This window comes from Argentina silus (assembly GCF_951799395.1).
Source record: "Argentina silus genome assembly, chromosome: 20".
Classification (NCBI taxonomy): Eukaryota; Metazoa; Chordata; class Actinopteri; order Argentiniformes; family Argentinidae; genus Argentina; species Argentina silus.
The window spans coordinates 3,826,302-3,953,599 of record NC_139674.1 but is presented as its reverse complement, the minus strand read 5'-3'; the positions used below and the strand labels follow the sequence as shown (position 1 = coordinate 3,953,599).

At 44.1% G+C, this 127,298-nt stretch overlaps 10 protein-coding genes across 12 annotated transcripts; 6 read left to right on the top strand and 4 right to left on the bottom strand.

Moving 5' to 3' along the window:
• Positions 1-32,778: 32,778 nt before the first annotated feature.
• On the bottom strand, positions 32,779-45,270 carry etnk1 (ethanolamine kinase 1). The gene is made up of 8 exons (XM_083692237.1): positions 45,032-45,270; positions 42,938-43,197; positions 42,455-42,595; positions 40,907-41,049; positions 37,817-37,900; positions 37,465-37,625; positions 35,582-35,655; positions 32,779-35,322 (listed from the first exon to the last, which is right to left on the bottom strand). The coding sequence occupies exons 1-8, from the start codon at positions 45,176-45,178 to the stop codon at positions 35,250-35,252; spliced, it is 1,083 nt and encodes a 360-aa protein (XP_083548363.1). The 5' UTR covers positions 45,179-45,270; the 3' UTR covers positions 32,779-35,249.
• A 413-nt stretch (positions 45,271-45,683) lies between these two features.
• On the top strand, positions 45,684-49,758 carry strap (serine/threonine kinase receptor associated protein). The gene is made up of 9 exons (XM_083691944.1): positions 45,684-46,261; positions 46,528-46,663; positions 47,107-47,188; positions 47,309-47,381; positions 47,492-47,591; positions 48,007-48,144; positions 48,335-48,471; positions 48,573-48,722; positions 49,031-49,758. Exons 1-9 carry the CDS (start codon positions 46,150-46,152, stop codon positions 49,090-49,092), a joined length of 990 nt encoding a protein of 329 aa, XP_083548070.1. The 5' UTR covers positions 45,684-46,149; the 3' UTR covers positions 49,093-49,758.
• Positions 49,759-50,065: 307 nt separating this feature from the next.
• On the top strand, positions 50,066-64,151 carry tmpoa (thymopoietin a). The gene is made up of 6 exons (XM_083692512.1): positions 50,066-50,630; positions 54,375-54,492; positions 54,956-55,105; positions 56,570-56,712; positions 61,847-61,941; positions 62,228-64,151. Exons 1-6 carry the CDS (start codon positions 50,400-50,402, stop codon positions 62,601-62,603), a joined length of 1,113 nt encoding a protein of 370 aa, XP_083548638.1. The 5' UTR covers positions 50,066-50,399; the 3' UTR covers positions 62,604-64,151.
• Positions 64,152-64,815: 664 nt separating this feature from the next.
• slc25a3a (solute carrier family 25 member 3a) lies at positions 64,816-72,265 on the top strand. Of its 2 annotated transcripts, none has more exons than XM_083691698.1 (8): positions 64,816-64,949; positions 65,487-65,648; positions 67,598-67,722; positions 68,101-68,280; positions 68,612-68,793; positions 69,909-70,081; positions 70,857-70,967; positions 71,784-72,265. In XM_083691698.1, the coding sequence occupies exons 2-8, from the start codon at positions 65,507-65,509 to the stop codon at positions 71,942-71,944; spliced, it is 1,074 nt and encodes a 357-aa protein (XP_083547824.1). In that variant the 5' UTR covers positions 64,816-64,949; positions 65,487-65,506; the 3' UTR covers positions 71,945-72,265. The 2 variants fall into 2 exon arrangements, with proteins under 2 accessions (XP_083547824.1, XP_083547823.1); XM_083691697.1 differs by lacking the exon at positions 67,598-67,722 and adding an exon at positions 66,646-66,773.
• A 7,878-nt stretch (positions 72,266-80,143) lies between these two features.
• On the top strand, positions 80,144-87,470 carry ldhba (lactate dehydrogenase Ba). Its single transcript, XM_083692341.1, has 8 exons — positions 80,144-80,304; positions 83,357-83,490; positions 83,899-84,016; positions 84,569-84,742; positions 84,998-85,171; positions 85,844-85,961; positions 86,107-86,230; positions 86,699-87,470. The coding sequence occupies exons 2-8, from the start codon at positions 83,365-83,367 to the stop codon at positions 86,864-86,866; spliced, it is 1,002 nt and encodes a 333-aa protein (XP_083548467.1). The 5' UTR covers positions 80,144-80,304; positions 83,357-83,364; the 3' UTR covers positions 86,867-87,470.
• A 2,441-nt stretch (positions 87,471-89,911) lies between these two features.
• Positions 89,912-100,776, top strand: gys2 (glycogen synthase 2; the record flags this gene model as incomplete). Its single annotated transcript, XM_083691755.1, has 16 exons — positions 89,912-90,032; positions 91,263-91,444; positions 92,176-92,367; positions 92,767-92,952; positions 93,786-93,930; positions 94,144-94,261; positions 94,461-94,581; positions 95,213-95,319; positions 96,044-96,103; positions 96,816-96,894; positions 98,238-98,351; positions 98,551-98,677; positions 98,886-98,981; positions 99,672-99,835; positions 100,170-100,250; positions 100,594-100,776. The coding sequence occupies 16 exons, from the start codon at positions 89,912-89,914 to the stop codon at positions 100,774-100,776; spliced, it is 2,076 nt and encodes a 691-aa protein (XP_083547881.1).
• Positions 100,777-101,486: 710 nt separating this feature from the next.
• spx (spexin hormone) lies at positions 101,487-103,297 on the bottom strand (the record flags this gene model as incomplete). Its single annotated transcript, XM_083691841.1, is given in 7 exon segments — positions 101,487-101,501; positions 101,505-101,551; positions 102,173-102,259; positions 102,419-102,481; positions 102,703-102,760; positions 102,866-102,946; positions 103,292-103,297. Coding segments are annotated over 7 exon segments (357 nt in total).
• A 732-nt stretch (positions 103,298-104,029) lies between these two features.
• golt1ba (golgi transport 1Ba) lies at positions 104,030-107,264 on the bottom strand. Its single transcript, XM_083692019.1, has 5 exons — positions 107,124-107,264; positions 106,600-106,691; positions 106,287-106,465; positions 105,997-106,078; positions 104,030-104,874 (listed from the first exon to the last, which is right to left on the bottom strand). The coding sequence occupies exons 1-5, from the start codon at positions 107,146-107,148 to the stop codon at positions 104,836-104,838; spliced, it is 417 nt and encodes a 138-aa protein (XP_083548145.1). The 5' UTR covers positions 107,149-107,264; the 3' UTR covers positions 104,030-104,835.
• A 296-nt stretch (positions 107,265-107,560) lies between these two features.
• Positions 107,561-117,805, top strand: recql (RecQ helicase-like). Of its 2 annotated transcripts, XM_083692056.1 has the most exons (16): positions 107,561-107,637; positions 107,922-107,999; positions 108,637-108,864; positions 109,035-109,214; positions 109,490-109,596; positions 109,732-109,930; positions 111,260-111,426; positions 111,729-111,810; positions 111,957-112,105; positions 113,531-113,648; positions 113,821-113,959; positions 114,079-114,170; positions 114,378-114,594; positions 114,867-114,996; positions 116,010-116,127; positions 116,767-116,907. In XM_083692056.1, exons 2-15 carry the CDS (start codon positions 107,978-107,980, stop codon positions 116,100-116,102), a joined length of 1,923 nt encoding a protein of 640 aa, XP_083548182.1. In that variant the 5' UTR covers positions 107,561-107,637; positions 107,922-107,977; the 3' UTR covers positions 116,103-116,127; positions 116,767-116,907. The 2 variants fall into 2 exon arrangements, with proteins under 2 accessions (XP_083548182.1, XP_083548183.1); XM_083692057.1 differs by lacking the exon at positions 116,010-116,127 and having other exon boundaries at positions 107,568-107,637; positions 116,767-117,805.
• Positions 117,806-117,913: 108 nt separating this feature from the next.
• Positions 117,914-124,214, bottom strand: pyroxd1 (pyridine nucleotide-disulphide oxidoreductase domain 1). The gene is made up of 11 exons (XM_083692058.1): positions 123,969-124,214; positions 123,715-123,795; positions 123,220-123,339; positions 122,677-122,805; positions 122,461-122,534; positions 122,109-122,305; positions 121,627-121,824; positions 121,361-121,473; positions 119,291-119,413; positions 118,663-118,800; positions 117,914-118,351 (listed from the first exon to the last, which is right to left on the bottom strand). The coding sequence occupies exons 1-11, from the start codon at positions 124,044-124,046 to the stop codon at positions 118,103-118,105; spliced, it is 1,500 nt and encodes a 499-aa protein (XP_083548184.1). The 5' UTR covers positions 124,047-124,214; the 3' UTR covers positions 117,914-118,102.
• Positions 124,215-127,298: the final 3,084 nt, after the last annotated feature.

The following is a 127,298-nucleotide window of genomic DNA, read 5'->3' as shown; positions in this document are numbered from 1 at the left end:
TAGACCCATACGATGACAATGATGATGATGATGATGATAATAATTAAGACAATCAAAGTCATGAGTGGAGCTTAAAACAAAGTAAGAGTTATAAAAAATTAAAAAAATATCTTACCATCTCAACTTGAAAAATCGAGAAAGATAATTATGTAAATATAACATAGAGTTATAGATTTATATTTTGTTCATAACACAGTGTAATATAAGTTGTATATTTCATTTTTTTTTCTCTTTTATTGATGTTATCCATGCCACAATAAAAGCAGGAGTTGATGTACTCTTACAAAAAAAAATAAAGAAAAACGACAAACAAATAAACCAACAAAAAAAACAAGCCGTGGGCTACCACCATCTGTTGAGTTCACTTTTTTCAGTATTATTGCCATTCAAGGCTCTAATAAAGACAGCAATGTGTTCTGTAAGGTTCTGCTGGTCCGTGTGAGTTCTTGTCTTCTGCACTGCTACACTGCTATATGCTAAATATTGCTGCACATTAAAAGTTGCCATTATTGCATCTGTGCAACACGGAGAAATGCACCAAAATATGAGAGACAACGTGATAAGCCCTCATCAATGAACTTTACACATGATGCACTCAATAGAATGATTTACATATAACATGGTGAAATGCTTTGAATTGGAAAGTTGTCCACTAATTGTAATTTAATAGCTAGGACAGTCCCTTTTCATATTGACCTGCACTGTGTTTGAAATGAAACTTCCCCATATAGGTCCATTCAGCTCCCTGGAACACTGTTGTCCAATCATTGACCTGATAGGAACCATTGCCATGGAACCCCTGTGTCACCGAGCGATTCAATCAGCTCTGTAATGACATGTTAATTATGCACAGTCCACCTTATTTCCCCACCTATCAGAGAGCCAGCTGTGAGGTGTGGAATCTAATTACCATGAGTTAAGCACCTGATAACCTAATTATCCACAACAAGGGACACAGGAGGCTGTTGACAGGCGAGAGAGAGTCACAGAAAGCTAGAACAAAGAGGTAAGACATTTCTGCCCTCTCGTTCTAGTGGAAGTTGATTTTGTCGTTCGTTAAAATCTTTTATTGATGTCGTTAAGATGGGTTGGGGGGCGAGGAGCTTCCACGGTCAAGGGTTAAACAAGGAATCTCACTCACCGTGCACATTTAAAAGCTGTTCCCATCTGCCTCCATGGCTATACAATCAATCATGCTTTATCAAACAAAAACAGTTAAATGCACTCTACAGAGAGAGTTTATGTGGTTTGCTAATTACCATAGCTGTACAAAAAGCCTTTTAATGCAATAAAAAGCTGCAATGGGCAAATTCAGATTCAAGAGTGTACTGGTTGTTCTTTAGGCAATGTAAATTTTTCATTTGTTGCCTGGAGGAAAAGCCTGTGAAAAGGTTTATGTGTGAATAGTTTAGGAGCAGAGAGGGGATTTAGATGTGTTCCTTCATTGTCAGCACACAAGCACACCTTCAGCTGTTCTGTAGGAGGTAGTTGACTTTTGAATGCACAGATTTTCTTTCCCACTGGCGATTTTCACATGAATTGTCTAGACAAAAGGATAAAAAGTCGTACATGGGGCACATTTTTCCATTAAAATTGTATGAACATCACGTAGTCTCTAATATAATATAACAGATTATTTCTGATTTCAGAGCTTTCACCGTTAGTAATACTGTTCTATGACTGCAAAAAATGTAACAATTCAGATTTCAATGGAAAGAGGAAAGTGAGTGGCTGTGTGTGTTGTCATGCATTCGTGTGTGTGTGTGTGTGTGTGTGTGTGTGTGTGTGCGTGGTTGTGTGTATATGTTTGTGTTTGTACGTGTGTGTGCGTGCGCATGTGAGTGTGTGTGCGTGTGTCTGTGTGGTGTGTGCGTGCGCGTGTGTGTAGGTGTGTGTGTATGTTTGTGTTTGTACGTGTGTGTGTGTGTGTGTGTGTGTGCGTGTGCGTGTGTGCTGTAGGCCCACTCCGTGCGAGGACAGAGCGTGTGAGTTTTGAGAGGGGTTGCTGCGACAGCTCAGTGAAATGTGCAGATTTGAACCGTGGGTGTTTGGAAATTGAGTGAAAACGATGTCACATTAATGATTTAAAGTAGGTAATAGGATGTGATGTGCTGCTGAGCCGCCAGCTAAGCTGAGTTTAAGATGCAACGTTAATGTATTCATGAGGAGGAGGGATTAGAGAGGAGCGCTGAGTGCAACAGAGCAGCCCAGGCCAAACAGGCCCTAAGACAGACACAACTAGCTAACGCTGATGAGAGAGAGACACAGCGAGAGTATACACACGTCTAATTGAACAAGCGTCTCGCTGCTGCAAACAGGACTGCTCCCTCGTACTCTGAGCTCGCGCAAGTCTCGAACCTGCGTCCTCTGTCTTGCCAACACACGTGACCATCACCAAAATGAACCCGGTGTTAACCAGCTATGCCACCGAAAAGCTAGCAGTTTGCGGGGGCGCTTAGCGGCGCAAACCGCATAATGGTTCCTGGTTCGATTCCGACCCTCGACACGTCTTGCATGTCATCCCTCCTCTCTCTCCCATCCTTCCTGTCAATCTCTACTGTCTCTATCCCAGTAAAGCAGAAATGCTCTAAAAACATATTAGCAATAACATTTTAACGAGCATATTAGTAGCAGTTTGTGGCGTGGGTGGGGGGTATTTGAACTAGAGGAGCGAGTTTACAATTTCAACTTGGTTACTGTCACCCCCTCTCCTCTCAACGTCACAGCGACCCCCGCCATTGAGCTGAGGACAACTGCGGATCTAGGTGTAACAGGCGTCACGCTGCTGAGAGAGAGAGAGAGAGAGAGAGAGAGAGAGAGAGAGAGAGAGAGAGAGAAAAAATACACACACATCTAACACAGAGATAAACTCAACCGACACCCACAGCAGCTGACAGCATTTACAGACCAGGTTACACAGAGATGCTACAGCAGAGCAGACCAGGCCAAACAGGCCCAGAGACGGAGACAACTAGCCAACACTGAGTAGAGAGAGACACATCTAACCCAGAGATACACTGAACACACACCCAGAGACAACTCACACAAACATATGGGCCCTGGGACACAGTTATACACAACCAACATACTGTACATGTAGAGACTAATACAGCAGACAAAGCCAAAGAGAGACACAGATACAGAGAGAGAGAGAGAGAGCTAGTGTATACACATCTAACACGGAGATAAACTCAACCAACACCCACAGCAGAGAGATACACACCCAGAGATACAGCTACAACCAGCTAAAATACTATAGCAACCGTCAGTGTAGCCCTAGTTAGAGACAGGACCTAATATGCTTAAGTCAGGCTGTCAGTCGATTAAAAAAATGAGTTGATTCATTTGTTCCTATTAGTTGATTAATCTACTGTTTAATCTAATGTGGAAATGTGATATTGTTCGCCCTCATTTTTCACTTTGCAATTTAGGTAGTCAGAGATTTTCTGAACAAACTCAGAAGTGGCGGTTTAACAATGAGTGGAAGAATAATTGCGTTCTTTTCAAGTTAACAATGAAATGATGGCCTCCAAATCAATGATGCGAATTGCCATTCCAATTCCCATAGATGAATACAAATGGGTGCTAATTGCTTGAACCGAGATCCCTTCCAAAAATCTTGTTTACTTGGCTACATGTTATTTATTTGTATTGTGCTTGGGTCTGATATAATGTAGAGAACAGATTCAATGTAGGTCAAGGACTGAGTGTAGATTTGAAGGCAATATGACTGGAAGCGTTTTGCAATATACAGGAAAGAAGGTTTGTGGCTTTGCCTGTTGAGCTAAACAGACAGAGGAGGATAGGTGGAGGATACTACACTCTTAGGGTTCTAAAAGGGTTCCTCGGCTGTCCCCTGTGGAACAACACTTTGAATAAACCCTTCCATGTTCCATGTAGAACCCCTTTGGGTGGTTCCATTTAGAATCTTCTGTGGAAAGGGTTCTACATGGAACCCGAAAGGGTTCTTCAAAGGGTTCTCCTACAAGAGACAGCCAAACAACCCTGATTCTATGGTTCTAGGTAGCGTCTTTTTTTTTTTTTCTAAGTGTGTACAGGATGGGTTGTGAAATGTAGCCTGTCGGAGGAGAAACATTCTGTCGGCTCTTGGCAAATGTTGATTCTGCCTTGTGTGAATCATTGACGCAGCACAACGTAATGAACAGATGACAAAGCCCAGTCACCAGACAAGGGGCCATTTGAGGCCCCACTAATGTGACAGGTCTGAGTTCAGTTGTCTGTGAAAGACAGGCGTGGCATCCAGAGGAACAGCAAGGGCCCCGGGCTGATCCCCAATCAGTGCTGCTGACACGACTTTCCTCTTAACCCACCACACGTTCACTCACATTAAACATGCAGTGACTTCATCAACAGCTGGCCTACTTTCCATCCCTCTCTCACTCACTCCTCCCGTTCATTCATACGGAATCCCCCTCTTTCTCTCTCTCTCTCTCTCTCTCTCTCTCTCTCTCTCTCTCTCTCTCTGTTGTCTCCTGCCTCTCTCCCCGTGTGTCTCCTGTCTCCTTCGTTTCCTGTCTTGTTATGTCCGGCAATAAATAAATAACGGTTTAACAGTAATGTCCGGAAATAGTATTTGCTTAATTAGTGATTGACAGGCGCACAATTTTGTCGTTGAAAGTGCATCTGAAGCTTGTGTCTCTTATCAAGCTCTACTATCGGTATGCTAATATCATTATTGTGTTAATTATGCATTAACAAGTGGCCAGTAATGAATTTATACATACAGTACCGAGACCCATCTAAGCTAAACTAGGAGCTTGTGGTTGGTATGGAGAGAACAGGTTTTAAGTAGGCTACCAATTCAGGATCAGATTTAAAGCACAATAAATAAATAAATAGATAAATTATATCTGTAGGCGATTACAGTTGTAAAAAAAAAAAAAAAAAAAAAAAAAATTTCAACACCAGAATGCACACATGCTAATATTATGCTAATGGTATGTTAATTGGGAGAGTAGCTGCTAAGCAGCCCTGCTGTTAAGATGAATTGTGAGAAAATAGGTGGGGTCAGTCACAAGCTGTAAAACCAACTCAAAACACAAATAAACAAACCCCTTGGAGAGTACAGAATCAGTACATCGCCAGTACAAAGGGAGGGAAGAGACAGGTTGAAGTGGTCAGATCAACGTAGGACCAGAGAGAAGGTTCTAGACCAGAGAGAAGGTTCTAGGGGGTTAACAGAGATCTTAACGGTCCTTTGCTGCAGTGTTCTGGTCTACACTCTGCACTACCTCCTGTGAAAATAGTTCTACAGTGTTCTACAGTGAACCCAAAAGGGTTATTCAAAGGGACAGCCGAAAACCCTTTTGGGTTCTAGGTAGAACCTTTTTTTCTAAGAGTGTATACTCCCATGGGTGTGTGGCTGTAGTTCTAACCCAACACTTCCACAACTGATTCAAATAATCAATGAATCATCTGATATAGTGAATAGTTGAACCAGGTGGGTTAGTACTGGGTTGGTCCTAAAGCCTGCAGAGTATAAACTCATATGTTATGTTTGTAATTAGGACTAGGTCAGATATCACTGAAGTCTATAGTCTATGAATATCTCTGTAAGTCAAAAAGGACATGTTTAGTAACTGACTAGCTCAAGGAAGAGTCATGTGGCCTAAATCCATCCATCACATGCAATTACCAGCTGTAATTCAATAGGGTCTATGGTACATAGTGAAACTGGCAGGGTTTGAACCAGAGTCTTCTTGCAGGGATGACACAGACGTAAACCATTAGAGCAACAGGAAATCCTCATAGTATGAGGCCCACATTATACATCTGCTCCTAGGGTTTAGGGTTAGGGTTAGGGTTAGGGTTATGTTGCTGGCAGGGCTACGTCATCACCAGAGTGTGATTCCAAACCACCTCCACTACACATACTGTGTTTAGACACATAAACGTACAGTAGGAGAGCGTCCTGAGTGGGTCTGTCTCTCCCCCTCTCTGTGCAGAGCTGTGTGTGAGAAGCCTAGCAGGTCTGGCGGAGCTGAGTGTGTTTGGAGCCTCTCTGTATCATCTCCATGCCAGACAGCCACGGGATGCCCCGCAAAAACATCCCCTCTGGAGCCGAAATGACTGCCAGTTGCTCTAACAGCCCACCGCTGACCCCTTCAGGCCAGGAAACTGCCGCCCCTGCCAGGGAGCCGCAGTGGCTTCTTCCCCCCCCCAGATTGTAAGATGGCTCCAGAGAGTGCTCCTCCTCCTCCGGTGTGCATCTTTAATTTGCCCCGGTCACCCCCTCATTTCCATCCAAGACTGCAACCCCTCTTTTTCTGAGCTCGTTTGTGTGTGGGTTTTTTTTTCGCCACGACATGTAGGATGGATAGAAGACGATGCAGATGACGCTAGCAGGGTGACCATCGGCCATTCATCCGGTTGACTTTGAATTAGGGTTGAGATTAACTTGATTTCGCCTGTCCTTGTGAAGCTGTGTCGTGTTTTAAAAGGGCTCAGAGGTTAGGGTTAGGGTTAGCTACTGTCAGCTGCTCTCAGCTGCTGTCAGATAGTCACCCTCGCTTTTTGTGTCCTTTCCCACACAAAAAAAGAGTGAATACATTTCAAACAATAACTAAATTTATGCAATGTTACACTCTTACAGAATATCTCATATATATATATATATATATATCCTCCTGTGTTGGTCCCACCCATCCATGGGGGAGTGATGTGAGTTGTCTTTATACATAAACAAGAAAAACAAGAACACCGTGGTTTCACTCCAGCCTTTGTTGGTATATATATATCCTCCTTCATATCAAAATTCCTGCTATTTCTAAATGTTACAGATATTTTTTTCCAACATTCAACGCACTGTAACCTCTTGCCTATAGTGCTTTAAAATCTGGTCAGCCAGGGGATTGATGCTTTCAAACATAGAAATTGTTTTTTTCCATGGATTCAAACTTGTGTAACTTTACAGCTGACAGCTGGACAGAGGTTAGAGATTAGCATATTTCTTGGATGTTGAGAGAGAGAAAGAGAGGAAGAGAGAGAGAGAGAGAGAGAGAGAGAGAGAAAGAAAGTGCAACGCTAGGTGTGTTAATGGCTGGGTTAATCTTTATAGTAGTTTTCATAGAAGTCCCATTAGTCCTCTCTTCCATGAGTCTGTGGGATGAGAGGGTCACTCAGTCCATTATGGGAGCCGATCTGTGGATATGGCAGGATTTCCGCAGATGTACCCTGGATTACCGTACTAAGAGATTACCGTACTCTGTGTCTCTGATGTGATGGGGGGGGATTAAGACCCCCTAACTCCTGAAGATAAGGGGTTTGGGATGGGATATTGTGTAATTGTTTAAAGAGCATGTGTTCTCCATCAACAGCGGGAAACTGGGAGCTTCTGTTACACAGATGTTTGGGTAGACTTGTGGTTTGACAGCAGTGCGGCCCAGAAATCCTGTGGTTAGGTTTCTTTACAAGGGCAGGGAGAGGCTGGAGAGAGCAGACTGACCACAAAGCACAGGCCTATTAAAGGATGTTATAGAGTTCCTCTCTACTGGGGATGGTGAAATGAGGTTAACTGGAGACTATATGTATTGTATGTATTATCCCGCCCTATAACATGTATTACAAGCCAAACTTTACAAGTAAACAGTTATTGTTTGGCATAGAAATTGCAGAATTGTATTCCCAAGAAAAGCTTTGACATCAGTGATCGCTCCAGGCCTGGTTCATCCACATTTGTTTTACAATGTGATGATTTTATGGTTCCTAGAACGGATGCGCACCTGCGTGTGTGCAGGAAACAAAGGCTGGACTGAAACCACGGTGTTCTTGTTTTTCTTGTTTATGTATAAACACAACTCACATCACTCCCCCATGGGTGGGTGGGACCAACACAGTAAAGAATGGAATCTGACCAGTAGGTTTACTGGACAACTGAGCAGAGTGGACACAGCACAGCCCTGCTAATATGCACTCTCCTAGGAATGTGTACTGGGATCATGCACTGAGAAAAACCGCGTTTATGTCAATCTGTAATTGGTCCATCCATTTTTGTACATTTAAATTAATAATATACAGCCGTTGATTCTTGGAGAATATGACTTGTTTATGCCACATGAGCTCAGTTCATTCATCTTGCATCAATTGAGAGTGGTTACGTTTCTCTAGCCCCGTCCCTCAGCTGTTTACCGAAAAAGTGGCGGGGAGCCTGCTTTGTTGTTGTTTGAATGAAAGATTGCACCTGTGAGCTTTCCTCTCCGTGTGATTGGAGATATTGCATCATCTGCATCATGCAAAGTTGTCATTGTAAGACCAGACATATGTTCGAATGAAGAGGTTCCCAAAAGTGTGTGTGGTGTGTGTGTGTGTGTGTGTGTGTGTGTGTGTGTGTGTGTGTGTGTGTGTGTGTGTGTGTGTGTGTGTGTGTGTGTGTGTGTGTGTGTGTGTGTGCCACCAGAGCTCTAGCACTCACAGTGACAGTATTATGTGTGCCCGGGGTATTGCGAGCACACACTGCCATCTCTGCTTGTTACTCAGATTATGGATTATGTTCTGTTTTTAATGACATCTCTTCTGCTCTCAGAACAACTTTAAAGCCCCTTTTTATCATGCAACATATTTCATCCGAATTTGTTTTCTGCAAATAAATGCGATCACAATGAACACGCTCTGAGCGCATGTCAGACTTGAGTTGTACCATGTACCACTGAAGAAGGAGGTCATCTCCTTGCCCATTGGCTGGAGGTCAGAGGTTAACCAGGCTCCTCAGGAGATGAGGAAGAAGAGACTCCTCCTGCACATTTAGTTTTTGCACATTTTGTTTTTGCTTTTTTACTGTGTACAAACAGTAAATAGTTGGTTAAGAAAAATGTGAGGAACTGGCCATGTTAAGTCTGTCAAAAAATATTCAGTAGGACTATTATAAGCTCTGTTTGTTATGGGTTTGATTTCGGGTCCGACAAAATTGTCGAAATGTATTCCTTTTGTATACGTCCATGTCTCTCCTGTCTGTCTGTGTTCCTCACTTCCTCTGTGTCTGCTCTGACAGAAATTTATCAAAACGATCCTGACAAGTATAATTGGTGTGTTTAGACTATTGCAAATAACAGTAATTATGAAAAATGACTTACATGGAAACAGTCAACATGTCATTTTGTGTCTGATTGCGGAGGTCAGAAGTCAGTGCAACTTTGGATGACAGCACTCCGCCACTCATTTTTCACACATTAGAGCTCATTGTTTGGAGTTTTCAGTGTTTTTGCGTTTTGAACTCTTAACATCGTGATGCATAATGCACTTGTGAACATTATTTTAGTGCGTCAAGCTGGCAGAGAGAGGGTCAGTGGCCCTTTGTTAATGATAATGCATAATACACGCATAAACACACACACACACACACACACACACACACATACACACATGCACGCGGCAAACACACATGTACACACGCAAACACACACATACACACATGCACGCACACGCACGCATGTACACGCACACACATACACACGTACACAAACACACACACACACACAAACACACTCATCGTTTTTGTGTTTGCCCTTTGAAGTCCTCCAATACCAGGAAGCATTTACAATCTAATTACAGTGTGTGCCCGTCTCCTCTCCTCTCCTCTCTCCTCTATCGCTCCCAGCTGTGGTTCTGCCGTGGAGGAGGGAAAAAACACACCAGGAGAAAAAGGGGAGAGCGGAAGAGGAGAGAAATAAACAGGGAAGATGCAGAGGAGAAACAAATGTGTGTTGACAGTCGGAATGTCTGCAGCTCTGCGGGGTCACTGAGAGACGCTCCCCGGACACCGATCCAGAGGCTGCTGGGGGTTTTGACGACGGTCCAAGAGACGTCACACAACCTGTCTAGCCGAGGCTCACAGGGGCGAGGGGGTGAGGGGGGGTAACGACAACGTTGTTTTAGTGTTGTATCCACGTTGGCAAGTAAAAATGGAGTGTAAGAAGGAGAGCTGGTTTGTGGGCGGGGGGGGGTTGTGTAGAGGTTCAGCTCAGGGCTTCAAGACCACTTTGTCCTTTACGTCTCCTCCTGTGACACTGTCCCCTTCCATCCAGAGCTAACAAGAAAAGAGAGAGCAAGGACAGACTCTCATTTAGAGCAACACGAATGAACAGAAGGAGTCTGGGGGAACCAACTGTCAGTGTTATTTGGTGTGTCGTGAGTCTGTTGTTGCTCATATGAGTTTGTGACACAAGAATGTGTCAGAGAGAGAGGAGATCATGGTCTAAAATAGGAAGGTGTGTGTGAGTGTGTGTGTGTGTGTGTGTGTGTGTGTGTGTGTGTGTGTGTGTGTGTGGTGGTTATTGAGACATTAAATCCATACATGAAGAGAAGAGTAATGAGTGCGTCTGTGAGGGTGTTTCTATGTGGGTGAGTGGTTTTGCGTGTGTGTGTATGCGTGCATTTGTGTGTGTGTGTGTGTGTTTGCACGCGTATATTTGTGTGTGTGTGTGTGTGTGTGAGGCGAGAAGGGGGAAGACTATTTCATTGGATGTGTATCCCTGCTTTGTGCCCTTCCTCCCCATCTCCACCCTCTCCACAAATCTCCGCGGTGACATTTGGGAGCAATTTGAAGTGCGTCGCAAAAGGTTGTCAAAGGATTAATCTCATATCACGCTGTGGTGCCGAAAAAAACGTCTTCTTCCAAGAATTAAACACAATTTACCCATCAAGCCGACTCTTTCAGGGCGGGAGACAAGCATAAATAATATCTCTGCGGTCCAGATTCGCTAATTTACGGGCTTAACATCTCTAAATGTTATTAGTGTTGCTGACGAGGTTAACAGAGCTGCTGCAGGGAGTGATTTGTTATCCTGGCGAACAGCGAGTGTTGGAGGGTTTGAGAGACGTACCTGACACCCACTCTCCCACCCTGCCTCCCCTACACAGGGACTGCACTCACCCGAGGGTGGTAAATACTGCACTTGGCACCTCTCTAGTCTCCCTGTTACACTCCTTTCTCTCTCTCTCTTTCTCTCTCCATCTCTCTCTGTATCTCTCTCTCTCTCCCCCTCTCTCTCCCCCTCTCTCTCCCTCTCTCTCTCTCTCCCTCTCTCTCTGATATGTAGCCCACTCTCACTCGCAAGATCAAATAGAGTGCAGATTTCAGCTGCCATTGTCGTTTTGGCAACAGTTTACTTCTTTTACGCCAAGGAGGAAAGTTTGGTGTTGTCGCATGTCTGTCTGTCAGACTAGGTGGTTGCGGACGTAGTAAACATGACAGAATGTTTGGTTGCCATAACGACAAGGTTTTGTTGTTTTTGTAACAGTTTTACTTGGTTATGCTTTCGTTTAGGCTATTCCTTTCCACCGACGGGGAGGAGCACTCTCTATCTGACTTTGTAGTGTGAGGTAGATGTGTGTGTGTGACAGTGTGGTGCTGTGTTTTGATCTCTGCTGGTTGTTTATCTTTCTGGAACAGGAGTCCCCTGTCTGTCACTCCAGCACATTCTTATCCACACAGATGAGTTTAGCCCCAGCACACTGTCTGTGGTAGCAGAGAGAGAGAGAGAGAGAGAGAGAGAGACAGACAGAGAGACAGACAGAGAGAGAGACAGACAGAGAGAGAAAGAAAGAGAGAGAGAGAAAGAAAGACAGAGAGAAAGTGCTTAGCCTCACCTGCCAGGCTGAGTTAGTGGAGATGTGGCATAGTTCCTCTGCTTCTGCAGGCTTAGTGTCAGGGACAGGGGGGCCGGGGGGGCCAAGGGTGTGTGTGTGTGTGTGTGTGTGTGTGTGTGTGTGTGTGTGTGTGTGTGTGTGTGTGTGTGTGTCTGCATGAGTGTATGTACGTGTGTGTGTGTGTGTGTGTATGTACGTGTGTGTGTGTGTGTGTGTGTATGCGTGTGCACGTGTGTGCGTGTACGTGTGTGTGTGTGTGTGTGTGTGTGTGTGCGTGGCCCAGATGGGGTTCCCCCAAGCCCTCCCCCTCCTCTCCTCACCTCCCCTCTCCTACATCGGCAGGAGGTGGGGCAGGGTTGACAGGCACTTTGTCAGACGCCTTAAGGGAGCACCCCATACCAGCCAGAGCAGAGACGGAGAGGCGAGAATCAGGACTGATGGTGTACCTTGACAGTCTGACATTGTGCATCACACGCAGCCACCATTTTCTATCACAGAGCCTCTGATTACGGAGGCTTTGAGCGTGAGCAAATGTAGAGGAAAAGGAGTGGGAGAGTCATTCAAACATTCCATCAGCATCTTTCACAGATGCCTGCCTCTGGGAGCAAACCAATGAGCATGGACTTCACCAGCACCATATATGGTCAATTTCTGTAGGCCCTGTCTTATTCAGGGAACAGGCAGGAAGTTCTGTAGCCTTGAATGGAGATCACTTGGTCATTCTGTGAAGGGAATGACGTGAGTGAATTACAACGGTGAAGCACAGTTCTTAGCCCAGTTTAACAGTCTTTGTTGTTCGTAGGCAGTTACCTGATTAAACATGGCGATCAGCCATCAGCCAGAAACATGGCTAATGTGAGATCTAGGTGGGATTCAAACCCTGGTCTCCCACATGGCAGACTCAAATATCTACCATTAGGCCAAGAGGACATCCTCGAGGTCCAGAGGTAGTTTTTAGGTCTCAGGCAGGGCTACTTCCTCACAATGGCGTGATTCCGAATCACCTCCGCTACACTAATGGTCCATGATCGGCTTTCAACCGATAACTGAGATGACACGATGGGCAAGGGCAACTTATTTAGTATGTTTATCTGTATAATTTCATGTAATATCAATATTATTGAGTGAAAACTGAGTGTTACCGATGCAAAGTTTTATGACTAATCTGACAGGGTCCGTTTTCATGTAGTAGACTGGTATTTGGTTTGCATACAAAATAATATGTTCATGTTTCACCCTGTGGAAGATGTCACCAATGTAAATGATAACTGTGTGTGTAATCACACCACATGTAATCACACCACACCAAATGGAATAAAATGTAATATTTGTGAATAAGTGTGACAATATTTTCAACAGCTTAGACTGAATTAACAGGTAGCAGGTGAAGGTGAGGGTACCCCCCCCCACCACCACCACCACCACAACCCCTCCCCCCCTCCCCTTCTGTCTAGCTTGTCTGCCAACCATCCTCCCCCCTCGAGGTTGTTACCTCTCCCCCCTCTTAACCTCACTCCTCTACCTCTCTACCACCACCTCCTCCCCCCCCCCCCCAGATCCTACTCATCTCCTGTCTCCCTGCCCCCCCACCCTCCTCATCCCTCCTGGTTCATACCTCTCTCTCCTGTCTCCCCCTTGTCTCCCCTCCTCCTAATCCCTCCTGGTTCATACCTCTCTCTCCTGTCTCCCCCCTGTCTCCCTTCCTCCTCATCCCTCCTGGTTCATACCTCTCTCTCCTGTCTCACCCCCACCCCCATTCCTCCTCATCCCTCCTGGTTCATACCTCTCTCTCCTGTCTCCCCCCTAGCTCCCCCCCCCCTCTCCTGTCTCCCCCCCACCCCCATTCCTCCTCATCCCTCCTGGTTCACACCTCTCTCTCCTGTCTCCCCCCTGTCTCCCCTCCTCCTCATCCCTCCTGGTTCATACCTCTCTCTCCTGTCTCCCCCCTAGCTCCCCCCCCCCCCCCCCCCCTCTCCTGTCTCCCGCCCACGCGGGCCTCGCACGCTTCCCTCGCCAAGTCTCAGGGTGCCCATAGGTGCCCGAGGCTCCGAGCGTCTCTATCTCTCACACACACGCCGACGCCTCGCCTCGCTCACGCACTCACACACCCAGGCCGCCATCTAACACTCCTGTCACCTCCACAGCACTGTGCCATCTGTAGAGGCTCCACACACACACACACACACACACACACGGGCACGCAGCCCAGCCACGGTGACAGCCTTGTCCCCCACTACACAACCGTACAGCACCAAGCTAGTGACCCCACTTCACACACACACACACACACACACAACCATGCAACCTACTACACACCTGACTACACACACCGGCACACAGCGCAGCCACAGTGACTACTGTACCTTGCCCCCCGTTACACATCCGTACAGCACAAACCCATCATCCCACTAAACACACACACACACTAAACACACACACACTAAACACACACACTAAACACACACACACACAGCTAACACCCAACATCCAACCAACCAATCAACCAACCAACCAACCAACCAACCATACAGTTATGTTACACAACCATACAAACACCACTATCAAACCAATTACAGAAACAACCTGATCATAACCATACTCTTTCAATGAGAGATGCCTCTACTGTAAATTGAAAGACAGGCAGGGGCATGGGACGGCAAAGCTGTGTGTGTGCATGTGCGTATGCGTGTGCGTGTGCGTATACGTGTGTGTGTGTGTGTGTGTGCATGTGCGTATGCGTATATGTGTGTGTGTGTGCGCACATGTGTGTGTCTGTTTGTGTGTGCGTGTGCGTATACGTGCATATGTGTGTGTGTGCATATGTGTGTGTGCGCGCGTGTGTGTGTGTGCAGGTATGTTGTCCTTGCTGTAACACTGGAAACAGCTGAGGCTGAGACTCTGAATGTGTCTATTGACCATGTAATTGGGAGCATGACCAACAATGCAGCCATGCGGTAGTCGTGTGAGACTCCATCACTCCTCACAATAGAGCTGCCCGTAGATGATTCACTGGATAGAGTGGAGAGGCCTTAAATGCAGTTTAGTATTGGTCGAGCTAGGTGTTTGGTTTTTTCCAGGGACAATTAATCTGTCCAGGAAAAACCTTGGACCCTAGAAGTGTGTAAGGAAAACATGGAGCTGGAGACCAGGTGAAGGATATAAAGCTAAAAATAAGTTGTTTTCTATATTTTACTGAATGTCTATTTTTTTGCGCATATCTCTTTTTCAAATATCTCTTCTCTTTCAGGTCCGCTTTGCAATTGTTCCTCCGATTCGAGAGTGTAGCGGATGTGATTTGGGCTCACGTTCTCATGATGAGGTAGCCCTCCCCTGCCTGAAACAATGCCGCCCTTGGACGCTTGGGTCATCCACATGGAGGACCCAGGTTCAAACCCCTGCCCATAGTACAGTGACAGTTTACTTTCCTCAAGAAAGGTGTGAAAATAACGCAGGTAGACCTCAAGCCACAGCCCCTTATTTCAGGCTGAATGATATTTCCTCTGCTAATCCACTTAGTGCTCTTTGAGACTGCTGGGCCTCGTAGCGGTAGTGAACTAATGATGGTCAGTTAGGATCTCTCTCTCTACTTCTCTCTCTCTGTCTCTCTTTCTCTCTCTCTCTCTCCCTCTCTCTCTCTCTCTGTCTCTCTGTCTCTCTTTGTTACTTTCTCTCCGATACACTCTTAGAAAAAAGCGTTCCAAAAGGGTTCTTCGGCTGTCCCCCTTTTGGGTTCCGCGTAGAACCCCTCTGTGGAACAGCTCTGTTGTTAGGTTGGCTTTATTGGTTGTGGCGTGATGCTTGCGTCATTCATCACCTGAGTTGTGGGTTTGTTTGTGTCATACAGTCCATCCACTGAAGATACAGTAGATCAACTGGGCTCTCTTATCTCTGAGAGGCTCTTATCTCCACAGGTTTGTTCTACCGAAGTGTTTAATATCTAGTATGTAAGCTGTCATCTTCTATATTCACCTATATATTCTCTGCATCCTCCCCCTCTTTCCTCTTTCCCTCCTCCACTCTTCCTTTCTCCCTTGTCTCTTTCCCTCTCTCCTTCTCTCTCTCTCTCTCTCTCTCTCTCTCTCTCTCCCTCCCTCTCTCTCCACACAGACCAGACAGGGGCTGTAGGGGCCACAGAGCGGAGGCTGTGAAAAATCTCACAACACTTTTAATGACTTATAATGAGATTCATAAAACATGCAGAAAGAAACTTGCGGAAAGAAAAAAAAAAAACGCCAGCAAGCTGACAGCGAGCAGGCTTGACATTTGGCCTTTCGTAATTAGGAATGTGCCAGATCCCGTCCCACTAAATCTCAGCGCTAAATCATTATTCTCCCCGGTGTTGACTCTGTCATGTCGTCCGCTTAAGCTTTACCATTTCTGTAAATATTGCAGCCAAAATTACATTACAGTTTTTTTTCTTGCTTCTCCCCCCCTTAATTACTTGCCCTCCAAACACAATCTGCTTTGGCAATACATAAGATGGTATGAGAGTTAATAGAGGCAGTGAATTGGCAGTGAGTGTTGCTGAGCTGTGCTTGCCTGCCTCACGCTCTGAAAGGGAGCACTAAGATGATGAGATAAAGTGTGGAGGAGAGCTGGAGAGAGAGGCTGATCACACAGACAAGCTGTGGAACAGCAGGCAGATGCCATGAGAGCACGGCTGTCATCGGAGAGAGAGAGGGGGAGAGAGGGAAAGAGGGAGGGAGGGAGAGGAAAGGGGGAGAGAAGGAGGGAGGGAGGGAGGGAGAGAGAGAGAGAGGGAATAGGGGGAGAGAGTGAAGGAGAGAGAAAGGAAGATAGAAGGAGAAGGGAGAGAAGAAAGAAAGAGAAAGAGAGAGGAGGAGAGAGGGAAAGGGAGATGGAGAGGGAGAGAGGATGCAGAGAATATATAGGTGAATATAGAGGATGACAGCTTACATACTAGATGTTAAACACTTCGGTAGAACAAACCTGTGGAGATAAGAGACTCTCAGAGATAAGAGAGCCCAGTTGATCTACTGTATCTTCAGTGGATGGACTGTATGACACAAACAAACCCACAACTCAGGTGATGAATGACGCAAGCATCACGCCACAACCAATAAAGCCAACCTAACACCAGAGCTGTTCCACAGAGGGGTTCTACGCGGAACCCTTTTGGAACCCTTTTCTCTAAGAGTGTATCGGAGGCACATCACATTGACTTATGAGGAGCAGACCAGAGGGCTTCAGCCTGAATCATCTGAATGGCCTTAATAACCATGGCAATCAACATCGGCCCATCTCCATCCAACAATGGTGAGCGGGTCGTCTTATCTCCACTTTGAAACAAGTTTCTCAAAGTTTCCCCGCCCTTCTCCTTTAGGGTGCCAGCTACTGTAGTTGAAAGAGCTGTCATTTTTGTTTCAGTAATCTCAGTGATGGCTTGAGGAGCGACTCTCAGAAGACAGGGGCTCCGAGCCTCTCTAAGCCAACCATTAACACTAATCCCTATGGGCGAGGGAGAGACGACACCCAGTAAATATCAATAACAAATAGGAGCTCTGGTATTAACCCGTCCCCCCTGAGCCCCCATCAGACCCCAGTCATTATCTGTGGGGATTGGGGCTGGTCTAATCTGCACGGCCGTTCTGACACTCAATTACAGAGAGAAGAATGTTCCTCTCGTACTCGGCAGAGTTCAAGACAAGACGTGCGTTAAAGTGAACGCCCCCCACCCTCCTCCTCCCCCCCCCTCCCAACCGCCCCTGCAGAGCAGATGGATATGAGCCTGCCAATGAGATGTGGGGAGAGTTGGGTGGATAGGGGGGGAGTTAAAGATGCAAAACGCAAAGAGACAAAGACTGTGTGTGTGTGTGTGTGTGTGTGTGTGTGTGTGTGTGTGTGTGTGTGTGTGTGGGCGTGCGTGTGGGGGGGAAAGCGCAGAATTAACTGTACAACTTTGTTCTACTGTTATACAATCGGCCAAACATGTTTGTTTTCTAGACAGAACGTTGGGAGATCCCGCTGGATGTTGGTGCTGCTCACTCCCGTGAGGCATCATTGGCAGCCCTGTCGCCTGTCAGCCTGTGCCTACGACATCCTTTATCCCTCCAGACCCAGTATGTCTGAACCAGGGGAGGCTGTTGGAGGTAGAAATCGGGAAATTCAGAATTCGTGATTCCATTCCATGCATTACAATGAGCCCGTCCTCCGATTTCTACCTCCACCAGCCTCCCCTGGTCTGAACACACTAACTTCCCCTAGCTTGCTTGTGTCTTCCTGCACTGCCTAAAGCTACGCAGGGCTCCCAGTCATTTCTATGACAAGGGATTTCATTCACAGTATGACAGATATCATAATACAAATATCATGGCTATGATGATTGAATTATTGAGAAATACTCTCGAGAGACTTTAAATGCTGTGAGCTCAAAATAAATTACAAATGAACAAGAAACTGTCCATACTGTATATTTTTTAGTACTTCTATTTTTATTTTATTGTATTTTAAAACTTATTGTGTTGTTGCACTACTCTGTGGCACTGTCACTTTTGCATTTCACTGTATACTTGTATGCACGTGACAAATAAAGAAATCTTGAATCTTGAATCTTGAAACATGGAATCTAAAAATAAGTCCCTTTGCGTGTTTGTTTATAGGTGTCCTCATGCTTAGAACCCTCGGTTAGAAAAACAAGTACTGCCCTCTGCGGGTTGTTTCTAGGGCACCCACCCAGGTTCTCTGACCCAGAACAAAAGGCTAAACAGGGCCAGAGGATCCCCCCGGTCTCCTAAAACCTCTCCCAGGACACGAGGCCCAGAGGCCAGCCCGGATTGGCCCAGCTCAGGCCAGCCCAGGGACCAGGACAATAGCCAAGTATGTGTTTGGAAATGTCATCAGCATAAACGTTTCTAACTTTGTACGTTTGTAACTTTCTAAGTTTGTTTGTGGGTTTTCAGTGAGGTGGCTTCTTTACAAATCTGAACTTTTTTCTGACGAAGAGCACATACTGTATACTCTCTTTCCCTCTCTTTTGTTTCTCTCACACGCACACACACACACCCTCTATACATACACACACACACACACACACAGCACACACACACACATACACACACAGCACACACACACACAGCACACACACACACACACACACACACACACACAGCACACACACAGCACACACACACACAGCACAGCACAGCACACACACACACACACAGCACACACACACACACAGCACACACACCACACACAGCACACACACTGCACACTCCAGCCATATCATTCCTTCTGGTGAATGTACATCTGTTGGACAGCTTACTTACAGTACAACCGGCTATTGACAGCAAACGTTTTCACTCAACCACACTTTTCAAATGATTGTTGTGAGGAGCTGCCGCACAGTGTAAAATCTGAAATGATATACTTCAGCTGGCTCTTTCTCCCAGGGCTTTCAGTTAGCACAATATACCTTCTATGGAAACTACAATTTGTTCCTCTTGCTTTTTTTACAGGCTCTTGAACAGATAGGGTCTCGTTCAATAAAGAAAAGGAACAGCGGAAAATAATATAGGTGTCTCGGTAAAGCCTGGAAAGCCTGGAAACAGAAACATATTGTGTTGTGAGGTAGAGGAAGCAACATGCGATTCAGTTCTATTGTGTCCTCACATGGTCAATATTCTTTCCAGATTATTTTTGTGTGGAATAGCTAAAAACTCTCATTTTACACAACGCAAGAGACTTTACTCTAGATTTAGTCTTATCCTCAAAATCCTGGTTTATGGTTTTGATTGAGTAGGATTCTGTATCTGGTCTCTCTGTAGTCTCGCGGGGCCAGACATGTTGTCTCCCACAAATTGTAGATGCTCCAGGCATACTGTCTGGAGGCTTATTGTCTTCAAACTGAGTGGATGGATGAGGAGGGATATGCACATACAGGAAATTCCCCGATCGTTATTCGTCTTCTGAATTTATTGTTAACATCTCCCCGACACAACATGGTGGCTAACTTCTAGAGGGTTGCCGGTGTTAGCTGTCTGCATTTGCTATCGAGATTTCTTTTTCTTTATAGAGAGCGCAATTTCCATCTTCAGTCTGGGCCAACCACCCACCCAAACTCGTGATTGGTTGGTAGAGGTGTCAGTCTCTAGAAGACCCTCCCCGGAAGATTTTTTTGCTCCCTTCTCGAAATTCTCAATCCATTATTTCCAGACGTACCGCATTCGCTGGTTTGAGGCTCGTCCCTCTGTCAAGGGAGTTTTAAAGGAGCAGCCTTTGACCCCTGACTTTTCATTTCACTACCAGCACCTCCCAAACATCATTAGAGAGACTTGGGTTACGATACCTGGGAGACGTTACCTGGGAGACGAACTGTCTCTTATCCCCGTTTCATATAATGGCTCCTCTTCCTTCAAGTACAGCACCTGAGAGAATTGCAGCAGTAATGGGAATGATTTGAAATGTCTATATTGCTACAGACATGATGGATGCAATTATATGATTTGTATCATCTAAAATGAAACATTTCTTTCAGTGTTTCACTGAGGCGATGACTCAGATGACTCAGGCTGCTGGTTATAGCTAGAGATGCTGCAAGTGGGAAAATGTAGCAACACCAAACACACTGGTATTAAATAAATCAATATTCTCATCAAATAATTTGACCCTCTGCCTCACCCTTTAACCTCTTGACCAACCTAGCCATCAGATAGAAAGCATGCAATGCTGTGTGTGTGTGTGTGTGTGTGTGTGTGTGTGTGTGTGTGCGCGCGCGTGTGGATGCATGGAGTGTGTGTGTGTGTGTGTGTGTGTGTGTGTGTGTGTGTGTGTGTGTGTGTGCGCGCGTGCATGGAGCATGTGCGTGCGTGTTCGTAAGACCTGTAGGCTGCTGGTTGCGGGCTGTTTGCAGTGAGGTCTCAGGCAGGCCTTCAGGGCGAGGCTGAGTGAACAGCCGAGTCCCGGCCAAGCCGAGCCGAGCCAAGACGCTCTCCTCTGGTTGGAGCAGGGAAAACACAAGAGCTTTGTTTACGCTTTAGGGGCCTTCGCTGCTCAAAGAGCGAAAGAGGGGAATTAAACTCATCCTTCACTCTCTAGCCACTGCAATGTCGTCAACAAATGAAGTCAGCACCTCACACCCAACAGATGGTTTAGGGAACAGCCTGTTTTGCAAAAACATCGACTTTGAACAGATTCGGTTTCCCAATTTACTAATCAATGCGTTTCCTTAGCGATCGCCGTGTGCTAACATAGGCCTATGGGAATCTGTTAACACAGGTTAACACAATGGCCTCTGTGGTATGCAGACAGAGTTTAGGTAGATGTGTCTATCTGTACTTGGTTTGGTAAAGGGGTACCTCCCGGTAAAGAGGACACCACCAAACCCAAACGCCTTCATCAGATCAGACAGGAAACAAACAATTCTGCCTCCAAAAACGCAAACACAATATATTTATTTATTTTTTAATTTATCCTTTAAGATGTCTTTTTGTTTGTATAATTCCTTTATTCTTCACACCCCAACGAAGTGCCTCTGTACATAGCAGATAAATAGGAATTCCTAACTCCAATGGTTCATTTGTCATGGTCTGAATTCCAAGAGTGGGAATCTAGAAATAGCTCCGGCAATGTTCATGTGCGTTGCCTCAGGCTCCGTGGCATGTAGGAGGCTTTGGTGATATTTGCTTTTTGCATATTTTGTTCTAGGGTTTTTTTTTTTTTTTGGAGGCAGATATGCACTTTCCAATGCAAACATTGCACACAAAAAAGAAGATCATTTTTGTTCCGTAGTGTGTTGTAGGAGGCTATGCCCATTATTTTGGTATGACATTACAGTTTTAATTGAATTGAATGCAATTTATTCTTAAGAAAACTTTTAATTAAACGCCATATGGACAGATTGTGGAGAAGTGGCCTCCGTGATTTTCCCTAAGGGAAATATGAAGCATAATTAAGAATATGAACTATAATGACACACTGGGATTTTAATGGAAACTTGCCGTCTAAATATGCTACGTAGAGACGCCATTATTGCCCAGACTGAGAGGAGCTTGTGGGGACTCAAGGGAGAGCTGGCTCCCTTGAGTGGAACACGGATGGAAAAACCCTGAGAAGGAAGTAGTCACCCCTCGACAATAATCTGAGGTCAGCTGAGTGATTTTCCGTGTAATGGTTTGGATTGGGCTTCAGGTAGAAGAGGCTGCTCCTACATCTGTGGGTATCGACAACTTCTTTCCAGCAAACAAAATAATCTATGAGGAGCAAAGCCTGGTGGGACTGAAGACGTGAGGTCACATGACTTCGGCCATGGCAGGATGACAAACCTGAGGATGAGGTAAAAGGATAAGATAACAGCCTTTTACAGTGCCACCACTGTTGATGTTACTGCACTGTCATGTCGTCTAGGGCCAGGATTTATTGACCTGACCATGTGACCCAACCAGGAAACACAATAACACCTAAGGTTTACATGTGATATTTCCACCCACTTGTGTCAAACTTGTGTGTTTCTAAATGAAGACTGGGAGCAAAAGGTCAGTCGTCATTTTTTAATGGCCTAAAATGGCGTCTTCCCCCTCAACTGTTTTCCTTCTTCATATCCTCCTCCTCCACTGATCTCAGAGAACATGCACAGATAAAAGCCATTACCTGGTAGGCATCCATCATAATGCTTTCACTTCCCCTTTGTTTTTAGATCAGTGCATATGAAGGAATCAATGAATTTATTATTGTATCAGTGAATGGAGATCCTCCAACAACAGGTATGGTTCACCAGTATTGTGACTCTTTAACCCTGAGTCGTGCGCTGTCGTCATCAAACAAACATATCCAACAACATCGCCTTTGGAACACAGAGTAATCTTTTAAGTGCATGAAAAATATCAGGCACAAGCCGAGGAGCTGTGTTTTTTTATGGAGGCAGTACTTCATTGTTAAATGTTGGTAACAACTTCTGAGGCACAAACACAGTAGGTTAATGAGTCAAGGTAAACTGTTTCCAGCTAACAATTAGCGGCAAACAAAAAAACGCCTCAGTAGTGCTCACTCTGTGTCCAAAGTGAAAATGAAGAAAGGGAATGAATCGTAAAGGGAAGATGTGAAAAGCCTGCCATACAAAAGAATATGCAGCTAGAGAGAGAGAGAGAGAGGGAGAGAGAGAGAAAGAGGGGGGGAGAGAATGCAGAGGGTAGAAAACAAAGGCACAGAGAAGAAAAAATAGTGGAGGAATAAAAGACAGGAAAACAGTTAGCAGCAGAACAAACTCATTTACAGAGCGGTGAGAGACTTGAAAACAATTATCAGGCATCTCCTTTCCTCTCTGTATCTCTGTCGCCCGCTTTGTTGGGTCTCTTTGTTTTTCTCAAGGACATATTCATTATTTCAGATGAGACCCATTTGGGTCTAAATAAAGCATTTCTCTCCTTTCTCTCAGATCGCAGGTCCTGTGATGTTCCTCCTGCATCTGAAGGATATGAAAAACACGTTTGAAAGTACTTGATGAAAGTGACTGTGGCACAAATGCAAGTTTGTTAAGTTTCTCTATTTCTCTGCATTCTGTCTCTCTCTCTCTCTCTCTCTCTTTCTCTCTCTCTCTCTCTCTCTCTCTCTCTCTCTCTCCCTCTCTCTCTGTCTCTTTCATTCGGGTCCAGGCAATGATATACATCCGTGTTTTGTGAAAGTTTCACGAAGAACAGAGTAGGCTCGCACTCCGGACCGAATCTTTGAAATATCTTTGGCTTCACCCTTCCAACCCGGCAAACGCAGTCTAGCAGTGTGTTTGAAAAGGCTTTTGAAAGGCAACCACACATTCTTCCCTGCGATGAAAGGAATGGCTTCCATTGATCACAACTGTCGAACAAAACACCGCTAACAAACAGTAAACAACAGCGCCGGAGTCTTTTGTGACTGAGAGAAATGTCACCGGGCCAAATCAAGCCATTCCTGTGAATGCACGTTCTACTCGTCCTGGGTCACAGGGGCACAGAGTCGCAGGCTGGCATCACAAGAGCTAACCACACAGAAGTAAAGGTGGAATTAGAGATGCCTAGAGTGGGTTGAGGTGGTATCTCTCCTTGTTCAGGGGGCATTCTTAGGAAGACCTCTGTGTTTGAAAAAGAATAAAGAGAGAAAATACACACAAACACAAACATACACAAACACTAGTACACACGCACACACACACACACACACATACACACTTAAGATGGCCTTCAAGAGTACTGCATTCCACATTTAATTGGAAGCAAAATCCAGCAAACTGCACCATCTAAAGTAAACTTCTCAGTCCTCTGAGTCATCCAATCAAATGTCACGGCACGGTCTCCCGAGTACTGAGGTGCCCGCCCTCCAGAATTGGGCACAGATGACCTATTGTAGCATGAACACTGAGCCCACTCACACACACACACACACACACACACACACACTAAGCGTAATATTTCTCAAACACACACACACACACACACACACATTGTGAAAAAGGTAGAAAACATTATTCAAAATAAGTCTGGGCAACGTAATGATGCTGGTTTATTCTCAACAGAAATTAGCTGATAGTTATCATTTTATATCCATGACAAGACTGCTTTATAGTGACTGGAAGACTCCCGAGGGGAGACGGGATTTAGACTAAAATGGTGAAAATATAAATGGCCATCATTTGGGTTACTACGAATACTTAAATGGATGTGTTTGGTGATCCAAAATGCTAAAATACAACCTCTCTTGTTTTTTGTCTGTTTTTCTGACTCGCTTCCCATCTTTTCCAGTTCAACCCTGTAACACAGAGATCAAAAGGGGGGGAATTAATGTAGACTAAATGGGCAATAAATCAATTATTTTAATTTGCAATAGACAGAATTATGGACACAAATCTAATGTTTGAAAAACAGGATTAAAAAAAATGATCGATCAATTACCAGAAAATCATAATAAAATGGTTATTTTTTCATTTTAAAAATCTTGTTTTAAAAATAGTAAAAAATAAAAATAAAAAATAAATAGATGTGAGAAAATCTAACTTTCTGACACACACACATCATGATTATAATGTCACATGCAAATGAATACACATACGATTAATATCAACGTCTACAGTGCTTGACAGTTTGTGATTTAATCGGTCAGCTCTGTTGTCTGTTCTGTCAGTGTAGGACAACCGTGTGGTAATAAACAGATTGAGCTTGCTTGTTTTTCTCACAGCCAAATGCATTTCTGTTCCTTTCCATTTGTTACTGGGACATACATGTGCATTCAAAGGACAAACTTAAGCACAGAGCCTTAAGACAAATCATTTTACCAGTATGTCTATATGATTACTCAAATTCTATTCAATCATGTAATTTAATATCTAACATTTTTTTATGTTTAGATGTACTATTTAAATTCTCAGACTCTGAAACAAATGAAAACAAATGGATTAATACATTTGTAATTAAGTATTTAACCCACATATCTAAACAGCTAAATTCTTAAGAGGATGTGAATTAGTTTATCGAACACAATGCATGACACTCAATGCCCATGTATGAATGCCTGAATATTGACCATATTCATATTGCATTTTTTTACATTTAAATGCATACAAACAAAAATAAAGCCTATTAAGCTCCATCTTAAGGTGGATTCGATATTATAACGTGAACACTCTGAAACATCTGAATCAGTGTACATTTAGGCTGGCCATCTGTACGATCCACCTCCAAAGCTCAGACACGTCGTCGCCTCGACCGTACGGCGCATGAAATGTTTTACAAGGCTCAATGCTGTCATCTGCTGGACAAAGTGAGTTGTGCAGGCTCAGAGATGAGAGAACTGAACGGAGTCATCATGACCAACACTAAATTCATCCTCTAGCCTCTACCCCAAAATCACTTTTATTCAGAATGAGATTGGTACATAACTGCTCACCTTTTATACAGCTTATTCCTACATTCAAACAATGTTTAATTTCCTTTTCCATATTGACAACAGAGGAAATAGACACCATTGCTTTAGTTTAGTTTGAATAGTATAGTGTACTGCAAATGAAACTACACCAAATGATAAACATCATGTCTATCGTCAACTTGCAATTGATTTATGAAACACAATTACTCTTTATTCTGTCACACTGCGTGCATGAAACATACTGTTTCAGTGGAGAGGTTAACGCCAGTCATTGACCGGAATCACCTCTCTCTCTGTAGGGACGGGAGCCATGTTTGCTTCATCAAGCATCTGTTTCCTGCCTTCTGTCTACCTATTCTCCACTTCCCCAACTCCCAGAATGCCCTGCTGTCTGTTTGGCTCCCCTCCATATTCCCACAATGCCCTGGTGATGGCTGATTGCTGACGCCTGACGTCCCTCTCTTGTCTCTCACCATAGAGTACAAGCTCCCAGGCCTCGTGACAGACACACACACATACATACACACACACACACACACACACACACACACACACACACAAACACACTCTTGGGCCAGAGAGGGCAGAACATGGCCGCTGTGATGTGGAGTGTGTTTAATGGAGTCACATTGGGTCTAATCTGATTGGTTTCACAGCAGAAGGTCCGGGGTCCCAACTGCCCGTCTGTGTCAACAGCTCATTCCTCCTGCTCTCCTATGGGCTTGAGATATGTAACTCCACGGGGGGGGGGTGTGTGTGTGTGTGTGTGTGTGTGTGTGTGTGTGTGCGTGCATGCATGCACATGTGCGGTGCGCGTGTGTGCTTGTGTGTGTCCATATTATCTTAAATGTAATGTATTAAACTTGTCTCGCAAGTGTGCACAAGTATGTGAAAGCATATTAAAGTGTCTTCCACCCGACGGTAGAGTAATTGTGTTAGATTGAGATGGTCGGCAGGCACTGGGGGTGGATGGCCAAACTAATTGTATTTCTTCTTCATCTAATGATGACTGCTGTTCTGGAAGAAAAGAGGAGTGGAGTGGAGGAGTGGTGTAGGGTAAGGGGGAGAAGATTGTGTTTGTTGCACTGAGTGGTGAGTGGCTGGGGAAATTAGGAGCAAGATATGGAGAGGCAAAAAACAATTATAAAGATAGAACATTACTAACAACTGGATCTAATATGAGAGACACTGATTACTGATCTCGCCAAGCGGTTCTTTCGCTAATATTGTAATTGTATGCCTCATGTGATGCCATCGTATTGTTCGCTCAAGGCCTCACAATGAATCAATACCTCTAGGCCTACCTCAAAGCAATACAATACTGTTAGTCTGTCTGGTGAATAGTGATACTGTCGTTTCAGAAGGCTTACTAGAACACAGCCATGTTGTTGATGGATTCCATAGTGTTGGACAAATAAACTCTCGACAAAGGGGATTGTCTTGTATTATCTGTCCATCAACGGTGTCAGGACCACACTCTTTACAAAGGCAGTTCCCACAATAGTCTGAGAGAATAGCAGTGTTGAGATTAGCCTCTGGGCCTGTGAGAGAGAGAGAGTAAGTATGGAAAGATAGAGCTGGGAGGTAAAGCCTGTTTGATCCTGAGGGGATCCTAGGATGTAAGGCGTTTTGAAGCTGACAATCCCTTTGTGACGATAACACATGTTTTTCACTATGTACTTATCCCCTCTCCTCTCCGGCGAACCTATTGTATTATCCCCGACAGACGGCAGCTGCCTGGCATTGTAGCACCGCGACCGCTAATCTGAAACAATATCTTTAGCCCCTGTGCGTTTATGAGCAGCTGTTGGTATTGTGGGGAGCAATGCTAATCTGATTCAGTATCTTTAGCCCTTCATTTAGTGCTTTGATCCCCTCCATTATGGCTGCGCGTCGACACACAGAGAGAGGCAGTCAGGAAATCTGTGGTGGAATGTTTCCACATGGATGAAGAGAAAATCTCCATCATCAGCCGATCTATTAGCAGATGTTCTCTCTCGTTCTCTCGTTCTCTCATTCCCTCCCTCCCTCTCTCTCGCAATTCGGTTCAATTCAATGCATACATTATCTTACTTTGCCAAAACAAACATGTAGGTCAATTGCAAGCAAAATTCGGAACAGGATGACCAACTGTTCTCTTGTTAATTCAGATACAGGTGTGAAAGAGATTATCCTAATTGCAATATAAGCTTCCCTGTGCGAGCACTAGACTTATCAGTTACTATGTATCACAGACTGATCTATATATTGGATAATTCAGTTGCTTTCAAACATTACTGAGCCACATGCCCCCTCTAACAGGCCTAAACTTAAACCTGCTTTTCACCAGACTAAGGTGCCTTTCATCATATGATGATTTACATTTTCCATCTTTATTTGCTCAGTCATTGAAAAATAAATATTTCTGATTTTTTGCTCTGCAATTTCAATTAATTTGATATTAACAACCTTATATTTTAAGTCAATTTAATTTCACATCTGGGATAAAAGACACCGTGTTACAAAATGTGCATTCCTGCCTGCAAACATTTTACAATGTGTAGCCATTTCATCAACCCCCTTCTGTTTGAGTTTGTTAGGTTATTATTCATTCATTCATTCATTCATTCATTCATTCATTCATTCATTCATTCATTCATCTTATTTTGGCCGTAGGAAGCGGGAAACTATTACAACATGGATTATTTAATTATAGGAGATGTTAATGTTCATGAACTTCATTCAGCTTCATTCAACGAGGCGGGTGTACTCTCTGAGGTTTCTGAAAGGTTGGTAATTCAGATGGGCGGGGGTAAAGAGCATCCCTGGATCATCTAACCCGATGAAAGCACTCAGATAATTGTAAAGTTAGCTCGTTTGGTTGCAACTGACACATAACAATTTATAAATTCCATCCTCTAAGAGTTCCATCCTTTAAGAGTTTCATCTTCTTTCTCTCTCTCTCTCTCTCTCTCTCATAGAGAGACAAAGAGCAACTACTACACTTGTTTATTTTCTAATAGAACAAATACACAGTATTGCTCACCGCTGTTGGCCAATATAGTTCAACTGACACACAGTTCAACATGAGACTGTGAAAGCTGTGAACAGAAAATGGTCACAAGTACAGCTTTCTACAAAACCTCCGATTAGGGCCTCATTTTACAGAGAAATGAGTGAGGGTGGGATGTAGCGGAAGGGGGCGGAAGGATGAAAATCATGTTTGACTGAGATTATACAGTACGCAATTAACACCTACGACAGTTTTGAGCATAACAATGGAAAACATAATGAGGTTACTGTCGGGAGAAAAAAAAGAAAAGCAAACTGGAGCGAACAAGCTGTGTACAATTAACAGAAATATAAATATCTCCCCATGTTAAAGCAGCCATTAATCAGATATAAATAGAGTGAAGGAGCCTTTTGTGATTAACGAGGTGAGACTTGTGCTAATTACTGTTTCCTCCGCTTGTAATTAGGTTGGCAAGTCTAATCAAGATGAACGAGCGCTCGGACCCCCCCCCTCCCCCGTTCCCGCCCGCCCCCCAATCCAGGCATGCTCTGTCTCTCCCTACGCTGCTCAGCATTAGTTTACACCCTCTTCTACGTAACGTATGTCATCATAGCCATCCATGCATTAGCCTGGTCTTCTATCTATCATGCCCATCCAGGCCCCGCGCCACAACCAACACCTTGGAAGGGCCATTGATTTTGTATGGGTTGTGTGGGTGGGTTGTGGGGGTGTGTGGGGGGGGGGGGCGGGGGGCTCCCCTGCCCATAGCCTTGTGCCCATCCCTCTTGCAGTTGATCAGCACTAACACTCCCTCCTATGTATATCATCATATTCATCCTTCTGTTATGAATATGATGCTCTTCTGTGATCGTACCCATCCCCATTCTAGAATGCTCTTCTATGGTCGTACCCATCCCCATTTTAGAATGCTATTCTATGGTCATACCCATCCCCATTCTAGAATGCTCTTCTATGGTCATACCCATCCCCATTCTAGAATGCTCTTCTATGGTCATACCCATCCCCATTCTAGAATGCTCTTCTATGGTCATACCCATTCCCATTCTAGAATGCTCGCAATGATCATATATTCTTGTTTTAGAATGTTCTTCCGTGATCATACCTGTGCATATTAATTTTTTCTGTAACACTTAAAGGGTTAGTTCACCCAAATGACAAAATCTCATATGCAGTTCCTTACCGTGAGAGGAGTCTATGGACAAGGACAGACGTTAATACAAACTTTGGTTCTGGATTGGCTTTTGGTTAAAAATGTCAGTGGTTAGTGACAGTGCCCAGATAAACAGAACCAAAGTGTCAATTGAAGTCTGTCCTTGTCCATAGACTCCTTTCAGAGTAAGGAAATAAATACGTGACGTTGTAATTTGGGTGAACTATCCCTTTAATATCATATAGGCCTCATAGCCAAAAAGCTATAATAACCTTTGTAATTACTGTGCAACATCCCTATAACATAATCACATGTGTCAGTGTCACAGGTATGACAGATTGCCCCGGTAATTAATTGAGAGATTTTACTGGATCATTGATTAATGTGATTGTAGGCTGCACCTGTACGTGAATCAACCCTCGTTCTTTCTGTTTGCATAAGTAAAGAAGAACTAGAGATTGCAGTAAGTAGGGCATAATATGGGTAATTTTTAATGGATCACCTTTTGATGTGCCTATGACCTACGTGTGTTTTAGTGTCAGTGCGTTTGTAATTGTCTTTGGAGGGCTCTTGGTATCTCACTGAGACTATTCCTTCAGCAACCTTGACGTGGTTGTAAATTGACCTTTATGAAATGAAAATAAGTTGAAGCGTGAATAGCTGATATTGAATCCTTTAATTAATGTGCATATCTGGGTGGAATGAGCTGAAGGGATTGGAGTTAATTGAATTACAGACAGAGAACTGAAGCACTGCTATATTATTTCACTCAGTAAGAAGCTTCTCACATTTAGACAAAGAAACGCAGTCATGATCTTTTCGTTTTCAAAAGGATAGTTAGAAATTAGTGTGTGTGTGTGTGGGGGGGGGGGGGGGGGGGGGTTGACTGTGTTGTGTCAAGCGTTATAGTGAGTTATCAACTTTCTATATTGATGTAAATCTGGAAGGTTCTGGAATGTATTCCATAGTTCTATAGAACCAGACGTTGGTTGTTTTTTTTTTAAACAATTTTGTCTTGAGTCAATGGGATTGTAACACAAAATGGGTGATACACAATGTGCATTGATATATTGAGACAATGAACCAGACTAATTCCGATGCAGTCTGTCGCTCATATCATAGAATGTTCAGCTTCATTCACAGGAGTGACATCCACTTTATTCCAAAGAGCTGTAAAATGAGGTTTGGTGCCATCTGCTGTTTCCAAGGGTATCCTACACCTGTGTGGGTCAATTCTGAGGTGGAGTTGTCGGAACAAATCGGAGTAGCACTTTCCCTGCTATGGTTCAGATAAAGGTAGAAGCTTCTGACCATTACCATTCACTTCATTCACAGGTCCTTCAGTACCCGTCTAAAAATACAAATGCATAGAAAAACAGTAAGACCATTTGACCTGGATGGCCAGCAGGGATGAGCAGGGTCAGTGCTGGTGTGGGCAGGCTTTTGTTCATGTAGGGCAAGCTATGTAGGGTCATGTAGGGCAAGCTATCTCCCTCTCCACTCTACTGCAACATTGAAAGCTAGAACCGTCAACATGTGGTTAAGGGACTTGGGGAATGTGTATCATATGGAGAAGTTCCAGAACAAATTTCCAAAGGAAATGGCAGCCAATGTTAGACAAATGGACTAACAATAAATAGCCTGGTCCTATGCACATTATACGCTCATTGTGTACAGTATGGGATATGTTGTTACTTACTCTGCCTTGTAACAAATTGTTTTTATTTGCTTACATTGGCTTTTTGTATAGCTGTCTGTATTATTATGCCACCTGAGGTAATAAGAGTATAGAGTTCAATGTTGTCATCGATAATTGAAACTGTAATTCTGTCCTGAATGTGTATTTTTTTGCATGCATACTAGAAAATGGTAAACATAAAAATAAGCTTCTGAGCACTGACAGTCAGTTCCCATAATAGTTTAAAATAGATTTGGGTAATCTGATACTAAATCTGTAGCAACACCATCTACCTTGAGCGGTAAATATCCGTCACTTGATAAATGCTAATCAAAGATAATACACTGACTTTTAAAGAGCTGTAGGAATATCTTCTGTGTTATAAATTCCTATAGGCACTACAGCCTGAGGACATTCGCAGCCTGCCCATGTTCAGGTAGAAGTACAGTGTGGTACATCTACAGTGCTTTACACCTATCCCTGAGGCACACCTGTGGTTGCTGTGGTTACTTGAGTCACAGCCACCGAAAACAGAGCCATTCTGAGCATCAAACAGATGGTCACACCTGTCAACGACAACAAAGCTTGCTTAAGCATAAACAGTTTCTTTCTCAGGCTATAATCACACATCATTTACATATAATACAGTAAAGATGCTGATGTACCTCCAGTGCGTCAAAGCCACTCCTTGACTTTAGGTCATTAGATTAACACGGTCTATAATGCTCATATGATCTGGGATTGAGGCTCAGAGGGATAATGATAGTCGGATTTCCTGGACATGCTCATCCATCCCTGCCCTCCCATCTATAGGACACGGAAGCCCATTTCCGTTAAGACGGTTAGCTGGGAGAATATGTAATTTGTGGGAGGCCACATGTCTGACTTGGGAAGCTATAGGAACAAGAGATATACACTCACCAAGCACTTTATTAGCAACACTATACTAATACTGGGTAGGGCCTCCCTTTGCTCTCAAAACAGCCTCAAGTCTTCATGGCATTGATTCCACATTCCTTTGAGATTCTGGTCCATGATGACATGATTGCATCACGCAATTCCTGCAGATTTTTCAGGTGCACTTTCAAGCTGTGAATTTCCCGTTCTATCACATTCCAAAGGTCTTCTATTGGATTCAGATACGGTGACTGGGAAGGCCACTGAAGAACACTGAACTCATTGTCATGTTCATGAAACCAGTTTGAGACGACTTTTGCTTTGCGACATGGTGCATTATCATGCTGGAAGTAGCCATTAGAAGATGGGTAAATTGTAGCCATGAAGCACATGGTCAGCAACAATACTCTGATAGGCTGTGGCATTCAAGCGATGACTGATTGGTATTAACGGGCCCAAAGTGTGCCAAGAAAACTTTCCCCACACCATTACACCACCTCCACCAAGTGCTCAGTGAGTTTCCATACCCATATAGATAGAGAGAGAGATAAAAAGAGAGAGAGATCTAATCAAATAAAAAGAAATGAGAAAGGGTAATAGACTTTATTCTTCTTTGAAAGCACTTGTGTACAGTATTCAAATGTTACATTATTTCACAGTTTACCCCAGATTACTTCTTTTTTTTTACGTAACAGCAATGTTTAGAAAAAAAAAACCTTCCTCTATGTACAGTCATTCACATTTGACACTGTTCAAGCAAAGATATTACATTTGTTTTAAAATGTACATATACACATATGCTACAATTGCCAGAGAAGATCAAGACCATCACTATACACATTTCTTTACAATGTTAGACAAGCACACCAGAAGCATTTTGTGAGCTGGAAAAATGTTACGTGGTTTTTTTTACAAGCTGTTACAGTGGTCGTGCATTCATTTCAAAATGAACTGGAAAAAGGTCATTCTGCCCAACAGATTCCAGATGAAAAGAAAAGGGTTCCAGTTGATGCAATCTTTGTGCGTCTGTACAATCTTCCATTCGTAGACGATGTGTGAACCCTGTATGCATGATAACATGGCAAAAAAGGTCTGCAGACAAGAGGACACAATACAGGAACATGATTCATAAGCACGAAAGGACCGAATCCCAATTTGAGATAACTCGCTTGTGAATCAAACTTGATGTTAATTGTGGATTCACATCCACAAGCATATCTCAAATTAAGATTTGTCCGGAACAACTTAACTGCTGACCCCTAGTCCATCTCCTAGTGAGTACATCAGACGCTACCCAGAGAACAGAGCTAGATAGGACAAACATACTGACAATCAAATATAATCACATCAAAATATAGGCAAGCGCAAAATAGAGGTTCAGTAATGCCTGGTGAGTGAGTTGTTTCTTTGTTACAGTAGCGTGGGTTAACAATGCAGGGGCTACACCAGGAACAACAGTAGACATGGTAGAAGTATGAATGGAAAATACATTATATCAAGTGGCCTCTTCATGGAGGAATCTATGCTGCAGTTACAGCATATCAAACCCAACTGACGTCGAAGCAGACACAGTCCCAGCATACTCTCAAAGACCTCCCAACACAGTTTCACTTTAAATAGGTATAAAAACTGCACTTTTTAAAAAGTAAATATTATACATCATTATTATTTCTAAATGGAAAAATACAATGTGCATTATGTACATGCAAAAAAAGAACAGCACTTTGGTGTAAGGTTTGTCATTTACCTATTGAATTGAACTTTCTTAATGTAAAGAACCTCCTCAACCAAGAACCGCATTAAAAACAGAGAGATGAATAAGAATACATGAGAGGTACTGTGTCACAGTGACTCATTCAGAAAGGAAAACATCATTCAGAGACAAAGACACTACCAATGTTGTTGGTCCTCTAATCACAGATCTCACCACAGCTCATATAGGGGCTGTTGTTGACCTGACCCCCTGTTAAGCCTAAATCTGGACTAGCTACAGTATTCAAACGGAGAATCTCCATTAAAAGTGCTTTCCACTCCAACAATAGGCTTAATCTGTGTCCGGGAAACCTCCCAGTTTTGAGGCTGTCGCAAAGACCAAGACTGAACCTACATCTGGACTACGAACTGCCATTAACGATGACAGTACTTGGGCCTCTTTAGGACTAGGCTTAATCTGGATCTACGCAACGGCCCCATCAAGGCTACATGAGAAAAAGAAACTGAAACTACATGACTTTGTACAGCGATGATCGATCTCCTCCCGTGAGTCAAACTACAGTCTTGTACAGAGATGACCGATCTCCTCCCATGAGTCAAACTACAGTCTTGTAACGCAACGCAAGTGCTCGTTTCACTCAGGGGGAAGTGGATGTAAACATAGATGCACTCCATGTGTTACCAAGGAGCCAGGGTAACTGACACTTCAGTCTTACCAGAGTCGTAAATAATAATAATCATAGGAATAATATTATACGACTTTGAGTCTAACCAATCCATCAACATTTATATGCGTGACTATCCCAGTTCACCAGTGACTTGGTCACCCATACACACTCCTGGTTGAGAGAGAGAGAGAGAGAGCCAGGGCAGGGAGACATGTCTCATCAGAGTTGGTCCAGGTCTCCTCTGCTAGCTCTCCGGGCACCAGAATGTTGGGCTAAGGGAGAGAAGGGGCCGGAATTTCACACTTAAATAACCATATTTCACATTTGGCATTTCTGCTTGGTTGTTCTTATGCACACACAGCAGGCCACTGTACTCTTGTCTTTTGTCTGTGTATTTGGTCAGTGGGAGGACTGGGTCTCACAGACTTCGTCTCTATGGAGTGCATGGTTGTATAGGCTAGTATTGACAACGACTTGTAGGAGTCGGTTATGGATTTTGGCTATGTGGTGAATGTATGTTGAGTTACACATGGTCTTTACGGATAGGTGTTCAGTCTCTAGTGAATGCTGAATGAAATCCACAGGCGCACAGGCTGGGCTTGCTGGCTCTTCCATTTGGCCCCTAGGGGGAGCTCTACGGTGGACAAGTGAGGACAAGGGGGGTGGGGGCGGGGACTTTTATTCTGGAAAGTTCAGCGCTGCCACCTCCGGCTTCATCTTGAAGTACTGGTTGAAGCGGAGGACCGCATATCTGAAAGGAGAACAGAAAGTAATAAGAAAAGAAAGAAATGGCAGTGTCAATAACCGACATTGTCACTGCAGAATAAACAGTCAGCAGATAGGAGGCATCATAGTATGACATTCAAGGACAAACAACGAAAGTATTCATGGTATTCACATCCTTGCAGAGACATCCTTGTTGATATACTGTCAGTGTCACAGTACATGCAGTGCTTTATCTGTAAAGCTATCTGTAAAGTGATAGTCAATGGATTCAAAAAGCCACTTACCCCAGAAAGTCAAAATCAATGGTGGAAAACTGGGCCTGAATAAGAGCCCAGAGCCCCCAGAAGAAATGAGATGCCTGGAGAGAGGGAGAATGAAGGAAGGAGGGGAGGGAGGGAGAGAGATATTTGTATTCATCATCAATGTGAGTTTTTCCATTCAACTCAATGTTGCCGTTTTAAAAAAAATATTTCCTGGATAGTAATGTCAGTGTGTCTGTGTTTCTCCTTTGACCAGTTCTTTTGTTGTTGCCAAGCCGAATAGCCATGACTACTACAACAAGGGAGCTGGTGAAAGCAGAAACACACTGGACATCCAAGTCGCAGACCTCCACCTTGACAGTAAACAAACGTGGGAGTAGCCAACGCAAAGGGGAGGGGGCCTGAGAGCCTCAGGTGAGGTAACCACCCCTTTACCACACACACACACACACACTACATTACACACACACACACACTACATTACACACACACACACACACAGATTTACCAGATTCCCTAGGAGGTTGCTAAGAGACTACAAGACTTGCACATTCCAAGTGGGTTACGGACAAATAGCATCCATTTGTTTGGCCTCTCCTTAGCAATAACACCCACCCCCAGGGGACTAGCACCATTGTCCTTCAACACACTGGCATAGCACATTAACTGCTATTAAGAGAGCATAGTTCTACGTCTAGGGAGCCTATGGGCCGACTGAGACTAGCGTTTCTTGCCATCATGAGGACGAGAGATTGTTAATCTATATAGTACTGGTGAATTTCTGGTACTATTCAATCACCATAATGAACAGGAACAGGGCTTAAGTATATTAAGCGTTTCTTTAAGTACTCATTTCTTTCTGAACTCCAGAGACATAGCTACCTGGGAGACTGTGTGTGTGTGCGTGTGTGTTTGAGGAAACACAGGTCTCTATTAGCAACCAGAACACACAGCACACACACACGCTATGCTGACCACCTGACTATGGATGATTAGCCCAGCCAATGAACCACCCGCGATTTAACCCCAACCCCCCACAAAAAAAACACATTCTTGTGTGATTAGTTTCTTGTGTTTGGTAAATACCGTCTGTCTGCACCCTGGTCCCCTAAGGGGGGTGTACAGAGGTCAAAAGGGCAGGCATTGAAGTCAGAGTTACATCAAAGAGACTGGACTCTTATCTTCACGTTAGGAGCTTCAGAAGGAAGCCTGCCCTTTACCGAGAAACGCAACTTAGTTCTCAGCCAAAAAGGAGGGGCTTGGTTTTTGTTGTCGGCTTATTGTTTCAGGGTTTTTTTTTCGACACAAGCTACAACGTATTTTAACTCTGTAACTTTATTTAGACCTAATTTCCAATTAGCAACCTTTTGATACCGTTTAATGGTGTTTACTGAATAGAAGCAAAGCAGTACTCTAACTTCTCTTCTCTCTGGAGTTCTCTGCCTTACTGAGGGGCCTTGGTTACGCTATGAAACTAGAGCAGGTCATAGCCATAGACCTAGGATAAAGATCAGTGTGCGATGCAGCCAGGCACTGTTCTGAAAATAGATATCGTTGAAAACAGAAACATACGAAATGATATCTGATATTTGGTCTGGGAATCTCCAAGAAACGCAGCAATGTTTTAGGAAGCAATTGACCCCGAGTATTTCTGTTCCCACGTGTCCAGAGAGATTCTCTTGTCCTTCCTCCTCTGTGACGGCAATCTATTAATTCTGGATCTGTAAGGGCGAGTACTGAAAGTGTAACTGGCGGGGTTTGAACCAAGGACCTCTGGCATGGATGCCACGAACGTAAACCGTTGCACCAGGTAGGGCTACCTCATCACGAGTTGGTGATTCCAAATCACCTCCGCTACACACGGACACTCTGTAGAGGTGATCTCTGTGTGGAAGCGGGAGACTCACCAGAGCGAAGCGGTTGACTTGTACATAGAGCACCTCCACCTCGGTGTCTGTCACCTCGCTGCCTGGACCCTTGTTCTCTTTGTAAGCCTCCAGGTAGGCGCGCAGCCACTCCAGCTGAAAGCTCCGCTGTGGGTAGTGGCTGTAGTCCACCTCATTCAGACCTGAAACACACACACACACACACAACACACACACAACATACACACATGATACACAGATGATTAACAAAATGGTCAAAACCTCAGAAGTTCTTCAGAATGTTTGAGTGTCATAATGAATGAATATACAATGTACATACAGTACATGTAACATACAGAGTAAATCAATATTCATACTTGATGGGAAAGCTTACCAGCAAATTCATTGAAGTGGTTCCCAATATCATAGGCTTGGTAATTGTACCCAGCATATTCGTAGTCTATGAACTTTACATTACCTGGGAAGGGCAAAGAAAAGGGAGGCTTGTTTAGAACAAGACAGGGGCATGTCACATTGAAATGATAAAGCTATGTATTAATCCCATTATTAAATCCCTGTCTATAGGTGGTGTTACATCTGATGTCTGACTGATTGACAGCCCTATTGGGGCTCGGAGGGTAAGGAGTAAGAGTTTGCATTTTGAGGATGAGGAGCTGCAGATGAAGATGAAGATGAAAATGCTTGAGAAGAAGCCAGAAAAGAGACAGTTGATTATAACAAAGACAGACAATAAAGACTATTCCTACAGACGCACACACACAAACACATACTCCATGAGCATACCATGCGGTTACTTCAAAAACGGCAAATTGGGGAATTTTTGCAGTGTTTCAGTTCTGCTTTTTTTGCAGATAAGAGAGGAGGAAGCAATCCCAAGATGCAACATGTGGGTCGACCACGTGACAGAAAAATTGATCAGATTAGTCACAAACAGAGGAGTGAAAGTTAATAACTTTTTACTCTAGGAAATCCCTCAAGTGGCAGCACAAACAAAATGAGCTCGCTCAGATACTGTCGTACGCGGTACAACGAAAGGGATGAGCAAAGATAACCAAAAGAAGAGTGCATTTCTTTTGCCATGGCAAGTTGGGTTACAAATGGGCCGAAGTGGGGTGGCTTGAGTAGAGGTCATGCGTTGAGAAAGACTTTATGACAGAAAGATCAACAACAAAAAAAAGATGGAACATGCAAAAAGATGCGTTGAAGATAGAGAGAGACAAGACTGCCCCCTAGAGAAGAACCTGAACTCTGCATCTGACTGCATTGTTGAATCGTTCTGTTATTAGGTGAAAGGTGATTGATCAAAATACAAAGCCTTACCCCTATCTCCCTAACAAATACCCTGGCATTGGTGTACATATGGGTATTTTTGAAATGAATAATCTTTTTTTTTTTTTTTTTTAAATCTACAGTGTTTTTGGCTTAGCGGATTAGCCTACATTGTGTGTGTGCTCAGTCAAGTTTTACAGTTTGTTCTGATATTGACAGAGTGCTGCTACAGAGAAAGACACGTGAGATGGTTACCGGGCGCGGTGCGGTCCTAGCCGGACACAACAGTACACCTCCAGTCAGTGGCTATAGCCCTGTGCAGCAGACGAAGAGATTTGGGCAAACTTACATCCTTCAGGCGCACACACACGCACACACACGCGCACACATACACACACAGACACACACACAGACACACACACCTCACTGCATGAACGCGGATGCCAACCTCTTTTTCCTCTAACTTGGCCTCACTTCCCCTTTTCACAACACTCCCCTTCAATCCTCTACTCTCATTGGACCTCGCAGGACCCAATGGCATGACACCTCCCTACTTCTATGCAAATGGATAGAGAGAAGTGGCTTCCTGTTGTATGCAGAGCGATTGGTTTTAACCTCAGCGACTAGGGTGGAATTTGACTCTTTCTTTCTCTCTCTCTCTGTCACCTGACTTGACCGAGCAAAAACAAGGTATTTTGTGGTCTGTGAGACAGTTTCTCCTTAGGAGAGACAAAACAAACCTGCTCTCTTGTTGGGTGAACTAACTCTCATAGGAGCCATCCTGAATGGAGGGAAGTTACAAGAAATGTCAATGTTTAACTACACTTCAGCTGTAATTGGTTGGTTGGTTGGTCGGTTGGTTGGTTGGTGGTGGTGGGGGGACGACTTCTGCTTAGAGAAGTGGCTTCTCTCTTCTCCCATAGATAGACAGCAAGGACTCAATTCCAAATCAAACCCTTGGACCTCCTAATTTGTCTTGTTCAATGGGTATGGGCTAGGGGCTTCATTTGGGATTGAGCAAAGCTGCCAAACCAATGTGGTTTGAAAAGCTAAGATGTGGTCTAGTTATAGCTGTAGAACAGGACATCCCCGTCCTTTAATAGGTCACTAGACTCCCTCTAATGTGGTCCAGGGAGCTAAATTAGGTCTAGTACTGCCCTGGAGAGTGGTAGGGAAAAGAGCTAGCACTAAGCTGGAGCGGTCTGAAAAAGAGCTAGTACTGCACTGGAGCGGTCTGAAAAAGAGCTAGTACTGCGTCAGAGAGCGGTAGCTCCTACTGCTGCTCTGAGCTGTGGCGGAGTAGTGAACTGGGTGGGGCCCCTCAGAGCTGAGTGTGTCTGTGTCTCTGTCTCGGTCAGCCCCTCTGGCCAATGGCAGGGCAGGGCAGGGCAGGGCAGCCACCGCTGCTGCTGCTGCTGTCACTCCTAGGAGAGAAAAGCTGGAGACAAGGAGCTGTGAGATCGCCCCTCCCCTCGCCACTGCAGCGGCGATGGGGTAGACAGCTCCACCCTCCCTCACCCGTACTCCACCCTCCCTTCACCCCCTCCTCCCCTCCGTAGCTGCAGGTAAGACTCGGACACAGCTACCCCTCCCAATCCACCCTCCCTCACCCATTCCCTCAGGTTATCATCACAGTGTGTCAATCGTGAGCACCCTCTTTGACTCGGTTGGGCCGTTAGTACGAGGCATTCACAACATAACAAAAACAATAACATTCCCAAAAGCACCACAAAAAAAACATGTACTTATGAAAATAAAACGGGGCCACGTACAGAGCCCCATGTTACTGATATGCAACCCTGTTCAACCAGGAATGACACGATGGCAAAGCTTGTTTAGCTTGAGATGGATTGTTGGGGAACACTAAAGCCAGGCCCATAGAATTAGAATTAGTAGAGTGAACAGGCCGCCGCTTTTTCCTCGGTGGCACACAAAATGGCGGGTCAAAGGAATGCGTTTGGAACACAATCAAATTGGTACACCAGCTATGGCTGCCGTACCCGCCACAGAGCCTTGACCTTTCGCCTCAAACGAGAATATCCCTTCTACTAATTCTAGTCCTGTGACTAAAGCCTGGGCGTTCCTGTGAGTGTGACTGGGCAGTGCGGTAATGTGTCGCAGGCCTACCTGTGAGCGGTGTGGTACAGTAGCCTAGGTCTACTCTAGTGTGTGCAGGGCTGTGGGCAGGACTCACCTCCGTCCTGGTTGAAGATGATGTTCTTACACAGCAGGTCGTTGTGGCAGAGCACCACTGGGGAGCCCAGCACCGACAGACTCTGTTGTAGCCAGACCATCTCGTCCCTCAGGCGCCTGGAGCTCGGCACCTCCACATTCAACCTGGGGAGAGGGGGAGGGAGGAGGGGGACGGGAGGGGAGGAGGGAGACGGGAGGGGAGGAGGGAGACGGGAGAGGAGGAGGGAGGAGGGGGATGGGGGGGAGGGAGGGAGGAGGGGACGGGAGGGGAGAGGGAGAGGAGGAGGGAGGAGGGGGACGGGGGGAGGGAGGGAGGAGGGGAAGGGGGACGGGAGGGGAGAGGGAGAAGGAGGAGGGGGACGGGGACAGGAGGGGAGGGGGAGAGGGAGTTGTCATCTCAGAGGCATTGCGCAAGTTTTAGTCCGTAATGTCTGGAAGCTAAGAGCCAGGACTGAAAACATCATTACGTAACGTTAAATCAATATGACTGTCACCTGAAGACAGAGGAAAGAAACTCACATGTAGCATCTTATGTCATAATCTCAAATCAATCTAGCTGTACACTTTTAACCCTCTACTTCGCTACCAGACTTGAAGTGAAACCATCTTAAAATAGAGTTTATGAATGATATGTCAGAATCAGAAATAATAAGAATTGGAAGGGGGAAAAAAGCTAACATTTTAAAGTTGCAGTGCTTACTCTCAGGTATTTCTATGCACACCTGGCAAGGCTACGTAGGGAACCTTAAGCGATCACTCATCTGAGACATTCGACATGCAATTGTCATGTTACATAAGTACTGTCATGTATTACGCAAACAAGACTTCAGGTAGCTATGGCTCACGTGTAGGGCCAGAAGGAATCTGCAGAGGACGACTCCCCTCAAGCCTCGAAATATTATCAGATATGTACAACAAAAGAACATATGGAATGAATTAAAGTCAAACCAAATATTCAGGAGCACCCCCACCCCTAAAGATTTGACAATCTCGTTCACCAGACCAGTGTTGAAAAAATCTGAGGGAAACACTGCACCAGACACTCCCACCCAATGCTCGGAGGGTAAAGATTAATCCTATCTCTGTGTTGGAAGGTCTGGTGGGCCAACGTGTCAAATACGGTGAAGTCAGTAAATATAGCCAGCAAGGCTTCTTCACTTAGTTAGCTAGCCAGAAAGAAGTGGGCTGGGTTTAGCCACTTTGCCAAACTCGTTTTCTCAGGTAAATGTTTTTGCTTTCACACCATGCGTTTCTGATGTGTGATTCGCTTCCATCAAATAATTTGCTTACATTAAACAATAACTTAACTCTGTAAATTCACTCCCACGAAGGTTTGAGTTGTTGCTATTCCAGGCTTAGATGTGCTGTGTGTAACAGCCTGGGGATGAGGTTAGTTTCCCTGAGAGCTTCGTAGCACTAGCATAAACTAGCTATGAACATACATTTTTATTTTATTTTTAGCTTACAATGGACTTCAGGTGATCGAAGTGATTCAAAGCTCTTGAGGAACTCACCCCTGACCCACAGTAGATCTTGACAATTGCCTCACCTCTGGTTCATTTCAGGGTCCTCAAAGTATTTGGGCGCCAGGGCGAAGTGTTTGCCCATCTTCATCCACAGGTTTGCCTGGGGCACCCAACCGTTGTGGGCATGGATGGCGTGGTACTTGGCCAGTTGCCTGGCGATGAGCCTGTGGGGTGGTAAAGGGAAGAGAGACATGAGAAGGGACTTTCTGCGTTTCAGTATCAATTTCAGATTATATGATAGCATTACAGGCCGTGTTAGCCTAGTGACCTAAATTCAAGGGGTGGCTTTGACACACTGGAGGTGCATCAGCATCTTTTGTACCTGATAATATTATATATAAAAGACATGCAAGTATAGCTTGAGAATGACACTGTTTATGCTTAAGCAAGTTTCTTCAAGTTTTGTTGTCAGGTGTGACTGTATCTGTTTAATGCCCAGAATGGTCCGGAGGTGTGCCTCAGGGATGGGTGCAAAGCACTGTACATGTTCCACACTGTAGTTCTACCTGAACATGGGCAGGCTGCGGATGTGCTCAGGTTCTAGCGCCTGTCCCTGTAGGAACTCGTAACACAGGCCGTTGTTGAAGGTACAGTAGAGGCGCGGGGCGCAGCGGTGGGCGTGGAGCACCTGGAAACTCTTCACCTCGTTCTCTCGGTCCACAAAGAGCTCCGTCTTGTTGCCATAGATACGAACCAGGACCACATCCTTCATCACTCCGCCAATGTAGCAGCCCAGCAGCTTGTTGGTTATTCCGTCTGTGAAGAACTAGAGAGAGAGAGAGAGAGAGAGAGAGAGAGAGAGGGGCAGGAACACCAGCTAAATTACCAGCTAATTATTTTTAAGAGTGTCATAAATACCAGTGCTTCAGGCAAAATGACCCCATCTCATTCTGACAGATGTTTGAACTATGAACTATCCACTGCCAGCTGTCTTTCTGTGTAAATACGTAAGACACTTTCAGCAAATTCAAGAAAAATACAAAACAAAACGTGCCGTGCACTCCAATCTCTGCCACTCGGTAGGCCTCGACCTCTACCCACATCATCGGCCAAATCCTCTCCACAGCCCTTAGTCTAATTGTGCTGTGCCTTTCATGGGTTATTATGACCAAAGTTTGGATACGCCGGGAGACAATGAGAGTAGAATGCCGTGTTGTAGAGGAGGGATTGTCTGGGGTGGGCTTAACCTGAATTGTTTCCCGGATGAAACCGGGAACATTTCTGGGGGGGCCAGGCATTCCAGGCCTAATCACGTACACTATCAGGGATTGACGATGAGCAAGAGGAACGTCAGGAATTTTATTTTGCAGGAGCGGGCGATGGCTGGCATGTGCTGAGTCTTCGCTTCTTCATCATTGATGAATACAAACAGGGTGGCGCCACACCCCCTCCGGCTGTGTTTACCTAGAGTTACCACACGCCCCATTCTGTGATCGTCAAGGAAACCACCCCTCCATTCTGTTTTGATTTGGGATGGGTGGGTGGTGTCTCTATTGTGTGCCTGTCTGTATGGCAGATTGTCCCGCCCTCTTTTACGAGTTCAAGGTGGCATGACCGACTCATTCTATTTGTTTACACAACTGTGGCCTAAATGGTGGGTTTGTAAAAGTTTGCCATAACAAACCACATGATCGGAGGAGGCTGTGGTTGCCTGATGGAAATAGCCCACCGCACAATTTATTAAATTGTAATTTGGCAACTGCATGGAGTTGAGGTGAAATAAGGAACAATTCAGATTCCAAGGCCATTACGATGCGATTTCAAATAAATTAGGCTCCTAATGTAGGCTACTATGCAACAGCGTGTTGACAAAGTGTTGTTACTGCATGGTTACTAGGTATAGGGGCAACACAATGTGAAGTGTGACCAATTCATCAATAGTTCCTGAAGTGACTGCTGAAATTTAGATGGAATGCACCTCAACTCAAATAATTAACTTGTTCTCATTATTTGCACCAGATCTTACACACCACCATGTATATATAAGTGCTAATATAAATCTAAATAATAACACAAACTAAAAATAGGTTGTGGTTAGAAAGTCATCATCAATTATGTATTGTCATATTTGTATGTCCTAAGGGAATTTAAGTAATCTCACCTCTCTTCTTCCCAAACATAAAACATACACAGAAATACAGTTGCCTCAACTGTTATGAACCTTCCTCCTCCTCATCATTGCTAGGTTCTTGGAAACACTGTAACCTTAAAAACCTGTTTCTAGCTTAAATTGCATTTATAAAAAAAAAATGGTAGGCTATGAACGAGAATGTTCCACATCTTCTGCGCCCACTGTCTGGGTCATATGTTCATTATATCGCGTTTGATACCGATAGTTTACGTTATAATCTTTTGATTCTGAAACGATAGCATTACTGCCTGAATGAATGCATGTTATTACGTCAGGCGGCCTTGAATTCAATCTTTATCCTCCTAGCAAGTTGACGCAGCTCCTATTTAAAAAGGCGCAAGACCAGTTTCAGAATTATGTAAGAGCTTGCAAGGTAAGCATTACGCGACATATGACGACTCTCAGGCTCACTTAAGGTCATCGTGCAACTTATTCAAAACGAATCCACCGAATGTGACAAATGAAATACCTTTATTTTGACCTCAGATGGTTTCCAATTCGGTCTCAGTTCCTTGATCAGTCTCAGTGCACCAGATCTGTAATCGTTCTCGTCTAAAGTGACATCTATTTTGGGTACAGCTGGAGCCTCGTCAGGTACGTGAATGTAGTTGGCCATTTTAACAGGTAGTTTGACAGAAGATGACTGTTGGCGGCTGCAAATGCGTATGTATGAGATCTTGCTTGGGTGCGGGTGTAAAAGCCTAGTTGACTCGATGTGCGGCAACGCCTCTCAGAAAATCCCACCCCGAAAAAGAACAGCCACGCGTTGCATTCTGGTAAAATCATGACTCATTTGCTGCCCCTGACGTTGCTGATGTCGACATCGATAATACCAATCATATGACTGAAATGTTACATGTCAGAGTTACACAGTTTAGTGCTTGTACTATGTCAGAACCTTGTGATAATCTATGCATCACCACTCAGTTCACACAGATTTTGTTTTTTTGCAAAAGTTCAGAGGAGCTATGTTCTGTCCATCTTAATCAAAACAAGAGTTCAATTAGTAATATTGTACTGACACGATTAATGTTTAATCAAAAGCTTAGGATAAACTATTATAGCCGTATCATTGAATTAGTCAAATATCTAAATACTGAACTATCTCATAGTCATAGAATCCAAACGTATACGCCGATTGTAAGTAGGAGCAAGATTAAAAGACCTTTATTTTGAAATGTGACATTTTACGACATGACACCGGAAGTATAATCTGTCTGTTATTCTTTTTTAAGTAGCTAGTGCCGCTGACTTCACGTTGCTAGCTAGTTGCAATATTGTAGCTATTAGCACGTTATTCCCTAGCTGGGAGAGAGACCCTTTGCCTTCACTAAAACAACAATATCGTTGAATTCCTCCTCCCTCTTAACAATTATAGCTGTTCTTTTGTTCCTAACTTCAATCGTTGGCCAGCTACCTAGCTAATGTAAATCAAGCTAACTTTGGCTGGAAGCAACACACTCTACTCTATTGACAGAGTTTTAGCCAGCTTGCTAAGTAACGTTAGCTCCATCCTCCATACCAAATTTATTTAGCTCTTTTCTTTCTTTCTTTCTTTCTTTTTTTTTTTTTTTTTTTTTTAACATCATGGCAATGAGACAGACACCACTCACCTGCTCTGGCCACACCAGACCTGTAGTGGATCTAGCGTTCAGTGGAATAACCCCATTTGGGTATTTTCTAATCAGTGCCTGCAAAGGTAAGATTATAAGCATGCTAAACTAAGAAAAGTTTCAATCACTGTGTTTGGAGGTGTTCAATGAGAGGTAGAGCGGGGAACAGTTTCATCACAGTGTTATGTTTGATTACTATTAGGCTAGTTGAGTGTGACATTGCAATTGGAATGAAGATAATAATGGAAAAAGAAAAAGTCTTGGTAGTTGGTCGACAGCCACTATTTGTCAATATGCCAACCGTACAAGCATAGGTAGCTAGTGACTAACTGTGTACTGACTGTCTCGTCAGATGGTAAACCCATGTTGCGCCAGGGAGACACAGGGGACTGGATTGGAACGTTCCTGGGTCACAAGGGTGCTGTCTGGGGGGCCACTTTAAATACAGATGCCACAAAGGCAGCCACTGCTGCTGCAGATTTCACAGCGTGAGTATAGTACAGCCTCATACTTCAGGACAGGATCAAAATATTTCTGACATCAGTTCCTCTCCTGGCCAAGGTGAAAGTCTCCTTCTGCTTCAGACAACGCCTTTGTCGTTGACAGGTTTGGAGTTTGTTGATGCAGAAACCTATCTAGAAACCCAACCATGCCTATACAGCTCATATGTTGCTTATACTGTTCATACTGCATTCTATTTATTCTGCTTATAATGTTACTGCTTATACTGCACTACTTATACTGCTCATATACTGCACTACCTGTATATATTGTTCACACTGCACTTTTCTGCTTTTTTGCACTTCTGGTTAGACGCTAACTGCATTTCGTTGTCTCTGTACTTGTACTCTGCACAATGACAACGTTGAATCTAATCTAATCCTGTCTCTGGTTGATTGTCTGTGTGTAACTGGGTGGATTTGCTCTTTAGGAAGGTGTGGGATGCAGTGACTGGAGATGAAGTCCTCACGCTGGCACACAAGCACATAGTCAAGTCTGTGAACTTTACTCAGGTACTTTGGGTTCCAAGAGTATTCACGTTGAATATTCACGTTGAAAGTGTTTATTTTGGGTTTTAACTTCTTTACTGAACTTATGACCCCCCCCTCTCTCCCTCCGGACCTCCCTCACAGGATAGCAATTATCTGTTGACGGGTGGAAATGACAAGGTGATTCGCATCTTTGACCTCATCAAACCTGAAGCAGGTTCGTACTAATGCAAACGTGCATGTGACCATGGTTACACCATGGCCATGTCCAAATGCATGAATAATTTTTTATTTCAAATGTATCATTCGACACTGTGTGTCCCTCAGAACCTCAGGAGATCACAGGTCACACCTCTGCCATTAAGAAAGCCCTGTGGTGTAACAATGACAAGCAGATCCTCTCAGCTGCTGATGACAAAACCATACGGTCAGTACTGCTTCAGGAACAAATCCTAACTGGAGACCTGTGTGTGTAACTCAGACTTTCTATTCCATTTTATGGTGGTGTCCGAGAGGGTGGATATCAAGTTAGGATTGTGTGTTTGTGTCCTCTCTACACAGGGCTCTAGGGTTCTAGAGCCTCTAGTCACAGCCATTCTGTTGACATGTAAGGACTGTCAGGATGAGTGGTGCACACGTCATTTCCCTCATATAACATTGAAGTATTTGCATGGTCATTTTGCCTTGGCAGTATGGCAATGCCTTACAATGGCCACCAGAGGGCAGTATTTGACTAAAGATAACAACATTGTACATTCATAAACATGCATACATTCTCTCAGTGTAATATTTCTAAATAAAAAAATAAAAACATTTGTTCGTATGCTGCTGCTCGTGTGTAGACTGTGGGACAGGAATTCCACAGAGGTGGTGAAGATGCTCTCCTTCGAGGCGTCAGTCACTAGCATGGAGTACGTCCCTGATGGAGAGGTTCTGGTTATCACCTATGGAAAGACCATTGCTTTCTACAATGCCCTCAGGTACAGTGATATGCCATTTAGCAGTCTCTTTTATCCATGTTCTTATCCAGTTAACCCTAAACCCAGCATTCATAACATGGTGCCTTTATAGTTGGACAACCTCTCTTTGAATGTAAAACTGCTGCCACTGGTGTGTGTGTGTGTGTGCGTGTGCGTGTGTGTATTGACCTTGAGTTGTGTTACCTGCTAGCCTCGACCTGATCAAGACCGTAGACGCCCCTGCCTCCATTCACTCAGCATCCCTCCATCCAGAGAAGGAATACGTCGTTGCCGGTGGCGACGACTTCAAGCTCTACAAATATGACTACAGCACAAAGGAGGAGTTGGGTAAGCAGGTCCCGTTCCATCAGACTGCTGTCAAGCTCTGATTTTGAGGGGTGAACTATGTTTTTAACACTGTGGCATCTCTCTCTCTCCATCCCATTAAGAATCCTATAAGGGCCACTTTGGACCGGTCCATTGCGTACGCTTCAGTCCAGACGGGGAGCTGTATGCCAGCGGATCCGAGGATGGTACGCTCCGGCTGTGGCAGACTGCAGTGGGGAAAACCTACGGGCTGTGGAAGTGTGTCCTTCCTGGTGAGTCGTCCCGCGTGGATCCGAGCCCCCCCCTCCAGTGTGTTTTTGAGAAGGGAGGCAGGGAGAGAGGATGGAAGGTCGCCATTTTGAGACTCATCCCTCGGTCTCACAGAGAGGTCACACTTGTATGATCAATGGAGTGAAATCTAACGCACGTGTTGACATCATGTTATCTCTGTGTTTACGTTAATCAGAGAAAGAGAAAATGTTGCGAACAACCAGCCCGTTTCATATCGCATGCCTGTAGGCAGCTGTCAGTGGTTCAAAGTTGCTGGGTTTTTTTTCTCCCCTTTCTCACTTCTCAACAGAGGAGCTGACGTCAGAGAACCCTGATACGTTGTATTGCACGATCCCTGAGATCCAGGCCTGAGTCAGAGAGAGGAGAGGAAGGATGTGAAGAAGAGAAGAGCAGGGGGGCTCCAGTCCCTTCACACCACGCCCCAGCAAGGAGCCGAGCCCTTCCGCCTCAGCAGGAAATGATGTGGAGTTGGGCTCCGACATACATGTGTTCAGGCAGACCAACACTCACTCACTCACACACACACACACACACACACACACACACACAATGGGCTCCAGAGGAAAGTAGTAGACCTGTGAGCGTCAAGCTCATCGCTGCCTGCTTTCTCTCTGATCTGCTCAGTCTGACACCTTACCCCAGATCTGTCTGTCTGCTCAACACTGTGACCCCATGACCTACTTTTGTTTCAAATGTTTCAAAAATCAGGGGCCTATTTGGCCTTTTTGTTTTGTTTTTTATTTTCTCAGTAAGGGAATTCACAGCGGTTACATGGGGGAGGGACGCTGATGCTATTTCTTTGAGAAGTTATGTTAATTTTCTCGAGGGAAGCATCTAGAATACAGCAAGAGTTATATTGTGTCTAGTTGTGCAACCTTAAACACTGGGTTGGGATCTCACATTGTTCTGTAACATGCAAGAGAGTACAATTACTTTAGTTGTTTGCTTTGTTTTTTATGTCTTGGTTTGCAACGTTGCAGTTGTGTTCAGTTATCAAATAAAGGGATGGCACATGCATTATTATTTGACTGCACAAAAATATTTCTGTTATGGCAAAGGTGTATCTGTACATCTCAGGTATGGATGTGTTGTATAACCATAAATGGAAAAGAGAAAAACATTTACTACATTTCTATCTTTACTTACATACATCATGTGCAATAGTTTGACTGTGCGCCCCCAGGAAGCGCTTAAAATTTGCATTCTTCCCCACCAATGGGGCAGCCCATTCTTACCGCTTTTGTCCAATAGTGTCTGCTTTCACAGACCAGTGGTTGACAGGTGGTGCTTCAGTTTTTTTTTTCTCCACCTTTCCTCATCTCTGGCAGCGAGCCGGCGTATCTGAATACGACTGGAATGACACCCTTTGCAACTCAAGTGAAGACCCCATCTTGTGGATTCATAATAGTTATCTCACTTCTGTATTATTCTGAGAAGGAGGCCTGCTAAAAGAGGAACCGAAACAGCTCGGAGAATTGCTACACGAAGCTTGAATTAGCAAGTGGTGTGTTCGGGTTGCTAGTTTTTGCTCTACGGATTTAGTCCGACAAGAGGCGCTGGTTAGCCAATTAGCTATACGCTAGATAGCCAACTACTTCATTTTGTTGTGATCCGGGCAGCGAAGGTTCCCTTTTGCACTCAGCGCGACAGCAGCAGACATGCCGGAATATCTCGACGATCCGTCTGTTCTCACCAAAGATAAACTAAAGAGTGAGCTTTTGGCGAACGACGTGGCTCTCCCAAATGGAGACCAGAGAAAAGACGTTTACGTGCAGCTTTATCTTAAGAACTTGACCGTGCAGAACAAGAAAAATGCTGCTCTAGACGCCTTTTCCAGCGACGAGGAGTTGCCAACACCAGTGGTCTCCAACAAAAGTCGTTCGGGAAGGGTGAGTTTGGGTAAAACATTGTAACAACTTTTTATGCGTCTTGTGCGAAGTGTGCATCTGATACATTATTGCAACTTCGATGGAAGTTCCATTCCTCACATTGCAACTGCACTACAAAAATCCGTTCATTGTAACATTAGAACATTGTAGTAGCGAGCCAGAAATGTTATTTTTTTTGTTCAACGTAAATCGTCGGTCTGCTTGATGGCATTGTGAATTCATTTTGATCGTGTTATCAAATAGGCTGTGCATTCCATTCGTTTGTGTAATATATTTTGGCAGTTCGATTTTGACTTGTAGAAACGTGCCAAGCTAAATGCCATGACCAATATGAAAACAAACCAGCAAATGGCTGTAGTCCAAGCGGTAGTCCAAAGTTCCCGCTTAAAACTGCCATAGAAATATCGCTGGCAGCCTGGCACGGCTGGCTGCGTCCTCGTCCTTTTTAACATAGGAAATGCAATCGACCGACTAATCACCTTAACGTCTGTAAATGTACGGCAATGCCAGTGTAATTCGATCGAAGGATGTTGAATTTAAGTGTTTTTAAACTCAAATTTGGCAAATGATCATCAAGTTCGTAGCAGCTGTTGGCCCCGTGAAGACATTGACTTCTGGGAAGACTGTGCTTTCCCCTGCCTTCAGTCATTTATTCTCCTGGGAAGTCTGATAAACTTATATTTGTGTCTGTGTGTTTTATAGACATAATGTTTATGAATGATACAGCTTCTTTTTTTTTTGTATTTGTTCTTTCAAATCTGAACACAGCAGGTAGAGCTTGGTGCTGACAACGCTTAGGTTGTGGGTTCGATTCCCACAGGGACCAAAAATACAGAAAAATGTATGCATTACTGCAATGTAAGTCGCTTTGGATAAAAGCGTCAGCTAAATGGCATATATTTTATATTATATTATATTCAAATCATCTGTCAGCATGTTACTAGGAAAAGTGCATGTTATGCCCTCCTTATTTTATACTGACTGGGTGAAAGGAATGACGCTAAATTCACCTGTGTGCGATGTCACTACGAGTCTTGTCATGCTTAGTTAAACATTGAACTTTAGATTAGCGAACACAAAAACCCTTTCAGATTTATTGAGAGGTGTGGACAGTAAGCCGATACATCACTTGTCTTCCACCCAACAAGTAAACACAGACTGCAACAGTCAGGGTGGGTTTAGCAGCAGGGAGTGCTACCCTGTAGCCAGCTTTGTCGGTGTAGTAAGCGTACGTAGTAGCTACTACAACTATTATTTTGCACCTGAGTCGAGTAGGCCTAATGAGAGATTGTCATTGGTTTAATGTAGGCCTAATGAGACACAGGAGTGATAAATACATTGTTCTTTCTCTCTCTCTTTCTTTCTTTTTCTCTGTCTTTCTCTCTCTCTCTAGAGAGAGGTCTGTGGGAGTTCGAGTTGTGTTAAGAGAATGGCTTTTTAGGGTAACTGAAAGCGTAAGTCCTAGTGCGGATGGGGCTATTTTCCTACTGGGTTTGGTCTCTTTATTGAGGAAATACTTTCCCAGGAAGAGGAATGCGTGCTCAGACTGCAACTGCACAGATGTGTTATCTATAGGCTGCCTTTCATAGTAATAGGGTGGTAGAGCACTTCTGTTCTGAACTGTTCCGGTGTGACCTGAAACCCTGGCACATATGTGTGATTGTAACCTACTGATGGAGGTTAGAGAGGCAAGCACGGGCTGGCACATTTACGTATTTCCACTCACTGAACAGCTATCAAAAACAATACTTTTGGGAAGAAAACTGCTGGCCTGTTTTGTTAGAGGAAGGTTCAATAGTTGATTGCCTTTGTGGGAACTTGTGGTGAGGTTCGGTGCAAAACATTTAGTTAGCAGCGGTCATGAGGACCGCAAATATGACAAAACAAACAACAGTCCAAATGGCGGTTCACCGAATGCACATCATTGTAATTCACGGTGCAGCAGTTTGTTATGGAATTTTCGTTCACCCATGAAGCCACATGTAATCACTAGGTTTATATTATGTCATCCAGTGCCACATTTTCTGGCTCCATGTCAGACGGAAACAACATCCAGCCATTGTGAGAGCATTCTGGAAATCTAGACGATCATGAGATTTGCACTAATTCATATTGTTCAACACTGCGTTCATGCAATGTTCACCTCATGACATCTGAACTTCTACGAGTCCCAGAGCTGTACTGATTAGACAGGCTCTGGGCCTCGCTGCGAGCTCAATGCTCAAATATGCCTTTTAAAGTCTACGGGTGTGGTCGGGAGTTAGAAAGGAATCTTTTTTTTTTTCCTTGTTTCCTTCGTTGGAATGCTGTGATTCTGAAACCCTCGGGCTCCGTTCCAGAACAACTACTAAGGACCAACAGTGAGGAGTCTCATAGTAAAGAGATGGATCAATCCCCCCTCTGTCTGGGATTCTCTCTCCCTTTCCCTATCTTTTTTTCCCCCTATTTCTCCCACTTATCACATGTCCTTTGGAATGGAAGAACCATGGCAGTGTTTCAGGACAGCGGGAATGTGGATCTGTGGCAGTGTTTCAGGACAGCGGGAATGTGGAGCCATGGCAGTGTTTCAGGACAGCGGGAATGTGGCAGACACTTGTCATTGTAGTCAAATTATAGCGTAGTATTCAAACCATATTTTTATCCAACCACTACACTATGCCTCGGTCCAATGTGTAGGTTGGACCAAGGCATGGTGTAGTAGTTGGATAAATCTATTGTAAGTTCCACAGAATGTATTGCCATTTTACAGAGTGCGCAGCAGGTTATATATGGTTTCCTATTTAGTGTTCAGCATGATTTCCATAAGGTGGAGATAAGCTAGGCTGCACCATGTTGCATGGCACGTGTGTTTGCTTTAAACAAACAGATAATATAGACGGGGGGGGGGGGGGGTGGCGTAGACTGTGAGCCACCGTAGTAAGACAACGCCAGAGGATCCGCTGCTGTTGAGGGAGGAGACAGAGTGAGAGCAAGTCCACTTCAAACAGATGCTACACCTTAGAGGAGGTGCACTTCAAACACAGCGTAATTTCCTGTAGGCTTGCGAAGGGGGTGGCTGGTTGTTTACTCCCTTTGATGATGAGTTAGCCTACAGTGTGGAGTAGTAGGCTGGAGGCTAGATGTGGGGTAGTAGGCTGTGTGTAGAAAGTGTTCGTGTCTCCCATAGTATGTCTTTGAGTAGAGTGATGGAGGAAATCCCTTCATCTGCAGGCAAAGGCAGACACACTCCAAAAGGGGGTGTGTGTGTGTGTGTGTGTGTGTGTGTGTGGCAGCCTATCTGTCTACAACCCATGCATGAGGTAGGCTAAATATTGGTGTTGCTGGTTAAACACACAGAGACATGCTCCCCGACAGTGTTGGCCTCAGTCAGTAGGTATAGTTAAATCCAGCTCTGCTCCGTCAAGGGGATATATGTGAGCTTAGCATCTTGTTAAGCAGGTTTAAGATTGTTTGTGTTACTTAAGCAGGGGAGCCAACCAACTGATTTAGAATGATGAGTCAACCTACATGTCATTTATGTTTTTTGCATTTAAAAAAAGTCCCATCTTTCAGTCTGTTGAGACTTGTCGTGCTTTAGGGAATCATGTTTAAAAATACAAAAGACATTCATTTGTGTAGCTTAAGTTCAGGCAAGCTATAGCACGACCAGCAGATTATTAGCCTTATTGATTGAGCGCTTTTTAAAAGTTCACAACCATTAAGGGCAAGCGTCACACTAATTACAGCTCTGCCGCCTCTTCACAGAAAGCCACAAGGAAAACAGACAAGCCTCGGCCGGAGGACCTTGATGTGACTGAGCTGACCAGTGAGGGACTGAAGGACGAACTTCTGAAGTACGGGGTCAATGCGGGGCCCATCGTGGGTGAGTCAGTCTATGGAAAACCACCGCAATCAAATGCCTATGTACAATTAAAAAAGATTGGATCGGGGGGCGTTCAGTGGCGTAGCACACTAAGGCACATACCATATCATTGCAAGGTCCCTGGTTCGATTCCGGCCATCGACATATCCTGCATGTCATCCCTCCTCTCTCTCACCCATCCTTCCTGTCAAGCTCTACTGTCTCTATCCCAATAAAGCAGAAATGCCCTAAAAACATATATTTAAAAAAGATTGGATCGGATAAAGCAATGTGGCGAAAATTACACCTAGGTTATCAGCGAGCTAGGAAAGTAGTAGTACAATCTTTCGTATACCTATCCAATCCTTTCAGATCTACACGACATGAAGTGCCTAGGGGTCGATTTTAAATGGTCTCTGAGGGGATAAATAAAGCTGGACTGAATTGAATTAGGCCTCAAATCTAATTTGTGTTGTTCTGCTAGCCTCTACTCGTACGCTGTATGAGAGGAAGCTCCAGAAGCTGTTGGACCAGGGCCCTCCAGAGCCTGTGGCCCCACCTGTTGTCCTCACTGAGATAGACACCAACCACAACGGCAACTCAGACTCGGACCGCTACAGCGACAAGGAAGAAGGTAATATCTCATATCCAGAGAACGACTATATTTATACTCATGGGTTATGCCAGTGATACTCAATCCTGGTCCTGGAGAGCTGCAGTGGGTCTAGATTGTTATCCCAGCCTAGCAGTATCGCACCCGATTAGTTTAATCAACTGATCTTCAAAACCTTGATTTTTTTTTTATATATATATATATATATATATATATACAGTGCCTTCGGAAAGTATTCAGACCCCTTCACTTTTTCCACATTGTTGTGTAATGGACTCAATTTAAAATGGATTAAATTAAAAGAATTTGCCATCAATCCACACACAAAACCCCAGAATGATAAAGCGAAAACAGGTTTTTAGAAATTTCAGTAAATTTATTAAAGTTGATATACAGAAATACCTTATGTATATAAGTATTAAGACCCTTTGCTATGACACTCTTAAAATGAGCTAAAATGCAAAAATGTCATCTACAAATTACTCAGTAAGTTGAATTGAATCTTAACGCAAGGATAATAGTTCATGTAATTTTGGAATTAATATCTTTGTTTTTATAGGGGAATCAATTACACACTGTGTGGATCAGGTTGTCATTACAAACTGAGCAAATGGAGAGAAACAAAACTGCTCAGGAATGCAACTCTGAGGCCTGGGGAGACATATAGATATATATAGAGATAGATATACACTCACTGAGCACTTTGAGGAACACCTGTACACCTTCTCATGGTGGCCACAATTTACCCATCTTCTAATGGCTACTTCCAGCATGATAATGCACCATGTCACAAAGCAAAAGTAATTTCAAACTGGTTTCATGAACGTGAGTTCAGTGTTCTTCAGTGTCCTTCCCAGTCACCGGATCTGAATCCAATAGAACACTTTTGGGATGTGGTAGAACAGGAGATTCACAGCTTGAAAGTGAACCTGAAAAATCTGCAGGAATTACGTGATGCAATCATTCATCAGACTGAAGACCCATCTCTTCAGGCTACATCTTAACTGTCCCTCCTAAAGATCTCTTCATCCCCACTACCCCCCTGTGCAAGTTCTCTCCTGTAAATAAATAAATCATTTTTGTTTTGTATTTGTTGTAAGTCGCTTTGGATAAAGGCATCTGCTAAATGCCATAAATGTAAATGTAAGCTGATGCTTTTTTACAAAGTGAGTGCGTACATTTTTCGGTATATATGATCCCAGCGGGATCAGCTGAATCAGGTGTGTTACTGCTGAGCTGGAGCAAAATCCTGCAACACTGTGGCTCTCCAGGACCAGGAGTGAGGACCACTGGCTTACGGCTTAATCGTGCTCGATTCAACTTTGGACACAAATAAATGTTTAGCTTTCTTCTGTGTAGCATTCGTGCGTTCTTTCTTTTTCTTGTCCCTAAAATACACCAACAATTCCCCCGGGAGGATAAAGGTTTGATTGCATGGCTTTGATGATGATTGAATCTAACACTGGGTATGATGTTGTCTGTCAGAGACAGTCGTCCCTGAGCCTGAACCTGAGCCTGAACCTGAACCAGAACCAGAACCAGAGCCTGTGCCTGTGCTGGAGAGGCCTGTGAGGAGCAGAGCGAAGATCCCAGTCACCACCAGAACACGCAGCAGCCAGCACAGCAGGGTAAGTCCGCTAGTTGTCCTGCCACGGGACCAGAACCTCCATGTTCTTATAGTTGGGATAATCTCATGTACAGTATAAGAGTAATTAAGCCTTGTCGTGTAAGCCAGAACGGCCCATAGGGATAGGCAGCCAACCTCCTGTTTCTGTAGCGTGAGGCAGCTTGATGGACAGGATGCTAGCCTGTCGCAAGGCCTTGCCCTCCAATCCAAGTGCTTGAGTGCCAAGCAGAGAGGCATTGGGTCCCATTTTTAAAGCCTTTGGTATGACTAAGCCTTGGATCGAACCCCAAATCTTCCGATCTCAGGGGGGGACACTCTAACCACATGGTGACTGACACCTACAGTAAGATATGCGCTTAAAGCTCCAGAACATGATCCATGTACATCGCAGATTTGCTCAGAATATTCTCGTTACACACGCACAGATTTCAAATTAGGATTCCATCCTCTAAATTTGTACACATTTGGCAAAGAGAGAGAGACCTTATTCAGAGCTATAGCATGAGGCACAGCTGTTGTCGATTAAACAAGTGTCTGTTATCCTTGAGACAGAGGAAGCGTGTCCTTTATGAGAATGCTATACGGGTGGAAATTACACGGGGGTCGAAAACAGATCCAACTGTGTCTGTTTGACCTCTCTCTTTCTTTCTCTCCCTCTCTCTCTCTCTCTCTCTCTTTCTTTCTTTCCCTCTCTCTTTCTCCCTCCCTCCCTCTCTCTCTCTCGCTTTCTTTCTCTCTCTCCCTCCCTCTCTCCCACCCTCCCTTCCTCTCTATCTCTGTCAGAGTTAGAGCAACAGGCTTTGATTTCAGAAGCGACCACATGACTTGGATTAGCTTGTTTTCTCTCGGCTGCCTCTACTCCTTTTCACTGCCTTCTCTCCCCCTCTTTCTTTCTTTCTCCCCCTTGTACGCAGACACTTAAAGGTGCAACATGTGACCTTCAAGCTTCCTAATGGTTGTAATGACTATGTAATCGGTAGCGATCAGGGAATGATATCCATGAAATAAATATTTCATTTACCAACGCTGTTTTGGTCCCAAAAAGTGCTTTCTACAATGGAGTGTCGGGTGCAACACTCGTTTTGTGTACAAACGTGTTGTTCCTGCCAGGGATGTTCTCAGGAAGTGGATCTCACCGATTTTCGTCTTTCTGTCTCTGGTGCTTCCTCAAATCGCGTGCGCGGCAGAAACACACCAGCTAATGGTCGACACTGCAGGTCCATTTCAGGGGGTTATATTATTATTATTGTCATTATCTGGGTGGATGTTTAGAACTTTAACTGAATTTCGCCACGGGCGCCATACGTGGCAGATTTCCAGCAGACCTACGTCCTGATCCTTTAAAACCCCATTCACTATTGTTTCTTCCATTTCCTATGGATACGACGGAACTGTTGTCACTAATTCTTTACACATTTTAGCTTGAATGCTGACTGTATGGTTCATGATATAATGTTAAGCGATTTCTAACCTCGTTAGACGACACAGTCCTTCGTTAAAGCTAACAAACGTTTGCCAAATAAGCTTTTGCTCATGGGTGTGGGGAGGTATGGCCCTGTCTCTCCAATCAGGTAATTTCTTGACAATATTGCTGTCTAGTTAAGGGACGCATCTAGCTCAAGAGCTCCCCCTTAGGTCGAAAGTTCCATATAATGGAGTTATATCTCTATATATCTCTAACTTTGATAGGTGCTCCACCTGGTGTTGAAAACGTGTATGTTCACCTGGTTCGCTCAAGCTTTTGCAAATGGATATTACAACCAGATGAGAGCCTTGTCTGCAACTGCTCACGCTTGGGACCTGGTGTCGAAATGATTGCTTTGTGAATAGGTGTTTAAAGGCGTTCATGCTGAAATGGTGCGTGTGTGTGTACGCAGAGAGATGAACCAGTGGATAAGGAGGATGATGAGGAGGAGGAGCGACCTCTTCTGAAAGTGAAGAGGAAGTCGAGGAGGTGGTCTCGTAGCGTGGACCAGACAGTCCCAGCCAGCGATGATACTGTAATATCGTACTCAGTCTGTTACTCTGGTTTGATGGTGTGCACTGGAGGAGAGGGGTTAGCATGTCAAATATAGGCCGACCACACAAGTTTGTTAGTCATGTGTTGTGTGTCTGTACTGCACTCCCAAGGTTTGTGTGTGTGTGTGTGTGTGTGTGTGTGTGTGTGTGTGTGTCTTCGTGTCTTCTGTTTCATCACATCACCTGGTGTCGTTGTCTGCTCAAATGCACAGGCCTGTCCTGGTGTGTCTCTGTGTGTGTGTGTGTGTAAGGTTTGCCCTTCTGTTACCTTCATTAACTCCCACTACAGGACATATCTGAGATCTCAGCTACTGAGTTGGTTATTCCTCCTCCTCGTGCTCCCAGAGATGTACAGACCAAGGTACCAGGGCCTCAGCCAACCTGCCTTCCCTCAAATCATCATCTGCTTCTTCTTTCAAGCATCTCACTCCCTCTGTTATGTCCCAGGGAGTCCCTAAGGAACCTCGGCCTCTGTTGGTAGAGAGAGCATCTAAACCTTCTCCTTTCCTGCACGGTCTAGCCCAGCCTCAGTCCCCTAGGATTGGTCCCCAGGAGGCCGTCTATACAGCTCGGGCTGAATCTCCCTCTCTCTCCCCTAAACTGACCCAGGTAGCTCAGGTGATGGGATGCACTTGGGGTTGTTGTTGTTGGACTGTCACTGGTGGACTTTGGGAAGAGTTGGTGAGATGGACGGACATGCAAATGTTTATGTTGCAGATCATATACGTGTGGATAATTCTGGTTTATGATTTCTCACGGTGGTGTTTCTTGGTCGTTGGAACATGCAGGCCTTGTGCTGTTTTTTTATATTTTCTGTCATGGTGGCACTCACCCACCCCATGCTTTATTGCCTATTACATTTTGTATTGCCTGTTACATTCCTTTGTCTTCCACAATGATGTTTTAACATGCCATTTAGTTGACGCTTTTATCCAAAGCGACTTACATTGCAGTGAGTGCATACATTTCAGTATATATGGTCCCAGCAGGAATCAAACCCACAACCTAAGCGTTGTTAGCGCCATGCTCTACCAACTGAGCCACAGAGGACCATATTTTGAGCCGTTTGAAGTCTACTCTGGCCGACTCTCTGGGTTGTCTGTCCTGTTACAGCTACCTCAGTCTGTCCTTAACGGAGCCCTCCCCCGTCCACTGAGGGAGGGGTATAGGAGCCCCAGACCCAGCGGCCCCCCAGTGAAGACCTACAGCCACGGGGTCCCGGATGGCTACAGAGCTCCTCAGAGCCCCCACTTCCCTCTCTCCCCCTGGCAGCCCAGCAGGAAGGTGCTCTCTCTGGTCCTCGCTCACTAGTTTACTGGGTAGTGAGGGAAACGCATGGGAAAATTGCTGTTCTCCTGGTTATTATGAACGTTCTCCTGCTTATTGTGTGTATGTGTGTGTGTATGTGTGTGTGTGTGTGTGTGTGTGTGTGTGTGTGTGTGACCTGTAGCTCCGTGAAGAGGACGTTGGTCTTCCTCTTACACTGGCAGAAGCTCCTTCTTCTGAGCCAAACTCGCTATTCAACACTGCTCTTATAGAGGTTTGGATTTGCTCTTGTTTGTGACTGAACACACAGAAAAATAGTGGTGCTCTTCCTCTTTAGTATAACTAGGCTATTCCTATTTGTTGCTAAAAGGGGTTAAATCATTAATACTACAGATTCCTACCCTGGAGCTCACTTTTCATTGGGTGTTATGTTTTTGTTAATTGTTTTTTTTGCTGACGATTGTGATCATTATTTGGGTTGATGTCACTCCTCTCTTGTTGGTCGATAGGACACCCTGGGGTCTATTTGACTTGGACCTGCTCTCTTGTCTCATACTCATGTCTCAATCTTAGGACCCTGATCAACAGAATGACTGTGTTTCAGTCGTCCAAAGCATTAGACCCCTCAAAACAGGGACTCTGGTGGGTACATATCACTCAGTAACACTTATGAATAGAACAAGAACTAAATTCCTAGTTCACTCTTAGTTCATCTACACATGATGGTCATTGGTCAGAAGGACTCTGACCCAGTCTGCTCCTGTCTTAGTTAAAGGGTGGGCCTCAGGATGTCACTCCAGTCCTGGCCCCCAAACCATCCACGCCCCCGTCCTTGCCTCGTTTGACCAGACGGGACTCCTTCACCTTCAGCGCTGTGACTCCTGTCTCACACCTTTCACCACCTCATGCCCGAAAGGAGCAGACATCCCTCCTGTCTCTCTCTCCCCAGCTCGGCTTACCGTCCAATCATTTTACTCTGGTAGAGTGTTTGTCCAATCAGATTACTCTGTCCATGTTTGCTCTCCTCACGTGTATGGTCGAGGTTGCACTGGTACTGTATGAACTTGGAGGTGGATAGTGCATCTGTTGTGGTGGTGGAATTGGATCTCACTGTGTTTGGGTTACGTGTGGTATAGTTCCAAGCATATGGCCTGTGGTGATGAATGGACCTATGATGCAGCTGTCCAGTGTTATGTTTGGGGCAGTTGCGTGACAGCTGAAGTGAAGGGACTCTAACCTCCCTGTAGACACACACACACTCGGCATTCTCTCTCAGCAGAATCAACATGAGCCTACAGATATCCAGCATATGGGGAGGCAGCAGAAAATCACCCCTTTCCTCAGTGCTCAGACCCCTGTGAGGGGGCAGGGAAGCATCTCCTCCAGCTTCTCCATGGAGTCCAGGGTAGGGGAGTCATCCACACCTTTGTGGTATGCATGAATATACCCACCCAGCTGTCTGTGAAGGTGGTGACATAAGTGGTGTTGGGATGAAGTGGGACTCTCACAAGCCCTTTGTGTGTAAGCACTGTAGTGGGAACATGGGCCGAGCACTGCAACAGAGCCCCCTGGTGGTCATCTGATGCACACACTGGTAAATGGGTGCAAGCAGAAGCTCCACTGGAAAGATTGGTGGAGAGGTAGAGCGTGTGGTGTTGCTTTACAATGTCACGGTGTCCATGTAAAGTCTACATGGACAAGAGTGACCATGTTACCTGATGATACTCAGGCCATGATTGTATACAAGTTGGCAGAGTCATTTTGGCACTCATTGGAGTGAACAATGTAACATCGACACTCAGTGTTTCAGTCTCAGCCTCAGTATTAAAGGTGCTTGGGTCTGTTTGCAGGTGGAGAAGATAGCAGACCTGACACCCAGAGTGGAGGAGAGGGATGTTCTCAAGCAGATGTTCCCCAACGAGACTAACACCCCAACGGGGATCAGGTAAGCTGCGTGACTGCACACACATACACACACACACACACACACACACACACACAGGTATTTGTCCGGTCAATAACGACTTAAATGAATATTAATGAAGGTGTGTCCTGCCACCCACTGGCTTGTCAGTCCTGTGATACAATTCCTTCTCTTAACTTTGTCCCTGTGTGACATCACTATCTGATAGATAACTCATAGGTGTGGAATGTCTCTCGCACTCGCAACAAGACCCCTCTCACTCACTCTCTCTTTCTCTCTTTCTTTCTTTCCTTCTTCCTCCCTGTAGCGCCACCTGTCGACGGCCCATCAGAGGCGCAGCCGGTCGGCCCCTGAAGTCAGGCGACCTGTGGGCGGACGACTCCCTCCTGCGTCCCTCCAGAGAGACAACCTCCACCTCCACCTCTTCCTCCTTCTACACAGAGAGCCGCCCTATCCACAGAGTGACCTCCCTTCCCCCGTCCTCCAGGCTGGCAGCGCCCCCTGCTGGTCACCCCAAGGCGCAGCAGCGCGGCCGGTCGGTGTGGCTGAAGCTGCTGTTGCTGAGCGCGGTGGCCGGCTTCCTGTTCTTCGTCTACCAGGCCATGGAGACCAACGCTATGAATCCATTTGGAGGATCTACACAGGCCAGCAGTGACAGTGCAGGGGAGGTCACCAGCAAGTGATGCTCCACGCGCTTCCACACACTGCCGCCATCTTCCAACGCCATCGTCCCTCTTCCTTTCGCCATCTTTGTTCTCCTCCTCCTGTTTCTGTTTTTGTTTACCATTTACGATTGGTTACAGAGCTACCAGTCTCGCCTGGTACAATGGCCACTAACACTTTCTGAAGACGACGATCACCTCTCCATGATTGGACAATGTTTGTTCTTGTTCCGGTCCGTCCATCCGTTTTTGTTTTTTTTCCCTCGGCCTGCGAGGTTGAGAGAATGCCAGTCATCATCGCTCATCTCCAGAAACAACAAACCCAAACAGTGGCTTCCAGATAATTATGTGGACTTGCTTTATATGTTTGTTTTTTTATATATCTCTGCATGGTGTGTGGGTGTGTAGTTGTGTCTGTGTATGTCTGTCTGTCTGTCTGTCTGTCTGTGTGGGTGGGTGGGTGTGTGTGGGTGTGTCTGTGAGAGTGAGTGTGTTTCACACTTTGCCTTTTGATGCTGTCACTAAGAGATGCGATCTCGTGCAGTTATGAGCAAAACGGTCAGGAAGAAGCTGAAAGAATTTGAACAAATTGTCATCTTTTTTTGATCGGACCATCTGTTCTGTTTGTGTCTGACAAGGATACTTATAACTCACCTACACATATAGCTCTTGTATTACCCAAGCCCTTTGTTTTAAGAATGAAATGATGTCTCTATGTAGCCTAATTAATTATGTATTCTTGTAAGAAATAATGGAATATCCTCTAAATAAATGGTGTTGTATTGTTATCACGAAGGTTGAAGGTTCATTTCACTTCATTTGTGTCTCCTGGGTATCACTCTAGACTTGACAAAACAGGCCAGCCCCTAGATCATATTGTAGCAGAGTTAGTTTCCAAATGCAGAGATGGGAGTTAAACCAATCAATGATGAAGCTAAACTGTAGTTTTGTCACCTACTGTTAGGCTAGCATTTATTTGCACTCATAAGGGTGCCACTCACACAAGCACAACCAGAGGCAGGATTGAGCTGCATAGGGAAAAATTGCAAAGCATTTATTGGTTGTGGAGGTGTTCCTGTTTGATATTTGTTAAAATCATATTAGTAATACTGTTAAGAACCTAAAAGTGAATATATTGTGCTAAATTGCATTGGAACTACATTCATATTGGCTTTTTCCTGACGTAGGAAGTGTGTGCACCATGGTCCTTTTGGGGTGGGGGGTAGTGTCAAGATGCCTGTGAATTATTATTTTTATTTTTTGTATCCTCAGCATTTTTCAGATACCTTGGAAATTACATATGTGCAGTAGGCTTTAGAATCAAAAGGGGTGAACTTTAAAAACAAAGCAGCTGTAAGGTTCTTGGTCTATACATGCATTTATGTTACTAAATAACCTTTTCAACTTTTCTGAGTCAGGAAACTATTTATTATGATTTATTTGGCTTATTGACAAGGTGATGGTCACATTGTGGGGAGGGTCTTTAAACCAGGTGAGCATCGTTTGCATTGTAGTAGGCTACTCACATTATAATATGTAGTGATGAATAAAAATGTTATCTAATATGAATTGTCTTCTATTCTTTTGTGTGTGGTTGGTCTTCTACATATTTCCGTTTTTGACATTAGGCGGACACTTTTATCCAAAGCGACTTACAACAGGTACATTTGTCTAAAGTAAGTGAATCATCTATACATCAGTCATCATAAGCAAACATCAATGCTAGGACCAGGTGCCATTGCCAGTCACAATGCTAGAAAAGGAAGGATTCTTTTTTTTTTTTCTCTTGTGTGGACTTGCATTGACCTTCCTAGATCGCTAGTGCACTATTACAGGTGGCATGAGGTGGATGACTGCCCTCACACTGGTGGAGAGATGGTGCTCTGCTGGAGGACTGGCCAAGAATAGCCTCCATCAGTACAAAGTAATCTACTTATACCAGTCTCTCACGCTGTCTTTCTCTGTCACACACACACACACTCATACAAACCGTCATTTGTTAAAGAACATTTAACATGTGATAGGTTTATCGCAAGGAAAGGCTGGTAGAATATATGCAAAATATGTAAAGATAAAAAGCTGTAAAGTTCATGTGTCCATTCTCCCGTTTGGTGGCACTATCACTTATCTCTGAACCAAATTCAAAAGGCGTTCTAGGCCTAAGAAAGTCGTGTTATATGACTGGGTCACATGTTTATCGATCATTTTTTACGTCGTCCTTGATAGGCCAGAACGGAGAGGAACTCTCCCACTTTCCCTGTGACGTCGGGGAAGGACGAATCGATTTAACGCGAGGTCATTCATTCGGCCTCTGTGAGCCGAGGGTTGCAGTACAGGGGAGTCGCCATTTTAAGACACTGAGAGAGTGTGAGTGGAGTTATTCTATTATTTACTTAGATAACAATTGAATAGAACATGTTGTTTACAAAGAATAATACTGCGAAGTCAGGTCGTTGTACCACATCTGTGTTTAGGGGGCGTAGGTATCAGCGACTTGTCATTTAGGTTGTGTTCTTGTCCTGTGCAACCCTTCCACCTTGGAAGGCTAAGCTAGCTAGTTAACTAGCGTTTTCGGGCTAGCTTGCTTGCTACTAGCTGAGTAAGTCCCTTTTTGGACATGCATTTAGCCACTTTACATTATTGGAATAAAATGCATTTATTTGGAATATTGCCTGCACTTTGATTGCCATGCGTTGTGTTTAGATTAGATGTGACAGCTGTCACTGAGAGCTACATCCCACGTGATGTTCCAACCATATATGTATATGGTTCCAACCCACTCTTGTCTACGCACCGTGGCGGTGGCCAGCTAGTCAGCTGCCTTTCGGTGAATTGAGTCCAGAAGAGGAGCTACCCGTTTGTATCGTAAATATCAAGCTAACGTTAGCTCTTCCATCTCTGCAGCCCAGCCCAGTCGAGACATCATGTACCCGACGGCACTAACGCAGCTGGCCCGGGGGAATCCCTTCAGCGCTCCGCTGTTCTCCCTGCAGCAAGTCGATGAGCCCAAACAGAGCCTACCCGCAAACGGACAGAACACCCGCATGCTCGCCGCAGCGTCTGCTGGTAAGGCTTCGATCAAGGAGGCAGAGACGGAGCTAGCATGTACGCAGCTAGCCTAGCCAACATGGGTTAGCCGAATGTTATAGGCATTCAAATACCTTCGTCTTTTTTTCGGTTGTTTGTTTGTTTTTATGGTACCTGTCTGGGTGAATGACGTAGTTTACCAGTATGAGTTAGTCAGTTTGTTAAAGCCGTTTCTTTGCATTGTAACATGTTAAATGTCAAGCCTGATCCAGCTAGGCCTTGCCTGTAGCCAGGCACCTAGCTATGGAGGACAAGGAAGGACACATTTAAACCTTGACTTAACGTCGCAGGTAGATGCGTTGAATATGTTTTGCCGCTCCAGTAGTTGTTGTAAGCAAAGGTGACAGGCCTTTTAAATTGAAGGGTAAAGGTTAATATCCATACAGATCTAGCACGCCAAGACATACACGTGACCCCTAAAGCTATTCGGTTCAGACTTGCCTACACAGGGACGTTTCGTTGGGTGTCATTCTGCACACTGACAGGTTTTATTTGCATGTGACGATTTAGAACCGGATGAAATTAAATCCTTTTTGTAGGCAGACCCACGACTTAAAAGTCCTCTGTAAGCGGTATTGCCGGGTTGAAGTTTCTGCATTTGTTGGTGTATCATATTTTAACCGCTTAGTGGTAAAGGTTACATTCACTTTTAATTAGAAACATGAACGACCTTGTTTTCAGTGAGGTAGTTTTAGAGCGTAGCTTGGCCTTGTTTGCAACCCAAACACAGTGTGCTAATTGGTATGTGACTGTTTGTACCTCATGCATAAGCCTGGTACAGCAGTTCAACCTTCCCATGGGTCTTTGACTCTGATAATAACAAGCAGTCTTTGGACTGGAACACAGTGTTCTTCCACCTGGAGTGGGCCATAAGATGCAGTTAGCCTTTTCTATCATGAAGTCCAGCCTTTTCTATCATGAAGTCCATCTAATCATGAAGTCCAGTTTTTTTAAAGTGTTGACTGTCTTTCTTCAGACGAGGGAGACAGCTGTGAGTTCGGCTCACAGAAGTATTTGCTGCTGTGTGGCTTTGGTGGAATCCTGAGCTGTGGCACCACACACACAGCCCTTGTGCCCCTCGATCTGGTCAAATGCAGAATCCAGGTCTGTCCCTGTGGCCTGGTGCCACTACAGCACTCCTAACCGTGTTTTTTTTTTTCTTTCTTTTTTTTTCAAATGCACTATTTTGCATGGGAGTATCAACAGTCTGGTCGTGGTGAAGCCTTGTCGGTGTTGTGTTTTGTCATTATCCATGTCCTCTGATTTAAAAAATGTGTTATCAAATGACCCATGTCTCATGGTAAGTGTGTGATTCTGCACCAGTGTTCCTGTGTGTACTAATGAACCTGCCTGCTTATTATCACCCCCCGCCCCCCATAATCAACAGCCAAGGACTTCTGCTAGGTGAAGGTCAGAGAGGACAATGGGAAAATATCTCCAGAATGTTGACCATGCTATTTATAACATGATCAAAGTGCACTGCGTTACTGAAACGTGTACTCTTATAGGGCCAATGGCCATCCTAGGAATGTACACTTAAATGAAAGCATTCTCAGCCACCTTAAAATTGTCTATAACCTGATGGAAAACTGTTTGTCTTTTGTTATAATATAGTAATAAGTACGGCATCATAGAATATGTTTAGATGTCTAGGTTAGAATCACAAGCTACCAGTTGTCTTTGTAGAAATGGTGGTGGTTTAAAATGAATTCTTACATTTCTTCATCTTACCAATCAGATGATTTTACTGTATCAATACATTTGATGATTCTGATCACTGAAGGAAACATGGGAATAATTGGATGAAATCAACTGAAGTCATGTGTGTGTGTGTAAAATGATTCAACCCTATAGTGGCATGTTGGTGGTGATCTGTCCTGTGTTGCATGTGACATGCATGCGCATGTGTGTTGTGTTCTTTGCTGCAGATGAGCTGAGCTGTGAATTTGGCTCAAACAAGTACTATGCTCTCTGTGGCTTTGGGGGTATCCTGAGCTGCGGCCTCACACACACAGCAGTCGTACCCCTCGACCTTATCAAGTGCCGCCTCCAGGTTGGTATGATGGCCCCCTCGCCCTGTAGCAGTCTGCAGTGTGAAGGCCCAGTCCCAAGCCTATCTCCTATCTCCATAGGTGCTTGTGTAGCTCTTAAAGGATTTTCAAGTGATTAGTCAGAACAATGACACACCCAGGATTGCAAGGGTTGCAACCAGAGGAAAACCGCTGCAGCTAGTTGTAGTGGCGAATGTGCATCTAAGTGACCCCACAGTTCACCTCCTAAAACCTGGCTAGACTTAATGTGACCTTATTAACAACTACAAATCGGCCCCATAGTTTTCTACTCTAGTTAACCCCATAATTTAAATGCCATTTAAGGTTTGTGCTCACTGGTTAATTTTTATTTCTTTTTTTCCCCCCCCTCCCCCATTTAGGTGGACCCTGACAAGTACAAGAGCATCGGCACAGGCTTCTCTGTCACATTGAAGGAGGATGGCGTGAGAGGCTTGGGGAAGGGCTGGGCTCCGACCTTCATCGGCTACTCCATGCAGGGACTCTGCAAGTTTGGCTTCTATGAAGTGTTCAAGATCATGTACAGTGACATGCTGGGAGAGGTGAGGTCATGTGTGACATTGGTAAACCATGCTGGTTGGGAGCTCCTTTGTCTAGTAGTGGTTAAAGGGATAGATCACCCCTTGGAATTGAACGTTTGGAAATTGTTTGTTTTTTTTAAACTCTTTCAGCCCATTCAGACATATGTTTTTGAAACAATATTTGAGACTATTCAAAACATACTGAGTGCATACAGTATTGTGTAGATCTACGTATATGCATTATGAGAAATATTCAGGTCTCAATTAAACAAATAGGGTTTTTGGTGGCTCTCATAAGGCTATATGATGAGACTCTGAGCTCTGCCATTCCCCCCGCCCCCCCCCCCAACAGGAGAACACTTACCTGTGGAGGACATCCCTGTACCTGGCTGCCTCTGCCAGTGCTGAGTTCTTCGCCGACATCGCCCTGGCCCCTATGGAGGCATGCAAAGTCCGTATCCAGACCCAGCCCGGCTACGCCAACACTCTCAGAGAGTGTGCCCCCAAGATGTTCGCAGAGGAGGGAGTCTGGGCGTGAGTTATTTCCCTTAGACCTCTTTGGTCCAGCAGGTTTTATACACGGTTCATACGCCCTATCATGCGTACTGAATGCAAACCTTATTCGACTGATCTTCAATACCATGTTAGTTAAGATGAACCAGCTGTATTAGAGGTGTGTTTGAACCATAGAGATGCATCACCAGAGAGGGCGCTGGCTACTTTTCTTATTCATTTACCTTTGGGACCGCATGAAGGGCGCCATGTAGTCCTATGAGCTGGGAAGGCATCAGCCCATTGGATCAACGCATAGTCTTCAATAGGTTTATGTATGAATTGTAAATTGCGGTCAGGTGCATGATGCCATCTACTGGTGCCAATAAATGACGGACTTGAGACACTGGAGCTGAGTTGATGCTATGCCAGCGAACACTCCAGCACAGCAGGTGGCAGTAATACACCAACGTTATCGTATGCCTGCTCGCATCACAGAATAGGATGAAATTTGACTACATGTCACTTCCCATATAATCACAGTACATTTAGGGGAGTGCGCCCTCTAGTGTTATAACTCTATGGTTACAATCCTGCACTTTGTTCTGGCTGTCTCCATGGTAATGGTTATTGGTCATATCACTGCTTCACTGCCTTAGATTGACATTATTGGTCCCTAGACCTGATGACAGTATGAAATAAACACGCTCCTTAGATCCACCTCTGGGGGGCGCTCCTGTGCCGGTGCTGTAGTCTCTCTCTGAGTGCTGCAGCTCCAGCCTGGAGACCCTCGGCAGCTTTCTGGCTGTACAGTTGGAGGTGCTTGAGTCATTGGCGTGTGAGATCAGTCTACCTGCCCTTCCAGCCTCCCTGCTGCACTGGCAACCTCCAGTTCTACTGGCAGGAATCTCCCAGTGCAGCTAGGCTGGGGTGCGGACAGATTACACAGTGGAGTTACAAGAGATAAACCCGGTGAATGCAAATACAGTTGTCTGCCACGTTGCTTTCACCTATCCTATGTTTTCAGATCAGTGATGGGAGTTCTGCAACCTTCTGGTCGGGTGTCCTTTTGTCTAGGTGAAGGATTGACTTTCTCCCCTTCTTTCTCTCTCCCTCCCCCTCTCTCTACCACCACCTCCTCCTCCTCCTCTCTGCAGGTTCTACAAGGGTGTGGTGCCCCTGTGGATGAGGCAGATCCCCTACACCATGATGAAGTTCTCCTGCTTTGAGCGCACTGTGGAGCTGCTCTACAAGCACGCGGTGCCCAAGCCCCGCAGCGAATGCTCCAAGGGCGAGCAGCTGGTCGTCACCTTCGTGGCCGGCTACATCGGTGAGTACCACACTGAGGGGAAAGGGTCAAACAACTGTTTTTTTTTTTTTTTTTTCTCCAGTCAATTACCGTGGGATTACATTACAGAAAGATTACGTCATCACATGTGGATACTTGATATAAATGGCAATTGGGTGAGACGGCAATTCGTTCGGATCCGGGTACTTGGTCAAATCCCAGAACTTCAGTTCAAGAAGTCAAGACTGGGGGAAAACATTGGGACACTTCCATAGCCACCTGGTCAAAGTAACCTGAAGTCACGCATTAGTGACACGTTTTATAAATTATGTATAGCCGTCTCGCCCTATTGGGAAAAATAAATGACGACTAATACTGTTCTGCCCCTGGTCTCCAGCAGGTCTTATTGTTTGTAGATTGCTCTAAAATGACCGGTCCCTTTTTGATAAAGTATTCAGAAGAGATTCCCTTCAGCCTCTTGCCACTATGTCCGTCTGTCTACATGACTGAGTTTACTCCAATGGAGGCTCAGATAGACCCAGCTCTAGGAAGCAGGGGTGTCCGGACAAACGGACAACTGTGTGTCAAAAGGCCTGGAGGAAACTCCTTTCACCTACATATTTATGTGCTTTTAGATAAACCCCTGGGTTTAAATGACCCAGATTGGTCCTTAGTTAGGCTTCCTAGACGGGAGGGATTCCATGACCTATTATTATTTATGACGCAGTATATTTTGTTATTCCATTATCTCTGATTGTACATGTGGTGCCTGTGTAAGAATGTCTGCTGATGGGCTTGTTTCTCTGTGTCCCTGCAGCTGGTGTGTTCTGTGCCATCGTGTCCCACCCGGCTGACTCTGTGGTGTCTGTACTGAACAAGGAGAGTGGCAGCACCGCCATGGGGGTGCTCAAGAAGCTCGGACCCAAAGGTCAGTATAGAAGACAGACGGGGGGGGGGGGGGGGGCGCGGGGCAGCAGCGTCCCTCCCTTCCGTAGCATGTGTTACCACTGTGTTTCAGAGATGTGCTCCTTTGCTCAGATCTATTGAGTATGTAATCCGTGTTCAGACGTTCTGGTACACAATGTTGTATTTGAACAAAGTGGTTAGGCCAACACGCTCCTTAGATCCACCTCTGGGGGGCGCTCCTGTGCCGGTGCTGTAGTCTCTCTGAGTGCTGCAGCTCCAGCCTGGAGACCCTCGGCAGCTTTCTGGCTGTACAGTTGGAGGTGCTTGAGTCATTGGCGTGTGAGATCAGTCTACCTGCCCCTCCAGCCTCCCTGCTGCACTGGCAACCTTCAGTTCTACTGGCAGGAAGCTCCCAGTGCAGCTAGGCTGGTGGGCGGACACAACCTTTCGGCTCCTCTGGGTATAATCTTGTAGCAGCACAAAGCCTACTTGCAGGGGCTTATGCAGGAGAGCAACGTTGCGTCATGTTCAGATAGGAACCACAACAGATGTGCTTCTCTGCCATGTCTGATGAGGAATCATTCCAAAAAAGCAGGAAAACGCACACCATAGTCTGGTGAGGTGCAGCCTGGCGGGTGAAACTTAATAGATAGAGAGCTGCACACTCTTGCTCCAATGGTGATCGTTTATTTAACCAACGTTTCGGCACCTGCCTTCAGGGTTTCAAGCGATGAGTCGTGTAATCTGTACAAGGCACATTTCTGTCTGCGTCGTACAAGATATCACACTGGTGTGTCCCGTGCCTCATGGCTGCCTCTCCCACGTCTTCCCCCCTCAGGTGTGTGGAAGGGGCTGGTTGCCCGTATCATCATGATCGGTACCCTGACGGCCCTGCAGTGGTTCATCTACGACTCTGTGAAGGTCTACTTCCGTCTGCCCCGCCCCCCTCCCCCAGAGATGCCAGAGTCCCTCAAGAAGAAGCTGGGGCTTACCGAGTAGGATCCGTCCCCTCAACCACTCCCACCCAACAGCCCCCTGGGACCCCCCCCTCCACCAATGCCGACAAGCTTCAGTCTCATACCTCAGCACCCCCATCCGTCCCCCCCTCCCCCCACACAACTCTGTTTTCTATATTTATGTTCCTGCAGTACCTGGCTCAGGGCTGCTACTCATGTATATTTGAGAGGAAGGGAGAGTTATGTACCCCCCCACCCCTACTATTACTGAACGATAGAAGAATATATGTAGACAATGGTCCGGTTTTATCAAATCCTGTCATTACATGTGAAATTATTATAATTAAAGACATTATTCCCTGTATATCTGCCTGTTTTTTCTCTCTTGAAATACTTAACCGCTGTTGAAGGAAATGTTTTGGGATTGGACACTGGTCGGTATAGAGGATCGGTCTGAGTAAGACACTCCCTAATCCACAAACCACATGCATTCCTACTCGTGCCATCTAATTAAATCTACATATAAACATCTGCACAGCTCCTTGCTCAGTCTGAACCTCTCCAACATGGAGGTGGTGTTTCACTCTCAAAGGTATTTTCTTTTTGTCTGTTCTCATGTTGAACACTAGAGGGAGCTCCATCCTTGTATATGTTTACTGTTACATGGGGGTAGAATGAAGTTAAATTAGTTGTTTGGTTTTTTTTTGGTTTTTTTTTAAATCAATCCACACCTGCAAGTATTAGACAAAGTCATTCAACAGAGGCACAGGTTCATTCTCAATCTATGGATTAATTGGACTTAATGTGTGTAATGTTTGTCAGTGTGCAAGGTTTGAATCTATACACACATTTCAGTGGTTTGTATGTCAAGCCAAGGGTTTATAATGTATCAGAGGAACTACAGAATTCAGTTGCTCAAAGTGCCCTGAATGTGATATTACCATTCCCTTATTTTTCAAAAAAGAACTAACAATGACGTTATCCTGTCTGTGGACAGTATCCCATTTCCATTCATGAAATCAGAATCCTATCACGAAACCTCTGAGCTGTGTTGTGCTTTCTAGTTTAATAGAGGCCTTTGCAGTGACAATATGTGTGATCTTGGGCATGTATGCTAGTAGGTGAGTATAATTGCTAAAGGATCGGGGGGGGGGTTGTCTAAATAGACCAATAGCTATAGCATGCGTCACAATAAGCCTAGAGGCTTCACTGGGTGCTATGTTTATCGGACACCATTGTGACTCAGTAGCCATTGTTGTCATTATAATCCATTTGGTTCCTCTTAATGATAGGTAGCACAATGGAGAGTGGCTTTCTGGGAAATGGGATGTGATTTAGCTTACCTGGGTTTGTGTCTGCCTCTCAGAGCTGCTGACAGTGGAGGTTGGGGGGGGGGGGGTCATGGGATATGGTGTCCTATTTCTCTGTGACCTATATCCATTGAATGCTTTCAAACAGTAATGACTGAAAATACTCTGCAATACCGCTGCCTGTTGAATAAAGCATTGTATATTTAAACTGTGTGGATGATATTCCATTCTTTATATGTTTGTTTGTTTATTAATTCATTGTAACCTGTATTTGTGATGTTATGATGCATGTTGTATGTATGACCTTCATTCATGTATAGTTTATCTGGAAATTCCTACACTCGACATCTAGTACTAAATACGCAACTTAACAGGTTAACAGCAACTCACCGAGCCTCATTCACTCCTGCTAAAGCATCCCTAAAGTTAACCTTAATCCTATCATCATTGTGTTAAGTTCCAGAGGGTACTGATGGAACAAGTTCTCCAGACTATTATTACCCCCCTATCTAACATGTCAGTGTGGAGGGAGAAAACAGCTGCGCTTCATCAGGGTCATCTCAATCCCCTGGACTAGAGATACTTTACACACAGTTTCCATGACGCTATGCCATGTTCCTCTGATAGGAACTCAAGATGTCAGGTTATAAAAACATATGACATTGTCAAACATGTAGCATCGCTTTGCTTCTGCAAGCCTGACTGCAGGTAAACTGTTTCAATTTGTCTCCAAAAAAAACCCAGACACTTATTTCTGTCTCTGTCTACACCGGTAGGAAACAGTTAATATCCTTCAGCGTGTGTGTGTGTGTGTGTGTGTGCGTGTGCGTGTGCATTCATGCATGTGTGAGTGCACATTGTCTTTCTGCCCTTGCGGTGTGTTCATTTTGAGGTCACTTTGAAATAGTAGCCAGTGTTCCTGCAACAAGTCACATGAGCTAGAGGAGGAGGTTTTTTAGCTTAGCCTATAACAGAGAATTCACAGTAGGAGGCAGGGAGGGACGGAGGGGAGGTAGCCCTCTGAAACTCTCTGATAAGTCAAGTTGGTCAAGTGGTAGCCATCTTTATAGCATTAGCTAACAGTTTAATGGTATGCTCACTGGTGAACTTGTGAGTTGTATCATATGCCCAGTGCTTCTTTATTGAGCGCAGATGGCAGATGATATGGGCCTTGTGGCGTGATCCAAAGGACTGCAACATAGTATTTCCTCTGTTTAGTGTGAATGAAGAAAGAATGTCCCTTCATTACATTAAACACAGTCATAGTTTCACCACACACACACACACACAGAGCAGAGTGAGTCCATTCTACTATAGCCACCATGAGCATCTGTTATTCTTTTGAATGACCAGGTATGGTATGTGTGACTGTTGTCCAGCAACACGCCTCCTCAAGGACAGAACAATGGCTCTCATTGTACATAGGCTTTTCAATGGGTTGCCATTGGTCACAGATTAGTTCTTTTGTTCCGTGTTTGCTGATTGGCCAGGGAACGATGTTATTCTGTTTTGTCCTTGGAATGTCGATACATAGCATGTGACGTATTTATTGACAGTGATAACTGAGTATCTGAACTGGCAATCTATGGCATATCTGAGATGGCAGCGTTCTGTTATTGTGCAACATTCACAACTGAGTGTGTTCGGCATCTAGTCACCACAACTGGTTATGTTAGACCAAATATGTTAGTTGAAAATACTGTATGTGGGCGATTCTTAGACTACGGGCACTTTCATGTCCTTTGATCATATTTTATAAAAAAAATAAAAATTGGGAATATTCACACTTTCATAGTTATCTTTACAATGAAAGTACTTTAGGAACTTTTTACCGGTAGTCTACGATGATTTTTTCACCGTTTTCAACATCGTTATAGATGCCTGTCCCACACCCAGACTTCTGATCTTCAATAATGAAAATGAAGTGTAAGAAAATGATTTATCTATTTTTTTTAAATGTGACTGAATAAAGTATCAGTAAAATAATCAAAACATAATTGTGGTATTTAAGGTCAAACAACTATTTATGTGATTTTATATACAAAATGTAGTTGTCCCACAGTATTGCCATAATTTCCACCACAACACTGTAATGTCCCTTTAAAAAGTTTGTATGAAAGATGGTTTGGGTAGTTTCTATGGAGATTAACAGTGACATCACAGCACATGTCTGATATGGAGGATATTTTGGATTTCTTCACCAACTTTTGAAGAAAACTCAAGGTAAATATTGCTTGAAATGAAAATATTGTATTGTATGTAATTTCCAAACATGACGTAACATCAATTGAGTTTGTAAATAAATAACGTACATAGATGTATTTTGCATGCATGAAATGCTAGATACCAATTCATAGCTAATCTGTGATGCTAGCTTGGATTTTTTTTACAAAATACTGTAAGATTGTCATTTCCACCTCCGTAATTTCCAACACATTACCTTCTTGGGTGGAAATGACAAAGGTGAGGTGGAAATTACATTTATGCTTACAAGGTGCAATTCATAGATTGTGAGGCTACATATGTGTAATTTATTGATTAAAATGTACAATGTTAATGTTTTATTCAAATGTATATTTGTTGAAATGCATTTTCATCTATTTTTAAGATGCCGCGGACCTCTACGGCAGAAAGGTCTCAGGCCTATAGGGACAGAATAAAAGAGGACCCTGTCAAATATGAAGAGCGACTGAAAAGAGACAGGGAGAGATACCTGAGGAAAAAAGAAAGAGGGGTTGTGAAGCCAATTGCAGATTTGTCAAAGGGAGAACAACGCAAAAGAAGGAGACAATGGAGAACCAATCAAAAAAATTATCGGGAGAAGATGAACAAAGCTCTTAAGGTACAGGCCTACCTTTCTACCACTACACCACCAAACTCTCCAGATTCGGTGCAGCCAGAACATGATGTCGCTCCACCTCCCACACCACCCTCACCACCCTCACCAACCTCACTATCACCCTCTGCCCAACCTTTAAATCAAAAACAAAGGGGAAGGAAAAAGGTTCTAAGAAACCGTTCAAAAGTGTATGCAGCATTGTATGAAAGCAATGCTAAGCTTGAGAAGGCTCTGCAGAAGGCCGAGAGGTACCGCAAACGGTACGATCGATTATTGAAGAAAGTGAGGCAGGCTGACTCCCCAAATGCCAAGTCAAAAAAGCAGATGGCAACACCACCACACACACTAAGAAGAACTTTGGTTTTCCACAATGCTCTTCTTGCTGAGCTGAGAGACAGATATGAAAATCTCTCCTCCGAGAGAGAAAAACAACTTATTTCGAAGATAATGGCAGGAAAGATCCTTAAGAAGTATCGCCTACTGAAAATGGCTAGAACAGAATTTGGCTTCTCAGCCAAGAGAAGGAGAAATAATGAAAAGAGGTCCGTAGCACTTACATACACAAGGAAGAAGCAAAAAAACAGCATCAGCACAGACACAGAAGAGATATGATATAGTTTAAGGTGCCTTTTAAAAGTTCTCTTCAGAACAGTGTTCATCTAAGAGACCGATTAGAATTTTACAATACCAAACTCACACACACGCGCGTGCATGCTTTACAGGCACTCAAGATGCTTTACAAGATGCTTTACAGTTCATGTTGCAATGCATTGACATGACAAAGGTTTAAGGTGGTTTTTTTAAGTATTCGGAAATTCATAATTTTACAATCACAACTTCGTGTGACTATTTTTGGTTAAAGTTGTTTACAGTAAGACTGTTCATCTGTTCATGGTAAGAGACCAAACAGACTAAATGGATTTGTTTAATGGAATTGTGTGCTTCAGAAGGTTTTCAAATGTCTTCTGTTTTTCTACATGGACGTCCATTCATTGTCATTTCCACAGCACCCAGTCATTTCCACCACCTCATACCTTTTTTAAAAAATAGTTACAAAATTCTAATCACTCATTAAAAACTTCTGCATAGTTTATGGATAATGTTCCACTTAATGTAATAACACAAGTAGTTATTTCCTGAAATCTATCTAACCAATCCAATATTATATTTCAGGTTGTGGTGGATGTAAGCTTTGTGTTTGGTCCTCATCTCAATTGATTTACCTAATCCACAAATGTATAGTAATTGCAATATAGGTATAAACTGGTAAAACTATGTGTGAAAGTGGTCTTACACTGTTGAGAAATTATGGATATCATACTATTTTAAAATAATAATCAAATGTTTACATGTGATGGAAATTACATTTGTTCAATGTGGGTCGGACAATATGTAAAAAAAACACCAATTTGTCTTGTAATGTTAGTGCGTTCTCTTATGGATCATGAAACTAGACTAGTTATATTAACCTGTTAGACTGTGACAATTTTGATTTGAACACTTTTTTTCCCCTCAAGTTCACAAGGCCAAAAGTGCCTGTAGTTGAAGAATCGCCCTCGTACTGTATCTGTAAAATAGACCCCTATAGGTGCATAAGGAAGAAATGCACATATACGCTCACCGAACACTTCATTAGGAACACCTGTACACCTTCTCATGGTGGAGGTGGTGTAATGGTGTGGGGAATGTTTTCTTGGCACACTTTGGGCCTGTTAATACCAATCAATCATTGCTTGAATGCCACAGCCTATTTGAGTACTGTTGCTGACCATGTGCATCCCTTCATGGCCACAATTTACCCATCTTCTAATGGCTACTTCCAGCATAGTAATGCACCATGTCACAAAGCAAATGTGTCTCAAACTGGTTTCATGAACATGACAATGAGTTCAGTGTTCTTCAGTGGCCTTCCCAGTCACCGGATCTGAATCCAATGAAACACCTTTGGGATGTGGTAGAACGGGAGATTCACAGCTTGAAAGTGCACCTGAAAAATCTGCAGGAATTGCCTGATGCAATCATGTCATCATGGACCAGAATCTCAAAGGAATGTTTCCAACATCTTGTGGAATCAATGCCACAAAGAGTTGAGGCTGTTTTGAGAGCAAAGGGAGGCCCTACCCAGTATTAGTATTGTGTTCCTAATAAAGTGGTCGGTGAGTGTATATAGGTATGAATGTTCTGCCCTGACCGTGAAGCATAATAAACAATCTATTGCACGTCATAAGATGGGCTTAGAATGTTATTGGATAAACAATGATGTGCAGAGTCAGCACCTGTAATTGTCCTGCAGGCAAACACAATCAGAGCTGAACATGCAGCCACAAGAGTGTTTGTTCAATGTTGGCAATAAAGATGTTGGGAAATCTACCTAAACCACTCATTTGGCTCTTTCCCAACAAATTCTTTATGTTTATTGTTACAACACAAACACACACACACACACACACACACAGCACACAGTGGGACAGTGAGCTCCCAGGGGTGGTCACTGTTATGTAATAGCCACACCCTCTTACACAACCCACCGCTGCAGCCAGATAAATGCAGAGCACAGACTCCCAAGCCTTCTCCTTGTGCACTAGACAATGCCCTTGCAACTGCCTGCCTGGATGTCTGTAACGATCAGTGTTCTGTAATCTGATTGGCCGACGGAGGAGGTGTGTCTTAACCCCCCCCCCATTGGCTGCCCTGCTTCATGTGCAACATTGAGGAGAGGGGGGAGAATAGCATGTCATAGAGGACAACATAATAGTCCAGACTGGGTGAGACCTAGATATTGTTAGACATTGAAATAGAGCAGAGTGGAACAGAGTGATATTGAATGAATGTTTTTATCCATAAATATTTTTACATTTTACCCACAAAATACCAATTTATCCCCTGAGGACACTCAAAAATGCAAATGCAAATGAAAATGCAAATCAGAATCAGAATCAGAATTCTTTTATTTGGCCAAGTATATTTGCACTACAGGAAATTGACTTGACATTGATTTGCCATCAGCAAAACACAGAGAAATAAACTGCAAACACTGAAACGAAGCGAATCTCATAGCTGCAGGGCGTGGTTACACAGTCTACTGGCTTGCTACTGTCTGGGTTCATTGACACCATCATTCCGTTCTATGTCAGACCAGTTGGGGATGAATACCCCTCTTCCAGAGCCTTAGAATGATCTCATCCTCTCACCTGCCCTTTGCACCCTGCACACAGTGGATGAATGACGCTGGATGAGAGACAAAGGTGTACTTTTTGGACGTGTCAACCTTTACACATGCAATGACAGACAACACAATGATTATAGAGCAGAACTGTCAGAAATGCGTGTAGGCTACAATTGTGTCCCAGTTCTGTGTGGGGAGGGAGCCAGGCAAAGAGAGTTGCTTGCTGTTCATAATCATTTCCACATGTGCAGAAATGTCTAGTCATGGTTCTGGTTGTCATCATATGAATCTTTTTTTTATTTTATTTTTTATTAAAAGTGTATGTTGTGAGTGGGGGTCTCTTTTTCATGGAATTCTGTCTGGTCACGATGACAAGCAAAAATATCTGGGATATGGTCTTCACCTGTAAATGCTTAACAGTGGTTGTTGTCTGGTTTATGTTTGTCTACAAATCTATAGTATTGTTGTCCCCCACCGATGAAATCAGAGAGGGGACTATGAAACGGTCTCTGTCCGTTCCTATGTAACAAGCTTTTTTCTCTTTTCAAATCTTCTGATAAAACTTTCTTTGAAAACAGTGGGGGCAACACAAAGTACATTTCCTGGACACACATAGACAATTGGTCTGTGTAAATATGCTTGGCAACTGTTTAATGAAGTCAATGATAGAGGATATAGTACGCTTAAATTACTACCAGTGAGCCATGGGGAGAGGTGAGTGTATAATACGCAGGTTGCTTAGTATCACAGAGGAGAGCTCTTCAACAAACCCTCTCCCTAGCCTGAGAATACAGGAACTTTAAATTGCACTTCGTAGCGGTCGAAGTGAACGTGGCAAACCCTCTGTCAACATGAGTTACATACACGGATACAGGCTGCTAAGACGTCCTCTGCACTGCTCACATGGGCAACACATTATCCTCCTCCTCCTGCTCCTCCTCCTCCTCTTCCTCTCTTGAACCGGTTCAACTCTGCACACCACAAGTGAAATCATCACGCGCGTTCGCTGTTAGGCTCTCGACGCTCCACCATCACCTGCCTCTTTGGACGAAAGGGATTTTATCGCATTTAAAAATCTCTGCAAAAATGTATGTACTGAAGCTGTTTTTGGTTTGAATTGTTTTTTTTTATAATGCTCGTCATGTGAATCGAAGCTCATCATTTTACTGAAGATGCACACAAAATGCACGACTGGGAGGGAAACCATATTTGATATTCTGTAGTTGCCTGTTATTTCGAGAAATTAACACAAATTACTTGGGTTTTTGATTACCAATTATTTAGTGTCAGTGGATTGGCACATCTACAGTAGATCGACTTTATGCCTACATATAATTATACATGTATTTCCATCGCCGATAGCAGGTTATGTAACGTTTGCTAATAATATTGTGTGAGACAGTTAGTCCCTGAGCCATCATAGATTAGAGCATAACATCGTTAGTCACTTAGTTAGTTAGTCGTTAACTCGACGGATTACATTAGTTTTATACTAAACTACATTCTGTGTGGTTTCCATCAGTAAACGGCCATCTTCCTTGAACTTGAATGTGAACTTGAGCCACTCGTAGACATCCTGGCAAAATAATAATGTGATATTAAAGGTTTTGTAGTTTCAAGACGGCTAGGTTTAGTGTGTTACAATGACTCCTTGCACATCGTTCAGATTGTATTTATTCAATTTGCCAGACAAAAACAAAAGGACATGTCCGATAAAGATGCTAGGCTACAATTTTTGGAGGCAGTCTGGATCTTGCAACCGACTAGTGGCAGCTGCGTGCGTGTAGGTTGATCAAGGACAAAAGAAGGACTGTCATTGCGTCATTTAATTCAATTAAGAAACATTCAAATAAGTGAACACATATAAAACGATGATGATAAAATACATAGAATTCATAATTGTCTAATGTCAGAAGGTTTATATACTTAGTTGCCATCCTTGCCTCACATAGATTAAGGCCTATTGGCACATCATTTGGTTATTTAGACTACTAGTCTACTCTGGAGATAAGCCCTGGGGCCATGGTGAGGCAATCCTTATAAAATTCCTCTTTGAATAGGCGGTGTGAGAAAACAATTGACCTGAGGAGAGGTTAAATAAGGCCATTATCCGTTCATTTGTGGAATAGGTCTGTTGCCTCTTGCCTGACCGTAGGGAACTATGCCAGGGTGACAGTTGTCATTGGTTTTAGCAAACAATACATTGTCACGTTGTCATACATGGCGACCTTGAACAAATTATGGTCGATTATTTGGGGTTTGCTTTTCTTTGTTGTGTATCATAATGAAAGTATGCAATGTGTTGCACAGCCCAATACAGCATATACAGTTTCCTTAATTCCCCTTGCAAATATAGTAACTCATGAACAATCACAGAAACCTCTTCAGTAGGCCTATGCATCATGCCTCTAATGTAGGGATTAATTGTGCTTGAGGGGGATCTTAAAAATGTCATAGCAGACCCTCTCTTGTGTTATTGCGAAGAGCAGGGCTTGTGAGTAAGAATGTAATTGTACTATCATAAACTCTCCTATGACAATTCAACTGTCAACTGGATGTATTCAGTTATTGTTGGACCGGTAATGAAGGGTATAAGACAGCTGTTATTTAAATCATCAAACCAAAATCGATATTTGGAGTTAGGCCTATATGAACAGAGAAGCACTCTCTGGCTGTGTTCCAAAATGCATTCTTGCAAGTATGGTATACACCCTGGATAGAATGCAGGAAAGCCTTACTGCCTTTGTGTGCGAGCCTTTGTGTGCGAGCCTGTGTGTGCATGCCTGCGTGTGTGCGCCCTCCTGTACATGTGTGTAGGCCACACGCTTGTGTATGTGTGCGTGTCTGGTTCAACAGCAGCAGATGGAGGGGGCAGTGCATTTGTCGGATTATAATTACCACTCAGGGCCTAAACATGGGGCGAGAGGTCGGATTAGAGGACACTAAGAGAGAGAGAGAGAGAGAGAGAGAGAGTGTGGTGGGGGGGTGGAGGGAAGGGGGGGGGGGATGTAGAGTGACGAGTCCGGGACTGTAGATGTGGAACGGCTGGCTGGCTGGCATTGACCCATAAAGCCCTGTCCTGTCCAGCCCTACCTAGCCCTGCTCTATCCTGGCCTAACATTGTAATCACTTGGTGGTGCCTGTATCTGGCTGCCCGGGGCCTCGGCAGACTAAGCACTAACCTGTTTGTTCTTCAGATAAACCAGGCATCTTCTCTAATGTCAGGTCAATGCGATTGTCTTCCTCTGAAGTGTCCCTGGGGTTGTCACACCAGATACACCATGTCGGAATATGACGAATGGCGATATGATGTTAATCATAATCTGACCTTGTTGTGGTCATATTAAATATGGAGTTTCGGGTTTTGGTGTTAGTTCTGTGATGTTCCCTGTTCTCTGGGAGTGACTGGGACAGGATGGCTTTAAGGATGTCCAAGCTTTTGATCCCGACGATCCGCCGGTCGTCTTGTATGTGTTTGTTATGTCGGTCTCCTGCTGGGGTTTTCCTGTCGTTTCTATCAGAGCTGAGCAGCTGGTCTGTAACAGTGTTGTGTGTTTGAGTGCTGTGTGTTAGGGTTAGGGTTAGGGTTAGACTTGTTGAGGGGAGTGTGTGTGACTCTTAGGTGTACCATTGATAGTTGGACTTTGTGCCCGTACCTTTTTTTCTTGAGATTGATAGTTGACAGTTGGACTCTGTGCCAGTACCTTTTTTTCTTGAGTTTTGCGTGCTCTTGCTTCGACCTACTTCACAAGCACTAATGATTTACAAATGCTAATAATAATTGACAAATGTGCCAAAACAAGGACTTGATAACAGTGTGACTGACCTGTTGGACCCGTTCATTCAGATACTATGGTTTGTGACATGACCTACGGTGTCGACTAAATCAATTAGACACAGTCTTGTTTGGCTGTTAATTTGGCTTAAGGATGAGCTGCCTAATGTGTGTGTGTGTGTGTGTGTGTGTCTGTGCGTGTGTGTGTGTGTGTGTGTGTGGTATGAGTTCATCTCCCCTGCTGTGGTCTTGGACAAAGTGTCTCTTAAAATCACAATTTCATCTCGATAATGTGGATAGAAAAGGTTAAAATGAATGTTAATCCCTCTCCCTTCTCTCTCTCCCCCTCCCCTCTCTCTGTGCAGCGTGGGTCATGTCCGTCATGGAGAAGCTGATCACCCCCCTGGCCAGCGGCCCCGCTGAGCCCCCCAGGAACAAGGTGACAGTGGTGGGTGTGGGCCAGGTGGGCATGGCCTGTGCAGTCAGCATCCTCCTCAGGGTAAGTGTCTTATTGCATCACTGCATTACTGCTCCGTATCATCATAGCATTCCTACTAGTTTACTACTGCATTAATACCAGGGCTGGGCTCAAGTCCATTGCAATTCAGGAAGTAAGCTGAAATTCCAATTCCTAATTTCCTTGATGCTTTTCAATATGGACAATTTAGAATTGGAATTGGAATTTCAGCTCACTTCCTGAATTGACTGAATTTAAATGGAATTACATTACAGTATCCCCTCATCTCCACTCTGCTCTTCTCCTTCTCCTCCTTTGCTTCCCCCTGCTCCTCGTCCTCCATCGCTTCCCCCCCCCCCCCTCCTCCACCTGCCCTCCTCTGGTCTCTCATCCCCCTCGTTCATCCCCCAACCCCCTCCCCTCTACCTCTCTTCCTCCCCTCCTCTGTAGGAGTTGTCTGATGAGCTGGCTCTGGTTGACGTGATGGAGGACAGGCTGAAGGGAGAGATGATGGACCTGCAGCATGGCAGCCTCTTTCTCAAGACCTCCAAGATAGTCGCCGACAAAGGTAAGGGAATCCCCCTTCAGCTGTCGCCCACTGGGTGGCCTTGAGCCAAAATGGCGGCACTTATCCATTTTGTCCCTCACGAAACGTACATGTAGTGCAGTTGCTCTTGCTCTTTCTCATACAGACTCCCTATAGTTTTTTTTGTGGCACATGAATCAATAAAAACATTATTTTGAATCAATACAGGTCATGTTTGAACACTGTCCACAGGACTTGGCTGCACATGTAGTCAATCATGACTTATTAGGGCTTCTAGCTAATTATGTTGATGAATATGTATTTTATTTTTGTGTATACATTGAATAGATTTATGTGTCCCCAAGGGGAGAATTCAAGGGTGAGATTCAGTATCAAAAACACACACACACACACATACATATAGCAGTTATGGCTGTTGGTGTATGTACATACATACATACGTATACATACATATTTGTATATATACAGTATGTATGTATGTGTGTGTGTGTGTGTGTGTGTATATATATATATTATATAATATATATATTAAACAGATTCAGTGTAACAGCTCCCTACTGTCTCCCCTGTCAGACTACTCTGTGACGGCCAACTCTCGCGTGGTGGTGGTGACTGCCGGGGTACGGCAGCAGGAGGGAGAGAGCAGGCTCAACCTGGTCCAGAGAAACGTCAACGTCTTCAAAATGATCATCCCTCAGATCATCAAATACAGCCCCAACTGCACCCTCATTGTGGTGTCCAACCCAGGTATGTTAACACACACACACACACACACACACACACACACACACACACACACATACACACACACACAAACACACACCAACAGCCATAACTGCTCCCTCATGTTGACCAACCCCCAAACCAGACACACACACAGACACACCCTCACTATCTCTCACACACCAGGCCCACGCCCCCCCCCCCCCCCCCACTCTCTCTCTCACACACACACATACACACACACACGCACTCACCCTCGCTCCTCTCTGTTTCCCCCAGTGGACGTGCTGACCTATGTGACATGGAAGTTGAGCGGTCTGCCCAAGCACCGTGTCATTGGCAGCGGCACCAACCTGGACTCTGCCCGTTTCCGTTTCCTGATGGCTGAGCGCCTGGGCATCCACTCCTCCAGCTTCAACGGCTGGATCCTGGGAGAGCACGGAGACACCAGTGGTGGGTAGTGGGAATGAGAGGGAGGGAGGGAGGGAGGGAGGGCGGGGCGGGGCAGGCGGCGGGCGGGCGATGGGGAGGAGGGTGGCATGAAAGAAGGTTGAGTGTGGGAATGAGAGGGGGAGAGGGGGGGGGAGAGAAAGAGAGAGATTGCATATTATTAAAATTTTCAGTGGTGGCTGGCATAATTAGACAAGCTCACACATGAACACACTATCTGACAATACAGTCCACCATGTGACATGTTGAAGCCTGTTCGAATTAAGCTGGAAATCAAAATCTCCCACATGGGTTTGTATAGCCCTTTCCATTTGTATAGCTCTTTCTGTCATATTTCTGTGTGAGAGAGGAGAGGAGATGTACAGTACCAGTCAAAAGTTTGGACACAAACTTGCCAAGAGTGTTCAAAGCCGTCATCGAAGCAAAAGGTGGCTACTTTGAAGAATCTAAAATATAAAACATATTCTGGTTTGTTTAACACTTTTTTTGTTCACTACATAATTCCATATGTGTTCCTTCATAGTTTTGAGGGTCAATATTAACCTACAATGTAGAAAATAATAAAAAATAAAGTAAAAAAATTGAATGAGAAGGTGTGTCCAAACTTTTGACTGGTGCTGTATATGTTTGTTTGACATTTTTATTTGTGTGTGTATGTGTGTATGTGTGTATTAGTGCCTGTGTGGAGCGGTGCCAATGTGGCAGGAGTCAACCTGCAGAAGCTGAACCCTGACATTGGCACAGACGCAGACAAGGAGGCCTGGAAAGAGACACACAAGGCTGTTGTTGACAGGTAAATCAAACACTATTGTTCACACCAATTCTGTGTTTTCATGTCTACAAGAAGTGTACGGGCTGGACCTAGAGGGTTATTTTGCCCTCCATTGCACTGATGTGTGTGTGTGTGTGTGTGTGTGTGTGTTTGTGTGGTCTTTCAGTGCCTATGAGGTGATCAGGCTGAAGGGCTACACCAACTGGGCCATTGGTCTGAGTGTGGCTGACCTGACTGAGAGCATCATAAAGAACATGAGCAGGATCCACCCCGTCTCCACCATGGTGAAGGTAAGAGGGCGACATACACACACACCCTACACACACAAACCCCTATACACACACACACAAACCCCTTCAGGGACACACAGACCCTCCCCCCCCCCCCCACACACACACCCTACACACACACAAACCCCCTATACACACACACACAAACCCCTTCAGGGACACACAGACACATGCAGACACACACACCTACCCTTACACACACACACACACCATTACAGACACACACACACACACACAAACCTTTTCAGGCACATACAGACACATGCAGACACACACACACACAGTCAAACATAACAGTGTGAAATGTAGGCACAGTAAACCCCTGAAACCCATTCCGCGGGCACACGTTTCAGAGAGGTTTCTCCTGCTTGTGCCTACTGAACTGAACAAGGGGGGGGATCGGTTGTAGGTGACCAGTCACGATGACTAACTGTGGCTGTGTGTGTGTTTGTTTTTTTTGATTGACAGGACATGTACGGCATCGGCCAGGAGGTGTTCCTGAGTCTGCCGTGTGTTCTCAACAGCAGCGGCGTCAGCAGCGTGGTCAACATGACCCTGAATGACAACGAGGTCGACCAGCTGAAGAAGAGCGCAGACACACTCTGGGGCATCCAGAAGGACCTGAAGGACGTGTAAAAAAAACTAAAAAACAACAACCATCCAGCCAATCACAAACGGGCGTCACACACTCCCAACACACCTCTCTCTCTCTCTCTCACCCCTCCCTCCCTCACGCACCCCTTATCTACATCTGCACACTCCCGTTTTTTCTCTCCCTCTCTTCTGAACACTCCCTTCTTTCCTTCTTTTCCCAAACGGAGAACACTCCTCCTTTTGCTTCCAAACCTCCATCCTTCCCTCCACCCCACCAGCTGTTGGATGAGGTTGCTGTCTTGTTACATGCTGGTGTTACGATCTAGATCGAATATGTACCTTTGTTGGATTCATGTGTTGAAACTACTACTACTACGATCAAAAACTAAAAAAAGATTGTGGGCTTCTCCTCTCATTCATTTGGACTTAAAGTGCTGCACATTTAACAGTCTCCTCCTCTGTCAGGAACTGAAGTTCTTGGTAATGGTGAGGAGGAGATTTTCAATCAATCTGTTTCTTAAGTGTGAAAGGGAGATGGCAGAGGAGGAATTGAAACGTCCTGCTTGAGTTTTTACTATAACTGTCACTTGTGTTGTAAATTGTGTTGACAACACCGATGAGTAAGATAATAAATATTTGAACCTTATGAAGCCTGTATCATGATTTCTGTGGGTTGTCCATGGGTTAGGGTATATACTGTATATACTTTGGTATATTTGGCACTGCATTATAGCGCCTCCCTGTGTTTAGACGAAGCTACTACATAACCTGACTGATGGGTGAGAGCAGCTAGGCTTCAAATTCAAATCTCAGTACACTACTCACTCAGTGTAACAACCTAAACTGAACAATAGGCTTTGTTCAGTTGATGAAAACCATAACCAGGGTTAAACAAATATTATACCACAATGCTTTGTCAAGGCACAACGATGAGTTTACAAGAGACAAGAAGTACAAAAGCTTTATTTGACTGTAATACATTTCAAAAGTTCCACCCAACTGGACAATGACAGAGATGGAAGATAAGCATATTACATGCTGCATCAACTTAGAATTGACTTGGCAAGGTAAAACTGTTGATTCACCAAACATATTGTAACTATACATTTTATAGTACAAGAACGAAGAGAAATGGACAAACAATAATTTAGACCAGAGGAGAACGATAACCTGTCCTTTTAGTTAGCTCCAGTTCTCTTGAGAAAGAGTAAAATAGATAACAATTGTGTCCTGGATCTTGTAAGGTCGACTTTGTATGGGTAATTATTGTCGCGCTTTCCAAAACGAAGCCCAAATGGGTTGAAGTTGAATTTGCTCCGGGTTAACCGATTCTGGCAGATGATCTGTCGCTGGTCTTCATTCTCTTTCAAAAAGTAGCAAAGATTCTCGTCGTCCGGTAAGATCGGACCGACGACTTCTCTTTTCGCCTCTACAGCCTTAGCAGGTGCAACCCCTAAAAAGACTGTTGAAATACGAAATAGATTATGATGCAAATTAGATAAATATTCGCTCTCTGAACTTCTAAAACTGACTTCATGTCAGTTTGCCAGAAGTTTGGCTCAGTAAAACAAACAACCACATGAATATGTCTTTGACTGATTCTTTCATATTTGGCAATTAAAACTATAAATTACCTGGAATATCTGTCCACTCGGAAGATCCAAATCCCTGCAAAGATGCCCCCAAAGTTCCATATTGACGAATAATCGCACAAACCAGGACCAATGTCAACATCTTCATTCTGTCAAAGCCCAACTGAATGTGGTCATCGACAACAAAGTCCCTGTTTAATTCAAGGCAGATGTGTGTTGTACTCTTTTTATATTCACGCCAGCATGCCCTGTATTCTGACCCGGTTTCATGCGGGAGAGATGACAGCGAATCAGATGCGTTTGCGTCCCACAACACAAATTGCGGCGCTGTCCATGACTTCAAGGTGCTGAAATGCATCATTCATTACTTCTAGGAAATGTTGTGTTCATGTTGCTGAATTTCCTCTGAATGAAACATTATGTTATGTTGAATTATTCAGTTGCTTACAATGAATCCTGTACCATACCAAGGTTACCATCTGCGTATTCTGGCATGGTACAGTATGTTATCTACCTATAGATTTTCCCCCCAAAATTATTGTCTGACACATTTTTAATCGTTTAGTACTAAATCCATGCATAAAATCACGCGCGCAGCAACCGAGCGCATGTTAGCTTAGGCCTTGCAGACATCGATGAAATTGAACCAATTGAGAGGATAATTGTATTCTCCATTTCTATTACCACCGTCTTTATCTCAATTTAGAATACCAAGGCTAGAGCAATGCGCTGGAAAGAAATGGACTGCTGGACAGCATCTTTGTCAGCACCATGACCAGGTTCCAAGGTATATGTGGGAACGAAAGTCTGACCAGTTAAAGTCTGAACAAAGTTCAACCACCAGGTTCTAACGGGTTGGGGGAACATATTGCGTCATCATACTGCGTCATCATCAGCGGAACTGAACAATTTGGAAGGGTTTATTTTTGGCACGGACACTGTATTTGTTTGTTCTACCTCTAGGTACATTGTCTCAAAACGAACGTGCAAATAATTTATTTCACCGAATTAACACTTGAAGGTAGCATCTCCCTCCATTGAAAACAATCCACTAAGCTTAAAGAAACTGTGAAAGTTGTACAGCTCCGGAAAATATGGACTCATGTCTGTGTGTGGACTTCAGTCATGTACTGCCAGAGAACGTTGACTTTCCGTTCGTGGCCAATGGGTCGGGTTCCCTACACTTCATCCCCTAAAAGTGGGCGGGGTGAGGAGTGCACTGACGAACTGCGTGAACAATCCTTGCAGTACTTTGAATGTGTTGTTGTTGCTTTCATCTTTTGACTGGGTCCTTGTAGACTCAGTCCAGAGAGGCGCGAAGGATTTACTGTTCCGTTCCGTTCCGTCCCGTTCCGTCATAGAATAGGCTACCTGTTTTCTTGATAGGTCCAACTCAGAGAGGATCATCAACACTTACTAGAGGTGACCTGGGTTTCTAGGGTAAATTAAAGACAGATCATAATAAGGTCTAGGCCTACTACTTGAAGACATCAACATGCCCCTGACCCGCTCTTTATCCATGACGTCCCTAAGCGGGTTGCCGCTCTGGGAGGAAGAAGATTTACCTGTGGAGGACCTGCTGCTGTTTGAGGTTGCGTGGGAGGTCACCAACAAAGGTGAGAATCAATTGAATGGGGATAGTCATCTATGAAGTCGATTCCAAGGTGTTGATACTACTTGAAGTAGGCCTATATCAAACCTGTTTTGTGTGCCATTTCTGGGTGACAGTGCATGCATGTTGTGTAGAATCAGTTCTTATTTGGTGACTCTTTGGTGACTTGATTTGATTGGAACAAACCAATATGGCACTTTTACCCGTGCAGCTTATTGAATCAGTTGTACCCTCTTTGTGTCATGATGCTTTGAAATGTATCCTAAAGACTGTTCTTTTTAAGTGTGGTAAGCACGTATGATTGTCCAGGTTCATGGTCTATCTATGAATATCTATGAATATTATATGAATATTATAATGACTCCATAGAGGATGACAACTGTGACTGTATGTAATAAGACATTTGCAGTACATTTATGCTTTATGTGATTTATGTGTTTGGACCTGAATCTTTGATCCCAAAAGAGCAAACATTGCAGGACAGTGCAAGAAGAGATACGATATGCAGCTGGATGAGCAGTTAAACATTAATCTGTAGATAAATACAGAAGCTCTGGAAAATATACCTGTCCTCGTGTAGTTTGTGTTGAGTGGAGAGCTTTTGTCATATTGAATCAGCAACTTTTAATATCTTAATAGAAGGACAATCAATCTAGCAGAATAATAGATTTTGTGTCAAGGTGATGCAATCAATATTCCGTTCTTAGAAAAAAGAATGGAAAGAAGTTTCTTTATGGTGATAGTTTTCCTGTGTACTGTCTGAGGGCTCTTGACTGCTGTAGTTTTTCTGCTGTTGTTCAGAGGCTATCAGCTATTCCCAGTTAATTAATTTGGCATCAGAGTACAGGCTTACGCAGCTATGACGATCTTCTGATGCCATACACATGGGTTTGCTATTGTTGATGGTCCTCCTCACGTGTATTTGAACACTGTAGTGCAAATGTAGCCTATCCTTTGAACAGCAATTACACATGCTTTGGCGAGTTTTATCATCAATATGCATGTGTGTGTGTGTTTTTTTTTTTACACATGCACATAATGCAAAGCCAGGAAAATGTATGTTTTACTTGAACATCTATTTTGCTTACTAGGCTACTTCCTGGGTTGGGCTGAGCTAACTAAAGAAGCTTTAATATCACGTGTGTTACTGAGATACAGTGTGTGTGTGTGTGTGTGTGTGTGTGTGTGTGTGTGTGTGTGTGTTTGTGTGTGTGTGTGTGTGTGTTCTCTTCAGTGGGGGGTATCTACACAGTGATCCAGACCAAGGCCAAGATCACAGTGGATGAATGGGGGGAGAACTACTTCATGATGGGGCCGTACTACGAAGTCAACTTCAAGACCCAGGTGGAGGCGTGTGAGCCTCCTAACCCTGCCATAAAGAAGGCCATGAACGCCCTCACCAGCAATGGCTGTCAGGTAGCCACTCTTAGAAAAAAAAGTGTTCCAAAAGAGTTATGGATTTCATATGGAACCTTTTTGAATTCCATTAAGAACCTTCTGTGGAAAGGGTTCTACATGGAACCCAAAAGGGTTCTTCAAAGGGTTCCCACAGGGACAGCCGGAGAACCCTTTATGGCTCCAGATAATATGTTTTTTTCTAAGAGTGTACTCAACCACACACTCATACTAGAAATCATGTTGTTGTATCACTGAGCCTCAATAATACAACCTATTTGGGAGCAAATTCATATACATTCATATACACACCTTGGATTATCATATCATAGAGTTCCTTGCTTACAGACATGAAGTAATGCTGTAGGTCAAGGGGAGCCTACACTGTGCTGTAGTAAAGCAGTTTGGCCAGCAGATGGTACACATGTACTTTTTTAGATGCACAATCTCACCACAGTGAGCTAGAAAGAGATAACCACAAGATGGCAGACCAAAACCATGTACAGGATCAAATGACTCCATCAACAGCTTCACAAACAGTGAAAAACAACTTACTTTTAACTGTGATTTGTGTTTGTGCGTTAATACCTGTCATTGTGTATTGTTACTGTGTCCGTGCTGTGTTACAGTTCCACTTCAACAGCTTCACAAACAATGTATCTAATTATTCTTATTTTTAAATGTGATTTGTTTGTGTTTGTGTGTTAATACGTGTCTACGTGTATTGCTACTGTGTCTGTGCTGTGTTGCAGGTCCACTTTGGCCGCTGGCTGATTGAGGGCAGTCCCTACGTGATCCTGTTTGACATTGCAGCAGCAGCCTGGAACCTGGACCGCTGGAAGGGAGACCTGTGGGACATGTGTGGTATCGGACTCCCCGTCCACGACCGAGAGGCCAACGACTCTCTCATCTTGGGATCCCTGGTTGCCTGGTTCTTCAAAGAGGTCTGTGGAGCGTCAATAGTACAGGATTCAGTTGACACAGTTAACTTGACATTTACATTTACATTTATGGCATTTAGCAGATGCCTTTATCCAAAGCAACTTACAACAAATACTTGACTTCTGATAAGTGTACATATGATAAGTGCAAACTCTGTTAAGTGCAATACATAAGTCCCATAAGTCCCATAAGTCCCAATTCAAATGTAATCTTTTTTGTTGGTCTGGAGCATTAGTTTGGATATATGCTTGTTCTGGATCAGGGCACATATTCATGACACTACCATGCCATTGTTAATATTAGAAGTGGACAGTGAAATACCTGCTTGACTGCTCCTATTTTCTGGTCTGTGAGAATTGGGAATCATCAGTATTTCAAACTTCCTGAACTTTTCATCCCAGTTAACGGACCAGATCCAAGACACGCCCAATGTCATTGCTCACTTCCACGAATGGCAGGCAGGGGCGGGGCTTATTCTCTGCCGTTCACGGAAGGTTCCCATGGCAACCGTCTTCACGACCCACGCCACTCTGCTGGGCCGGTACCTCTGCGCCGGCAATGTGGACTTCTACAATAACTTGGACAAGGTGGGATGTAGGCCGACAAGAAACACACACACACACACACACACACCCACCTACACACACACACACACACACACACACCTGACCACACCCACCCGACCACATCCACCCACCCACCCATCCACACGCACACACACACACACACACACACACACACACACACACACACACACACACACACACACACACACACACCCCACACATACACCCTCCCCCCCCACACACACACACACACACACATACTTTCACACGTTGACTTCATTACATCATCATACATTGAGTGAGGGTAAACTTGTCAGCCGTCAAAGTTAGGTGTTAGTGAGAGTGTCCATCAGCAGTGCTGCTGCCTGCGTCACAACGGGCCAGTGGTTATGCTGATGTTTGTAATTGGGCCTCTTTGGCTCACTAAGTAAAGGTCACCATGGACCTAAAGGCCATTCACTGGGCTGCAGGGGTAATTGACAGCCTCTCATTACAGAGAGGAGAGGAGAGGAGGCCTTCCTTTGATGTAATACTCAAGGGACAACCTCACTTCCCCCCATTCAGTCCTGTCAGATGGTATGATTGACAGATGCCGAATTCCAAATCAATCCCCTGCTCTTACCTTACCTTTGTGGCCGTATGAAAGGTTTTGGATGTTTCCCCTGATATTCCTTGGAGGAATGTTCATATTGCATATTGCCTGCACCTGTCCAATCCATTTAAATCAACACAAAAAGTGCCCGGAGGTTGAGGCAATGGAGTCGCTTTGGCCAAAAGTTGTGTGTGTATGTGTGTTAGAGATCTTTGTGTATTGATTTCCTTTATCCGTTGTCCGTCATTGTGGTCCGTCTCAGTTCAACATAGACCAGGAGGCGGGGGAGAGACAGATCTACCACAGGTACTGCCTAGAGAGGGCAGCTGTCCACTGCGCCCACGCCTTCACCACTGTCTCCCAGATCACTGCAGTGGAGGCCAGCCACATGCTGCACAGGAAACCAGGTGGGGAATGACTTTACTGTAACACCTCCACTGTTACACTGGCTGAATCTTGCTGTTGTTACAGTAGGTGGTCATCACTCATTGCACTGTGAGTCGCTTTGGATAAAAGCGTCTCGCTAAATGGCGTATGTCTACGTATGTTCATGTTCAGCGGGACAGGTGGTTTCACCGCACACTGAGCTTCCCTGTGCTTACTGTATGTTCGCTGTGCAGACGTGGTGACTCCGAACGGGCTGAACGTGAAGAAGTTCTCGGCCATGCACGAGTTCCAGAACCTTCACGTCACCAACAAGGGCAGGATCCAGGAGTTCATCAGGGGACACTTCTATAGGTATGGTCCCTCCTGTCTCTCTATCTACCTTACACCTGCTAACTCTTATCTATCACATACTGTAGCCTCAATCAAATTAAATGAGCCTTCACCTCATTATAAAGACTATTACCCCCTGTTATTGGCAGCCTCTCATCTATCTATTGATATAAGAGCTCTGCCCTTATCAAATTGTTTGATATCTTTTTTTTTTTGGCAGCCACCTGGACTTCAATCTGGAGAAAACCCTTTTCTTCTTCATCGCTGGGCGATATGAGTTCTCTAACAAGGGAGCCGATATCTTCCTGGAGTCGCTGTCCAGACTGAACTACCTGCTGAGGGTAGGGACCTCCATACTGTACCATGGCATTGGTGATGATGAGTTCTAGATCATCTGCAGACCTGTTTGCGTGCCTCCGGTTGTCCATCAACACTCTTAGAAGAAAAGGTTCTAGTTAGTACCAAAAAAGGGTTCTTCGTTTGTCCCTGTAGGGTAACTCTTTTTAATGTACAGAAGAACCCTTTTGGGTTCCATGTTGAACACTTTCCACAGACAGTTCTGAATGGAAACCAAAAGGGTTCTCAATGGAACCCAAAAGGGTTCTTCAAAGGGTTCTCCGACAGGGACAAATGAAGAACCCTTTTGGAAGCCTTTTTTTAAGAGTGTAGAAAGAGATGAAGGATGGGACAGTGATGTTAAGAATCTTAAGGATGTATACCTGCAATGGGAGCCAAATGGAACTCGAACCGAATGACCATGATTGGAGCAGGCAGTTGGCTCCAATGTGTAGCCTATTTCCTGGTCTCTCATATAACATTGGTCTTCAGGTGGTGTCACTCTCCTACGCCATTCTTGTCCCCTGACCATGTAGACGGAATTGCTGTATCTGGTGTGAGACAATGACCGTCTAACCTTTCTTTATCCCTGTCCTTCTTTCCACTACTCTCCCTCTCTATCTGCTTCTCTCCCAGGTGCATAAGAACGATGTCACAGTCGTCGTGTTCTTCATCATGCCAGCCAAGACCAACAACTTTAACGTGGAGTCGCTGAAGGGACAGGCGGTACGCAAACAGCTCTGGTACGTTGGTCACTGCCAGAGTCATAGACACACAGAGTTTAGCCAACTTCAATTTCTGGTACAGAACGGTCATCATCGCCGTCTTGTCACCAGTAGTTCTCTGACATTACATTTGAATTAGAATGTTACTACTGCATAATGGAATGTTTTGGGCCAAAATGGAAGATGGTTTGCACAACACTGTTGTAACGACTAACCTTTCTCCACACCTCTTCCTGACCTCGGCTCACCTCAAAAGGCAGGTGGGGCGGCAGGTAGCCGGTGGGGCAGGTGAGGCGGCAGGTAGCCGGTGGGGCAGGTGGGGCAGGTGGGGCGGCAGGTAGTTAGAGAGGTCGGCCAGCAATCGGTAGGTTGCTGGTTTGATCCCCAGCCTGGGAGGGAGCCGGATGTGAGCTGGTGACTGGAGGGTTGCTGGCATCATATCTAAGGTGCCCTTGAGCAAGGCACTTAACCCCTAATTGCTCCAGGGGCGCCGAATATGGCTGACCCTGTGCCCAGAGCTCTGTTCTCCCTCGGGGGTGTGTGTTGTCTTGGGGGGACGGGGATGCAAAAACTACCACATTCCGAGAATTGGTTGCATGGCAAATAAACAGTCTTTTAAGGCACAGTTTGTTTCAATTTGCACAACATATACTTACAAATCATTGGTCATTCAAGTGTGCGATTTCTCGATGTTATTTTTGGATCCTGGCCTCTGAGACCATCTGTATGCTTTCTCTGACAGGGACACAGCTCACAGTGTGAAAGAGAAGTTCGGCAAAAAGCTTTATGAGGCTTTGTTAAAGTAAGTAGCTATAGTAGCACCCTTCCCCACCCACCATGGTCCTGGTTTTACATTACATTTACATTTACATTTATGGCATTTAGCAGACTCCTTTATCCAAAGCGACTTACAACAAATACATTTGTCTAAGTAAGTGAATCAGTCATCATAAGAAAAAGTAATCTATGCTAGGACCAGGGGCTATTGGCAGTCACAATGCTAGAAGAAGGAATAATAATAATAATAATAATAATTATTATTATTATAATTATTTTATTTTTTATTTAATTACAGGAGAGAAACTTGTACAGGGGGGTAGTGGGGATGAAGGGGTCTTTAGGAGGGACAGTTAAGATGTAGCCTGAAGAGAGGGGTCTTCAGTCTATGGCGGAAGATAGGTAGTGACTCTGCAGTCATGACAGCAGTGGGAAGCTTGTGGTTAAGGTTCATGTCTTGACAGTGCAATACCCCTCTATTTCATAGCATGCGTTTGCATGCATTTCTTTGTCTTCACCATTCTAAGCAGATCCTATGTGTGGAGTGACCTTTCTGTCTTTGACGTTGTCTAAGTGTTGAGTTGGCTGGGGTGTTGATGAAGGCCTGGTCCATCCATGTAGGTGGATGGTGTGAATGCTTGATTGTTACTGATGTGCTTATAGTTGATGCGGCCGTGTGATGACCTGGGGCGATTGTTGACCACCGCCTGATGAATGAACCTCTCTCTTGTCCTCAGAGGGGACATCCCCGACATGAACACCATCCTGGACAGAGACGATTTCACCATCATGAAGAGAGCCATTTATGCCACTCAGGTAGATATGGACAAATACATATTGTATTAAAAAAAATAAAAGTAAATATGTTTTTAGGGCATTTCTGCTTTATTGGGATAGATTGACAGGAAGGATGGGTGAGAGAGAGGAGGGATGACATGCAAGATATGTCGAGGGTCGGAATCGAACCAGGAACCTTGCGATTACGTGGCATGCGCATTAGTGTGCTACGCCACCAAGCGCCCATATTGTATTTATAATAATAAAAATGATGCCCGTCATATCAGTGGTAATAAATTCCAAATAGGAGAAGGGATTCCCCCGGGCTAAAAACATGAATGAATGTCAATGCTGTAACCAAGCGGAGCGTTATTATTTAACTTTATAACACCAGGCCACAGGTCAATAGATTGGATTTGGTGCAGTGAGCATTCACAAGAAAAGTGCCAATAAAAATATTGTAAATGGCGTTCTCTGTGAGATTTATTTTTGTAAACATCAATATCCTAGACGCGGGAATGCGAGCGCTATTGACTACATGTGTGTAGGAGTGAGAGCATAGAGGGGTTGGTGTCTGATGGCTTGGTGTCGGGAAACATTGTAGATGTTTTTGATTTTTTTTCCTTGTTCATGTTTCATTCATTCATTTTTCATGTTTCATTCTCGTCTGGAGTCCAAGTCTTGGTTAAGTGTCAGATGCAGTTTAGATGACCAGTGGGGAATTGCCGTCCGTCTGTAATGTGGCCCCTCATTCACACAGTGGCTAAGATGACAAACTGTTTTGCTGTCTGCTGAGGTGTGCTGTTAAAGAGGAACCACGGTTCCGGTTGCACGTTAGAACTATCATGAAATGTAGCATTGCAGGGTTAGGGTTAGGGTTAGGGTTAAGGTTAGGGTTAGGGTTAGTTGCAGTTCTTACATCCATGTAGCATCACAATAGAATGTGTTTGCTCCCCTGTACAAGAGAAATCACTACTTGTAAAGCTCAACGCTATTATGAAATGTAGCATTAAATTATAACGTGTACGTTCAGCACCTTGCAACTTTGCATCCTTATTCTATTAGCTTGTATTTTTCCTGAGGGTGATCCCAATTTTGTGAGAAAGTCATTTAAAATGTATTAGCTCAGTGGTTAGATACACCCTCCTAGGATCTATATTATTGATTTGTGCTCTAATAGGTTATTAGACATGGATCAGTGACTCATAGACTTGTATTGTTTCTCATCACATTTACTGCTTGAGGTGCGAAAACACTCACGACACACTGACATACACACTAACCATCTCTCTCTCCTACTCTTTCTCTCTCTTTCTCTCTCTCACTCACACACACACACACACACACACACACACACACACACACACACTCTATCTCTGCAGAGACACACCCTTCCTCCGGTGACCACTCACAATATGCTGGATGACGCCTCTGACCCCATATTGGCTAACATACGACGCATCGGCCTCTTCAACGCTCGCACTGACAGAGTGAAGGTAACCGCTGGGCAGGACGGCCATCTTGGTTTCTGATGGATGCCTTTTTTTTTTTTATTTTTTATAATTCACCTCCAAATCAAAGTGTGTTAGTGTAGTGGAGGTGATTTGGAATTGGGTCTTCCTTCTGAGAAACCTGGGTTCGAACCCCGCCCGTCACAGTAGTCTAACAGAGGCTTTTCCCGTCTGCTCCTCTCAGATAGTCTTCCACCCAGAGTTCCTGTCCTCCACCAGTCCCCTGCTGCCTATGGACTATGAGGAGTTTGTAAGGGGCTGTCATCTGGGGGTTTTCCCTTCTTATTATGAGCCCTGGGGTTACACACCAGGTAACACCATCACACACACACATGCACACACACAGAGAGAGACACACACACAGACAGACACACACAGAGACGCACGCACACACACACACACACACACACATGCACACACACACACACACACACACACACACACACACACACACACACACACTACTCTTGAGTCCATGATGTGTATAGACTTGTGTGTGGTTGTTTGTTTGCTCCCCAGGTGAGTGCACTGTGATGGGCATCCCCAGTGTGACCACAAACCTCTCTGGGTTCGGCTGCTTCATAGAGGAACACGTCTCAGACCCCACAGCCTACGGTACGGACACACAGATCCCCCTTCTCTCTTGTATTATCCTTTCCTGAGGATAGAATAGCCCATTATGGGGCGCTTAGTGGCGTAGCACACTAATGCACATACAACATAATCGCAAGGTTCCTGGTTCGATTCCAGGAACCTCCTCTCTCTCCCATCCTTCCTGTCAATCTCTACTGTCTCAATCCCAATAAAGCAGAAATGCCCTAAAAAAAAAAAGAATAGCCGATTATAGACTCCTCCAATTTAGCAGACAGTCAATCACACATTGATTAGGGGAGCCCGCAGGAGGAATGCTCATAATCTTATGGGCCAACGGTACTCTTTACAAATCCCAAGTTGCTTATTGTGATGCCTTTTTTTGTAATGGGAACTTTTCAGTTGTAACCTTGGCAGAGATCCCACTTCTCTCTGCTTGTCTGTGAAACTCAAGCCCTTATCCATCCATCATTTAGCAGTTTAGAATAATTATAATAATATTAGCAATAACGACTTCATTCATATAGCGAAAATAAAACAGGGAAATCAGGAAATACCTTTATAACGTAAGAATAAAACATAAGTTAAAAGAGGGCCAGGTGTGCAAAAATGCAGGACAAATGGGTAGTCAAGTTAAATGGAAACATCCATGTGTCTCACTGGTCTGGTCCTGGTCCTGGTCCTGGTCCTGGTCCTGGTCCTCTCTCCTCTCAGGGATTTACATAGTGGACCGACGGTTCCGCTCTGCAGACGAGTCGTGTAACCAGCTGACCCAGTTCATGTTTGGGTTCTGCCAGCAGTCAAGACGGCAACGCATCATCCAGCGGAACCGCACAGAGAGGCTGTCGGACCTGCTGGACTGGAGGTACCTTGGACGGGTGAGTCACTACCATGCCATGATGTCACGGTTCATCACATGGTGGCCTATTATTGGTTGGCCATGGCGAGTTCAGAAAGTCTTGTGGTGGGCTTTTACACGATGCAAAAACATTGTGGAACCAACATACAGTATTATGACCACGAATGCACAGCGAAACTAATTCAACTGATCTACTGTAATGTGCTCTAATTTGTTTGTTGCCAACTTCATTGAGTTCTGTGGTCACACATACAACTTCAACTGTAGCTAACGCTCTTCGCCAGGTAAACAATGCCCATTCTTCTTCACTTTTCTCTTTCCTGACTGACTGACTAGTTGATTTGTGGTTGCAGTTCTACACGCACGCCCGCCACCTGGCTCTGAGGAGGGCTTTCCCTGACAAGTTCCAGATGGAGTTCCACGCCCCTCCACAGGTAAGATATGGAGGACAGGAGGACTACCAGTCTCCTATTGACTGACACGGTGGATCCTGTCAGATTTTACCCATATGACCTCTAATTGACAGGGTAACATTTGGGTGAATGGCAAGACGTCATGTATGAGTCTGTAACCCTGATCCCTTTGTTAAAGCCCTTAGAATGAAACACTCTGCTGAGTCCTGAGAGTTAAATGTTGCTTTCTCTCCTTCTGTCTCTCTCTCTCTCTCTCTCTCATTTGCCCTAGTTGAGCCTGAGTATTGAGGATCCTAGAGAGTGTGCAGACATATTGTAACTTTCCCACTTGAGTGAGTGCAGCTGTATCTTTTCTCTCTGACAGACTGAGGGATTCCGTTACCCCCGCCCCGCCTCAGTGCCCCCCTCCCCCTCGGCCTCCGTGCACTCCACCCCCCACCACAGCGATGAGGAGGATGAGGAAGAGGAGCCCTATGATGAAGATGAGGAGGCAGAGAGGGACAGACTGAACATCAAAACCCCCTTCATCCCGGGGGCAGTGCCCTAGGGCAGGAAGAAACAGCCAGGCAAGTCTAGCAATTGAGAGGGCAAATGCTAAGTGGGATGCTTGGGGCGGTCGACTGACGTCACCCCATTGAAGTTCAGATTTCAAATGGTTAGGGTTAAGGTTAAGGTTAAGGTTAAAGGTTAAGGTGAGGTTTTAGGGTAGGGTTGTCCCAAGCATCCCATTTAGCATCTACCCATCTGAGAGGTCTGAGTCCCAATCAGCTGTTATACAAACTACCTACAGTATGTGATCTCCCTCAAGGCTGATCTAGGATCAGGATGGTCTCAGAACCTTAACTATTAGAGGGGAAAATGAACAACTGACCCAAGACCAATGCCTAGAGGCAACTGACCCTAAAGTGATGGGACTCATCCCTCCTGACGCTTTAGGAATAGTACTTAGTAGTTTCAGCGGTTGATATGAATGAGGGATTGCATTTAATTGCTTAATCCTTACTGAGGGAATGTACAGTATGAATAATGATGAACATTATTTGTATGGTGAGATATACTCTTAGACAAGTGTTGCTATGAATTCCAAATCATTTTATTAAACAGTACATTCAAACATTGTCTCTGTAGCTGTATTTAGAGTCCAGTATTTTTTTCTCACACAGCATTTAATATTCTATATCCAACAACAAAAAAAGAATGGATGCTTTTTTCTTTTCTTTTCTTTTTTTTACAGTTATAAATACATTAAATAATACATTAGAAGTACTCTCTTTACCATGCCGGCAGGTCTTGAAAATACATTTGGTCTGGATTGTCATCAGCTGAAATTAAAAAATAACAATAACATTAATGGCAATATCTCTAATACCTATGTAGTAACACTGTAATAACAGTAGTTATAATACACTGTATTATCATATTGTTACATAGTAATTCAGCAATTGCATAGCGAAGGATCGTTTATGCTACTGTATGAAGAATTCTCCTTATTCCCCTTGTGTCATAACAAACCCTCGACATTGCTATGCGCTTATAAATACAGTACCATACCAAATTACTATGTAATAACATGTTAATACAAGAGTAATTGCAGTGTTACTACACAGCTATAAGATAACTTTATATTACAGTCAAAAGGGCTCTTGAAGGACTACACTTTCTCTGTGATTGCTGATGCCACCTGGCCTGGGTCTGGCATGGCTTCTTCAACCAGCCCCATTTCTAGGACCAGAAACCCCATAATCTTGTAAACGTGTGTTGGGGTCAATTCCATTTATATTCAGTCAATTCAGGAAATTAGACATTCCAATTGAAAAGCATAGAGTACATTTGGTACTGATAAATTCAGTTTGCTTCCTGAATTGACTGAATTGAAATGCAATTAACCTCCCCAACCCTGGAAGGAACTTCATGAACAAGGCTATACTGTAGGTCCAGCTCACCGTCCTCCTTGGCCTGCTGGAGAAAGTTGAGCAGGACGGTAGCTGCCTGGTTCACTCTGAGCTTCTCTGTGTTTTGACTGCGGGTCTCTGAAAGAAGGAGGTCAGACACAGTGTTGAGTCAGTGGCTTAGAGAGGAGCAGTACAGCGGTATCTAGTACTGTAGCTGGTCACATAACACACATACACACACACACACACACACACACACACACACACACACACAGTCCAGTAAGGAATTCTGTTTACCTAAATGTAATGTGTCAAATAGATCTCCCTCCTTTCGGTCCTCTGAGATAAATCGTCTTCCCTCTGTGATTAAAACATTCACATAATTAGGTTATACATTGTTGAGGTGCATACAAAATGGCTCTTTTTGCTTTTAAAGTTAATGTATGTTCACATGATAAGGTAGTCTATACGTGCTATAAAGCAGATCATTAATATTTGTGTTTAACTTAGGCTAGAATTGTCAGGTGCATATACAGTAAGGAGAGCAAGATGCAGCGCCAAAATTAGGTATAATTACATACGCGTGCCCTTGAGATAAAGCATAGCCTGGGGCGACCAATTTCTCCGTTGGAAACTGCCCTTTATTTGGAAAGATAAAGATTTTTGTTAGACCAAATTAGCTTTTATGAAAAAAAAATGCTAGGACTTTGTGGGCTAGCGAGAAAGATGAGTGTTTGTTGTTACCTTCGGTGCGCTCCAGGAATTGGAGACAAACGTTGCCACAAGTAAAAGCGCAAGTGCGTAGGCTGTAATAGTCCTCACACCCTGCAACAGTTAAAGTAGGTTAAAAGCCTAAAAGTCGACAGCTTAGAAAAAAATGTATTTTAAAATGACTAAAAAATATTGAAATTACAGTAAATAAGACACTTGCACAAATTGGGACAATGTGCATGTTCATGCGTAATTACGCAAACTGCGGAAAACTATACCCTGCGATTTCATCAAAGCTGTTCAGAAATTCCAACACACAGAGAGGTTAATTGATACCACGTCAACTGATCACTGGTATTAGGCCTACTGAAAATATAATTTTAAAGTAATCCGCAGTCCTGCGCTACCCAAAACGTCCCTAAATAAATTACGATTTAAGTACCGGTAGATACAACTTACTTTCATTGCGACGGAGGTCCCCTGTAGTGCTTGTAGATCCGTCTCAAGTGATACTGGAGAGAAGGCGAATATGCCTTGGAAAACGTTATCCCTGTATTTATATTCAACAGGGCGGGGGGAACCACTGCGCAACGTAACGGGTTATGGATGTCAACAGCAATAGGTCATGTCAATTTGATGAAATAGGGGCGGACTCCGAGTGCGGAGTGAGAGTGAATGAATAGAGGTGCCAATCAATTAGGGTACTCTCCATTTAAATTAATCGACACAATTACATATTTTCTGAATGAAAGTAGCAACTAAAGGCAATAGTGCTCTACCATTGTCAAAGAAGAAGAAGTCATAAATTTGATGCAAAATTCTGGCACACTTTAGGTATTCTTCTCGTTGTAAATAATGAGAGTAATTGCTTGGAAGTATTGATATGTTTACTCCTTGCGCACTGAAGCGGTGCATAGATATATGCGCAGTCGTTTTTATGAATGAAGAGCTGACAGCCTCTAAAATGGATGTGGGAGTGTTTGATTGGGATGATAGGGAAGCTTGGCTTGCTGGATTCCCCTGCGCTTTTCATTGACATTGTCATCAATTAACTAATCTATCTAATGTAGCCTATGTAGGTAAACAAAACTGTTTTTGTGTGCTATACAACCTACAGAAAGGTTGTATAGCACATACAGTATCAATGTGTAGGCCTACATTATGAGTGACAGACACAATGCACGTTTTTTTCCCCCCTCAAGTTTATTTACAAAAATGTCAGAGAGCAAAACATTGTCAAAGCAGTCATTTCACATGTAACCATTCAGTACCCACCATGTTTATAGCTTACACTGATAAAAGTCTAAATCAAATGTTGCTCTTTTATTAAAAAAAAACACATCTGCAGGAGTCCCCCTCAGCCAGTCCTACTCAGAAATGACAGATAAATAGTGGAGTGACACAAATTAACCACTGTCACAACTGGTACTCAATCAGCTGTGAGAGAAAAGAAAAGACACTAAAAGAACAGAAAAAGTAAAGCAGCTTCTGACAGGTCAAAGCTTCCGTCCAGTGGGAGTTAAAGCACATGGCACCAAAATGTAACAACAGAACCAGCTCTTGTCTTGTCAACTCCTCTATAGAAGTCCTCCAGAGGCCATGGGGGATCTCTTCTGTACATTCAACGTAGAGTAACAGAGCCGCGCTGATTCAGTCCGTTAGCTTACTAGCAGACGTTTTTGGGGCATCTTCCAACAGAAGAGAGCATTGTTCAACAACGTAAGAAACATTTTGGGGTAACCAGCTCCAGATCCATTAGTAACAGTGTCCCGTGGCAACCAGGACTGGTACTCCTTCATCGGCGCAGTGGACCAATCAAGTTGCAGATACAAAACAAGCAGACTCATCCCGTCAAATGGGAAAAGGTCTTATTATAAAGCCTCAGGAAAAAATAGACTTAACTGTTTGAGATCAGTGATTTAACCAATGGGGGACTGCATTGCTTTTATGAAACTACACTGTATCATGACTTTAATAGAGATGTTTCCTGGGCACAAAAACTGTTATACCATGGTGTTGCTCTCTCCCACTTTGTCCACAAACTGAAAAATAATTAAAATAAACAGTTAGTTAGTTATCCCGATTTTACATTCCATTCACACAAGTAGAACAAAAATACATTTTAATGTACCACTTCATGGAGCAGGGATATTAAGGACGCGTAACCTAGCCCCATATTAGCCAAAGTAATATAATTCATGTCTACTGCTTCAATCTATCTATAGAAAACTACTGGAGTTCATTGTGTAAGTAATATGGAAGAGGTTAGCATTTGATTAATAGCTCTGTGATGGAATGGTTCCTTGACATGACTGACAGAATAGACTCGGCAGTGTTCTACCATGACTAGAGCGATATAGTATACTACAGCCGACTCTGATTGGTAAATACAATGATTTAAGAGTGTTGTGAATGCATGCCATGCAATAAACCAAAGAAATCAGATATCCAAAGCAAGTAAGGGTATTTGAACTGGGACATGTGAACTGCAGTGAGCTTAATCATTGTTTGCAATTATCAAGAGTCGACTGTAATCAATGTACATGAAACACACAAACGGATGCAGCCCATGCTCACATGCAAGGGGGAAAATCTGCAGTGACTGACCAAGCCTGCCGATTGTCCACAGAGCCTTACGAAGGCTTTAAAGAGACAGAGACACAAACACCTCAACACAAGCACACACATACACACCAGGGGTATGTTCAAGAGCCACAAGAAAGGAGAAAACATTTTCCAATGAAAAAGGAAAGAAACTACATTCTTGTTGGATGAATTCAGGTAAATGTAGACCTCCTTCCTATCAAAATGTGTGCTCCCATTTGGTGCCCACAAAACACACACTGGTTATTAGTTTTCACCAGCATCACACTGCGGGGAACCAGGCAACAGCTAGGGCTCCACCATGAGCTGAATGACTGTAGTTTATGAGATGATGAATGACTGTAGTTTATGTCAACAGCTTAGCCTGTCATGTTCATAGTAACACACCTCAACAAACCAAAATGATTGGCCTGTTGACTGAGCCAGGTGATCCAGTTGAGGCCATGTGATTGTGTATAGTAACTTAAATAAGGTGTGTAGGTGCTGGGCTGGAACACACATGACTGGATGACTGGAGTTGACTGCCCTTGCTCTGCCCTGCTGTGCCCACCCATACTCACCCCACTGATGAACGGGAGGTTTAGCAGGGAGCCTAGGAGGGGTATCCTTCTGATGAAGCCAACTATCACTGGAAAGAAACCCCTGGACGAGAGAGAGAGAGAGAGAGAGAGAGAGAGAGAGAGAGAGAGAGAGAAATAATGTCAGTAATCAGTGTCAGAAGTACACTAACAGTTAACAACATTTTAGAAAGGATGAGGCAAGGCAGGAGAATGCCAAGTCTTTCCCAACTGCATGTTGTTCTTGTAATAATATATATATAAATAAGTTAAGCAAACAGGCCTTTCCTCACCTGAATAAAAGGAAGAACCCATAAATCTCCAGCACCACACCGACAATGGGCCAACCAATCAGCACCACCAACACTCCTCCCAGGAAGAAACTGGTGGCCTTCAGCTTGTGTTTCTGGAAGAAGAACCTGAAGGTCCTCTCCAGCCCGATGACGAAAGCCAGCCCAGCCACAAACAGGATCTATAGGGATAGAGAGAGAGAGTGAAAGAGAGAAAGAGAGAGAGGGGGGGGGCTCAGCAGGTGTGTGTTTCTCAGTGTTATAGATTATGTAAGTGCTGACAAGGTAACCGACGGATGCATGAATAAACACTCACATTCCCTATTGCCAGGAGGGCTTTGTCAAAAAACAGGATCATTCCGAAGAAGAGGAAAAACACGCCGAAGCCTGTTAGTCCCATCCCAATCTCTGCAGGAAAGAAGAATCATTACTTTATTGATACATCTGAAATGTATTGCAAATACTGAAATTTATATATCCCCCCCCCCTTCATGGAAAACCATGAAAGACATTAGCTAACACTTAACTCTCATTCTGAAACTATGACACAGAGAAAATCTAAGAACATCTATGTCATGCTGACTATGATTTGACACCTGTCAGAATCCTGGACAATGACCTCTAGTTTCAGTACTTCTATCCCTATTAGTTTGATCCTAGTTTGTCCCTAGTTAGCCATCTCGCTACTGGGGTTAGTTGTACAGTAGATAGCTTTTTTTGCCATAGGTTACACTCAAAGTTAGCTTAGCATAGGTAATCCATATGAGCTGAGACAGGTTAGGAAGAGAGCAGAAACTGTGGGCAAGCTACAGTCAGATATTCAAATCGTAATCGCCTTACTTTGCGAGTCCGTTAGAGAGATCATTTTGATAGAGGATCAACAGCTTATGGCACATAAAACTTGGAACTGTTGAATATATTCAGCCGGGAGTTCAATGTTGAAATGATGACAGCTGCCACTGCAGCAACAGCCACGTCTTCCGGAAACACGCCTTCTATTGTTTACATCTTCCGGGGAACACATCTGGGGAGAGTTCAACATTATAAAGCAATACTTCAAAAGGTTACTGAAGAGAAGACCGCATCATTGCTTCAACATAGTATAGCCTATCCATATGACAACGGCTGTGTGTTGATGTTAACCGCATGTGTTGTCGTAATGACCAAAGTCACAGCATTCCGTTTTCAGCGTTGCAGTGGGTTTCTTGAACGTCCCCCCGACGGTTGAAAAAGCGAGAAAGTGAAAGGAACCCAATCTGATTGGTTCTCATCACACCGGGCCAGCGGGCTGTCTAGCAACCGTGAAGAGGAGGGGTACAAACAGGGAGAAGGGGGATTGAATGATCAACGAACTGTGAGTTTATTTTATCCTTCCACGATGAAGAGGTTATATTTTCCTTAGTACAGAAACAGGCGAGTCACGATGTCATGACTGGCGACTGTAGTATTTCCATTGATTTTTGTAAGCTATCACGCAGCCAGGAGAACGTTTCTCATAAGTCATTAGTCAAAAAGTTGTGATCTCATTAGCGAGTTAGCATCGAGGCTAGCTGGCCAACTCGCAGGTGCCCGACTGATTTGCTCTGATTGGCTAGCTAGTGATTCTTTCACCACTAAGTGCTTTTTTTCATCCAACAGGATGATACAAATTCTATAGAGCTTCCAAGGTACTTTGTACTAGGTCTGCCTGGGAAATGGACAGTGACAGCACCAATGGTAAGTGTACGATTATTTCTTATTCGAAATCCTTAAAGTAAACACACAATCATGTTACTGTTTTTTGAGTGAGCTGAGCAGCTAACTCCACTGGGACAGGTAGTATTCCACTGTCCTCCCCCAGAGGGAATAGGTGTGGAGAGACTGATGAATGTGGCTAAGGTCATTAGCTTCCCTACCTGTGAAGCACAGCTCATTAGTGATGGGGAGGTGTCAGACCTGACTCCCTCCCTCTCTCTCTCCCTCTCTCTCCTGCTGCATCTGGGTATTCAATATCACACAGAACCCCAGAGAACAGCAGTTGTCCTATTGGATAGCCCTAAGTGTTTGGTTTCTTTTCTAATCTGATACTGAAAGAAAATCTTAGCGAGTAATGCACTCTCAATTGAGTGAAAGCTAGAATGCTATCGTTAATGGAACATGTCTCTTTCGTTATCATGGAAATGTCTTGACCTATTAGTGACACCTTAATCATGTGACAATGAATACATGCATGATGTGTCATTAGTAGTAGGGGTCATTGTAATACTAGTACTAGTAAAAGTTCATTACTTATGTGTTCATCTGCACCTCAAGGGATTTAATCCTGTCACCGGAATTTAAAATAAATAAACATGTTCTTCTTCTCTCCCTGCAGAGGTGCAGGTGGAGCTAGACTCTGTGGAGGCGGAACTGGAGGTGGTGGAGCTGCAGGTGGCTGAGCTGCTGGAGAAGCAGGCCAGCCTGACGTCCCGTAGGAAACGTCTGCTCCGGAAGCTGGAGCAAGCTTGTGACTCTGCCCAGCCCTCAGGATCCTCCTCCTCCTCCTCCCAATCCTCTGGATCCAGTCTCAGCAAGGAGGAGTTGCTGCGCTATGAGAATGCTGGTACAGGACATCATATTTACAAAAAAAAGATTGTAAAAGATTGTTTTTTGAGAGAAACGTGTTTTTTTTTTAATATAAACCATACAAAGCCGAATCCTTCAGGGTTTTGGGCAATAGCATTGCATATGTACAGCTGGAATGTCTGAATGTTATTTTTTCCAACATTCTAGATTTTCCGTGGTCCAAGAAGCTGGAGCAGAACCTTAAGGATGCGTTCCAACTCTCTAAGTTCCGTCCTCTGCAGCTGAAGGCCATCAACCTGGGCATGTCTGGCAAAGACCTGTTCCTGGTCATGCCTACAGGACGGGGGAAGAGTCTGTGTTACCAGCTACCTGCAGTCTGCTCTGAGGGTATAATCATAACGCATGCACACACACACACACACACACACACACTTGTTTCCTTACAAGCTTAGATCACAGTTCATTGACTAATTGTGTGTGCTATGCAAACACATACATAAGCCTACCACCCCGAGTTGACAGAGAAGGATCCATCTGTCCTGCAGTATTCTGACGTGTGTGTGTGTGTGTGTGTGTGTGTGTGTGTGTGTGTGTGTGTGTGTGTGTGTGTGTGTGTGTGTGTGTGTGTGTGTGTGTGTGTGTGTGTGTGTGTGTTCGTTCAGGTTTTACTCTGGTCATTACACCCTTGGTGTCTCTGATGGAGGATCAGCTCATGTACCTTAAGTCCATCAACGTCGAAGCTGTCACACTCAACGCCTCCAGCAGTAAGGTAACAACAGACAGATTAGTATTTATTATTTATTGAGTTAATTTTTACTTATTATTATTTACAATTATTGATTGTATTGATGATGGTGCTCACTTTTTGATTGGCTTTTGACTGGACTGCTCTGTGTACCCCCAGGAACATGCTAAAATGGTCATGGCTGGTCTGACGGATCCAAAGGCCCCGTTCAAGCTCTTGTACGTGACCCCAGAGAAGATTGCCAAGAGCAAGCTGCTGATGTCTCGGCTGGAGAAGGCCTACAACGCAGACAGACTGAGCCACATCGCTGTGGACGAGGTCCACTGCTGCAGCCAATGGGGACATGACTTCAGACCAGGTAGGTTACCCATTACTACATTAGACCCACTGAAAGCCTTGTTGTCCTAATGCACCACGGTGTAGGGTTCTGAGTCTTGATGGTTATGAAGAGACAGAGAACAAAGGACAAGCACTTGAATCCAATTCAAGATGTTATTAACGACCAGTCAGGAAGAGGTAGCTTATCTTTAGTAAGTATTCACCCCCCTGGACTTTTTCCACATTTAGTTGAAAAGCTGAAATGTCTTGAGTCAAGTATTCACCCTCTTTGCGACAGTCCTAAAATGAGCTCAAATGCAACAAAAAAAAACAAGTCACTCAATAAGTTGAATTGAGTCCATCTGAGTGCAAGGATAATAGTCCTTGTGATTTGATTTAATATATTTGTTTTTATATGACATCTGAATTGCATGGGAATCAATTACACATTGTGTGGATTAGGCTGTCACTGGGTATTTTGATCAGTAACAAAAAACTTTGATTGTAACACAACAAAATGTGGAAAAAGTCCAGGGCGACGAATACTTACTGAAGGAACTGTAGTAGCAATGCAGATCTTTGAAATCATGAGTCATCAGTGAGACAGTTTATAAACACTGGAAGAGGAGAGTCTCCTTTGCCTCCATATAAGGTAAAGAATTCCATGATACAGATGGCCAAGAAGATTCCACTGTATAATGTTACCCAGTGTTCTCTTGTTGCTGGAGATTGAAGACCCATCTCTTCAGGCTACATCTTAACTGTCCCTCCTAAAGACCTCTTCACCCCCATTACCCCCCTGTACAAGTTTCTCTCCTGTAATTCTTCCTTCTTCTAGCATTGTGACTGCCAATGGCCCCTGGTCCTAGCATAGATTACTTTTTCTTATGATGACTGATGGATAGATGATTCACTTACTTAAACAAATGTAATTGTTGTAAGTCACTAAATGGCATAAATGTAAAATGTCATTGTCATTCAGAGGACAGTCTGTACTATACGTGATGTAAGTGGTCTAAGGGAGACCCCTAGGATCTAGAGGTTTAACTGATCTTACATACTGAGTAAGACAGAAGGACACCAAGGCACGGCTGGTGAAACATATACGTATATATCCACTAGCCTAATATTGGTTATTACCCATCAACAGTCACCTGGTTTTGTAAAACCGGTTCAGGGATTTATGTGATCTGATTGGCTGGGACACATTATGAAGCCGTACATCAACTAAGTTATAATTCATAACCGGCTGTTGTGCATAAGCCTACACTTCCAGCGACAAGGATAAACATTATTGTTGCTCACTTATATCAGTACTCTATGTATGTTTTCCATATTACTGACATAAACCACATGTTCTATCCCCAAGACTACAAACTCCTGGGGATCCTGAAGAGGCAGTTCCCCAAGGTCCCGTTGCTAGGCCTGACTGCCACGGCAACCAGCAGTGTTCTAAAGGACTGCCAGAAGATCCTGTGTGTCCCTGAGCCAATCACACTCACTTCCTCCTTCAACCGCACCAATCTGTACTACGAGGTGGGAGTCACGGCAACCACACACTCACACCTGGCTGGCACGCACACACACACACACACACACACACACACACACACACACACTCTTCTGATCTTTAGACCTCACACCTGTACTGTTCATCATAGACTGTGGAACGACTCAAGATAATTCTGGAACTCTTTTATTTGACATATATTGCTTGGATTCCCTGGATGTACTACCATTCACTTTCAACGCCTTTGGGTCTTAGAAAAGCACTGCATAAACAACTCAGAGGAGCTGTGATACTGAGGGTCTGCAGTTGTTTTGTTTTTGTCTTTCAGGTTCGCATTAAAGATGCCAACAGTGATCAATCAATAAGTGACATCTCAGCACTGATCAAGGAGCGATATAAGGATCAGTCAGGTAACATGGGCATATCTCATGGAAAGAAAAACAAAGGATGTTTTAAAATCCGTCACAGGCGTTACATATTGTCACATATTTCTCAAAACCAAGAGCAGCTTCGTATCCAGTGTTGCTGAAGTACTGCATATCTTTGATTTTGGCAGGCATCGTTTACGTGTTTTCCCAGAAGGACGCCGAGATGGTGGCGTCAGACCTGCAGAAGAAGGGCATCCAAGCGTTTCCATACCACGGAAACATGAACCCAGAGGACAAGTCACGGGTTCACCGCAAATGGAGTACCAACAAGATCCAGGTGACCTCACAAACCTCATACCTACTGAATGAATCCTCTTCGTCCCGGGCGGGACACAAGGCTGCAACAATCTACAGTCACTGTCTGTCTTTTACCACCGTTTGTGCCTCCATCCCAGGCTGCGTTTTTTCCGGTTGGTGTTCAACTGAGGGCAACTTTTGGGGCAACCTTCTTGAGGCATCCTCAACGCGTGTCAAAGCCATTACAAATCTCCTCCCTATTATTATTGTTATTATATTATAGGTCAATGTTCTTCAGTTCTTGTCCTGGTATGATTTTGTTCCACCCCAGCACTAATACACCACAGATTCCACTAATAATCATCAATCCTCGGGTCCCCACGACCAGGATCGAAGACTACTGTAATGTGGCAGCAGTGATCCTCACTCCTGGTCCTGGTAGAGCTGCAGTACTGCTGGTTTTCTTACTCCCAGTTTAGCAGTAACCTGATGATCAGTTGATTAGTTCAATCAGGTGTGATTGCAACAGTCTGGGACGAAAACCTGGACCCACTGTGGTTCTCCAGGACCAGGGTTGAGTATTACTGGGTTATAGGGCTGAAGAATTGGAAATAAAACACAGAAGAATAGAGGACGGGTTAAGAATAAGACATACGTATGTATTCCCAAGTACAAGTTCAGACGGTTACGGACCGTAACCGGAAAGCGAACTCAATACAAGTGGTCACAGGACCAATTAACACGAGTTAACATTACGTTATATCTCCAAAAGATATTTCATGGTTAATAATGATTGATAATGCTTTGCTCATCCCTGTGTGACAGACAATCGATCATATCGGATCCTAGATTAAATTAAGAATACCCAAAATGCTGTTTTACTATGCCCTCAAGGTAAGATAAATCGGATTGCGAAGAGTTTACGCTCAAGCCAATATCCGAAGCTGATGACTCACTCTACATGTCGTTAATGATGCATGTGCACATTAGACATTAGACAGGGAGAACCTGGTCACAATTATGTTGTGCTGTATTAACAGAACCTTTATCTAGCGCACAACATCACATTAATGCACATAGGAATAATGAGTATCAACAAATAGAGTACAGAGTATCAACAAAAAGAACCACTTTAACAGTTTCCAAGCAACATATGACTAAGTTTTAACCATACGTTTAACGCGTGTCAAGGACAACACAGGAGAGTAACTCAAAGGACATCTTGCTGTCCTTCTCCTTAAATATCATTCCCAACAAAAGGACATAGGTGTGAGACACATTACAATCGCAAAGGAATAGACAAATGGCGAGGGTGCGATTTCTTCAGGATGACCGCCGGGCATGCTCATTCAAGAGTAAATAGGTATACGCATTTAAATCAAGGTTGGCACCACCAAATCTGTCTACAGGGTCATCATCATTATCATCATCATCATCATCGTGTCATGTTTCTATGGTACCGTAGGTGGTGGTGGCCACAGTGGCATTCGGTATGGGGATTGACAAACCTGATGTCAAGTTTGTGATCCACCACACCCTCAGCAAGTCTATAGAGAACTACTACCAGGAGAGTGGCCGCGCAGGTAAGACAACAATTACATCTACATCGAGTTTTACTATATAGCCTTTATCTGACTTATTTTTATAATCTCCACTCTGTGTTCTGTCTTAGATAGTTTGACTTTAGTATTTTGTCCCAGTATGTCCCTGCCTCTCTCCTCTAAACTCCTGGCATCGTTTATCTGTGTCTTTCAGGCAGAGACGACCGTCCGTCAGACTGCATTGTCTACTTCGGCTTCAACGACATCTTCAGGATCAGCACCATGGTGGTCATGGAGAACGTGGGACAGCAGAAGCTCCTACAGATGGTCGACTACTGCCAGAACGTTGACAGGTACTGTAGTGAGAAGCTACTAAAGGAAAGGGCTGTGAGGATGTTTTGCTGGTGTGTGTCTCTGTTTTAGCCAACTCTGTTGTTTTTGTTCTGCCTCGTGTTTTTGTTTTTTTTCAAAGCTGTCGGCGCTCAGTCATGGCGGTCCACTTCGACGAAGTTTGGGACGACGAAGGATGCAATGAGATGTGTGACGTCTGCCGTCATGGAAACGGTGTGTATGTGTGTGTGTGTGTAAATGAATGTAACACCTTGAATGAAGTGTGTCCTTGGCTTTATCACTATGTCTTTGTGTGTGTGTGTGTGTGTGTGTGTGTGTGTGTGTGTGTGTGTGTGTGTGTGTGTGTGTGTGTGTGTGTGTGTGTGTGTGTGTGTGTGTGTGTGTGTGTGTGTGTGTGTGTGTGTGTGTGTGTGTTCCCAGACTACATCACGATGGACATCACGCAGCATGCCCGGAACGTGGTCCAGATCTTGGAGCTGGCTGCGTCTCAGGACGAGAAGCTGACCCCCTTGAAGATGACGGACGCATGGATGGGGAAGGGGCCGGCCAAACACAGGAAGATGATGCCGACCACTGACATGTCTCGTCTGGAGGTGGAGGCCATCATCACCCGCTTACTGCTGCAGGGCTACCTCGGGTATAACACACACCGTGCCCCTAATTTACACATGTGAGCCGAGCCGAGCCGAGCTGAGCTGTACTGGGCTGGCCTGGTTACATATCCACCATAGCTGCTGAAACGGTACTGGAAAGGACTGTATAAAATAAAATAAAATAAAACATTGAATCCATACCCACAGCAGGCCCCATCTCTGCCTTTTTGTTATTGAAATACTTTCTTATTTCACAGCTGTTATTATTTATTCTGTCTTCGTTTTTTGTGTTCTGGTCTTTGTGTCTTCTCCATAGTGAGGACTTCAGCTTTACGCCGTACACCACCTACTTCTACCTGAAGCTGGGCCGCAAAGCTCCGCTGCTGAAGAGCCAGACTCACTCTATCACCATGAAGATGAGAAGGACAGGAGCAGGCACACCCAAGGTCAGTACACACACACACACACACACACACACACACACACACACACAGAGGGAAGCAGACAAGCTAGCTTCTTAAGGGATAGTTCACCCCCGATTCAAAGTCTTATCAGACATTTTGTAAGACGTTTTCAAGTTTGAAAGACTACTCTTGTAAACTTTAAACTCTTTTACCTACTTTTTGAGTTTGCAAATGTCTGACAATTACACTGATCATTAATCCTTTTAAGGTTTGTTCTAAGTGTTTTTTCTCCATTCTACAGTATTATAGTTGTCAGTCCATTTCCAAGTTTCTCCCTGTATCTCTCTCTGTCGTGACTGTATTCTTTCAATGTCTCTGTTTTGCCTTTTGTGTGTCTGTCCCATGTCTTTCTCTTCTCCCCCAAAAAATGTTTTGTAAAAATCTTTGAATTATTAACCAGACAACCCTTGGAGGTAAGTGAGAACAAAAATGCGTTTTCAGGCCATCTGAGGATGGTTATTGTTTTGCAGCAGATGATTCATCGTTGAATCACTTCACAGTGACATCAGTGATTATGTATTTTTTTTGTGTGTCTGTATCCAAGCTTTTGTAAGACAATAATCCTTGCCTCCATCACTTGTGACTGTAATCATAAGCACCCTAACAAAGTCATCGATTTTTACTCCTTCCCGAATTATAGTGTAGTGTTTCTAAATCACAGTAGTTCTAGTGCTGTAGGTTTACTAAACTGACCTTGTTCTACAGCTTTCCTTCCTCAAACTGTGTTTCTCCAGATTTATGCAGTGTGGTAATGCCCTATGGTTGGTTTTTCAGAATACTACAGGTGATTCAAGATGAAAGACTTGCTCATAGTCATCGACAATTTAAAAATGAGGAAAAGCCTCGTGGAATGATTGAGGGTTCTGTTTTTCCATGTCAATCCTGAGATCCTTCCTCCCATATTTTAGCACCCAGATCCCACGCCCTGCCCAGGTGTGTGTATGTGAGTGTGTGAAGCCCCCCGTGGGTAAAAGGCTGTTGTTACTGACCTACAGGTAAATGTAAAGGCCAAAGAAGGAAAAAGATCTGCTGACAGTTCTGGAAAACCCCCCGTAACCAAGAAAGTCAAGAAAGACCTCCTCCCCTAGTCCCCCCGAAGACAAGAAACACAAAGTACAGTTCCCTGATTCTCTATTCAATCAATTGCATCTTGGGCATGGCATTGTCGGGGAAACCATTCACAGTACATGTCTTTCCTGGTTACAACAAAACATTGATATTGCTTCTGGAATGATATCCTAAGAGAATACGTCATTATTGGTGAAATAATCAAATATGCATGAACTCATAATCATATCTCTGTAACCATTCACAAACATTGTTTTGTATTAACAGCTTTCATAGTTTGTGTCCTGTGTGTATGTCCTGTCAATACTACACACACGACTGTAGGTTCATCATGGCTGTATGGAGCATGCTTTCACTAACGCTGTGTCACACTAACAGTGAGTTCACTAACAAGGCTTTGTAAATCCTCTACTGGCTTGGTCTGAAACACAACCCCCTGCACATTCTCTTTTGTGTTTGCAGATCTTACTTACCCCTGGATAGGTGTAAGTAAGTAATATGGCGGAAGCTCCCCCTGAGCCTATAGCTTATTCCTATCTGGCAACGTTAGATCTGCAAACACCAAAGAGATAGGCGCTTGAAGTTGTATTAGGTTATGGGCCTCTGTTAACAGCATGTCCAGTAAGGCCAGGGCCTCAGGGGTCAAGGTTCAGGGGTCACTGATGCTGGTTGTTGTCTCCGCAGGAGGACGGACCCCCTGCTGGAGCCGAGGAGGCGACGTCACCTACCATTGTCCCCGGCGACGGCAGTCCTCCCCTACACAGACACAAGCTGATCAAGGTGGACAAAGAGCAGCAGAACCAGGCCAGGAAACACACTGAGCACACTGGCCAGACAGAGAGACAGACGGGGGAGGAGGATCAGTGTGTTCCTCCACCTGTTCAGCCCACTGCCATCGAGGTGGATGTGGAGATTAATATCGTAGAGAAGGAACATGAAGTTGTTGAAGGCAAATCCACACCACCACCAGTCAAACCCAATTCTAAACGCAAATCTACAACCCCTCAGAGAGGGAGAAGGAAACCCTGTACTGCCGCTGCCAATGCCTCCCCCTCAGACGCTCCAGTTACCAACTCCGACCACCAGAGGGCAGCAATGGTCAACTCCCCCTCCCAGGCCTCCATCATTTCCGAGGCTGCAGTGGAGGAGCTCTGTGATCTACACAACTACTACAGCAAACAGCTGAAACGTATAAATTACATTTCCCATGAGTACTTGCAGCACTCAGACCCCGGGGTGCTGGCTTGTATCAGGGAGCCACTAAGGAGCCTTCGTTTGCCCCGAGGCTCCACCATCGCCAGGACCGCACGCAGCCTGTGGACACGAGTCAGCACTAGGAGGAAACTCATACCGAGATGACTGCCAATGTTTAATTTGGATTTACCAGTGATTTTTTTTTGTACTACTTCACATTCAGAGAGAATATACTGTAATGTTCTGTTATAATAGTTGAGATATGCTTCTCTACACTGTACTTGTCTTAAGAGCAATTATTGTCTTGAAAAAGTTTTAGCAAAACTTCCTCTGCTGATATGAATGAGTAATATGAAGTAATGTGTTATTTTCACAATGTCTTATTTGTCATTTCCGTCTCATTAGAGCGGAACTAAGAGTCATAGTGTGTATAGTGAATTCGATTCACTCTAATTATTTTCATGACAGTTACTTGTGCTCAACTCACCTGCAGATACAATAGATTTTTGATTAAAAATATCAAATATAATTGTTTGTGCGCCCTCTGGTGGTCTTTAATATGTACCTGCCCTGCATCTTAGAAGAAGGATGGATGCACTAATCAAAAACCATAACAGCATAGGACAGTCACCTGGAAAATAATAATAATAATTTAATACCTTAAAACAATTATAACACATTCATTTACTGTACAGGCACAAAGTAAATTATCATAACCCTTGATTTTTGTGAACAGAAATGACACAGTCAAAATAGACAGTGTTCAAAATGTGAGGCATCGAATACCTCAGCGCCACAGTTCTCAGTCAACAACGTCATTGGGTTTTTAGTCAAAGTAGTCCTCAATGTCTATGTCAGGGTTGAGGAGGTCCTCCCCGTAGCGGGACAGGTCCATCTGGTTGAGGATCAGGTTCTCAAAGGTCTCCTCCAGGTCCGTTTCTCCTATCAGCAGGGCCCCCATCATCCTCCCTCCACTCAGAACCACCTTCACGTACTCCAGACCCTTAGTGCAGCGCAGCAACAGCTCCTGGTCCTGACCCAGACCCTGGCCGTTAAACTTCCCCAACAGGACAACCTGGAGATGGGTGGAGAAGAGCACTGTATTAGCCACACGTTGTGGGGATGATGGGCCTTTGGTTTCACACAATGATACATTATTAACAATAATGATTATATAAATTATTATTATGCAATTTCAATTCAATTTGTAGGCCACTGTTCTTACATTCGTCAGTACTTACTGTACAACGATCTAATAACACTAATGCAACTGAATATTAAAAAAATATAATAATTAATGGAAAAATGAAAATCTCTACAGACCATAGTGGGTCTCCAGGACCTGAGTTGGAGACCAGTGCCCTGCTTCAGAGAAGAGACGCTCACCTTGTAGTTGAAGAACTTGGTGATGTGAGAGAAGAGTTCAAAGCAGAAGTCCAGCTCTATGGGCTCCTCCAGGGTGTCAGCAGTGATACATCGTGCTGCGTGCCAGCCCATCTGACGAGCCTGGGTCCACAGACGCATCTACACAGGGGAGACACCAATGTAATATATAATAATATAGGATATAATATATGCCATTTAGCTGGCGCTTTTATCCAAAGCGACTTACATTGCAGTGAGTGCATACATTTTTTCAGTATATATGGTCCCAGTGGGAATCAAACCCACAACCTAAGCGTTTTTAGTGCCATGCTCTACCGACTGAGCCATAGAGGACCATATGGATGTGTCACAATGTCTTTGTCTGTCTATGGAGAGTATGTACAGTGTACACGTGTGTAATGCTGACTGTTTATAACACAACGTAGGTTCCCATTCCCAGGTGGAAAATCAAGTCCTATTATATTCTACTCTATTTTACAGGCATCGTAGTGGTTGTAATTGCAGTAACATAACTGGTTGGTCAGACACATCACATGTGCTTCAGTGAGCTCCAGGTGTGTGTGTGTGTGTGTGTGTGTGTGTGTGTGTGTGTGTGTGTGTGTGTGTGTGTGTGTGTGTGTGTGTGTACCTGCTGCCACATGGGGCTGGGCTCCCAGCATGCAGTGCACACGTCCCCTGCTGCATACACATCTGGCTCTGATGTCATCATGTGGTCATCCACTCTCAGTCCTTTGTCTTCTGCCAGAGCAAACTGGACAAACATACATACATATTCATTCCAAGACCATATTCATAGTAGATATTCTATGTATCTTGCAAGTGTTTTTAATATGTTTTACGTTAATCTGTTAATGTTATTGTGTGAAGCAAAAGGACAATTCTCTTTTTATCTTTTTTTATTGACCGTTGAGAGTTCTAGCAGGCCTAGGACTATTAATATCCCTCCAAGGGGCACCTTTAGCGTCTACACATACGTCTCCTGCTTGCGTAGGTTATCAGATGAAATAAATTAATGTCATCAACAAAACTAAACATGCATCGTGACGTCAAACAGGGGGCGCATTGCGTCACTATGGGAAAGCTTTAAATATCGGAAAGCAATGCTGAAATGTTATATTCGTCATTGATTTACACAATGAATGCAAGCAATCCTATACGCTGCTCTAATCCAACGCTCTCAATGAGTCGCTGTGAACTACAGCGGCTGGGTATGATATGCTCTGGTCCACTTGAAGCCCGGCCCTGACCGAGGCCGCGGCGGGGAGATGTGCCAACCCTGTCTCATGGTCTCATGCGCTCGCATGAAACCAGGTTGGACGGCCTCATGGAACCCCGCTGCTGTGTTCTACTACTTTTCTGCTGAGACAGACAAAGAAACTGTATATATTGCTAGGCCGATTGTTAATAAACAAAGTAATATATGCAATCAGTTGTTTTCATGTCTTTTATTTTACTCCGGCTATTTGGTAGAAGCGGTAAGGCATTATATTATTACTCGCGTTTGCAGCCCATGTTGTAGTGTTTATTAGATTAATTATCGATCTGGCTCTCTTTAACAGCATCATTTGAAGGCAATCCAAGGACGTGAAAGTTAGTTTTTGAGTTGGGAGGGCAGCGTGAGAGCGGACCATGCCTGAGCCTGGTCATGGAATACACGTGGTCACGTCCATTTCAAAAACATTCCATCGTTTACGTCGTTACCTAGCAACGCACACTACTACCGCTACACGAAAATGTCGGTTAGTTGGCTAGCTACCTTTCAAACCACCTTAGCTACCTTGTACACATTATGTAAACCTTGTCGGGTGCCTTTCAACACTTTTAATACAACTCGTAGCCAGCCAGCTACAGTAGCACTGTCTGTAGTTGCTGGCAGCCAGACGGATTGAACGCAACATTGTGTCGATCACTGCCTAGAAGTGGGCGCCTTAAATTGCACTTGACAACCAGTGTAAGTGAATATTTACGCCACTCAGATCAAATCATTTCGACCGGGGACGGTGCCTCTAGTGCAGAAAAAAACAAACATTGAAAAGCATAGCCAGAAAAAAGCTTGTGTTGTACATGGTTGAGTTAGACATAGGCTAAATGCGAACTTCAAGCAGGCCTAGGACTATTGATATTGCACCTTTAGCGACTACACATACGTCTCCTGCTTACGCAGGTTATACAATGAAATAAATTAATGTCATCAATCCAGTTGTTTTCATTTATTTTATTAGCCTACTTAGGCTATTTGTTAGAGGTGGTAGGGCATAATTATAGCTAGCGGCACCCAGGTAAAAAGTAATAATATAGTTATTATTAATAATTTACTGTTCAGCCAGCACATGACCAGCCAGAGGAGGATGGGTCACCCTTGGAGCCTGTATCCTCTCAAGGTTTCTTCCTACTAGGGAGTTTTATCTTGCCACTGTGACCTAGGTTTTCTCCCCACTGGGGAGTTTTTCTTTGGCTTGCTTTTTGGGGGTCTACGATCGGTCTGGTGTTTGTCCATATTGTTTGTATTGTATTCATTGTTTTTGTAAAGCACTTTGGGACAGTTTTTGTAAAAAGGGCTATACAAACACATTTGATTGATTGATTGATTGATTGATCGACAGGCAGCCAGGAACTGTGGGAGGAAAGGGGTTTTTACTGCTTCAAGCATTAGATAATAGCTTCTGAGTCTGGTCTAGGTGTTTTGCTGTTTCCTTACATTGTTTCCATGGAGAAATGGCTCAGTGTTAGGTACAACACCAGTGGCACTGACAATGAAGTCACAGCCAAACGTCTTCCCATTGGTCAGTTGGACATACACTGGCCAGGATCCTGCAGGAGAGAACAGCAACAAGAGAAGAAGAGATGCTCAGTGAAGAAAAAAAGACTGACCGAGTGATTAACTGATCTAAAACACTACTTATTCTACTACAATAACACTACATATTCCCCTTATATAAGGACGGATGCATTGCCTCCTCTCACCCATGTCAGATATCTGTGTGGCCAGTGGGGACTGCAGGAGGTCCTGGTGTGTGTAGATCTTCTGAACCTCACACTGGTACTCCACTGCTCTGTGGCACACCTCCTCTGCTCCTCTCATACTGATGCCCTCATGCCAGTCTGGCCCCAGGGCACTGCCAGGCCCTTCCAACCTCGCACCCCGGACACGTCTGTCTCCACCTGAAAACACAATTCAGATACTGCATTTGACCATCCTGGCGCTCATTATCACAGGGCCAGTATGAAACACTGAAATACAAAGGACCCAAGTAAACATCAAAGGTTCAACAGATGCCTGTATCTGTATATCTGTATCAAGAATATGTGCAGTCCTAATGGTGTCTGATATTCAGATGTACATGAATGAATTAATGACATGAATGGATGACTGAATGTATAAATGAATACATTCCTGAGTGAATGAATTAATAAATGAATGAACGAATGAATGATTGAATGACTACCTGCAGCAGAGCCGTGAGAGGCTCCAGCTCCAGCCCCCTCTGTGGTGTAGCGGGCCCTCTTGCAGGTGGCAGCTTTCTCTGGCCTGTCTGAGTCCAGGGACGGGATGAGGAACTGAGCAGCTCCAGCATCGAAGAAGGTGTTTCCTATGGCCTTGTCCTTCACTGCCCAGATCACGTCACAACCTTTGACCTCGTACCTGCACAACATATACCAGATATACAGTACTGAATTCAACATACATCCACATTGAGGATTAAATGATAAGATCAAATCATAGAGATCAAGGAATACTAGCACTGTATGTTATTTTCTCCAAACAATCAAAGTTCAGTAAGTGAGTAACACACTCACACTAACTCCAAGGCAATCCCTCCATTTCCGACGACTACGATTCGCTTTGCTTTGCATAACCGCTTCTGAAATTCCTGCCAGACACAAAACAAATAGAGCGTGAAGCATTCAGTGTGAGATGAGGGTAAAATGGAGTCCAACAGAACAACCACAAGGTACTGGATTCATTCAATGGGGAGAATGGGTGCTGAACGAGCACCGAGACGGTACAAGTACCTGGGCGCTGTCTGTGTCTCGTATCCCCAGCACATAGGGGTTGCCTTGGGTGAGGAGTTTGGGTCTGCCCCCGCTGCAGATGCACAGCTTCTCATAGTGGATCAGCAGTCCATCCGCAGTGTGTAGGGTCTGAGAGTGGGAGATTGGTGAAGTTAATTTAACCTGAACTGGTGTCTTAGCATTTCACAAACACATCCACAAGGTGGAAGTGTTGGACAGCATTTAAGACAGGCAACCAGTTGTGGTTCTAACAAAACAACGACTTAGATGCAATATTCGAAAGGCTACAGTGCATTTCTTCAACGCTGCTACAACGCCAGAGGGTGTAGTTACAAGTCCACAGCTCTATTTCCACTAGCCTTGGGTGACTGCTTTCTTGGTTCTTCTATAACCACATAGGGGCTGGTTCTGATATTTCACATTCACATTATCCTTGTTACAGCAACGATGGTGGACGTGTAACCAGGCTAGTCCAGCACAGCACACACTCTGTGGTGCAAACCAGGGCATAGTCTGGTAACACGTACTTATCTTTCCACTCACATGTTGCCGCGCCTGGAGGGCTCTCACTGCAGACTGGATGACTCTCAGGTTGGGGTACTTCTCCTCTAGGACACTGGAGGGCTGCTCCTCTACGTCAAACTCCTCCAGCGTCTTAGAAACCTATGGAGGGAGGGAGGGAGGGAGGGAGGCAGGTTTGGGTTAGGGTCATTATATGTATATACTGTAGATGATTTGATACGTTTATGAAGTTTCTTACACCTTTCATTTTGAGAGCATAGATACAATTACGCACAGTATGGAAACTATTACATACATAATTATACAGATGTAATTTTGCGTAGAGTGTAGCTTGAACTGGTGATCAAGCAGTGGTTTAAGTAAGTAAAGTAAGTATGAGGATTAGTAGTAGTAGTAGAAAACGTTATTATCCCTGATGGGGAAATTGATTCAATCATAAAAACATCAAGGTCCATGTCTATTATCCACGAACGGCTGTATGACGCCACTGTAATAGCTGTGACATCAGTGCATCACCTGCTTGAAGTTGGCCACTGCCTTTATCATGGGAGCAGCTGTCAGAAGGGCCACATTGGCGGACTGGTTCTGTGAGGCCAGCTGTCAAAAAGATGAAACACTCCTGCTATCAACACTACAACAGTAAAGCAACACTAACATGTTGCACACACTGAAACACATCTGAAGCACTCCTCCAATAGGTTATAATTGGCACACAATCTCATTATGCAAACATGGTGAGAACATATTAAATGTTAGCTGATTGGTCTCACCTGCTCAGCACAAGTTACACCGGCGATGCCACCACCGACGACAACAAACTTGAACGTCATCTCTGTCTGTGCTGCCATTCTCCTGTTCAGCTACTGTAGCTAGCTGTGAAGCTAACTTGCTCGCACACATGGGCAGAAGTTGAAGTCAAGACGTTCTTGTGAAACTAGAAACTAGTAATGTGATCTTAGTGGCCAATATATTTGTTTGTGTGAAAGACAAACAATACAGTGTTTTGAAGCACTGCATTAACCATGCACCTGTTCCGTGCACTACACACTTCCTTGTTATGACAGCAAACTACGGCAAGCCGCAAGGTCAAAGGTAATTTTCGTTATTAAGAGGGACACTAAAGTTTACAGTAATGGGGGATGAAATAGGGATTGCCTCCCTTGAAACAGAATATTAACTCAAACAAAACTATGCTCATTTAATTTGTAGAATTTTGAAAATCCTAAATGTTTATGATTATTATTAGTTTTTTTAATCCTATATACTTCTCTCACTGGTGTTTATCGGACAGTTCAATCAGTCTCTCTCTCTCTCTCTCTCTCTCTCTCTCTCTCTCTCTCTCTCTCTCTCTCTCTCTCTCTCTCTCTCTCTCTCTCTCTCTCTCTCTCTCTAGCAAAACAGTGGGGCCATGCCAGTATGTGTCACCACCAGTTATAAATAGAGAGTGGAAGCATCCAGACAGAAATAAAACCATCAGAATGAGAAAAACGACAGTGTGGAAACATCCGGAATCGTTGATAAGGCATACCCAAGCTTTCCCCATCTGTGGACAGTGGTGGGCCAATCTGTCATGTATACAAACAATATTACCCCCAGCCTGACAGTTTCAATTTCAGCCCCTCAGATTGAATGCACTCTCACCCTTTCCGCATGTGCCACTGACCTGCGTGGTAGGCCATTCTTTATTTGGGCTTGGGGGATGAGGAGTAATGGACTAATGTCAACAGATGATAGGAAAAGATACATATGATCATCTAGGTATGCAAATACATGGTAAATACATTTCATTGGGGGGAAAGTATTTAGAAATGCAACTTTCTCTCACTGTATTCATGACCTTTGAATATTTTGAGAGAGAGAGAGAGAGAGAGAGAGAGAGAGAGAGAGAGAGAGAGAGAGAGAGATTTGAAACGTCAATCAGTCGTCATAGGCTTAATGAAAATGCCCATAACAATTACGGGTAATAAATGGAGACCCTTAAACAGACCTCTATTTTTATATTATAGTCATGGGTGGAATATAATTAATATGGCTGTGCATGCCAAGCATCCTGATTGCCCCTGACAGGGACCATGAACTCTGACCGCAGTGACATAGACTCACGTCAGAGTGTGAGATATAACAGCCATAGCGATATCCATGACTGCAGCATTTCCTATTAGGGTCTAATAAACTCATCAGAGGATCTCTGGTGTTGATGGAAATGCTGGACATTAGAGGGAAAAAACACTTTTCCACTGTGGAAGGTAATTACATTACATTATCTCACAGGTGAAGTGGTACAGTCAGTGACTCACATCAGCACAAAAAACACTGATGAATTAGCAAAACACTCTACAGAAAGAGATAACGCTATTACAGTATCTGCATGAATTACAGGGTGATGGCCTTATATTTGTCATCATATTTTAGACCTGTGTTTATTACTGATAAATATTCTGACAGTGATACAGTACGTAATGAAATGTTTGTGTGTATGCTATGCATATTCCAAAACTTAGCTTGATATTCTAGCAGATCTGTAAAAAATGACTATTTCATGGTTCTCTCAGCAGAGTCTTACATGGTCTATACGTAAGAGACCACGCTGGCCAATAACACAAAGAAAACTGAAAACTTGGCATCACTGCACCTTTTAATCATATAATTACTTCGGATTTTATGACAAACTATGCTCACTCAGTCCATTTGCCCCCTGTCGGTCCCTCTCACCTCATGTCCCCCCCCTACCCTGGTATTGATGTATCTTATTCATTTATGGACGCCCGTACCTATTTATAGGACCTGACAGGAAGGAGCAATTCTTTTTCCTCTGTGTTGCTGTTAAAATACCTGTCCAACTGCAGTTAGCAAGCAATGATGTTTAGATGGAGGGAGCATGGTGAGGCGAAGTGAGAAATGTGCTGTCTACCTGGCTAGCCTAAAACCTATAAAGAAATGTTGGATAAAGTGAAATCAAATCATATACTTTTTCCGAAAAGGGGTCAGTGACGTCATCGCCAAGTGTAATATTTCTGGAATTTCATTATGATTCTTTTCAATGCAGAGATATCCCAAACGAAAGTCAGTAAAACAGCACAGGTCTCTTTCCCTTTAGGAATTGATAATAAATAGCTAAACAGTGCCTATCTACATATCTACATATCAATGCATTTATTCAGGAACAAATATGACAACCAAACTAATTGAAAATGCCCAATGATAGAATTAATTTAGCTTATTTGACATGCTTACGTGCATGTATCCATAACAGATCCTGTTATGTTCATACTGTAAGTACTGTAGATACTTGAATTATAGATAGGGTCATAGTGTCATCATAGCTGTATCTATCATAGGAAACCCTCATCAATGATTAATGTTGCAGTGCATAAACAAAATTGTTGATGCAGATGACCTTTTCTAATGACGATTCTTGAGGGGCATTAACAACATGATATACAGACTTAACACACCTCGGGCTTGACACACCTCTGTCCCCTATCACACCATGGCAGATGTGCTTGGGAGCTAATTGCGGCTAGGTGTTTGGCTTCATCAGCAAAATCAACCTCTTGTTCTATTTTTGATATCCTCTCATGTCGGGGTTAAAAGGACTGGGATTCAGATGTCACAGTCTCATATCATTCTGAACAGCAGTAATCAAACCCAGGTTAATGAAATGCGTCATCGCTGACACACTTAATTCACTAACTTACAGGACATCTATCTGTATGTATAACATCTATGCAGATATTATGCTAAATATTATACTCTACAGTATACAGGGGGACTGTAACAGTTACTTCAAATTCAAATACCCCAAAGGGGATTGATTGTATTGTATTGGAAATATTATATTATAACCCTACCGTAAATGTGCAATATATCACTGGTTTGATGTTTTAAAAAAAAATTTTTATAATAGTTAATAATGTGCAGTAAGACGTATATTTTGTTTATATTTTCAAACTTTATTACAAAAAAGCTAATGAACAAACAATTAAACAGAAGGACAAAATATGTATTTCATATGCATTTGCGATGATTTACTTTTTGTTTTTGTTTTTACATTACATTTTATTCACATGCCATTGTGGGGTGGTGTTGAATTGAGCCTG

Excerpts from the sequence above, each read along its gene's own strand:
- recql (XM_083692057.1), top strand. The coding sequence starts at position 107,978 with ATGGACAGTGACAGCACCAATG. Across the intron at positions 111,427-111,728 it reads GCACCAATCTGTACTACGAG|GTTCGCATTAAAGATGCCAA; the intron begins GTGGGAGTCACG and ends TTTGTCTTTCAG. Across the intron at positions 114,171-114,377 it reads CGTCTGCCGTCATGGAAACG|ACTACATCACGATGGACATC; the intron begins GTGTGTATGTGT and ends GTGTGTTCCCAG.
- golt1ba (XM_083692019.1), bottom strand. The coding sequence starts at position 107,148 with ATGATCTCTCTAACGGACTCGCAAA. Across the intron at positions 106,692-107,123 it reads CTCTCTAACGGACTCGCAAA|AGATTGGGATGGGACTAACA; the intron begins GTAAGGCGATTA and ends TCTTTCCTGCAG. Across the intron at positions 106,079-106,286 it reads GGGTTCTTCCTTTTATTCAG|GGGTTTCTTTCCAGTGATAG; the intron begins GTGAGGAAAGGC and ends TCTCTCGTCCAG.
- strap (XM_083691944.1), top strand. The coding sequence starts at position 46,150 with ATGGCAATGAGACAGACACCACTCACCTGCTCTGGCCACACCAGACCT. Across the intron at positions 46,664-47,106 it reads GCTGCTGCAGATTTCACAGC|GAAGGTGTGGGATGCAGTGA; the intron begins GTGAGTATAGTA and ends TTTGCTCTTTAG. Across the intron at positions 47,189-47,308 it reads AGTCTGTGAACTTTACTCAG|GATAGCAATTATCTGTTGAC; the intron begins GTACTTTGGGTT and ends CCTCCCTCACAG.
- etnk1 (XM_083692237.1), bottom strand. The coding sequence starts at position 45,178 with ATGGCCAACTACATTCACGTACCTGACGAGGCTCCAGCTGTACCCAAA. Across the intron at positions 42,596-42,937 it reads CGCAGCCTGCCCATGTTCAG|GCTCATCGCCAGGCAACTGG; the intron begins GTAGAACTACAG and ends ACCACCCCACAG. Across the intron at positions 35,656-37,464 it reads AAGTCAACCGCTTCGCTCTG|GCATCTCATTTCTTCTGGGG; the intron begins GTGAGTCTCCCG and ends CCCTCTCTCCAG.
- pyroxd1 (XM_083692058.1), bottom strand. The coding sequence starts at position 124,046 with ATGGCAGCACAGACAGAGATGACGTTCAAGTTTGTTGTCGTCGGTGGT. Across the intron at positions 123,796-123,968 it reads GTGTAACTTGTGCTGAGCAG|CTGGCCTCACAGAACCAGTC; the intron begins GTGAGACCAATC and ends TCTTTTTGACAG. Across the intron at positions 122,535-122,676 it reads GAGACACAGACAGCGCCCAG|GAATTTCAGAAGCGGTTATG; the intron begins GTACTTGTACCG and ends TGTGTCTGGCAG.
- ldhba (XM_083692341.1), top strand. The coding sequence starts at position 83,365 with ATGTCCGTCATGGAGAAGCTGATCACCCCCCTGGCCAGCGGCCCCGCT. Across the intron at positions 83,491-83,898 it reads CAGTCAGCATCCTCCTCAGG|GAGTTGTCTGATGAGCTGGC; the intron begins GTAAGTGTCTTA and ends CCTCCTCTGTAG. Across the intron at positions 84,017-84,568 it reads CAAGATAGTCGCCGACAAAG|ACTACTCTGTGACGGCCAAC; the intron begins GTAAGGGAATCC and ends CTCCCCTGTCAG.
- tmpoa (XM_083692512.1), top strand. The coding sequence starts at position 50,400 with ATGCCGGAATATCTCGACGATCCGTCTGTTCTCACCAAAGATAAACTA. Across the intron at positions 50,631-54,374 it reads ACAAAAGTCGTTCGGGAAGG|AAAGCCACAAGGAAAACAGA; the intron begins GTGAGTTTGGGT and ends GCCTCTTCACAG. Across the intron at positions 61,942-62,227 it reads AACACCCCAACGGGGATCAG|CGCCACCTGTCGACGGCCCA; the intron begins GTAAGCTGCGTG and ends TCCTCCCTGTAG.
- slc25a3a (XM_083691697.1), top strand. The coding sequence starts at position 65,507 with ATGTACCCGACGGCACTAACGCAGCTGGCCCGGGGGAATCCCTTCAGC. Across the intron at positions 68,794-69,908 it reads GCAGAGGAGGGAGTCTGGGC|GTTCTACAAGGGTGTGGTGC; the intron begins GTGAGTTATTTC and ends TCCTCTCTGCAG. Across the intron at positions 70,082-70,856 it reads CTTCGTGGCCGGCTACATCG|CTGGTGTGTTCTGTGCCATC; the intron begins GTGAGTACCACA and ends GTGTCCCTGCAG.